We start from the raw sequence: 144,179 nt of genomic DNA on the forward strand, positions 1-144,179 counted from the left end.
ACTGCAAATGAATGGAGAATCACTTGCATAAGGAGAGATTGGATACCTTCTAGCACAAGTCTGGGTGGGGAATGTGCAGCCCATGGAGCCAATGTTTGCAAAACTCTCTCAAATCTTAACTTATCCCGAAGAATTTCGGTCAATCCCCCAACAGTCTTCTCCATCCCCTTCTCATTTGGAGACAGAAAGTTGTCGTCAGGACCAAAATGCAGAAAATAAGGTGAGTCGTCTCATCCTGGAGTAAAAATCCATGTGTCTGAATCCTGGACTCCAGCTCCTGGGGAACGTTTCCCCTCCCTCTTTCCTCCACCTCCCTCTCAACTCAACCCTCAACGAAGACCACAATTTTATAGTGACATAAGAAAACAACCTTATTACAAGTACCCGGAGACCCCATTCTGTTAAATCTGGAACATTAGATACATTCCATTTATTTTTCAGGGTCAGTTTCTCCCTTCCTCGCTGGCGCACGAGCAGAAAAGCACATAGCCAAGACATATTTATAGCAACCGCTACTTATCGGGTTGCTGTAAATATGTCTGTGCTCAAATAAATCAACCCTGGGATTATACAGCAAAGTAATCCCATGGCTGGGCTGGAAGTGTTGGTGAGATGCTGGACTGTCAAGGAAAACCTCAAGCGTAGGCCATGGGGAGACGATAGAATTGCATACCCACACATCATGCTCCCCCCAAGGCTCAGGAAGGCTTGTTGCTGTTAAGGAACGAGGAGTTAAGAAACATGGAGTTAAGAAATATTAAGAAATCAGTGCATTTCCTGCTTCAGCACAGTGACTCGAACCTGGATCTCCAAATTATCCTCGTGCTGAGATTTGCAAAACTCTCTCAAATCCTGTCTCCAATAATTTTGGTCAATCCCCCAACAGTCTTCTCCATCCCCCATTGGCCTTCCCATTTGGAGACAGAATCCTAGGCCAGTGCTCCAACCACTACACTACTAGGGCTAGTCTCCATGTTTAAAATACTCTTCATTCCAATTGAACAGAATGTGATCTGGCGAAATGCAATTTGCAAGAGTTCATATTCCTCCCAAAGAACTACTTAAACTCAGCAGAAAAAGGCTTTGCATTTTTTTTAACCAGAATATCTGCTAAAATCCTCAGAAATATGCATTATCATCCATGGCTTAGTGGTTAAGTGTTCGAATCCCCACTCGTCCAGGGTCACTCACTGGGTGACCCTGGGCAAGTCACACTCTCTCAGCCTCAGAGGACGGCAATGGCAAACCCCCTTCTGAAGAAACTTGCCTTAGAGTCACTAGAAATTGGAAATGACTTGAAAGCATGCAACAACAACGGCTATCTATTTGCAATATTCAGACGGCTGCATGTTTTCGACAAACGGGTTGAATCAATGCAAATAAGATACAAATCTGTGCAGGAAAGTGAAGAAAAGTAATCATCAATGCAAATGTGCGAAAATGAGTACCGATTCGCATATACTTTTATGTAGACTAGCTTCTATGGAAAGTTCAGGCCTGATTTGCTCTACATGGTAAGGGTTTTTTAAAAGGCATGTGTGCCTGTGCCGTCAAGTCACCTGTCTACTTATGGTGAACCCCATGCATTTCATAGGGTTTTCTTAGGCAATGAAGTGGTTTTGCTGGTGGAATATAGTCCATAGTACTTGGTATTCATTGGTGGTCCCCCATCCAAGTACAAAGTAGGAGATATTTTTTCCTTCCTGCAAAGTTCCCCCCCACAATCCCTTGGCCATTCCTCTTTAGGTTTCGGCTTCTGTACCTGCCTCCAGACAGTGCACCGGTTCTGACCGAGGTCACTCCTGGAAAACTGCAGAGCCGTACAGTGTGTGTGTTTTAAGAGCAGCAATTTCCTGACCAAACTGGACTCCAGGGACCTCCTTTCCTGTCTTGACATAGAGATGGCCAAAGAGCAATTTAGGAACAGGTCTCCTCTTTGCCAAGACGTCCCCAAGTCAACGGTTATTTCTTGGCCCTCTGAGAGCACTCCGGCTGACCTTAATTCACCTCCAATTAATAACTCAAGTCCCACACCAACCTTGAGTTTTGACACAAAAGGGAGGGTTAATTAGGTTTCTACCGTCGCAGAACTTTTCACCCGTTTGGATGTTTTAAGGTCCCTTGCTGCAGCCAAAAAGAAATCTGCTTTATGCAAGCAGGCAATCTGGGGACAACGCGCTTTTTTTTTCAAAGCAGCAGCTACATAACCTGGTGCCCTCTGGCTGTGTTGGACTACAACTCCCATAAACCTATGGCATGGTCAATAGATGGGGGGGGGTTAAGGGAGCTGTAATCCAAAACATTGGGAGGCATGCAATTTTCAGGCAAGCTGGTCTTCCTACGAAGCAGTGGCTAGACAGCCTGTTGCCTTCCTGTAGTGTTGGACTACAATCCCACTAAGTTCCGTGTCATTGTGGCCAGTGTTTAAGGATTATGAAAGCTGTAGTCCAAAGCAAGGCATAAAGTTGCCTGCGTTTGCTGCAGAGAGATGAAGAGAATGCTGAGTGAAGTCATGAAGAAGTGACATATGTCCAATGCAAATAAATAACTAAATGTGGTGGTTTTGTGAAATCTACAAGAAGATTACTGGGCCAAGTGATGAGAGCAGTTTGTGTCTGAATACCAAGGTGGTATTTCACTATTAACTGAACTGCTGTGATTAGATATAACTGGTCTATGTGGAAGAATAGGCCAGTATAAGAGGCTGCAGCAGTTTGCTTTTGTCTGAGTCTACCCCTCTTTTCCTCTCCCTCTTGATGAGTGAATTGAAAACTGAGTGCAAACTGTTTTTGCATTTTGGATTTAGTTTGCAGCAATCAAGAAAAGCCAATGACAAAGAGGGAAAGTGAGAGGAGGAAAGAAAAAGTGGCACATTTGAAAAGCAGTTGGAAAAGTGAGAAGACAGAGGGTTAATCGGGATATAAACCGAGATCGTGATAGTTCAAAGGTATGTAACAGGCCTTTCAAAACATCAGATAAGAAACTGGCTAGGAAGTTCTGGAGCGCAACAAGAATGCCATTTGTGTAGCAGAAGTACCCAATGTGCACCAGTTGTGTCCAATGCACATTTTGTTGTGTGCTTTCAAATCATTTCTGACTTACGGAAACCCTAAAGTGTTGGTCATGGGATTTCCTTGGCAAGATTTATTCAGAGGAGGTTTGCTTTTGCCTTCCTTTGACTCTGAGAGAGAATGACTTGCCCAAGATCATCCAATGGGTTTCCATGGCCCAGTCGGGATTCATACCCATGTATCCAGAGTTGTAGCCCAATGGTCAAACCACTACACCACATTGACTCTCCCAGTGCATATCAGAAGTGCTCAATGCTCATAGGAATACTCTAGCCAGTGCCCTTATGTGTGTATTCACAATGTGCCAACAGAGTTTTGTCATGTTTCTGAAAGGCAGCTACAGATTCATACAGATTTTGTAAAGTTACAAAATGCAGCCTGTGATGCAGAATTGCAGCCCTTATTATTTTTCCTATGCTGTGAACCCATTTCCCCATCCCACCCCCTTCAACCGGTCAAAACTTTTTATGAACCATGGCTTTGCTATCAAACAGAACTGTTTTTCTGCTTTATTTCCATCATGCGAAGAGAGGGGGGAAAGCAAGAAAAGAGGGGGAAAGCCACACATACGCACTAGTTGTAATCCGAGTGTCAGGACCGATTAAGTTGATTTCCCTTTCTGGAGAACTGACATCAGCTTGTCATTTCCCAAAAGGGACGGAAACTTCAAAACAGACCATGTTTTCCCTTGTAACATGTCACAGATTGCGTTAAGAGCCGTATGTGGAATTCTGTCACTTAATGTGTTAAAATTGGCACCGATCTCCTTCCCGGTGCAAGGCCAAAAATCACTTAGCTAACAATATATGCCGTTTCCTCGCTTGGGCCTGGGTTTCAGCCTCCCTTTTATGAGCCTCCCAAGTGTGACTCTTTCACCAAAAAATCCATACCCTTAGTAGTGAAAAAATGTGCATTAACTTTCCCCTTTCCAACACATCAAATGGAAAAGAATGAGCAGCTGGTTTGATTCACTACCAGCAGAATTAATGGCCTTTGCAAACTCTTTATAAATATTAGAAGCAGATGAATTTATTGGCACGGAACAAAAAATGTCTTTCTGTTGACAAGACAGCTAATTATTGGGCGTTTCTATCTGATAATAAATAGATCTTTCTTCCAGAGGTTGTGGAAGCTGGATAGAGGGGCTCTCCAATAAATGAATATTTTCATGGCCTAATGTGTAAAATCCTATTTGGAGAAAAACCTCCAACTTCTGAAGAGGGTTATCAAAGGCACGGAGAGCGCCTCCCTCCTCTGCCCCAAAAGAGAAAGTGGCAAAATGTTGATATTCTTTGCGGTCACTCTGAATTTTTACATCTTTCAACAAAGTGAGCCGAAAAGTGGAAACATCTGAAATTGGTCTTCAAAAGAAAGAGATTCAGCAGAAGGGAAAAACCGTTGGTCATCTCCCTGAGCGCTGGAGAACAGCTGGATTTCTGTTGTTATTCATGTTGTGGTCACCTCTTTGGGTCTCTCAAAATATTGCCTTGGAAGTTTGGACTAAAATCCACGTTGGATTCACTGCCCCCTTGATGTAGGAGCTGGTGCCAACCAATGCTATACGCTGGTTAGGATGGTGGTTGGCAAACTTTGGTCCAAGGTGGCATGATAGCACTCTTTAATACCTGAAGGGCTGTCTCATAGAAGTTGGCAAGAAGAGATCTCATGGATTTAAGAGGGTATGTCAGAGATGCTTCAATAATGGGATTCCCTCCTGGCAGGAGATTGGACTATATGACCTTTGTGGGCCCTTCCAAGGCTATGATTCTGTGGTTCTGTGGCTTTTTAAAACAGATTATTTGACCTAGGGATGTTTGCATCCCCATTTTAACGGAAGCAACCTATCTTGTCTTTGCCGGGTTAATACACTGAATGGAATATAGCTGTTCTTTGAATGGCACACTTTTCCAAGGTGTGTGTGTGCTTAGTCTTGACTTAAGTAGCCTTGCCCAAGACTGGGGACGTGCCCACTCTGGAAGGATCTCGCATTCTGACATAAGAAAGGTGTAAACCTTGTGGCCCTGAAGATGTCAAGACTACATTTCCCATCTACCCTAACCAGCACAATCCATATTGAAAAATGCTGGAATATGTCATCCAAGGAAACCTGGAAGGCTATATGACTCTCACTCCAAGGAATAGTTAAGTATAAAGAGAGTTTGGTCTTTCTGCTGGAGAAATATAAAATTAAAAATATAAAAATGTAACATAAAAATAAAATAAATGGCATAACCTTTCTGAGGTAGGGTTTTTGTTTTTGCATCCGAACCTCCTTTCTCCTCTCAGCCTTTCCAAGATGCTTCCCTCTTCTCCCTCCTGCTTCTGTCTTGGAGTGGCCTTCCAATGAAAAAAGATTAATTCCTGTGTTTTTGACATTCAGTGTTTTTCTAACCTCCTCATCCAAAGGAACACCCGCAATCCCCGAGGAGGAATGTGTGTTTGTGTGGGGTGTGTGCATGTGTAGGAGGGGAGTTTTTGTCTTTCAAAATGCTATGGGACCTATCACCAGCACCTGATTGAATATCAAGGATTTTGCGGAGAGAGAGAGAAGCAGGAACGTAAAAGCGCAATGGGAATGTTGAACAGAATTGGCCTGTCTTGCTGTCTGGAATCGGGATCTCCTTTCACCTGGGAGCAGCTAAACAAACTCGCAGGGTACATATCCAGGAGTAGCCATGTTACCCATGCAGCAAAATGCAACAAAACCCAAAATCCACTAAACAGTGGGCCAAATCAGAAAATCAGAAAATACAAGAAGAGGCAGCATCACAACCATTAAGCTTCCTTCTCTAGACCTCAGTCCGTCTGGACAGCTGTGGTTATTCCACGGTAAACAAGACACTCTCTCAACATTCTCAAGGGTTTGCTTTGACATTATTCTGGTGGCACACCACTCTTGTCAACAGAGTTCTCTGCTACGGTAAAAAGTCTTTGCAATGATTTTATTACCATACCTTGTGAGCATGTTAGTAAATCAAGAGCCAAGCCATAAGGAATCACTGTGAGAAAGACCCTTGTTCTCACTTTTTCAGGTTGCTAAGAGAAGATTCAGATGTTTTGAAAGTCCCTGCTTGTACAAATCTAGCACATCAGAGAAAGGACTAGCTTCCTTGACATGCTTGTTGCTTAAGATCCGGAATTTCCTTTTTTAAAAATGGACTGAGTATTGCAATATGGGGTCTGAAGTGGTCTGGGAGAATACCCCAAAACACAGACAGGCTTTTTCAATTGCTCCCTTTGCCCCCTTTCCCCACAATCTGTCTCAGCGAGAACTTCAGAACCGCCACCAAGTCCGACACCACATGAAAGCCACTTCAGAATCCAGAGCTCTTGATAAAACCCGGCTTTGTTCCTTGCAGGGCTCTGAATTAATAATATTTGACTTTGAGATCCTTGAATCGATTACAGCATTGTTCTTTCCCTTCCTTCCCTTTTTCAAGCATGCAACCACACAGAGACACAAGGAGGGGGCACCCTGCTCTGCGTCTCCCCCTTTCCAAGAATGGAAGAAGGCTATCTGGGTGGCCAGACAAGTGATGAAACCAACTCTTTCTTTGCTGTTGGGTTGCTCTCTGACAACATGCAGAAGAAACCAAGGGGAAGAATAGGATGAGTAAGGCCAAGAAGCTGAATCGAGGAGGAATTGGCTTCAAGATCATTTCCCCCACTGAGGATTGCTGGGCATGTTTAGCTTGAAGAAGAGAAGACCAAGAGGTGACATGGTAGCCATCTTTAAACACCTGAAGGGATGTCATGTAGAAGATGAAGCCAGCTTGTGTTTGCTGCTTCAGAGACTAGGACCAACGGATTCATATTATGAGATTCCACCTAAAGACTAAGAAGAACTTCTTGAGTCGAGAAGCTGTGGAATAGATCGCCTCAAATAGCGTGCATTTTCCATCTTTGAAGGTCTTCAACCAGAGGTTGGATAAGTATCTTTCAGGCATTGTCTTCCTGCATGGCAGGGAGCTGGAGTAGATATCCCTTGAAGTCTCTTCCAATTTAATATGGCAGCAGTTTAACCACCTTTGAATATTCCTTGCCTAAGCAAACCCTATGAAATTCATGGAGGTCCCTTCCATGAAAGGGAGATGCTAGCTTTCCATTGATCTAGCAGAGCACCTACAAATGCAAGTTTTCCATTTGAATGTTCAAATTGACGCTACCCAAAATAAGTAAATTCTCTGTAACCAAAGAGTGCAGATTCAACAAACTCTATATTCAAGTGATAGCAGGAGAAAATAAAAAAAACAAACACCAAGCCAGTGGGGGGAAAAAAGAACTAAAGAAAGAGGTTAAAACTTTTGTTTATTTAACAAATTATATTAAGATTACAGACTAAATTCTCAGACACAAACTTCCCTTTGTAAAATACAAGGAAGGCAATCTAAAATAAATACGAAAGGATAATATTAATAGGATGAATGAACAAGTTAATCCACTTTTAATGTCCCATCACAAATAAAATGCATAGCATCTCTTTTTTTAAAAAGTACACACACACGCACACACGCACAAACACAACACAACCAAAGATTCTCCAGCTGCGTAACACACAAGCATTGTTTTCACCTGTGTGATCTGATGGCTCAGAACAGATATTTTTAGCAACACGTTTCACATTGTCTCATTCTAAAGTTGTCATCCTGAACCTCTGGCAAAATGCGCCCACAGGTTAAAAGGCAAAGAGGCAGCGCCAAATATACATCCGAATACCAGATTGTTTGTCCACTTCTGTAAAACTGTACATTTTATCCAGAGAATAAAAGCCCCATTGGAAAAATTTAATAGTTTTCATTCTCTTTGAACTACACCATCAGATGCCATTGGACACAAAGTTGTAGCCACTAACAATTGCAGTGTGCAGTGAAGTTTAGGAATTTGGAGTATCCAGATTTAATATCCTCCCTTAACCTTCAGTTAGTCACTTCGAGCCTAGCCTACCTCACATGGCTGTTGTAAAAATGAAGTGGGGGAGCTGGAGGAGGGCCATCCAAATTTTAAATCATCGGAAGAAGGCAGGATGACATTAACCTATAATAATCTACAATAAACTTGGCTTTGGGGTATCCATCTCCTTCCAGCATAGCCGAGAGGCACTGAAATCCAAACCCTCCAAAATTGGCCTGGATATTGTGTTTTGTTTTTGATTAATTTTAGTTAATTGAACTTGAGCTATAGCATGAAATACCATCTTCAGTCACTAGGTGTCAGTCATTCCCTAACCATCCAAGACTCTTAAACTCTTCAAACAGTTCAGAGAGAGAAAGACAGGGGCGGGTATCTGTTGAACTTCTAATTCCCAAGAAAGAGGGAGGGAGGGAGCAAAAATCTGGAAGAGTAACAGGTACAGGGCGAGTACTACAAAGTGATAGAATACATTGATAGAGGCAGTGAAATACTAGTGTGGGTGAGGTTGCACATGTTTAGGCAGATCTTTCCACAACAATGCTTGATGCACTTTTTTTGGCCACTGATATTCCTTTCCAGCGCAAAACATGTGCATCTGTATTGGATCAAACATATAAGCCAATACACACAGATGCTTGCCTCTGCAATTCTGAGCACAAGTGGAACCAAGTGTCGATCGCCGGGAGTGGAATGGAAAGGGAATTTAACTGCTTGTACAAATACTTTGTCTCCCTCTAATGGAGGTTACTGGAACAACACAGGAAATAGGTACACAGAATAAAACAGATGTCTACAAGGGTTACAAACAACAAACTACACACGGGAACGCCATTTACTTTACAGAACCTCATTTGGGGAAGGTGTTTGTCATATTACAAAAGGCCAAAAGACTTCAAAACCAGTTGTTGAATATTGTACCTTTAATCATCACTAGAGAGAGATGAGAGTCAACCTGTATGTTTCCTAGCAAACACCAATAGAGAAGGGATTGTGGCATAGTAGTTTGAGCATTGGACTACAATTCTGGAGAACAGGGTTCGAATCTTGGCTTGGCCATGAAACCGACTGGGCGATCTTGGGCACATCACAATCTCTCAGCCGCAGGGGAAGTCAATGGCAAATCTTCTCTGAGCACATCTTGCCAAGAAAACCCCACAATACGGTCGCTTTAGGGTCGCCATATGTCAGAAATGACTTGAAGGCACACAACTACAACAACAACAAGCCTCCATCACTACATGGGACAGGAAGACATTAGGTACATTACTACGCCAAGGTTAACCTGCTTTCTTAAAAAAATAGATCTTGGGCAGACTAATTTGGAAATACATTTTCCAGGTCTGAGATAAAAGAGCTCAAATGATTGCTCCTACACCACTTCTCTTTCCCTCTGGACCCAAGAAAATGATCTATTCAAGCCTGGTTTAAACACGAAGTGGAAAACTCTCTATTTCTTACTAACACCTACTCCTGACTTCGGGTGGAACAGACACACTCCTCTGTACACACACGTATACAATGCACACATACCGTTCCTCCAAAATAGCACCTAACCACCTCCCTGGCATGTTAATTTTACCTGTTTGTTCTGCTGTTATGGGTTTGTGCTTACTTGTTTTATGCGCTGTCCTAACCCTTGTAAGGCTGATAATTATGCAAGGCCTAAAAAAGAAGAGAAAAAAGGATTTTATCTTTGGAATCTTGTGAGTGCCTTATACACATGCAAATTGCGGAGTGGGCTTGGTTTTGACAATGTGCAAAGGCCATAGCCAGCTGATGGCAGCAGACGTGTGCTTCTGCATGGGTTTGTTGCATGTACAATAATATTTCCATATCCAGAGAGCAGCTTGCAAATGTTCATCATGCATGCACATTGCACTGTATGGTGACAGCAATGTGCATCGACCTGCAATGCACATTCATAGTTATGTCACTGTCCAGTCTAGGGAAAGTGGAAAGTGACTCCGTCAGTGGATATTTATGCTATACTGAAGCAATGTGGGATTTTGACCTATGGCAAGATGCACTTCACCAGTGCTTCTATTTGTTCTTGTAGTGGACAGTGGAGAAGACAGACAAAGTCTCCCAGCTCTGAGCAATCTACCTCCCCTACCACTTCTTTTCATGGCCATTTTCCCTCCTGTACCACAACCTAAGATGTCACAGTTATGCAAACCTAGCCTCATGCACCCACACGATTCTGGCCAGGTTTACATAACTTTTAGCAAGGCCAATTCATATGCACAGAGGATTTGGCTGAGACTATTTGGGGTTTAGATGGGGGAAAGGGCTTGTGGGGAGGACTAGTGATGAAGGCAGTTTGCAGTAGTGTGAACAGAACAACCTGGGGGCCATTTTCCCCACCCCTTGCACTACAACATCCAAAAGATCCTATATACTACAAAGACTTAATATTTTTAAATAACTAATTCAGCAAAGTCAAGCTGAGATGTTTCCCACATTCTTCTTGAGATATCCCCTCCTTCCGAACCTAAACAGGGAATAAGGCCCATAGTGGATGGTGAAATAGGAACAGGTCACTCTCTCTGAGGATACATGTTTGCATGTAGATGGTTGAAGATACTAAGCTGGGTTCACTGAGCACCAAAGTGGGCATCTGGCAACCTAGCAGAAATTCCACCATGAGGACTTGAGGGACCCACATTTCAGACTGTGTAGCTCTTTCTTCAACTGCATTTAAAAAGTAGGACACAAATATTTAACCCAGAATTTGGGGATACCATAGTGGCCAACGACACCCAACCTACTGACTTCAAACACTAGACAAATGGCACCTCAATTTTTCATCTACTAGTTCCTGATGACCACACTGTTAGTAATTCAAGATAAAGCAGAAAAGAACAATAGCAAAAACTAACAGACCAGGGCAGGCTACCTTAAACCAGGTCTGATTATTTGTCTATTTAGCATGGTACTCTTACTGAACTAAGAGTGGTTCCCAATGGTCTCAAACAGAGAAGACTCTTTATCATTACCCTCTCCCTGACCTTTTCATATCAGAAGACCATGGGGATCCAACCTGAAACCTTTTTCATTCAAAACACTCTTCTATTAAGTTATGGATGATCATAATGAACATCTGAAGTTGCCATATACACCAAACTGGTCTACTTTGTCTACATAAGCTTGCTATTATCTACTCTGGTTGGTTCTCCCGATTATTAGCATCTCCTGTCTGATCCTTTCAACTTGAGTTTCCAAGGGGTTGAACCTGGGATCTTCTCTATGTAAACCATGTGCTTTACCATCTTGCTATCAGTACCGAACCAAAAACATAGAAAAGACAGGCACAATTTATCCTGGGATACCCCCAAATTTATCTTCACAAGTCAGAAATGGATCCAGAACAGGACTGCACAGGGAATCCTAACCTTAGATGAACATCAACCCCATGCTAGACCACCATTTGCCCAAGCAAAGAATAAGTTGGCTGGATTTTGTGGCATAGACACATCATCTGTCTCCCACAAAACCTTGATTCTCTTTCTGGAAAAGAAAAATTGCAGGTTTGAAACCAAGGAAGGGAAGGCACCTCTACATTCTGGCCAGTTCACAAAAGGCCCCTCTCTCTTGCTATGATGGAGAAGCATAGAAGAACACAGGAGCCCCAACCAACCCACAAACACAGCTACCTTGTTTTTCCTTTTAAATAACCAGAGTGGTTGCCTTTTAATACAGTTAGAAACAATCAGTATTTACATGTTACACAGCTGAATCTGTGGCTCCTGGAGGAGAAGGGGAAAACAGAAACACCACCACCATGTCCCTCTTGGTTGCCATTTTGTGTTCTGCAGGACATATTACCCCAGAAGCAGCACAAGAGATCACACAGGCCTTTGGGCAAAAAGAAGAAGATAACTTAGATTTCAGGAACAGATGTCACCAAAGCATGCAATTGGGGCTCGAAAGAGAGGCCAGAGACACCCATCACAAGCATGCTGGAGACTGAAGCTGAACATTGTTCATGCACCAGGAAATTTGGACCAGCCTCATGGAGAACTGAAGTCTTAGTTCCTTTCAAGAAGGCTTCTGGAGGCACATGTGGTGGTGATGGTTGCTCTTGTCTTAAGCCACCAATTTGAGAGTGGTGTTGGGGACTTAAGAACCAGATGCATTGACTGGCACAGTCTTTTGGCTCTTCTGTTAGTTGCCGTGTTCAAGTATTTCTGGGCAGAGGAAGGAAATGAGGACATCACACAAGGGCCTCCATAATGGTTCGGATTCCAGGAGAGCACCACCGAACATCTTCTTTGCTTCTATTCCTCTTGGTTAAAAAAATGAGGACCATTCTCCTTCCAAAGGGTCTTGGAAACAAAGGGATGAGCTTTGGACCAAATTGCTTTCCAAGTGAGTGCAATTCTAGACTGTCTTGAAAGCCCAGTCCAGACCACCAAAGTTCTCAGGGATATCCCAACCGTAAACAATTGTGTGATTTTGATGGTGAAGGCAAAAATGCATGGTTTGTTTTTCCTATTCCTTTACAAGTCAAAGTCGAGCAAAAGCACCCATTTGTGAAATTCAGGACACAGTTGGCCAATCGAGAGTCTTATAATCACTGTTCAACCTGGATCAAATCTCAAACTGTACAGAGATAGAGATACAAGTTTAGGGCAAATGATATGTTGTCAAGTTTGGAAACCAATTTATCCATCTGGGTGATATGATAGCACAACATGGAGGTGTTAACCTCATTAATCTTCTGGAAAACACCATTAAGAGCAACAAATTGAATGCCTGCCATTTCCAGTTTGATGCAAGATGATGTGAAGAAGATTTCTTTGCTGAAGTTTAAGTAACTCTTCGTCAGAACACGTTTTGTGGCAGGGAATGGAAAGGAATGCAAAAAGGATGGAGGGATGAGCAGTTCATCCCCTTAAGTCTACATTAACTTAGTTACAATCGGGAAATGTTTCCAGAGAAGATCAAGGCTGTCGATGAAAAAAAAATGGATGGGCAGTTGATCCATCTCAGTCTAGATTAATTTAATTGTGATGGGAAAGTGTTTCCAGAAGCGGCCAATGGACCAAAGCGTAAAGACAGTCTGGTCAAGTTCTCCAAAACAACAACCGGTACATTAAAAAAAGAAAATCTATCCAGTTATATAGTACAAAGAGTGGCCAAATGTCAGGGTTAGAGGTGAGGAGAGAAAACGTGTGCCTTTTGCTGGTCGGAGTTCCAGTAACACTGCTTGAGTCAAGGGTCAGGGTATCGGGGAGAAGGTTACGTGTGTCAAGGAGAGGAATGGGTTCCCCTCTCAGTAGTACATGTGCTTCATCTCTAAGCGGGTGAAGGACTTCAGGACTGTGGCAGCTGCTGGCATCTGGTCGGACTCGGGGGGAGGCGAGCGGCAGCGCTTTGCTCCGTCCTGAAGCTGTAGTCATACTGTGGAGGATCAAAGAGAGAAAGAAAGATGAAGAACCAGTTGAGTCGGATTCATAGTTCATGGTCCAACCATTTGTAAAGAAGAGAGAGTTCTCAAATAAAGTTCTTAGCAATGTGACTCCAGACTTTGGAAACTACCTTTTTGAACCACGATTCCCAGAACCACAGTTCAAAAAAGGTAAGTTTCCAAGATCTGGGCATGATTTTATTTTGCACAGTAGGAAAAAAGAATAGGTAAATGGATGGAAAGAAAGTCTGGTGGGCAGACAGATACGGCTATTATTTACATTTCCTTCCCATGGGTTCAAGGTGGACTACAAGACCCTCCAACTCCCCAGTTTATATTCAGGTGTCAAGACTACAACCAACAAGCTGGCACAAAGTACATAGGGTCATATTGCCACCGTGTGGCAAAACCACAACAGTACAATACAGAGGCACAAGCATATAGGAACCGCAGGTGTGGGCGGCCCAATATTTTACACCTAGGAACAGCAAAGGTTTGCAAAAAGAGAAACAAAACCAAGTCTGCAATGACCAGAACTCCATTTCTGGTTGTAACAAAAGCTGGCATTTTAAAACTAAAAAGGAGAAGGGGAGAAGGAAACAAGTGGCAGCCCTTGTAAGACCAACTAGTTGTTACTTTGGCCAGTATTTCAAAATCAATCTTAAAGATGCTGTCACATTTTTCTCCCCCTCCTTTTTATGTTGCAAGAGACTAAAATGGCTTCTTCTTCTTTGAAAACGACCACATTGCTATTTTAAATGTTAAATGGCACAAAAATTGAAATGGGGGGGGGGGGGGGGAGAAAGATTTTGGATCAGATTAAAAATGTCAAGAAAGAGACTGGAAGAAAAACTGCTCAGTTCTAAGAGCTACTCAGTGAAGATATGGACTTTTGTAGAAAAGATTGTCGTGTTTATTAGAGAAATTATGGTAAAATATGTCTCTCTCTCTCTCTCTCTCTGTATATATACAAACACACACACACACACACACACATATATTCATATATGAGAGATGTAAGCATCTGTTGGGAGTAGTTGGTGACTGGCTGATGCTGTGACTAAGAATTTAAAGGGCTGGTGGTTGGGCAGTTAGGATTGGAGACAGAAATTACACTTGTACCTCCCCATTTGTGGATGTAATGGAAAAACCCCTCTGAAGAAATGTGCCCAGCAAACCTCATGATAGGTTCACCTTTGGGTCACCACAAGTGGGAAATAACTTGAAGGTACACAACAGCAACACATACAGAATAAACGGAATGGGGTGGGGGTAAAGAGAAGCGATTTCCAGACCATGAGTCACCAACCAGCTATCCCTGCTTGACAGTAACACAATGCTCTGATTTAATTTCACTCTATTCTGCCTTGGCCAGACCTCACCTGGAATATTGTGTCCTGTTCTGGGCACCAAAATTCAAGAAGGATGGTGACAAGCTGGAGTGTGTCCAGAGGAGGGCAATCAAAATGTTGAAAGATTTGGAAACCACCATGCCCTATGACGAGAGCTGGGTATGTTTAGGTTGGGGAAAAGAGGGTTAAGAGGTGACATGATGGCCATGTTTAAATATCTGAAGGGATGTCATATTGAGGATACAGCGAGCTTGTTTTCTGCTGCTCCAGAGACTAGGACACAGAGCAATGCTTGCAAACTACAGGAAAAGAGATTCCACCTAAACATTTGGAAGAACTTCCTGACGGTAAGAGCTGTTCGACTATGGATTATTATTTGTCTCAGAGGGTGGCGGTGTTTCCTTCTTTGGTGGTTTTTAGACAGAGCTAGATAGCCATCTGTCAGGAAGGCTTTGATTGTGTCTTCCTGAATGGCAGAATGGGGTTGGACTGGATAGCCCTTGGGGTCTCTTCCAACTCTATTACTCTATGTCATGCATCTTCTTTCTTCCCTATGCAATCAATGATGCTACCACTAGATGGCACTGCAGGACTGCAAAAGAGCCGACTTTTATTAGCCTCCTTCCCCTTTTATTACAAACAGCACCTGGTTATTCTTAAAAGTTAGTGGCTAGGGAAAGTTAGGAAGCAGAGAGAAAGACAGAGACATAAGTATCATCCCAGGCGTTAAGGGTGTTTTCTGCCCAGGTGACTGGGAAATGGGATTGCCATTGTTGCCAAATTAAAAATAACTCCCTGCTTAGCAGAGAGGCTGCGTAGCTAGCGATGGACGCTCATCCATCTCCCTTGGTTTAAAATCAACCGCAACCACACATAAAAATTAAATGATAGGAAGAGGAGCATTTTTTTCCTTTCAAGGAGGAGGCTATTTAAAAAAAAAGGGGGGGGGTGTCACAAAATTGGCACGATTGTCTTCATTAATTTTATGTCAATGTTGCGATGTTGTGGCAAGCGGCGATGCGCCTGCAGCGAAAGTCGCCGTAAGCGCTATTTTTCAAACACGCAAAGGCATAAAGATGTCAGCTCAAACTGTTTACTAATTAACACTTTAAAAGACGCAAATTAGATATGTGTGGGTAAGAGCAATTATAATCAAGACAAATTTCTCCAGTCATTTGGGATTGGAGGGCATGCATGTGTTTGGAGGTGGCGGGGGAGGAGGGAAGGAGTAAGGAATGGGGGGGGGGAAATAACCCAAATGTCCCCCTCGATTGCTGGAACCGAGGCTTAAAAGAGAAAGCGAACACGCCCTGAAATCCTGCCAATTAGAAAATATGTTCGCTTAAAGACCATTACATGTGACTGCACCCCCGAGGCCTGCTTGCTAAAAAGGAGAAGCGAGGCAGGAGAGGAAAGCACAACTAACCCAGATCATCGGAACAAAATTAAGGCTTGAGAGGTTTTCTTCCCCCTCCTGCTTATAATTTCTTTGGCAACGAGGTTTCACAAAGACGGTGAAAAGTGCACAGCTAAATAAAACTTTCCCCATGTCGATCTGAAGGCAAGGACGGGTGATAAAATGTTTCTGCTCCTCCCAATGAGGCCCTTTGTTTTTCCAAGAGCATGGCAGCTTCTAAGGCTGTTGTTGGCGCATAGAATGAACCAGGATCAGAGACTCAAGTGGGAATCTCATCATCATGGTTCGATCATGAATATGGAACTACTGGCACTCCTCATGACAGATTTATATTGACACCCCAAGGAGAGTCTAAAAATGCATATAGATGCATTGATGATCTTCATCAACGCAATGATTCTAACTATTTTAGTCCTCTGCTGGAGGCAGCTCTTTTGTAAAGCTAATGGGCTTTAACTGCATGTTGAACCCAAAGGGAAAACTCCATTCACACACCCAGCCAATGGTAACTGTATATAAGAATGGAGAAAACACTAAAGCTTGCTTGTGTGCTACTGAGACATTTATTTCCTCATTTTCTACTTCTAGACGCAAGTTTTACAATTTTCGTTCTCACTGTAAGAGTCTTCAGAAACAGCACAGACTATTCGTAATTTGAGATAGCCTGCGCAAAAAATTCACACATGGTAGTTTTCTGCAGAAAACAGCATTTTCCATGCCGGAAGCAGCCCTTTCTGTCTATAAAGAGGATGCATTATCCATGCAGATCATGCTGTGTAAAACAGCATTTTTCTGCACAGAAAAACATTGTTTTCTGTGCAAAACCACCACATGCAAATTTTGTAAAGCATTCAAGTTTTGAACCCCAAAGATTCTCATCACAGTTCTTCTCGTCTGGGTTTCTCAACCTTTGAGAAACATGTTTTAGTCTGTATTTTTGACTATTCTTCTTATTGGCTGGAGGCATAAACATGAAGGAAGTTTGCAGGAAATGTCATTTTGGGCCTTTGAAACCGAAACTCCCAACTCATGCTTCACCTCTAAATTTTGAAGCTTCTTCCTCTTCCTCTATGTGTTTTTCAATGGTAAGCTTGAACTGGTTTCTATCAATTGTAATTAAACTGCTCTGGGAATCTTACACAGCCAAGGAAAGGGGTAAATAAAGCTCTGGATAAATAAGAAATGCTGGAAGGCACACAGGTAGTACTTTGCTAGAGGTCAGAAAATAGAGGAGTCACTAAAATATCCAGAGCTCTTGGTTTCTTTCTTCTCCCCCATAATCACAAAACTCTTTTTATTTTTAAATGCAGGAAAAATGTGCAAAGAGTTCTGCATTAATTTATAGACATTGAAGCATTTAGTTTTTCTGGTTGCAGAATGGAGGCAAGGGTGATCCAGAGTTCCGGTTGGGATAAAAATATGCGAAATACACACAAAAGCCTAAAAAGGAGAAAGATGTTTTAGGCAGCAAAAATCCCCATGAGGAGAACATGGCACCCACTGAGCCCCACTCACCTCCTTTTCGATTTCTGCCAATGATTTAATTGTGATGCCCAGGAGATCGACCGGCTGCATCTGCAAGGAAAGGCCAACACCGGTCAATGGTAAATTCGACTTCAGAGGGGGTTTGCTTTTGCCTTCCTTTGAGGCTGAGACAGTGTGACTTTCCCAAGGCCACCCAGTGGGTTTCCATGGCTGAGTGAGAATTCAAACCCTGGTCTCTAGTAGTCCAATGCTCAAACCAAAATGACTCTTGGCCCAACAAGAGCAACACCTTATTTGTAACCAGTAACTTCCAAGTTCTGATCTATTCCGATCTGTTGTTTCCTAGATATTGTTGGTCTCTCATCATCCCCGATCATTAGCCCTAAGGGCTGGGGATGATGAGTATGGCAGTCTGATAAGATCAGGGCAGGGAAGTCCATTTCCATCCTGACAAAAGACCAGAGGCAAGCAGCTAGCATGGCGTAGTGGTTTGAGTGTTGGGCTAAAATTCTGGAGACCATCTGGAGACCAGGGACTGCTTCTCAGATTTGCTATGAAAGTGACTGTGTGACTTTGTGCAAGTCACACTCTCTCAGCCTCAGGGGAAGGCAATGGCAAACCTCCTCTGAACAAATCTGGCCAAGAAAATCCTGTGATAGGTTCACCTTCCCTAAGTTGGAAATGACTTGAAGGCACACAACAACAACGACAAAACTGCTAGCAAAGGATAAGAAGTAAAGCTGGATAAACTCTGCTTTGGAAAGCTCGATGGTGAAGCCCTGGAATCTCATAGAGGCAAGAGCATTTAAAGAGTCTTACAGGAGGATTAGGAAGGGGTTAATCTCTCTTGGTATTCAACCAAGCTGCTGTGGAATTCTCTCCAGACACTCCAGAAAACTCTGCCTTTTCCCTGTGACAACCAAGGTAGCTTTCTGAAATTTTCAGGTCCTAAACTGGAGATGGAGAAAGTGTGGCCTACAGTTGGCATGTGGCCCCACAGCTTTTTTGTGACCTCCCAGAGACCAATCTTTAAATTATTTCTCTAACATATTTGCCCCAGAAATGCTTTTGGGGTACAGGGGAAGCTATTTTGGCATGCATTTCCCCCTCTGCTCCAGCCATTATAGGTCCAGAAGAAGCCCTACAGAAAATAACTCACTGTCTACAACAGAAAATAACTCACATTTTGCAATATGCGTATCCACAGGTATAAAAAGTTTTGGGGATTTTGCAATATTTCTATATACATAAGTATATACATACATCTTGGAGGTGGGATCCAAGTCTAAACATGAAATTTGTTTATGTTTCGTATATACCTTATACATGTAGCACATGAAACAAAGTTTGTGAACACTGAACCATTGGAAAACAAAGAGGTCACTATCTCAGCCACTCATGAGGACAATTTGGGAATGTTCCAGGTTTCAAAATACTGGATAAAGGAGACTCAACCTGTATATAAAATGGCAAAAGCAAGGTTTGCATTTTTGGAATAACAACAACAACAATAATAATAAATTCCAAAATACAAACCACAACCTCCTTGTCCTCTGGAATATTTCCAAGCCATGGATGGTTGAATCCATGGATGGAGAATCCAGGGATACAGAGGACTGACTGTAACAAACTTTGTTGTGATTGTTGTGTGCTGTCAAGTCATTTCCAACTTCTTGTTGTGTGCCTTCATGTCATTTCTGATATATGGCAACCCTAAGATGAACCTGTCATGGCAAGTTTACTCAGAGGGGGGTTTGTCATTCCTGACTTACAGCTAACCTATCCTGGGGTTCTCTTGGCACGATTTGTTCAGAGCGGATTTGCCCTTGCCATCCTCTGAGGCTGAGAGAATGTGACTTGCCCAAAGGGTTTAATGGCTGAGCTGGGAATCAAACCCTGATCTCCAAAGTCATAGTCCGACACTCAAACCACTATGCTAGCTCTCATAGCAACAAACTTTAGTCCCCTACAAGGTCATTGCCTTCTCCGGAAGGAAGCCTGCCTGGGCAGTGCCAGCTTTTGTATCCTTTGTATTGCCACTGCATTTCCTGGCATGGATGTTCCTCTCAAGCCAGGCTGGGACCCAACGGAGGCAGCGGAGGAGCAAAGATTGAAGAGGTTTTTCTTGAGGCCACGTTTCTGCCGCCTGGCCTCCAGCCGAGGTCCATCTGCTGCCTCATTAGGACATAATGACCTCTCAACTTCCTAGAGTGGAATTGGTAAACAGGGCTGGCAAAGTCTCCCTCTCCGTGGCAGCTGGAAGCACACCCGGCCACAGCAATGGGTCTGTGTTTGTGTGTGTATCCAATTGCCAAAGTTACTTTTGCACACCCTCCTGCAGTAAAAAAATGCACATTTTCCCCCAGGAGCTAAGTAGCTCTCCAACATAAAGATCAGCAGCAGCAGCTTTCACATATGCAGCAGGGAGGAGAGGGCAATAAATCTGCTCTGGTGTTTTCACCGGGAATTTAAAAGAAGATGTATTCTAAGGTGCCCATCCAAGAACTGCCTTGCGGGCATAGACCCACAGACCCTGTATGTAAGGAAGTGGACCAATTAGAAGCAGAGGAAAGGAACAGTCTGAGAAACAAGGAACCTGCTGAAAACTCACCCCTTCGGAAGCACAGGCGAACTTCTCCGAGATCATAAAAGGCACACCTTCCATGGCTACAAACAAAAGGCAAAAAGAAAGAGATGAGACACGGTTGTTTGACACGCTATTATTTCATCCAAGGATGGATTATAGTGGAGAAAAGAGGTCCATGCCTGGGGTTGCTGGTGGCCCCTAAAGGATTTTTGGTGCCCCTTGGCACCTCCAAACCCATAACAACTCTCTTTATATCCTCCCAAATAGTGGGCCCTTCACGTTCACTGGGGTAAGGGGCCCAGGACCCCTCTGGAAGTGGAATATATATATTTATATATATTTAACCTAAAATAACACCTCTCTAGGAATCTCTAGATCCTCAAATGCAAATCTGTGGTCAATATCTACTGGAAACTGACCACAGACTTGCTCTGGAGGACCTACAAGTGTCTGGAGAAGTGTTCTCTCTAGGAATCTCTAGATCCTCCAGCACAACTCTATGGTCAACATGTGCTAGAAGCTGACCATAGAACTGCGTGGAGGACCTACAAATGCCTAGAGAGGTGTTCTCTTTAGGAATTTTTAGGTTCTCCGGTGTGTCTTCTGGCAGACGTTGACCACAAGCTCATGCTGGAGGACCTAGAGAGTCCTAAAGAGAACATGTTGATCACAACTGTGAATGATCAAAGCTGCAAATGTCATAGTCATAAATGTGGAGGCATCGCTATATTATCTCTCCTAGAAACTTGGGCTGCATTTACACTGCAGAATTAATGCCATTTAACACCGCTTTAACTGCCATGGAAATGCTGTGGAATTCTGGGATTTGTAGTTTGGTGAGCTACTTAGCCTTCTCAGCCACAGAGCTGACTGAGAACTACAAACCTCAAGGTTCCATAGGATTAGGGTTGCCATATCCCGCTGGTGGGCGGGACTTTCCCGGGTTTGGGCGGGGCTGCACGGTCCCGCCCTGGTTTGGCCCCGCCCCCAGGATTTCGCCCGCCCCCGGGCTGAGGGGAGTATTCCCTCCCCGCCTTAGCCCCGTCCCCATTGCCACAGCAGCGAGGGCGGGGCAAAGGCTGGGAGGGCAAGCCTCCCTGGGAGGAGTATTCCCTCCCCGCCATAGCCCCGCCCCCGTCGCCACAGCAGCGAGGGCGGGGCGAAGGCCGGGAGGGCAAGCCTCCCTGGGAGGAGTATTCCCTCCCCGCCTTAGCCCCGCCCCCGTCGCCACAGCAGCGAGGGCGGGGCCCAGGTCCGGGGCTCCTATTCAAATGTAGGGCACAAAAAAAAAAAAAATTGTGTCCTACATTTGAAAATTTTGTCCTACATTTGTCCCGTTTTGGAGGTCCGGACCTATGGCAACCCTACATAGGATGCAGCCATGACCATAAAAGCAGTGTCAAACTGCATTCATTCTTCAGTGTTGCAGCAACCTTAAGGTGTATCCATACTGCAGAATTAAAGCAGTGTGACAGCACTTGAATGGCCATGACTCTATCCTAAAAAATCTTAGGATCCATAGTTTGGGGAAGTGTTCATTCTGGTTAGAAACTCTGGTGCCTGATAGAAGTACAAATCTCAGGTTTTTATAGGATAGAGTCATGGCAGTTCAAATGATGTCCAACTGCTTTAACTCTGCAGTGTGGATACACCCTTAGATCCAGGTTCAAAAGCCTCCATCAGTTTGCCAGATGGTCTCATGTCACCCTCTTTCAGCCTTAGCTATGGCAGAAGATTATGAGGCGGATAAAACAGGAGACAGAAAAGAAAGACCTAATTCCTGAACTCCTTGAAAGCACGGGCAAGTTATCAAACGGCAGAGACACCAAATGGCGAGGGAGAAATGCCCAGGGAAGGAAAAGTTTTAAAATGTGCCAAAATGCCTTGGCACTCCCAAGAACTCCACAGAACTGTAATTAAGCAGACCTGCAATTAAGTTGATGCCCTTTATCAGAATAATAGTGCTTTTTTAAAAACCACACACACACACATACACACAATGGCAGGACGCACAATGCAACCTGTTATTAATGCCGCACTGTCAAAGCAAAAGTGAGCATGCTGTTGCAAGGTATCAGCTTCCTCATCAAGACCTGTCATGGGAAGATTATTTATAAAAGCTACACTTGGGGGAGATCAGGGACGGAGGGAAGAAGATCAGCTCAGTTTTGGAGGGAGGCAGAGATATATATGTATACATGTAATGGTTGCTTCTTGGAAAGAAGAGAATCCGAAAGCTGGGAAGATGATGCAAAACGATCATTTCTGGTTTCTCCAGGGTAAATTGGATATGGTGCTACTTCCATTGCTTGACACCTACAACCCTTCTTGCCTTATGCCTCTGTTTCCACAGGCCAACCTTTCAACAGTCTTCCATGGAAGAGGGCAGGGAGATCAGATGCCCTCCTTTTCCTACATTTCAAGCTTCTGTCCAGGAGGAGGGATTCCAAAATGTCCTCCATTTGGAGCATGACTAAGAAGCACTGTTGTTGTGGGCCTTCGAGTAATTTTCAGCCTACGGTAACCCTAAGGTGAATTTATCACGGGGTTTTCTTGGCAAGTTTGTCCAGAGGAGTTTTGCCATTGCCATCCTCTGAGGCTGAGACAGTGTGACTTGTGCAAGGTCAACCAATGGATTTCCATGGCTGAGCTGGGATAAGAACCCTCATCTCTAGCGTCACTATACATACATAAACACATTTAAATAGCATATTCATGACTGAAAATATATTTAATAATTTTATACTATAAGTCATATTAAATTTTTAAAATGTTCCAATTTTGTAAATCATAAATTGCTGTATAGTCATACGACTGATGTCGCAAATATGATATGTATGTACTTTGCTGTTATTGCGATATTGTTTTATGCAAAGGCCATTGCCCAAAAGCAATAAAATTTGACCGACTAACTGACTGACTGAAAAGGTTTACACAAAATTAAAATCAATCAATTAATTTTTTTGAGGCATTCTAAATCTAAATCTAAAGATCCTGAAAACCTAGTCTAAAAATCTTACATTTTATCACCTACAATTTGCCCATGGGTAATAATAGCAGAGGCACAGAATCTGGTGCCCATCTCTGATATTTGCTGATCTGAATCATCAAGCAATAATGTTAGATTAAAAAAATCTGATTTGTCTGAAAAATCCTTTAGGATTGGGTTGATTAAATCAGAGCGGATGCCTTGATAAAATGGCAGTATAATAAGACATGGGCTAGAGTCTGGCAGTTATCAGCACAAGAATAATAAGAATTATAGAATCACGGAGTTGGAAGAGACCTCAAAGGCCACCAAGAACAACCCCATTCTGAAAGATTAGGTGACACAAGTGACCAACAGGGTCCCTATGTAATCCTATTATGCTGCATAGACTGGCCTTAGCTTCAGGCACAGGTTGAGCTGGGACACTGAACTGAACTGGGACACAGCTTGACTGCTATCCCTGCCAGTCTTTTCTTATTCTTGTTCAGCATATCAGAGCAAACTTTTGCAAAAGCTTTTGCCCTACTTGGAGAGATTATGAGGTTTGTACAGTTGGCTGCAGCAACCTCCGTTGTCAGCAGTGACTACAGAATCGGCTATAAAATCCCATTCTTTCCCAGCTCAAACTTTATTGCAGACACTGCTACAGTGAAAGTCTGTTCAACGTCCTCCTGATGCTGCTAAAAAACCTCCCAGGTAGACAGAGGACAAAGAGGAACTGAGCAGACCTAAGATGGCTTTGTACAAAGGAGCTTCTTTGTCAGAGGGTTTGTTAACTCAGGCATGAGTGTATTTAAATAACAATTCCAATGGACCCTGAGTTTGTAGCCAATATCCCAAGATCCTCTCCCCAGTGATAAAAACGGAGGCACCCATTCTTATGTCAAGCTCCTGAGTTCGGATGATGGTGCTCAGACTCTCTGATCTGTCTGAGCCCCAAAGAACCCAGTCGGTGCCATTATTTAGGCAAATAATTAATTACTCCTCTTCCTGTCAAGCAGTTTGTCACGACACATTAATGACTTGATAGACTTCCATGAACTGGTGAACACCGAAACAGCCCCGCGCGTCTTTATCGTCATTTAATTTAAAAATGATCCTGTGTGAAATTATCTCGCGGTGAGTGATGGGAGCATAAAGCACAGACTCAGCAAAGCTGCTTGTGGATCATTGCTTTATTAATGGGAACGCCAAGGGGAAGAAAAATTGCAGCTGCACTCTTCCTTAGGCTCCCGGAAGAAATCCACTGGGGCTCGGAGGAAGGGCCACCTGGCACTTTACGCACCACAGTACACCCTGGAAGCCTTGAGCATTATTAGAGATAAGCAACCCAGTTTATGGTGAGCTGCATCCTCACTGTATGCTGGGTTTCTCAACCCAGGATCCTTACTCACACTAGACAACTATGGCAGTTATGATTCTACTTTAACTGCCAACACGGCATCCTATCGAATCCCGGATTTTTAGTTTGGTGAGGAATGGATGCCATTGGTGCCCTTTAAGCGTTTCTATGGGTCCCCTTCCCTTCTCCGGCCTGAGCTGGTTGGCACCCCTTGAGACCATCTTTTATCTAAAGAATTCACTGTCACTACCCAGTGGCACTTCCCTTGCCAACCATAGGGGAAAACTGGGCCAAGCTAAGCCATGTGAAAAGGAGTGCAAGAAAGGCCAAAAAAGAAAAAAGGTTGTCTCCTGCCAAACCACCACATCCTCCCAGCACAAATAGAAAGTATAAGTTACAGAGTAAAATCATTTCTACCAAAGCAAGGGGGGGGGGGGAATCAAAATATTCTATGGACTAGGTGGTATATTCTCCTCATCTTACTCACAGATCAGATGGGATTTGTAGTCATAGGGGATCAACAGACCACCCCAAAAGGGCGGGCTGGAGCCACCCGTTTTTGCTGCTGAGGGATGCTACATCAGGCAAAACGCGCGGGCTCAATCCGCACCAAAAGAACCCGCTAAAAGTGGACGCCATGAGTGCTCCATTAGCTCACTGTCATGTGTCGATGATGCAAATGTGGCACCGCGACATGTGGATGCTGTGCCATGGTTGCGTCATCATGGCGGCCCCCGTGTGGATGGGAGGTTGCCATGGTGGCGCCGCCGCTGCATAGTAGGGCTTGGGAGCATGCGGATTCCCCACACTCCCGAGCCCTAATTTTGGCCCCAGGGCACCACAAAGCGCCCGTTTGTACCATTTGTCTCCATGTGGTTTCAGTGTACATCTCCAGAGTCCTAGTCTAACACTCAAGCCTCTTTGGCACTTCTCAAATGTTGAATAAATTTACAATGTATTCATTCAATCAAACTAGGCTTTTTTGTAGTCCACCAGATGTTGAGAAACCATAATTCCCATCATCTCTCACCACTGGTCAACTGATAAGAACCAGAATCCAAGAACATCTATGGACCAGCCATTTCTCCAATCCTGAACTGCCTCAAGAGTTGCCAAACAAATACATATACATAAGGAGGCAACTCTATTCTGCAGGAACAAATCCAGGCAAAAGGGAAAGCAATTAAGACAGTTTTAAAAGGCAGATGAGAGTCAGGAAAAAAGCACAGAAATCATCAGGGTAAGCAATGCATTTTCCACTAGGTAAATTTTATTTGCATATGCAAATTTCATCAGAATAGGATGCCCTCATTAATGGGTTTTGCTAATTACATAATAATAGCCACCAATCTCCATATAGATCAGATGCCCAAACCTTGTAGCTATTAAGGAAATGGTGCTTTGTAATTAAGATGATCCTCATTTCCAGATGCCAATTAACTATCTAATTATTAGCCCTCTTTCGCTAATGCAAAATTAAGGATGTTCACCCTTATTAGTAAAAGTCCCCCCCCCCCATTTTGTTTTTTTAAAACATCGCTTAAAGAGAAAACAGTCACAGTAAGGAGGACCTGCAGAAGACCATTCCCACTGAAGAGGCGAAAAAGAAAATCCGTCTTCAAAAATCCTTGCAAAGGCAATTTAGCTGAGATTAACTGATGGAAAATGTTATGTTACTGTCTCCTGAAAGGATCTCAACATAAAGGTATTTCTTTTTTAACCTTACAGCCCTGGAGTTAGGTAGGTTAGACTGAGAGATAATGACTGCGCCAAAGTCACCAAGCTCCCTCCATGGAAGTGTGGTGTAATGGTTATGATTTTCTGAGGTCTGGAAACCAAGTCTTATGAGGAACAATTAGGGAGCTTGTTTAGCTTGAGAATTATTATTATTATTATTATTATTATTATTCTGCCTTCCTCCCAGTACAGAGCTGACATGAAGCTTAAGAGATGACATGATCTTTAAACATCTTAATGGTCATTATCTTTGGAGCTCATGTTCTACTGCTCCAGAGACTGGAACTCAAACCACTGGAGTCAAACTACAAGAACAGAGTTCCCTACCTAAACATTAGGTAGAACCTTTTAATAGTAAGAGCTGTTTGGCAGAGGAATAGACTGTCTTGAGGAGTGGCGGACTCTCCATTTTTGGAGGCCTTCAAGCAGAGGTTGGATGGCCATCTTTCAGGAGTGCTTTACCTGTGTATTCCTGCATGGCAATGGGTTGAACTAGATGGTTCTTTCTAACTCTATGATTCCAGGCTGCTGGACTAGGATCTGTGAGATCCAGCTTCTGCATCATGAAACTCAATCTGTGACCTTCGGTGAGTCATACTCATTCAACCTAGCCTCCTCCTCCAGAAGGAGATTCCACCTAAACATTAGGAAGAACTTCCTGATGGTAAGAGCTGCTTGACAATGGAAGAGGCTGCTTTGGAAAGTGGTGGAGTCTCCTTCTTTGGAGGTTTTGAAGCAGAGGCTGGATGGCCATCTGTCGGAAATGCTTTGATTGTGTGTTCCTGCCTGGCAAAATGGGGTTGAACTGGATGGCCTTTGTGGATTCTTCCATCTCTATGATTCTAAGGTTACACCTCCATATTACCTGAATACCATGGAATCATAGGGTTGAAAGGAAGGATACAAACTTTCTGGATTAGAGCCATGTCATAAGAAACACGGAAGATCAAACTGGATCATCATAACCGTGAGCATTGAATGGATAGGGCAACCAAGATGGTATGCTGAAGGATGTTTGCTCCAAGCCGTAAATAACTAAGTGAAGGCATGGTCTCAAATAGGCCAGAGGGTTTCATTTAAAGAACATGATGGAATAGTTTCCCACTGCCTTACAGTTTCCAAGTTCTTCTGCATAGTTCTCCACAAACTCTTAACACACATTAAAATCCTTAAAATTAGGTGCTAAGAGCTCATTAATATTGCCCAAGTAAATGGGCCTATTAAACCATCTTTAAGCAATATTGAAGCATAAATCTCCTTAAACTCTATTTAATGACTGTACTTAAGATACATTATAAGCGACTCTTAATGAAACATTAGATAGCATTTTGGAGATGAAAATGAGAAAATCCATGCAACGTCCGTCCCACTAACACACCCCAAAAGCCGCACTCATGAAATGCATTACCACCAAATGATTACTTCATTAGGGGCAAATATTTTTCCTAATCATTCCTGATTTATGATACGAAGCTTATAGATATTTTGACAACATCGCCCCAAAAGCGTTTCTGGGGTCTGCAGCACATGAGGGGCCCCCTACAATATATGTACATTTTAACATGGTTTTAAAATAAACCTTTTCTTATTTTGAAATGCTGTTAAATAGAGCTGTCAACTGATTATGGAGTGTTGGAAGTGATCAATCATCTGTCTTTTAACCATACCAAAATTTACATATACAATCCTGCATTATTAATATCTCAACACAGAGACTTTGAAGGAACTGTAGGGAAATGTATAATTCCATAAAACAAAAGCCACTGCACCTTGTTACGGATTATATTTAGAGGAGTAGTGCTTGATATAATAAAACCACACAGTAACGCACCAGAAGCAGAATAGCTTCCAAAGATCAACTAGTGTGACATTGGTTACTTGTTTTCACTTGCAAAACTTGATCTCGACAGATTCATTTGTCCAACCAATGTGACTATAATTCAAAGGCTAGAGGTATGTAAGAGTCAGGGTCATAGAATCATAGCGTTGGTAGAGATCCCAATTGTCATCCAGTCCAACCCCCTGCTATGCATGAAGACATATTCAAAGCACTTGCGACAAATGACCATCCAGCCTCTGTTGAAAAGCCGCCAAAGAAGGAGACTTCATCACACTTCGAGGCAGTGTATTGCACTTTTGGACTGTCAGAAAGCCCTTCCTAATGCTCAGGTGGAAACTCTTTTCCTATAGCTTGAATCAGGGCCAGGTAAGGCACTCTGGGAAGAGGAGGACAGGTTGTTTATATGTAACTATGGCCCGGTACAGACTGCCCTGGTTTGCTCCGTGAGGAAGCCGCACCGGACAAACTGTGCGGCTTCCTTGCGGAGCAAAAAGAACCCATGAAAAGCGGGTTCCTTTTGCAGTGCCATAATGATGCTGCAGTGCGCCAATGGAGCACTCATGACATCATTATGGCGCCGCAATGTGCGGACGTTAGGCGTCCATCGCATCAAAATGGCAGCATCCATCTGTACAGGGGACCGCCATTTTGATGTACGGAAGACATGCTAGGGTTGCGGGGCATTTGTAAGAGACGCCCTGAGGCAACTCTAGCATATCATCAAGACGTGCCACGAGCCCTGTCTGTACCAGGCCTATGGTTCTTCAGACGGCCACCTGTGAACACACACCAATGAGTTCCTATGTACAGGCACAAGACCAACCCATCTGTATCAGTCACAGAGACCAGGAAGAAGAATTCTAGAAATGGGTGACCAGAACTGAAAAGACCATCCTCTAACCTAGTATCTATTTTGGCCCTGCAAGTAGATGATGCTCGGTCAGGCAGATATGTGCGAAGACACAGTCCTTCTGAAAAGCCAGAGAAAGCAATATTGACCAGATGGAGAAACTGGTCCAGTCTGCATGTAATGTGAAAACATGGTTATTCAGTACAGACCTTCATGAGTCCTATGACTATCAGGTTCATATGTTCTCCATTTTGTCTCCTCTGTCATACAACTGGGAGATGAACATTGGCTGAGTGTACTTCAACTAGCCATGTTGTTAAAAGCAGAAAGCAGGGCTTCAGACGAACTCTGGTTAGTCAAACCATCTAAACCAATCGTAGTTTGATGCTTATTCACTGATCAGCATTTTTAAAAAACACAATCTCCAATTAATTAGTCACTGCAGCAAGATTTCAGAAACTTAACTCTGCCAAGTCCTTCTCTGACTTGCATGGAAGGACAGGGTAGGCTGAACATGCAAGATGGAGGCATTGTGCAAACTTATATTAGTTTGCATATGTGATGCTAAACCATGGTCTATTCATAACCTGTAGAGACAGCATGCCATAGTGGTTTGAGTGTTGGACTACAACTTTGGAGACCAGGGTTCGATTCCCTGCTCAGCCATGAAACCCTTTGGGTGACTTTGGCCAAGTCGCATGCTCTCAGCCTCAGCGGGAGGCCATGGCAAACGCCTTCTGAACAAATCTTGCCAAGAAAACCCCATGATAGGATCACCTTAGGGTTGCCATAAGTCAGAAATAACTTGAAGGCATGCATCAAGAAGAACAACCAATTCACAATCTGAACTATCGCAATGCTGTTTCCTTTGTTCATCTTATCTTTGGAAAGAAATATGAAGGAAAGAATAAGGAGAAGGAGGAGAGGAGGAAGCTTTGGACCTCCAAATGGATGGAGAAACTTTGGCTCTACAGAAGTGTTGGACTTTCATAGGTGTAGCTCCTGATTTATTCAGTTTTCTCATATGGAATTCAATGTAGTCCATAAATCGAAGTAGTCCATAGATCACTATGGCACTCTAACATTCCTGAATTCCTGGTTCGGAAATGGGCCATCTCTCTCCTCAATCTAACAACTCATAATTATCCAAATCAACCCTAATTCAGCTCCTCAAGACATCCACCAGACTAGACGGATATGACCTAACACTTGGGAACGTGTCAAAGCCAGAGCAAAGGAGGAGGAATGAAAAAGACACCCACAATAAAAAATATCCACATTTCATACGCAGCGTGCCAGAGGGAGATCACGTCAAAACTGTCAAAGAAAATAAGAACTTCTTTTCTTCTCCTACAAATCCGTATGACAAATTATGAAAAGCAACAAGAAAATTAAACGGAATTTGACAACTTTCTTTGAAAAACCAAATGCACTGAGAAGGGTGGATAAAGCGCGAAGGACTGAGCTTCCCAATAGTGACTGAGATGTTGAACATCGTGCCGATAGTGGCGGGGCTACAGCAAACCCGTTCGGTAGTTTAAACCCAAGTTAACTTACAGTTAAGAGGTTGCGCATGGGGCTACCCTTGGAACTGACTTCAAATGGCACAAAACACAGCAGCTAGACTGGCTGGCATGGGAAAACTGCCAAGTTTTTGAACACTTTCACTAGCTTCCTTTTGCATTTCTGGGAACAATTGCTATATGCAACCTTAAGAATTGCTCAAAGTCAGCCATGGCTTTCCTTGGCTTAACTGGAATTTGAACACTAGTCCCCAAAATCCTAGTGGTGATCGAATCACTATTCCATGCTAGCTCTCATCCCATATTTTACCTTTCACTATTTCAGAAAGACAAGTGATCCAGATCAGTTATTGTTGTTGTGTGCCTTCAAGTAATCTTCAGTTTATGGTGATCCTAAGGTGAACCTATCATTGGGGTTTCTTGGCAAGATTTGTTCAGAGGAGGTTCATCATTGCCTTCCACTGACGCTGAGAGCATGTAACTTGCCCAATGTCATCCAATGGGTTTCATGGCCATGCTGGGAATTGAACCCTGATATCCAGAGTTGTAGGCCAACACTCAAACAGCTGCTCCAGATCAGTACTAAAGGGTAACTGACAAATTGTTAGATTCCTTTAGGTGAGCCTTCCCCCAGCCAGGTAGTTTCCAGATGTGATAGACTACAAATCCCACCATCCCCAGGCAGCAAATGAATGGTAAGTTTGGGAATCAAAAGCATCTGGAAACTGTCAGATTGTGAAAGGCAACTCTAATGCACAATAAAGGCACCAATAACAAATTGCACCACTAGGGGGCAACAGCGTCCACTGCCCTGAGCTAGGATTTCTTTTAAGACCAGTAATGTAATAACTTAGCAAACAATTTAATGCATTTAAAACTTTATAATCATAATGCAAACGGAAGTAGGTTTCGGAGTGGTGAGGAATTAACATTTTTCATACTAAATCTATTTGAACTTTTGCATTTATCTTTCAACTCCGTTCCTATGTCAGGAAGGGTAAATGGGAACTGGCAGGGCCAAAAATAACTGCATGGACCACACAGATGCAGAGCATGGATGGAGGAAGCTTTCCAACAGGGCAAACTACCACAAACCCTCTCTATCTCTCAACACCTCTTCAATTACCAAAAGTGGATCATTGAGATATCTAAATAATACGAGTCGCACGGAAGAGCTGTCAAGACGATGCAGGCTGCGCCGGGAGATGTAAGAAATAGAATAAAAACAACCACACGAGTCATTAAAAGAAAATCCTTCTCGATTAGGGGGAAAAGCCATTGCGGCGAGGTTATTTCATTTGTTTGACGAGGATCCGCTCTCTGAAATGAGAGGACAATTGCATCGCCTTTTTTATCTAAGCGCCCAAATTTATGCATTATGCATTTTTCATCAACATCCACTTCTTCCCTCACTCACCGGAATTGACTTTTATTTTATTATTATTTTTCAATATTAGGGAGACTTTGTAACGAACAATAATAGCCCATGTGTTACATTATTCTCAGTCAAACCTCCCAACGGAGGATAGGAGAGAGAAAGAGACTCCTCTGTTGTGCCGTAATTGTGGCTGGTCAATGTAATGTAGTAGATTAAATTCGGTGTGTGTGTGTTTTAACACACCATAAAACACCACGATAAGGCAGCTATAATTTTTTTTTGTGGTATCATTTTACTCCAAACTCCATCACGCACATCATATATACAAGCCCCCAAAAAGAAACGCAAAATGTGTGAAAAGTAATTTTGCATAATCAGTACACGCCATCTGGAACAATTAAAACGATTTCTATAGAACTATGAGGATCAGTCATATCTCCTTATTAAAGATCAGAAATTATACAAGTAATAAATCCTCGAAAAAACTAAGCGTGCTCTCGCCTGTCAACGCTATTTTAACTTCAGATACTGAAGAATGCTTGATAAGGCTGAAAAGAAGAGATTAATATATGCAAATTACATTGAGCATTTAAAATCCCCTGCAACTGTCTCCGGTTTTTCCGTCCCTTATTGCTGCGTTTTATGTTTTATTCATCTATTCACCCAACTCACCTGTCACTTCGTAAGCTATAATATTATGGGGGGTGTTATTAACCAGCATAAAGCCCGCTCTTTAATTGGAAAGCTTCATTGCATTTTCCAATTATTTGGACTAAATTAAAAGCAGATGTACATAGTTTAATAAAGAGTCTAATATCAGTTCCGGGAAATCAGAATTCATTGTCATTATTGTGCTGCAATACTTTTTGCAAACTGTACTCCTTTTTTTTCCGGGGAGGTTGAGCAAGGTATTCTTTTCTTCTTCTTCTTCAAAGGAAATCTGTCTCAGCAATCTGTTAATTGTCATTCCGTTAATAACTGTTTAAATATCCAAATGGCACAGCAGCATTCTATTAAAAAGAAAAAATTAAAACGGCAGGGCGCATACAAGAAAAACAAATAAGGCTGTAGATTCCTGATAAGAAAGGAGATTTCTCCCGCAAGTGGTACATGATGCGCACTGGTATGCACAATTGGTCACACAATGAATGGATGTGGGATGGAGGGACTCTTCCATTTTGAATCCATTGTTGGTCAAGAATTACCTATTTGGAATGCAAAGCTGTCATTCTTATTTAAAGAAGTAATTAAATTCATACCTTACTTAAAAAAAACCATAGAGTTGGAAGAGACCACAAGGGCCATCCAGTATTGCTAAGCCACTCTTTTCTAACCTGGTGCACTCTTGGTGTTATGGACTATGGATCCTTAGAAGTTGGAAGGGGTCAAAAGGGCCATCTATTCCAACCCACTGCCATGCAGGAATATACAAGTAAAGCACTCCTGAAAGGTGCCCATTGAATTGCAGTTCACCAAAGCAGGAGATATGACCACTTTCCAAGGCAGTCTATTCTATTGTCAGACAGTTCTCAGAGTAATAAAGTCCTTCCTAATGTAATTTGAATCCATTGATTCTTTTCCTAGGCTCCAGTGTAGCAGCAAACAAGTTTGCTCCATCTTCCCCATGGCATGCCTTCAAATATTTAAAGACAGCGCTCGTGCCAACTCAAGTCTTCGCTTCTCCAATCTGCATCTGAGGAAGGAGGCTCAAGTCTATGAAAGCCCATGCTATCAACATCTTTCTTTCAGTTATTCTAAGGTGCTACAAGAACCCATTGCATGCTTATTTTCCAGACTAACACAGCTATGTCTTTGAATTCTCTTCTCCAAGATATGTATGCCCAGCTTTCTCAGTCGTTCCTCACAAAATTAAGTTTCCAGATAATTCCTATTCCAACTAGTGGGGAGCAGATCAAAAGTGCTAAGCAGTTTGGTCCAAGTCGTAGTAAGATGCACTGCTTAATAGAAGATACTGCGATGAACAAGAAGTCCATGCATTTGATTTGTAGACCCAACATGACTTAATGGATGAAACCTGGGTACGAATGTCGTGGCCCGCCATATTCTTTTGGGCGGCAAGTCCCATCAGCCCTAGCCAGCTGAGAAAAATGTGGAGAGTTGCAGTCCAAGACGATTTGGAGGGCTGAATGATTCCCACTTCTGGATTCCAGTGTTGGATAGGGACTTGGGAGATCCAGGTTCCACTGAACCATTTTGGATGTTGGAATACCCATATTTGCATGTATGTACATAAAGAGGTATCTTAGAGATGGGTCCCAAGCCTAAACACAAAATTCACTTATGTTTCATATGCACCTTATACATATACCCTGCAGGTAATTTTACACAATATTTTAAATAATTTTGTGCATGAAACAAAGTTTCTGTACACTGAATTGTCAGAAAGCAAAGGGGTCACTCTCTCAGCCACCCATGAAAAAAGTGGACTATTTTGGAAATCTGGATTCCTCTGAGGCTGAGAGAGTGTGCATTTCCACATCTAACTGGGGATTTGAACCCTGGTCTCCCAGAGTCCTGGTCCAAACATACAATCAGAAACATACTCAGGGAAAAACATTGCAATAACGAAAGCCAGAATCTATGTTCCAAGCTGAAGGCAATTCTTTTGCAGTGAATTAAAACAATGCCCTCTCGTTTCTTTCTTCCTCCTTTCAAAATTACCTCTGTTAATAAAGGTGGCATACTGTGCCTAGCGAACTATTTAATTATCTTTGAACAGTGAGGAGTGGGGAGGGAGATGAATCAAAACAATAGTTTTGGAAGCGGGGGGAAATACATGACTAAGCCCTGATTAAAATGTCTTTGCTCATCACAGGCGGATAAAAGATACCTTTTTGAAAAACAAAAAATGGCTATAGTATCACAGGGAGAACCAGTGGTTTTCTTCCCTCCTTGCATTTTTTTGGGGGGCAACGTGGGGGAAAATTACAGAGGGAATAGAAGGAGAACCGAAGATTTTTTGGCTTTCCTCCTTTTCAAAGCAAATGGAGAATGGACAATTTTTCTATTCAAGCTGCCACCAACCCTCATTAATCAACGCCAAAGTACTTTAAAAAGGCCCAGACTGGAGACAAAGATGCCACCAAACTATTGGCGAGATATTTAATATTCCATGCCAATCGCTATTTCAGAATTGGACCTTTCTGAATTTGAACACGGCTCGTTTTGGCCAGGATAGTTCTTTTCCAAAGTTTGATTTATGGACATGTGCATCTATACAGAGAGAGAGAAATTTAACCACAGATCCAAAGGAAATAAATGTTTGTTATGATTGTGTTTCTGTACGATGCAGAAATCTATCACAGGCATGGGTATAGTATGTCAAGAAAACTGCTGTTATAAGGTTTACGGAGTGAAAAGAATAAGTCACAGTGACATTTTGGGAAGCTCCTCCATTGCTCGCAAGAAATGTTTTATGGACAACATTCATTTTTTGTATGTTACAGCACTGTTGATGGCTTCGAAAGGCACAATAGTGACACCTCCTGTCATGTTACCAGCATTACAAGTAGAACAACACAAGTCTGCTACCACACCAGGCAAAGCAATTTGAACTAAAGACACGCATCCATTTGTCAACCAGTATATTCCATATTATTTGCATTCCCAAATGCTGCTGTTCAAGTTCTGCTGATGTCTTATCAATGGGTAAGTTCCCCCACTGAAGCAGTTGGATACTTTTCTCCTATGTCAGTCACGTACCGTTGTCATTCAAAACAAGGGTTGGGTTGCACAATTGATCGCACAACTCTGCATGTGGAGATAGATGCTACACAACCCCACTGTAGGAACGCATTCATAGGGTTATAAGAAACTGTAACATCCAAGTCTGGAACCTCAACAGACAGGATTAAGGCATACATAGGACACATCTGGTGCATGTGTGTATAAAGGACCAAGAATGTCACGCTATTAGTGGATTGCTCCATGAATGTCTTCCTATCATGGATCACTCAATCTCCAGTGCCATATAATAACTTGGGCACACAAGTAGCAGCTGCGACAGAATGGAAGAGTGGGTGGAAAGAGGCAGGGGTACATATGCTGGAGAGATGAAAACCCGCTCTCTGGATAACAAAGGATGGCAGTCTGGTATCATTCATTGTCTTGTAGACAATGCTGAGACAAATCTGTGGAATAATGAGCTCCTTTTTAGGGAACTGACAGATCTGCTCCATCTCTAGTCTAATCTATGGGACCTAATGTTCTTTACTGTGAAGGCAGCCAAGATCTCCATCTTCAGCTTACGGTGCCTTTTGTATCGTGCTTTTTCAAAAAGTCAGCAATTCCTTGGAGGCGCAGTGAAAACGCAGTCAAAACTAACAGGAAAGAAGACTTCAAGAGAGAGTACATAGGTTGGGTAGATGGCTTAGGGTCACCACAAGTAGGAAACAATTTGAAGGCACACAACAATACAGATAATGGATTTAGCATGAGGAGACCTCTGTCAGGGTCTCTGGAGCTATTCTGGAAGGTGCAGGTCTAAAGCTGGAAGTACTATATTTACACTGAAGCCTGGAGCTTAAGGTCCTGTATGCTTATCTTTAACCTCACACTGCATCCTCACAATGACAATCTTGGAAAGTACATTACACTGTCAGCCGAAGGGCATTCAGGACCAAAGCTGGACGTCCCCAGTCACTCGGATCATTACATCTTTCTCAAAATAATCTGGCATATTCACCTGAAGAAAGGTGAGGAATCTGAAGGAATCGGGCATGTTCACCTGAAGGAAAGGTGGAGGGGGAGCCCAGAGAGAGGGGAGAAAGGCAGAAAGATGTGGTAAAAGAGAAAGGGAAGGAGTGTAGAGGAAGGCCCTCTGAACATGACCAGTTCAGACCTATGGCAATAAATTAAGGAAACCCAAAATGGAGGGACGAAGGAAACTATGGGAAGAGAGGAGGAGTCCACTGTAGAAGTTGCGCTCAAGTTTTTGACCTGAGACCTCATCATCAGTGTAGGAGAAGTACAGAGAAAGGAGAAGAAAAGAATGAAGAAAAGAGTGAGACTGTGAGAAAGAAATAGTGAAAGAGATGGCAGAGAGGAGGATGCCCTTCCCACACTTTTAATGCCTACAGCTGGCTCCAAACCACCATTGCCACTTGACCCAAGAGACAACTTATGAGGAAACCATAAAATCATAGACTTGGATGAGGCTCCACAGGCCACTGAGTTCAACCTCTCTCTTAATGGAGGAATCCCAACTAGCGCATCTCCAGGAGGTAGTTCTCCAGCCACTTTCTGAAGATGTCCCAAGAAAGAGATCCCCAACAGTTCTCTAGGCAATTCGTTCCATTGTCCAACCACTTTGATCAAGATGTTCCTTCTAATGTTCAATCGAAACTCACTACCCTCTCCATAACCTGTTACAGTAGATGGCTCTTGCAGTACCTTCCAGCTTACTATTCCTTGGTTGAAAGGGGTCATCATGACTTGTTAGACAACCAACCAGATAGTAAGGATTATTTCAATGATGATGGGGATAATTTTAATGGCCCTTTTGCAAAGGCTAAAAGGACCCAAGAAAGTCAAACAAAATAACGTCCAATCCGTCTGTAACTCTTTTCGAAAACTGTTGTGCCTGGATGATCGCAAAGAGGAGAGAACATCTTGCGTCTCAAACAGCTTTTTTTGTTTCTAGCCAAAACAATTTTTGGAAGCAAGGCTAAACCACATCCCTTTGGGACCATTAACATATTGCCCTGAAACAAGCTGCTTATTAACTTCGCCACAAAAGCTGCCAAGGTATTAAAAAGCACATCCGTTTAGCAGCCGAAACTTTTGATGGAATATCTGCACACCTCAATGTGGCAGCTTTGTAGGGAAAAAAAAGATGCCATCCAGTGCCCAGTGGCAGACACAGGGAAGTCCCATTGAAATCAATGGGCCAGAAAGAACTAAGATTAAGCACCTTTCAACCTCATTACAGATTTCTTGTTGTGCGTTTTCAAGTCGTCTTTGACTTACGGTGACGTTAAGGCAAACCTATCATGGGGTTTTCTAGGGCTGAGAGTGTGTGACTCTCCCAAGGCTGAACCATGAATCAAACCCTGATCTCCAGAGGCATAGTCCAAAGCTCAAACCACAATATTATGCTAGCTCTCTAATTACAAATACTATAACACATTTTCCCCCTGGTACTCTAAGTTAAGTTCCAATAACGGATGGCATTCTGCCTGAGACCTGGGACTTCGTAAATGGCCTTAAGTGCACACAAAATTGAATGGAGTCATTTTGCAATGTCCATATTCACCTAGGGGATGCAGTGAAGTTACAATGTATGGGCAATTGTTGTGTAATGGTGGTGCGGCTGATGTGTCCTGGTCCAATATGCTATAGACACCAATGTGCATCAAGATGTTCCCCAATGTGCCACTGGCTAAGAAGTGTCTGACCACAACAGAAGTGTCCAATGCATATCAGAGTAATCTTGCATGTTTCTGGATACAATTCACTAACAGGGTTGCACCACATTTCTGCCACATAGCGATGGATTCGTAAAGTTATGAAACATAGACTGTGGTGCAGGATGTTGATTTGTTTTGGATTTCAGCTCCCAGAAGCCCCAGATAACTTGGCCAACAGCCAGGAATTATGGGAGCTGAAGTCCAAATCTGTTAGAACTGTTGATCTAAGCCAACTAATACTTATAAAAATACTGGGACACAATCCAGCTAAGGTGCCTTTTATCTCTCAATGTTAACAGAGTTGAATAAACACTAAAAAGAGGCTAACCAGGAAAGTCAGATACTTGAGAATACTTATTTAACAATAGCACAAAACACTTCGTTAAACCATCAATTGCATGTGTTCACTGCAATAATGCAATTCTAAGCATCCGGTGGAATAACGAAACTATATAAACCATCTAGAAAATGATCCTACAGTAAACAAATATTGCAAAGTAACTGCAATGTGAGGTATCTCATCTCTAAAGCTAAACAAATCATCAAGGGAACGATCAGAATTAAATAAAGGAATGGCCACAATACAAATGCAAGTCTTCTTGCATTGCTTAGGACGGTAAGATGTCAGAATCAAAATAGCAATAGCAAGTACATTTCTATACCGCTACATAGTGAACTAAGCACTCATCTGAGGAAGTAGACTGAAGTCTACAAAAGCTCATGCTGCCAACTTCTTTCTTTCAGTTAGTCTCAAAGGTGCTACAAGATCTCTCTACATACACACTCTCTAAATGGCTTACAATCTGTAAACCAATTGCCCCTGACAAGCTGGGCATTCATTTTACAGACCTATGAAAGGATGGAAGGCTAAGTCAACCCTGGAGCCCTGGGATCGAACTCACAACCTTGTGGCTGCAATACTGGCATTTAACCACCAGGGCTCCTTAAAAGCACCTCCGTTTTCCAACAAAACAAGACAAAACATGTCTTCATCCCTTTGATTAATCAACTAAAACTGCAGTTGATTAATCTACCAATGAAAGTGATTAAAGGCCGGCGATCCCTCCCGGAAAGGGTTATTAACATATAATTTACCGTTCCTTTCTCCCCCGAAAGAAACAAGACACTATAAATGCCACATTCGTTTTAATAATACACATTGCACTTGGAGCCCAAACATCTGCGAGAAGGTAAAAAAATGTGCTTCCCCTCCCACACCGGTTTCTTTGTCACTGTGTCCCCTCTCCTCTGATCCACACAGGGGCTTATTGTTTCTTAAGTGACGGAAGGTTTAATCAAGAAAGCAGGCAATTCATCAATCCCAACAAGGCCGCCTGCGTGGGGTTGACAGCCCCCACATGGCTTGATACAGTGGAAAAACCCGGCCACCTGTCAGCCGCCAACCTTTTCCATCAGGATATACAAACGCACGCCCAGATCAATCCTCCAGACCTTCCCCTCCCCTGATCATGTCCTCTTTTATGTACGAATGGCCGTCCCCGTTATTGGTGGGGACAGACGGGGAGAGACAAGGCGAGCCACGACTGTTTATGCGCCATCGTAAAAATTTATGCACCCTTAAAGTGACTTATTCCCCCTTCTGTTTGACTTCCATTATTATAAATAATCCCCCTCCTTCGACTTCGTTCAGGAGCCTGCTACACTCCTGTGCTTTATTATCTCTCCTCCCAGGGTAAAAATGTTCGCCCTTTGCCATGTTCTCTGCTTTTTCCTCCCTCTGTGCTTGCCACTGTGGTCTGGATATGGCAAACTGTGGTGACACAAGCCGTCCTGAAATACATGGATTTAAATAGCGACTTCTAATTAACTCTAGGCGGCAATGATAGAGAATTCAATATTCCCACCTAATTAAGCCAATTCTTGATGTTTCATCCTTTCGTCCTAAAATTCTGCCACAGTTGAGCCAGATGGTACCTCATGTGGTCCCCAAAGCTGTTTTTGGGTCCTTGACCTCTCCAGACTCCCTAGATCATACTTGTAGAGTAAAACGGAAGGTGAATTGCCTTTCCTGTAAGGCTTCAGAATAGGGTTGCCAGATTGAAAACTAGAGAAGGCTCATCAAAACACAGGCAGAGATACAACCCTTCAGACAAAATCATAGTCTATACAGTGGGCCCTTGTTATCTGCTAGGGTTTGGTTCCAGGATCCCCCATGGATAACAAAATCCGTGGATGCTCAACTCCCATTAAATACAATTGCATAGCAAAATAGTGTCTCTTATATAAAATGGTAAAATCAAGCTTTACTATATGGAATTTATACTTTTTTTGAATATTTTCAAGTCAGGGATGCTCAAATCCATGGATAAAAAATCCATGGATAAGGAGGGCCAAGTGTAAAAGAGTTGGAAAGAGCCACAAGAGCCATCTAACCCAAGTGTCTTCCATGTAGGAATGCATAATGAAAACACTCCTAACAAAGATCCATCCAATCTCTGTTTAAAGAGGAAGAAGTCACCATCCTCCCAGTCACCAAAGAAGAAGAGTCTCCAAAGAAGAGTCCCAGTCCATTCCACTGTCAAAAAGCTCTTAAGAGTCCAGAAGTGCCACTCTATTCTGCTTTGGTTACACCTCACCTGGAATCCTGTGTCCAGTTCTGGGCACCACAATTCAAGAAGGATGTGGACAAGCTGGAGCATTTCCAGAGGAGGGCAACCAAAATGATGAACGGTCTTGGAAATCATCAAACCCAATGAGGAACAGCTTAGGGAACTGGGTACATTTGGGCTGGGGAAGAGAAGGTTATGAGGGGACAAGATAGCCATGTTTAAATATTTGAAGGGATGTCCAATTGAGGATGGAGCAAGCTTGTTTTCTGCTGCTCCAGAGACTAGGGCATGGAGCAATGAATTCAAGGTACGGAAAAAGAGGTTCCACCTAAACATTAGGAAGAATCTCTTGTTCAACAGTGGAATACAATGCCTCCAAAAGTGGTGGAGCCTCGGTCTTTGGAAGTTTTCAAACAGAGGTTGGATTGTCCTTTGTCGGGAGTGCTTTGGTTGTGGATTCCTGCATGGCAGGAAGTTGGACTGGATTGCCCTTGGAGTCTCTTCCAACTCTATGATTCACACAGTACCCACACCAGGCAAATTCAAAGTTGTGTTTTTTGGGGGAGAGAGAATGATAGAATAGTAAAAACCACCCAACAATTCATGACTTCCTTCCACTTCTCTCCCCTCTGGGATCATCACCCGGGCAACGCTTCCTCTCCGATCATTTCCAAACCCATTAGACCACCCGAGTAACAAGGAAAAACGAAAACTGACATGAGTTATGCCATTGTTATATCCCATCTATTTAGAAACCTACCGCGGCAGTATCGAGCAAAAAGATTACTGTTTGAACAGCCTTTTCATTAAGGTACATGCGTTAACGCCATGTTCCTCGGTTATAAGTGTCACTCACCATTAATATATTTTGTTTTTATTTATTTTTTAAAATAGGAGTAGAAAAACAGCCAACGGCCTTTTCAGGGTCTGTGCCGCATTATCAATGCATGGCTTGTTTCACTTGTTTGCTTTTGAGGAGTCCCAGTTGCTCTGATCAAGACCAAAGGAAAGGAAAATAAGTATGCAAGAGATTGCTTCCTCCATCAGTTCCAGCACACTTTTCCTAACAATGATGATTCAGACGCTTGCAGAGAGCTAATAAGGAAGTTGTGAGGGCCATTTCAAGTTTGCCTAGCAAAATAATATGTATAAAATTACCTTCAGGTGATGTATATATAAAACAAACATGAATTTCATGTTTAGATTTAGTAGTAATAATACCAAGATCCAGTGTGGCAAATTTCATCCTAATGTTTAGGTGGAATCTTTTTTCCTGTTATTTGCATCCATTGCTCCATGTTCTAATCTCTGGAGCAGCAGAAAACAAGCTTGCTCCATCCTCAATATGACATCCCTTCAAATATTTAAACAAGGCTATCCTATTACCTCTTAACCATCTCTTCTCCAGGCTAAACACTCCCACTTCCCTAAATCTTTCCTCATAAGGCATGGTTTCCAGACCCTTCACCATTTTAGTCACCCTTCTTTGGATACACTCCCAGTTTACCAACATCCTTTTTGAATTGCGATGCCCAGAACTGGACACAATTTTCCAGGTGAGGTCTGACCAAAGCAGAACAGAGCGGTACTAGTACTTCCCTCAACCTGGACACTATAATTCTGCTGATGCAGCCTAGAATCACATTGGCTTTTTAGCTGCCACATCACACTGTTGATTCCTGTTCAACTTGTGGTCTACTAGGACTCCTAGATCCATTTCACATGTCTGTAGGACTGAAAATGAACAAATAGTTGTCGAGTTTTTGAATCACCTGAGATCTAGTCCAACCAGATCCCAGATCAGTAGCAACAAAACCTGGCTGCCAAGGGACATTATTCAGGTTTGAGAAGCAGGTGGCTGGCTGGCTTCCTGGAGGTGGTAGAGCCCTAAAAATGCATGACTGGTGCAGCCTCCACTGCTTCTCTAAGTCATATTATTAATAGAGACCTGCATCTCGCTGCAGTCTTGCATTCACGCCTCTCTCCTCCGCTTCCAGAGGGCCCACCTGCGGCCCTTCACATGCCCAAAGAACGCATGCCTGGTGCCCAAGCCTTGCCAGCACATCCACTGTTAGCCACGGACCACATCTCAGCCTGGTTGCACTAGTCCCCCTGCCTGACCATTTCTGCATTTTCAGTGCACGGTTGATGAAATTCACAGGCCCACGGATATGGCAGGCTCACTTGTATTCATTAAATACTGGTTTATCTCTCTTCTTCCAAGTGTTGCTGCTCCAGTTGCTGTTACAGATATCACTGCCGAGGGGTTGGGTGTATTTATAGACGAAGGTTTCTGTTTCCTGCATCCTTCCTTTGTGTGTCTGTTTCTTTGTAACCTCATTCATTCCTCTTGGGGGTTTTCAGAATCCATGCAGCTGTTTCCTTCTCTCCCAAGCTCAAAACAGCAAGAGAGACTGCAGAGGGGTCTGAAAGAATGGGATTTTCCACATGCAACTCCAGTAAGGGTTTAATGAAGTAATATAATTGAAATTTAAATGCCAAGTTAAGGGCAGTATAATTAAAGATGCATCCTTTTTTCAACATAAATTCAATTAATTTAATTTTTCTTTTCTTTTTGAAAACGCCTTTTAGGGTGAACATAATGGAGCAGCAATTTCCTTCTAACTTTCCAATTTCTGGACACCATTAACCCCAACAGGACAAAAAAGAAGGGTTCAGTCCATATTCATTGCAGTATACCTGCAGATATCGAATTCTGGATGAAAGCAACACAGGGCAGATGCTGATTGAAACCAATGCCACATTTTGAGCAAATGAACTCTAATAAAGAAAACAATCCATTAAAAGAGGTAATTCATATAAAGGCTGCAATCTAATATCCACAAGCAGAGATACACCATACCAGCATTACACAACCCCTATGGAGAACAGTAACACTGCTCAACACATGGTAAAGGCTGGGTGCCCATGTGCAACAGACTTCCAAGAAGGCTCAGCCATCTTGGCCGATGGTCAGGGATTTGGGGAGTTGAAGTCCAAAACTCTTGGAAGACCAGAGTATGGAAATCACTACAGCACTGACACTCATCTTGGGTCGACCTGTAAGGGCCCCAAAAGTATAGCGCCCCCGAATGACTCTTTGTGGCTTTGACTGAAAGCCAGGGCACAACCAATAACTCCAGTGACTAATACAATCTCTGGCTTACCTGATATGGCATACAAATTAGAGTGCTGGTACTCGAAATCTGGCCGAGTGCCCTGCCCTTTCCCTCGAAAACTGGCAGGAAGTGTCAGAGATATGTGCCTAGAGAGGGAAAGAAACAAGACACCACCGTTACAGGTCAGCATCACCAGAAGTCTGTTGTGTGCAACCAGCCCATGCCTTCATAAGACACAACTGCCACTGGAGTTCAACAATGGTGGCCTTCTTGATGGTGACACTTGGGAACCCACTCCATGACAAGATCCGTTTGGGTTGCTCTGCTTTTAAGCTGGTTTGAAAAACCCATGTATTCAGGTAGAAATCCAGTCGTCCACAGGGGTGCCATTTCAGCTGGTTGCAAAACCAGAAACTAATGGTCTATCATTTTATCTACAGGTTGAGTCTCCCTTATTTGAAATGCTTGAGACCAGACATTTTGGTTTTTCTTCTTCTTCTTCTTCCAGAATTTGGAATATTTGCTTATTCATAATGAGATACCTTGGAGATGGGACCCAGGTCTTAAGCATGAGATTCATTTAGGTTTCATATATACTTATACACCTAGCTTATTTTTTATACACAATGTTTTTAGTAATGTTGTGCACAAAACAAAATCTGTGTGCCCCAAACCATGAAAAAGCAAAGGCATCACTATCTCAGCCACCCGCATGGATGATTTTGGAGTAGCTCAAATTTGGGTATTCTGCACAAGGGAGATTCAACCTGCACATGAGATATGAACGCAGGTTTGGTACTTGTGACGCCCAGCAGAAATGCTGTATTTGCAGATAAAGGAAAATAAACCATGATATATGTATATTAAAACAGTGCAAAGAGGGTGGGAGTGTTAACATTTTAAAATGAATTGGAGGCTCCTAAGAGGCTTTGGACAGAAAGGGGGGAATCTGGAGGGACGGAGGCTTTTGTTTTTTAAAACTTTGTACACTTGTGGCTTTGATTCTTGTGGATTTGATTATTCATGGATTTGATTAATATGTTCTCTAGGAATCTCTAGGTCCTCCAGTGCAACTCTGCCAGAAGTTGACCACAAAGTCATGCTGGAGGAGCTAGAGATTCCTAAAAAGTACACTTATTTAGGCATTTATAGGTTCTCCATCATAATTTGTTAATGGAGATTCCTAGAAAGATATTTTCTTAGGTTTTAAATTGGAAAGTAGATATGTAGTTTTATAGCTGTCTCCCTCACACAAACACACACACACACACACACACACGCAAAAGCATGGGCCAATGCAGGAAAATCCCAAGTTCCTAAATACATGTTGTGATGTGAGACCAGCCTAGCAGCATATGGCATATCAATTACTGGTTTCAATTCCACCGTGCGCCTATGAACAAAAGCAGGGAGGCGGCAGAAGGAGCGCACAAGACGACAAGCAAGAGGCAAGAACAATCGGGAAACAACGGCAGTGTCAAGACGAACAGCGACCGCTGGAGTTCTGGCTACAATTAATCATCATTCCAAGCAATGGGAAGCTGTAGTGACATGCAGGCAGCATTTGAATGTTTAATTAGGGTGAAGTTCTTCATCAAATTATCACAAAACAGAGGAGGTTGGAGGGGGGTATAGGAGAGAAATCCACTCTTATATTCACTCCTTCCCAAATCTCAATCGAGACTTGGATTGAATGGTGTCATGGACCTGCTCAAAAATGACCAATGTGGTGCAAAGCCTTTTGCAAAATGGAACAAGGAGGAATAGTCAAAGATGGTTTGTTAGAAATGCATCAGACTGAAGGGGGTCTTGCTGATTTTAAGTGAAGGCATCCAATGCTCAGATTAAGGCGGTTAATTTAAAGGATTGCATCTTTCTTTCACTCTATAACGTCGTCTTCCATTTTAACCATTAGTCCCCTTAGTTTGCATTAAACATAGGAAGTGCTTTCTCATCAGGTATAGAGGTGCAATAAAAAAACCACAGATGGACTGCCATGAGAAGGACAAGTTTCATTTCTATGGTAGGCTGCACCTCCACATTTTCAGCCCAAAACTGTTCTGGATTTGTCTTGATTGTTTTTAGGGAGTGAGGAAGTTTCTTTATTGATTCCACTGAATTTATATCCTTTATTTCTTCAAATATGGGGCCCAAGCCATTTCACAACATAGATGAAAATACATTAACTTTTTGAAAACCCAGTCAGTATAATAAAAGAGTTAGAAATGCATGAAAGGTGGATAGAGTCGATCAAGGAAGCCTTGGCCCTGAGTTTGCAAGACTTCTGCAGGACTGTTGATAACAGTGGGATTTAGCACAGGTCTACACTGGCCACAATACTCCCAAATTCTGGTTCTAGTTTTACAGGGTCCACAATCCACAGGGTTGAAGGTGGTTAACAACAACAAAAACAAGCCCTTGGAGATCCTGCCTTTGTAGGGTGTCCCTAAGTCGAAGTCAACTTGGCAGAAATGGACAACAGCACTCATTTCAAACAGCTTAGAAAGCCAAACTCTGCAGAAATAATCCAGTTTGAGACCACTTTAACTGCCCTGGCTCAATGCTAGGGAATTGTGGTAAGTGTACTTTTATGAGACATTTGGCCTTCTCTGTCGGAGAGCTTTGGTGCCACAATAAGTTACAATTCCTAGGATTCCCTAACACTGAGCCAGGGCAGTTAAAGCGGTCTCAAACTGGATTATTTCTGCAGGGTGTTTTGGTCCTCTATTGGTGGAAGAAATGTAGATTTGGAATAAGGTACATAAGATAGAAATGACTTACGTCAAAGCTGTATTTTTAAAGATAATAATAATAATAATAATAATAATAATAATTGGTTGGGTAATGGGGTTTTTTTGTGTGGGGGAGATGGCTGAAGGGCCTACTAGATCCAATGCTCACAGCCCTATTCATCCTAATGCCATCTCCTTTACCCAATTCTCCATCCCTGTTCAGAACTTCTCAGCTCCCTGCATGGATGAGACAAAACCTGGCAGGAAGCAGGAGAAGAAGAAAGGAAGGGAAAAGAAAAAGAAAAGTCTTTTAATGAGATACAATCCACTTCCCAGCATCTCTGGAGCCACAATTAGAGCAAATTAATTCCACTTGTGTTTTGACACACTCGCTGAGCGCATGGGCGGCACATGACATGTTCGCAACGCCACTTGCCAGACAGTGATGGCATGACGGCAGTAAGGAGAGGACAGCAGGAAATGCCCAGCACCCATTTGCATGCATGCTAGGGTGCCATTCCCCATGGCCCCATCTCCGCCAGTATGTGAAGTTGCCATTGAAATATATTAAAAGTAATGACTAGGGCTCTGAGAGAATATCTAATACCAAGATATATGTGTGTATGTGTGCGTTTGGAGGGGGAAGCAGGGAAGGTTTTGCTTAATATGAGCTAACACCAATTATAATTTTTCTCTAACATGGGCAGAAAGCAAAAATATTTTCCTACTTATAAGAAAGGAGAAGGGGTCATCTATTAAAATAACTACTGTTGTTGTTGTCATTGTTGTTGTGTGGCTTCCAGTCCTTTCCAATTTATGGCAAACCTATCATGGGGTTTTCTTGGCAAGTTTCTTCAGAGGGGGTATGCCATTGCCATCCTCTGAGGCTGAGTGTGGAATGGTGGAATGACTGATGCGCCATAGACTGATGTGCAATGGGCACCAATGGGCATTGAAGCACTCCCTGGTGCACATCCGGACACTGGCTAGGAACATGAACACAATAGGTGTGGCCTATACAGATCCGGAATGCCCAATGCTCATTCACATATCCAAAGTCCCCAATGCACATTCAAAGCAGTCAGTGAGCATCAGAGCACTCTTGTCAGTGCTTGTACGTGCATCTTTGCAATTCACTAACACTAAAAGGTTAAATTTTTTAAATGCCTATGCAAACTCCCTTGGATAGGCTACACCCTGAAAGACCAAGTAAGAACTCTTTAATAAATTACTCTAATACTTCACCATGGATCCCTCAGGTTCAAACTTTCTGCTACAATTAACTGTGATCCAAATGAGAGGCACTTGTTCTAACCTGTTCTTCCCATACTCTGTAAGTCAACCATTAACTATCCTGTCAAAGTGCTACAAAATGCTTCCCCGGGGGACCAGCCAGGACCTACTTAATGCTCATGGATCAGAGCCAGAGGGCTGGGAGAGCAAGAGAAGAAAAGATAGTCCATATTAAAATGCCAAGGCTGAGAAGGATCTGCAACCCCTTCAGGCAAAAATGCCAGCTTGTCCTTTTGCAAGACACTGGTGTGATCTTCCAAGTGTAAAAACCACACAGTGGGATAAAGTTTGGGAAACCACCAAATTTGGTGACCACAGCAAAGGGATAAAGGATGGAACCTTCATATAAAGAGCAGAAATCCCATATTTGCTGACAGGGTGGTGGAGCAAAAGTGGAAATCCTCCAGACAGGCATCTCCATGGTGGAAAAAATGGCACGGTCCAACCTGTTAGAAGTCCAAAGCCATTATGGTCAAAGAAGAATCAGCTCACCTAGGAAGGTTAGCGGCTGGCGTTGTGGCTGGAGCTTGTGGAGAAGGCGTTGTGGGTTGAGATGATTCATGATTCCTGGGAACCTTGCCCATACGATACCAGATGCCCATACTGTTTAGTTCCCTTGTGGGTGAAAAGAATAAATAAACAGTGAAACCCATCAGTTAGTCTGTGGTAAATGTAACAAAAGTGCCACCCCATAGCCACAAACCACAAGCAATCCCTCAAAATTCAGAAGTATTATTGTCTCTAATGCACATCCCCAAATTTCCCAGTCAGCATGTCTGGTTGGAAATAATTCCTGGGCCATTCTGGAAATTGTAGTCCAAAAACAGTGGCAGCTCCCATGTCAGTAGGGCAGTGAATCCATGCGAGGTGCTTGATATTCATAGCTATTTAGGAACAGAGTTCAATGCTTTCAATGCTGGGATTGAAACCTGGAGTGAATTCACAGCCCCACTGACATGGAAGTCATCAGCCACCACTGTCCCAAAAAATTACTTTTCCAAGTCTTACAGGATGGAAGAGATGGACCCCTTTAGAAAACATGAGTTAAAAGCCCAGGATTAAGGGGAAGGGGGGCAAGATGGACTATTACCCTATGAAGGTATACTGTGGAGGAGCTTGCTTGCCCCGGCCCAGGATTCGGATATCACAAATGGCCGCCTCCGTAGAATCCCGTGGGATGAATTTAATGCACAGTCTCTTCTTTCGGAAAGCTGTTTCTTCTGCAAAAGCCCGGAATACATGAGTTCAGAATAAGAAGACACTCCCCATGATTTGTTTCAAATCCCACCCTCTAAAAACCAACTCTTCTTTTAGTTCATGGCCCATCCAAAATTTTGTGGAAGCGTATTTCAGCATCTTAATCTTCAGTTAGCTTCACCCCTTACTCCTTTCTAATGCGTGGAGTTATTTAACCAAACATCACCATCCGCTCACAAGGAGAAGAGTACCAAACTCCCAGTATGAGAGAACTCCAAAAATATGTGGGTGTCTTCAAGTTGTTTCCGACTAATGGTGACCCTAAGGTGAATATATCATACCAAACCCCATGAATACCAAGACTCCCACAACACTGGGTCTTGGGGTGTATAATTTTATATAATAAACCATTTTGAGGGTAAAAATGGTGGGCGCGGATCCAGTAACAGAAAATAAAAAGCAGTAAACTCAACTTACGTGTATCCATGGTCTCTTGGATGGGAATGAAGCCAACAGGCAAAGTATCTTTGATATCTATGAGCTTCATGTCAACCAAGACATTACCCAAATGGCTCTGTTGAAAGGCAAGAAGGAAATCAACCTCATCCAACAGAAATGAAAACCAACAACACAGCATATGTGTGGTATTGGAAGGAAGGCAGATATATGAAATCTACCTTGGTAACAGGTTTCCATCTAGCCACTGATAAAAGCCTCTAATGAGAGGTCAGATCATTAAAAATGGTCACATTTGCTCCAAACATTTTCCAGCAGCCATTCTTTCTCAGAGAATTAATGGCAGGTATGGCTTGCAGGAGCAAGGTGATCCTCAGCCAGTGTAAAGAAACCTTTATCAAATGCATCACACTGTTGTTGTGTGCCTTCAAGTAGTTTCCAACTTACGGCAACCCTATCATGGGGTTTTCTCAGCAAGATTTGTTCAGAGGAAGTTTGCCATGGCCTTCCCCTGAGGCTGAGAGTGTGCGACGTGTCCAGTGGGTTTCATGGCCGAGCTGGGAAATCGAACCCTGGTCTCCAGAGTCAGAGTCCAATGCTCAAACCACTATGCTTTTGCTTTCCTTTAAGGCTGAGAGAGTATGACTTGGCCAAATCTGTATCAGAACTCCAAGATTTTGCAGCTGCAATTTGATACACATTAACCTGAACATAACAACCACTGAAAACAATGAGATCTGCTTCGGACGGGACACGCAGAGGCTTGCGTGGTCACTGGAAAACACATGATTTATCTACAAAGAGTACCAGTTTTATATAAAACAGTGACAGAAGAATGAGAGAAGGCATTCATTTTTGGGAGACACATCCGGGACAACGCCGTGTCCAGACAGAAAAAAACATATGTAAGGAATTTGTCCAATTAGATCTGCATATACTTGTTCCTCCATCCAAAAATTCAAGAAGAAGTTGCAAAGAGAGTGAGAGAGAAAAAAGAGCATCTGCATGCCAGCTGGAACACAAAACTGAATTTGGAATCCAACTAATGTCCTTCCTTCTTAAATTAAGGAACTGGGAGAGAAAACACACACAAAAACAACAACAGAAAGCTTTGGTAAAAAGATGTCCATATAGGACAGTATTTGGGATCTATACATTTCTGCACGTACCCTGTTGAAACTTCAGGTTTATTTGGGATGGGAGGATCTTTACTTTTACTTCCATAGCATTGAGCCATAGAAGTTCAAAGTGGTGCCAATCCTCATTACTTCTGCAGTGCAGATGCAGCCAAAGTCAATAGGATTCCAAAGATTTCTACAGTTATGCAATTTGTTTTATTTTTTTTATGTATAAAACTTTAGGATGAACCTATCACAGAAGTTTCTTGGTAAAGTTATTTTCAGAGGAAGCTTTTTATGCTCTTCTTCTGAGATTGAGAGAGTGTGACTTGCCCAAAATTGCCCTCTAGGTTTCAATGGCCGAGCAAGGATTCAAACCTTAATCTACAGAATCCTAGGTCCAACACTGAGACCACCGCACCATCGTAGCTGCTAATTAATTCAAGAAATAACTTCATTAATTAAAAAAATTAGGAACACAAGCATTGCACAAGATACTTACATTCTCTTTGGAAAAGATCCGCGTGAAACACAAATATCGTGTCACCTTGGATTTGAACAAGCCGTCTTTCCAGAGGTCAGCGTCCAAACCATCAGATGTTTGTGCAACCTGGAAAGAACAAAAATAGATGAACAAAATTAGATGCGGTGGGTAGCAGGGGAAAGAGAAGGATGGAAGAATAATACTGAAGTTAACATATAGTTCTGCACTGCAAAAAAATTTAAAAATCCAGTTTGATACCAGTTTAACTGCTATGGCTCAATGCTATGGAATTCTGGAGATTGTAATTTGCTGTGACACCAGAGCTCTCTGAAACAGAAGGCTAAATGTCTCACAAAACTACAACCCACAGTTTGTTGCTGTTGTGTGCCTTCAGTCATTTCCAACTTACAGAGACTCTAAGGCAAACCTATTATGGGCTTTTCTTGGCAAGATTTGTTCAGAGGAGGTTTGCCATGGCCTTCGCCTGAGGCTGAGAGAGTGTGACTTGCCCAAGATCACCCAGTGGGTTTCATGGCCAAGCTGGAAATTGAACCCTGGTCTCCAGGATTGCAATCCAACACTCAAACCATGCTGGCTCTCAGGGGGATTTAATCCTTTGCTTGATTCAAATCAACAGCTCCAGGCCTGGATTCATTTCAGACAAGGCATTTCATCACAATGGCACCAATTATACGGAATAATCTTCCCCCCAACTTAGACATGCTCCAACAAGTCTTATTTTACAGGCATTTGCTGAAAGCTTACCTATTTCTGAAAGCTTTCCCAGAAATTATGGTGTGGCATGTAATTTATTGCAAATAGACAGAAAGGTTGAGTCTCCCTTCTCCGAAATGCCTGGGACCATAAGTATTACAGATTTCAAAGTTTTTTTCCTCCAGATTTTGGAATATTTGCATATACATAATCAGATATCTTGGAGGTGGGACTCAAATCTAAACATGAAATCCATTTAGGTTTTGTATTATGTTCTCGTGTAGTTTTAAGTCATTTCTGTCTTGGAACCAAACCCCAGCAGATACCAGGGGCCCATTGTATATTAATTATTCTAAGTCCATTGACTTTGAATTCAGAGACACATCTGCATTAATCTGGAAAGCAGAATGCAAAGGGATCTCATAACACCTTTGAGACTAAGTGAAAGAAAGAAGTTGACAGCATGAGCTTTCATAGACTTCAGCCTACTTCTTCTGATGCATTAATGGACTCTTTTTTGCATTTGTTTCTTTTTCTTTTTACATGGTTGTTAACACTCAGTATTTGGGTTCAATGTTATATGCAACTAAACCTTTCAAACAGAAATTGAAACACCCAAAATTGCACATCCATGCGTCTTTGGTGCACGCAAGTTATGTCTCAAGAGGCGTTGCCAGTGTCAACAGCTGAATCTGTACAACCCTTATCTGGAAAATTCAATCATCGGGTAGGCCTCCTTTTAGCACCGTGAAGATCTTCTCTCAAAACTAGACCCAGCAGCCAGATGTACTCTGTGGGAAGCTGTGCATACAAGTTCAACAACAGTTCATCAACATCTGGGCTTCTCCAGCCAGCCAAGGATCACGTTCCTCCATCTGTGTCTAGCCACATACCTCCAGCTGCCTGGTCTCTGATTTCCTGTTCACAAGAAGAGCTTCCCTTCCCAAATCTCAGCCTGGATATCAGGAGCTCTGGGTGTCTCATGTCCATGAAGGACCAGATGAAGATCCAGTGTGGTGCATTAGTTTGAGCATTGAACTATGATTCCCTCAGCCTCAGAGGAAGGGGATGGCAAACCCTCTCTGAAGAAACTTGCCAAGACGACCCTGATAGGTTGGCTTTAGGGTCACCATAAGACAGAAAGGACTTGAAGACAAACAGCACACACATATGGAGCAGGACTCAATGGCCCTTCCAACCCAATGATTCCCATTGCTGTGGCCACAATCTGGCTTTCTCAGGGTTGGCTTCAAACTGCCCTTTTGCAGCTGTCTTTTCCACCACAAAGTTAAGAAAAGAAAGAAAGAAAGGGGAAGGGAAGGGAAGGGAAGGGAAGGGAAGGGAAGGGAAGAAAGATAGTAAGTAAAGAAATGAAGGGGAAGAGGGGAAGAGGAGAAGGAAGGAAGGAAGGAAGGAAGGAAGGAAGGAAGGAAGGAAGGAAGCCTGTTTGTTAGACTTACTACATCATAGTTTGTAGGCGCTCGGTTCCGGGAGGCAACGACCCCGACTCCAGTGATGGGGTCCATGGGCACTTCTGGCAAAGCATCAGCAAGGTCTCTGACCTCAGGCATTTTGGACGAATCCTGAAACAGAGAAGAAGAGTGAGAGGCAGAGCCAGGTCAGCCAGCAAGAAGCCAAAGGGCGTAGCATTGCATTTCAAGAAGCCGGCAGAATAAACACTCAGGGACTGGGCACTCCCTCGGCCAAGTGGCATTTGCCACTTTGGAAGGTTTGCTTGCACTGAATTGCTTCTCTGGTAAGCATTATCTAACCCAGATTGCAAGCTTATCACCTTCAAAATATTTCACCCCAGCGAGTCTCCATTACAAGGCTTGGTATGGCAGTCTGTCAAACTAAAACGGAAGCGTCCCTTATTGGGTAGGAATTTTTTTTAGCAGAGCTGCAACTGCTCTGCCTTCAAGTCCTTGCCAACTTATAGCCACCGTCAGGTGAACCTATCACAGGCTCAATGTCTCCCAAAAATACAAATCCCAGAATCCCATAGCACTGAGCCTTGGCAGTTAAAACAGTGTCAAACTGCCATGTGGACGCAGCCAAAGTTGCAAAAGGAGTGTTCCTGAGCATCAACAGAGTGTTTTTTGACTCCAGTACTATATAATCAACCAGTTATCGAGACAGAAAGGAGGTTGGGAATGAAAAGGCCAGATGGAGACACACAACCAAGGCTTGGGGACCTTTCGTTTCACAAATTAGACACAACAACAGAAACTGGCCCTGCAATGGGACGGCTGCCATCTTCCAAAACAAGGGCTCTGTTTCCCAAGTGACCGAGTCAGGGTCAGGAATCCCCGGGTGTATTTTGGCACAAAGGAGTCTATTTTCTTCCGCCTCCCCGGCTCAGAACGGCCAACAATAATCTCTCTTTGGATTCGAGGCGGAAGAAAAAGAGAGCACAAAACCTGCTGTTGGCTGGGGAGCACAAAAGCCTCCTTGTGGGTGTGGGATTCGCAGCGGGCACCAGGGGGCGGGCAGGAAACCCACATAATTCGGACTTTGTGGCTGCAAACACAAAGGCTTGGTTTATAAAGTGATGAAGGGGAGACAAGAAACCAAAGAAAAAGACTTCAAGACGGGAGAATGGCAAACGTTTCCAAACTAGGGTGAATCACCACTACTTATCATGTTTTGGCTTATAGCAAAGTTCCATTAACATCCAAAATTCACCAAACTGGGATACCTTTATTGGACCAACCAAGATGCACAAAATCCAGGTTGCAAACTGTCAAACCTCCACCGGCTTCTTCATCAGGGAAGGGCTTAAAAACCATGTGTGCATTGGGTGCCTTCAAGTCGCTTCTGACTTATGGTGAACCTAAGGCAAACCTATCATGCTTTTTTTCTTGGCAAGGTTTGCTCAGAGGAGGTTTGATCTTGCTTTCCTCTGAGGCTGAGAGAGTGTGACTTGCCCAAGGTCCCCCAACGGGTTTCGTGGCCAAGCAGGGAATTGAACCCTGGCCTCCAGAGTCATAGCCCAGCACTAAGACCATTGCACCATGCTGGCTCTTGTTAAAAACTATGGGCAGAAAAATTGAAGATGTTAGTCATCGACACCAGTATATTTTGGTTCTTCCACTTTGGTCCTCCATGTATTTTGGCCTGGAAAACCCCAGGACTCCCAGTCATCCTGGGAATTAGAAATCCAAAACCTAAGTTATCAGCCACTTTCTTATCACCCACTCACTGTGATGAATAGGGGAGAGGGAAGAAAAAGTAACCTCTAATTCAGCAAACATATATTTGTTGTTGTTGTTGGGGGCCTCCATTCATTTCTGACATATGAATGCTATGGTCCATAAAAACAACCTTACCTTGACCAGGAGACCCATCTGGAAAACAGCCCACATCGAGTGTATTGACTTGACCTTGAAGGCTAGATATAGTCTGCGGATTTTGTTGGTTTACCATCCACCCGTTGCCTAATATACTCCCTAGCTGACACATCTGGTCTCGGAGCTGGTGTTGGAGTCCCCCAGGCTTCTAGTCCTGGGGGACCTCAACATCCCCTTCAAGTCCAGTTCTTCAGATCTAACAGGTGCAGCTTGGGAGTTCATGATCTCCATAACAACCATGGGTCTATCCCAACTAGTCTCCAGACCGACACATTGTGCTGGTCATACCCTTTATGTGGTCTTCAGTATGGAACAGGAGCATCCACGGGGGGAGATGATTCACACCTCCACTCTCTCATGGATGGACCATTTCCTGGTCAAGGCTGGCCTGAAGGCTACTACCCATAACTTCTCGGGGGTGGAGGACCTATTAAAATGGTCTGCCCTCGAAGACTGATGTAACCGATTAGGTTCCTGAAAGCCCTAGAGGGTTCTATGGTTGGCAACGACAGTGATTCTGTTGAAGCCTTGATTTATGCCTGGAAAATTGATCTAACCAAGGTTGTAGACACAATCGCTACCAAGCGTCCTTACCAGCCTGCTTCTAATCTTAAATCTTGGTATATGGAAGATCTTTGGAAAATGAAACGAGCAGCGCAACGACTAGAATGCCGCTGGTGGAAGACTCACTTTTATCTGACAAGACATGCCATAGCTATCTTCTTGATTCCTATGGAGTGGCGATAGATGCAGTGAAGAAATCTTTCTTCGCTGCACCTATTATGTCTGCGAAGTCTCATCCAGGGTGGTTAAAGCTCTAACTCAGATGCCTTCCACCCTGAACCCTTTATTTGAACCAACTAAAGACTTTTTCTACTGTTGTCCCAAAATTGTGGAATGACCTGCTGGAAGAGATCCAGCTTATCACCAGCTTACATGCCTTCAAAAAGGCTGTCAAGACGGACCTCTTCTGGCGGGCCTTCCCAACCTGACCTCACGAAGGATACCCACATCCGCCTTAATGGTCCTTTCCATTTTGATTATTTTAAATTGTGCTATTAATGGATTTTTTAATGTGAATTTTATTATTTTAAAGGCGGGAGGGGTTGGGGGTGCTAAAAACTTTTATTGTCTCACTGTAATTTTATTTCTGTTATAATCCCACCTTGATCCACAGGGAGAGGTGGGAAATATAAATATATTATTATTATTATTATTATTATTATTATTATTATATGGCAAACCTACCATGGGGGTTTCTTCGCATGATTTGTTCAGAGGGGGTTTGCCATGGCCATCCTCTGAGGCTGAGAGAGTGTGCCTTGCTCAAGCCCCCCAGTGGGTTTCATAGCCAAGCGGGGAATCAAACTCTAGCCTCCGAAGTCGGAGTCCAATGTTCAAACCACTACGCCATGCTGGCTCCCTATATCCTGCACTTTTACTACATCAAACATGATCATTTTTGTAATACAGTTATATATAGCTTTATATTTAAAACTTTTCCATACTGGAACAAATTGCCCACTGTCTGTGAAGGATAGAGGAGGGGGGGAAAGTAACTCCCAGTTCAGGAAACACATTTAATGTTGTTGTTGGGTGCCGTCAAGTTGTTTCCGACTTATGGTGACCCTAAGGTGAGCATATCCTGGGATTTTTATATTATTTTCTTGGCAAGATTTGCCCAGAGGTGGTTTGCCCTTGCCTTCCCCTGAGGCTGAGAGCATGTGACTTGCCTAAAGTCTCTTGGTGGGTTTCATGGTGGAGGTAAACTCCTTTAAAATAGGGAATAAAATAGATGTAACAACTTTAGGTCCCTAGACAAGATCAGCTACTTTTATTCTAGGAGTAGCTGGACTCCCGCTCCTAGCAAACCAGCAAGATCAGTGGTCAGGGACTGTTGGAGCTATAGTCCTAAAACTGTCCTATAACTCTGCCCTGGAACCTAAAAACAGTGGCTGGCATTGCGCTTGAGACTTATGCCTTCGTAAAGGGCCCTGCGCATGCACAAAATCAAATTGGTCAGCTTTGCAAAATCCACAGTCGCTTGGGGGTGGCAAACTCAGGTTGAGTCTCTCTTATCTGGAATGCTTGTGACCAGAGGCGTTTTTGATTTTGGAAGGAAGAAAAAATCACTGGATTTTGGAATACCTGTATTTTCAGAGTAGCCATCCTCTGAAGGTGGCTCAAGGTAGCCTAAAGGACAAATTCTGGTCCATGCCAAAAAAAACAGGTGGCCATAGAATGAGAGAAAACCGTTAGCTTCATTCTGGCCTGAAACCCACATTGTTATCAAACAGGAAGGATGCTGGTGGCAGAAACGGAAACATCTCTTTAACAAACAATGAGAGAAACTCTGGCTTCAGACCTTGCAGGCACTGAATGCTGCACCCTGAACACCTTTTAATAAATGATAATTAATAAGAAGTATTGTTGCTGCTGCTGTTATTTATTACCCGCCTCTCGCCATGGATCAAGACAGGGAACAACAACAAAAAAAGGAACCCACAGACAACATTAATCAAAAACCATCAGTTAAACTACAGTTCCCAGTTACAGTTTAAAACTACAGCTTTCTGGTCTAGCAGTGTGCATTAGACACTGTAGAAATAATCCACTTTGTCACCGCATTAAGTGCTGTGGTTCTGTGATATGGAATCTTGGGATTTGTAATTTTCCGAGGCCTTGAGCCTTTTCTGCCAAAGAGGGACGGTGCTTTGTCAAACCGCACATCCCAGGATTCTGTAGGATGGAGTCATAGAGAGCATGTCTACTCTGTAGAAATAATGCAGTTTGACACCATGTTAAGTGCTATTGTGCTATGATATAGAATCCCGGGATCTGTAGTTTTCTGAGGTTTTCAGACCTTTCTGGTGCCTCACCAAACTTTGTTTCTATGGGTACATCTCCATCATTTATGTTTGCTTGTTTTTAATTAAAATTGTAAGCCACTTTGAGTTCCAAACTGGGGGGGAAAGCTGGATATAAGTAAATATACTACTACTACTACTAATAATGTTTTGTATAGACCTTATCAGAGCCAGTTGGATAGTGGCTTGAGTATTGGACTATGAATCTGGAGACCTGGGTTTGAATCCCAGCTCAGCCATGGAAATCCACTTCATGACCCTGGGTAGGTCACACTCTCTCAGCCTCAGAGGATGGCAAGGGCAAACCTCCTCTGAAGAAACGTGCCAAGAAAACCCCGCGATAGGGTCTCCTTGAGTCAGAAATGATCTGATGGCACACAACAATAGCAACAACAGACACCTTGTACACACAGCTTGAAGCCAACTCTAGCCATAACATTTTAAATCATTTTGCATAGAGAGCAAAAGTGTGTATATACACCGAACCCTCACAAAGCAAAGGTGTCACTCTCTCAGCCATGGACAACCTGGGATTTTGTTCTGATTAGGATAAGGGAGAGTCAACCTGTACAACTGCCTGGATAACATTCAACAAACAGGAGGCCGCACAAATGACAAATAGGTGGTTACAAATATAGATTTTACAGGTACCCCATTTAAAAAAAGCATGCAACTCTTTGTCAGGTTTCTATTATTGGTCAGTCTGGGACCCTTCCTTGCTCCCCAGTGTAACAAGAGGGAAGGATATTTAGACAGGAGACACAGCCAGTCCATTGTGATGAATCCTTGCCAGGATTTCTTACAAACAACCACAACTGAGACCTATTCCCAATCTACCAGTGGAAACACAACAAGGCAACTGCCCACACAATGGAAACATATCCAGGGGAGTATAAACATTCAAAATCCACAAAAACAAGGGATACCTTTCATTGTTACCTGATTCAAGGGATCCCCATTTTGTGGATTTGGGGGATGTTATTGTTAGGTCTCCACAATGCAAGGAATGGCACTGATATGTCCCCACAATCCAGAGAATGGCACTGTGATGTCCTTACAATGAAAGGAATGGCATTGTTATGTCCACACAAGAAAAGGAATAACACTGTTATGTCCCCACAATGCAAGGAATAACACTGTTACATCCACACAACACAACAAACAACATTGTGATGTCTATGAAATGCAAGAAGTAACAGTGTCACATCCGCACAATGCAAGAAGTAACATTGTGATGTCTGTGTAATGCAAGGAATAACACTGTTACAGCCACACAAGGCAAGGAATAACATTGTGAGCTCTATCCAATGCAAAGAATAACATTGTCACATCCACACAATGCAAGGGATAACACTGTAATGTCTATGCAATGCAAGGAATAACAGCATTACATCCACACAACCCAAGGAACAACATTGTTACATCCACACAATGCAAGGAATAACACTGTGATGTCTATGCAATGGAAGGAGTAACATTGTGATGTCTGTGCCATGCAAGGAATAACACTGTTACATCCACACAATGCAAAGGGATAACACTGTAATGTCTAAGGAATAACATTATTATGTCCACACAAGCCAAAGAGCAACATTGTTACATCCACAAAATGCAAGGAATAACATTGTGATGCCTCTGCAGTGCAAGGCGTAACATTGTTGTGGCCACACAACGCAAGGAAAGGCCTTGGGATGCAAGCAATGCAGAAAAAATAAATAAACCAAGATGGCTTTCCAAAACAAACCCATCCACGGATCCCCCCCCCCCCTTCCCCTGGCTTTGCAATCCGACCAGGCCCAAGGAATGGAAGGAGGAGACACCAAGCCCCTTCCCCCCAAAAGACCCTTTCAAATGGGAAAGAAAATGCTAAGGAATCAAGGCATGTTTGGAGAGGAAAGGCAGAGAAGGCCCCCAGGCCTCCGGAGCAGCAAAGGAGGAAGAGCAGGCCCCAATATTGGGGAAGGGGAGCTTGCAAAGGAGGGGGTCCCTAGGCCTGATCCTCCCCCCAAAAAACAAGGTCCCTTGGCCGGGGAGACTTAACTGTTGCCTTGGGCACTGGAGGCGTCTGGTCCCGGTTCCCCCGTTTCAGGCAGAAGCAGCTTCTCATTGCCCAGCAGGGCAGGCAAGGATGGAGAGGAGGATGGAGAGGAGGATGGAGGCGAAGCAGCCAGGAGGAGGACGGAGGAGAGGAGGCAAGGAGGGCCTCCTTCCCCAGCTGCCCCCTTCTTCGCCCCACAAAGGCCCCCAGCCCACCCTCCGGAGCCGGCTGGGGCCAAGGCAGAGGAAGGCAGGCAAAGCAGGCAGGCAAGGCTGGGAAGAAGGCGGCCCAGCGCTCGGCAGAGCCCCCTGCCTCCTGCAGCCAGCACTGCCTCGCCCAGCTCAGGCCCTCGCTTCCCTGCCAGCCCCAGGAGCAGCTAGCAGAGAACTCCAGCCCCCCTGGTCAGCCCTTGAACCCAGGGCCCAGCAGAAAGAGACAGGCAGCAAGGCAGGGAGAGGGGGGCGCCCTTGGAGACTGGGCCCTTGCACCCAGAGTGCATTCTGGAGAAAGAGGGACCCCCCCTTGGAGACTTAGCTCTTGTGCCCAGAGTATATGCTGGAGAAACAGGGGTCCCCCTTGGAGCCAGCCCTTGCACGCGCATTGCATGCTGGAGAAAGTGGGGTCCCCCTTGGAGACTGGGTCCTTGCACCCTGAGTGTAAGCTGGAGAAAGAGGGGTCCCTCTTGGAGACTTGGTTCCGTGGCACAAAGTGTATGCTGGAGAAAGAGGGGGGCCCTTGGAGTCAGCCCTTGCACCCAGATTGCATGCAAGAGAAAGAGGGGTTCCCCTTGGAGACTGGGCCCTTGCACCCAGAGTGTATGCTGGAGAAAGAGGGTTCCTCTTGGAGACTTAACCTTTGCGCCCAGGGCGCATGCTAGAGAGAAGGAGAAAGCATGCTGGAGAAAGAGGGGGTCCCCCTTAGAGACAGCCCTTGGGTGCCCAGAGAAAGAAGGGTCCTCCTTGGAGACTTGACCCTTGTCGTCCATGTTGGAAAGAAGAGGAGAAAGAGCCCCCCAGGCATCCCTTGAGTGCCCAAGGCGCACGATGGAGAGAAAGAGAGGTCCCCCTTGGAGAAAGCCTTTACACCCAGAGAACACACTGGAGAAAAGGGGGAGCATGATGGAGAAAGAGGGGTCCCCATTGGATGCTGGAGAGAGGGGGAGAAAGAGAGAAAGAGTAGTTCCCCTTGGAGACTCGGCTCTTGTGGCCCAGGATGGAGAGAAAGGGGGAGCATGCTGGAGAAAGAGGTGTTCCTCTTGGAGACTTGGCCTTTGCACCCAGGGCGAAATCTAGAAACGGGGAGCATGCTGGAGAAAGAGGGGTCCCCCTTGAAGGCATCCCTTGTGGCCCAGGATGGAGAGAAAGGGGGAGCATGTTGGAGAAAGAGGGGTCCCCTTGGAGACATCCCTTGAGTGCCTAGGGCGCACGATGCATAGAAGGGGGGGGTCCCCCTTGGAGACTTCTCTGGAGCACTGAGGGCACAAGCTGGAGAGAAAGGGACCCCCTTGGAGCCTTGCCCAGGGGCCAAACAGGAGAGAAAGTGGAGAAGCCCTCTGGAGAGAGAGGGGTCCCCCTTGGAGACTTCCCTGTTGCGCCTAGGGCGCAGGCTGGAGAGGAAAGGGGAGCACTCTGGAAAGAGGGATCACCCATGGAGACTAGCCGGTGCTCTTAGGGCGCACTTCAGAGAGCGAAGGGGGGACTTTCTGGAGCAGGGTGACAGGATCTCCTCCTTTTCCTGGACATGTCCTCCATTCCAGGTGGAGTTCCAACATGCCCTCCACTTGGAGCCTGACTAAACAGCGTGGATTTATATTTCTAGGTGTGTGGAGGGGTTTTTTTTTTAGCTGTTACTGATTTGGCAATGTCCTCAATTTTTTTCCTTGCATGTCCTCCATTTTGCGGGGACTTCTCCTCCTTGGCGGTGAGGGCATCTGGTCCCCCAGCCCCTCGGAGACTTTTCCTCTGGAGAGAAAGGGGGAAAGGAGAGAGTGGGGTCCTCTTTGGAGACTTACCGGTTGCGCCCAGGGCGCAGGGCTTCCTCCTCAAGCTCAGCCTCTTCCAGGCCTTTCCTGGGAGGAGAGGAAGCTCCTCCTTGGCTCAGGATCGGGATCAGGGCCAAGGCAAGGCGGGCCCAGCCTCCCTCTTGAGCCTCCTTTGCAAGGGAGGGATCTCCACCGGTGTCGGATTTCGAGAGGGAATCCAAGAGCAAGAGGATGGTGGAGGATTTTTTCAGCTGTGATCTTTCACACGTGGATCCAGAAAACAGTGTGCCTGCTCTCCTGCAAGGATGAGAATTCATGGATTGAGAAACTGAGCCACCCATGCTAAGCAGGATTAGCCCTGGTTAGCACTTGGATGGGAGACCGCCAACAAATGCCAGTGGGCCTCACCTCTCCCCGGAAAACTGGATTTCAAGGATCCATTTAAAGCTGCAATGCCCTCTGCCCTGACTTGGGGGGAAGCTTGATCCTTGGGACTTACCTGGGAGTAGAGAGCTAGATCAGGACCTGTGGCCTTTCCGGAACTGAGAAGAGGTTCTTGCACTCCAGCGCCCATCGGCCCCAGCATGCTTAGGGATGATGGGTGCTGTGATGCAGAAACATCTAGATGGCCTCTGGCTCCCAGCCCGTTGTTATTAGCCTCACATTATGGGCATGTATGCCTTCGCTTATGGCCACCCTATGAATTTAATAGGGTTTTTCTTAGCTTAGGAATCATCAGAAGTGGTTTTGCCAGTTCCTTCTGCTGAAATAGAGGCAATAGCACCTGGTATCTGTTGACAGTCCCCCATCCAAGTACTAACCAGGGCTGACCTGTTTAGCTTCCCAGATCTGGTGCTTTCAGGCCACTTTGCTTTTGTACCCAGCTAGATAAATGTTATTTCATTACTTTGTTGCATTTCTACCCATTGAGTTTGAAAGTGATGTATGTGGTCCTTCTCCTCATTTGATCATTGCAACCACCCTGTGAGGTAGGTCAGGTTGAAAACTGAGGTATGGGATAGACTGGCCCAGTTTCATTCACAGCCTCAGAGAAAGACCAAATTTCCTCTGAACAAATCTTGGCAAGAAAATCCCAATATAGGATAGCATTGTTGTTGTTGTGTGCCTTCAAGTCATTTTTGATTTACGGTGACCCTAAGGAGACCTATCATGGAGTGTTCTTGGCAAGATTTCTTCAGAGGAGGTTTGTCATTGCTTTCCTTTGAGGCTGAGAGCATGTGACATGCCCAAGGTCATGCAGTGGCTTTCATTGCCAAGCAGGGAATCAAACCCTGGTCTCCAGAGTCATAGTCCAACTTTCAAACTACTATGCCACAGGTCCCCTTAGGATCACCATAAACTGGAAACAACTTGAAGGCAGACAACAACAACACTCAGAATATAATTATATATTAAACTTGCCTTCTCTTTCTCTCTCTCACTTTCTTTATGGATTACAGATGGGAGCTGCAAGATCCTGAAGCATAAGGAATACCTGAACTATAAAGAACATCTTTGAAGTAGGTGAGACCAGGAATTACAGTGCTCTGATATTGTCCATAAAATCTTTTCCTTTCACATAGCTTGCAGAAATTAGTTTGGCGCCATAAAGATGTGAATGGGAGTCAGCATGGCGCAGTGGTTTGAGCACTGGACTGAGACTCTGGAGATCAGGGTTCAATTTCAAATCCATTGCTCTGTGTTCTAGTCTCTGGAGAGGCAGAAAAGTAGTTTACTCCATCCTCACTAGGACATCCCTTCAAATATTTAAACCTGCACTCATATCACACCTTAACCTTTTCTTCTCCAGGCTAAACATACCCAGCTTCCTAAGCTGTTCCTCTTAGGGTTTGATGGTTTCCAGACCTTTCACCATTTTGGCCACCCTCCTCTGGACACGCTCCAGCTTGTCACTATCCCTCTTGAATTCTGGTGCCTAGAACTGGACACAGGAATTCAACTCAGGTCTGACCAAAACAGAATAATCCTCAAACAAGCAATGAACTGCAGCCACAATTTAACCACATTCAACAAAACAGCCTAGTCCTTATGTGCTCAGCAATTCCAGGCCCTGTATAATTTATAATCTCTGAATCCAGTTGTGATCTCACACCCTGATATTGCAATTTCCCTCATTTCTGTATCTGGAGACCATGAGTACAGTCCTCCCCCTCTTTTCCACCTCTTTTCTTCTTTTTATAGTATGGAGAGTAATTTTAAGGCAAGTGTGTTGCTTGATAGTAGTGAGGAATATACGCTCCATACATAATAGATGCCCCCGATGCCCCATTAACAAATGGAAGAAGATTTCTCAAACTGGATGGAGGGGGGGAAACTGGCATGCATTCTGGACCATTAATGCGCCCCTCTGGATGCACTGTTACCGAGACAGTCTTTAGTGTAATAATATTTTTTATAAACTTCCCATTTCAATAAGATCTGGTAGCAAAGGGATATCCGTTCCTTCCCAAGGAAACATCTAATTGGTACTTAGTAGCCAGAAAGCATCGCAGCGCATATTGCAAACATATGGTTGGGCATTTTTATTCTCTTGTCAAATGGAAACCTGGCCCATAATAAGCTGCGTTCCCCTTCCTGCTCTCTGTGTCGTTTCCTCATAGGGACTAGCTGCTTTTTTGGTGTGAGTTTGGAATTAAAAATGTGGTCTTTTTCTTCCTCGTTTTTGGCATAGGCAGTGTTCAGTCCCCTTGCTTAGCCTAGAATCGTAAGAGTTGGAAGGGCCAACTGTGGTTGTAGATTATTTTAATTGTAAAATGTTTTATCTGAGAGCTGCCTCGGGTCCCTCCTGGGAGAAAGGCAGCCTACAAAATAAATAAACCCAGCCCTCTCTCATGCAGGCATACACAACTAAAGCACCCCTGAAAGAGGCCCATCCAACTACTGTTTTAAAACTTCTAAAGGAGAGTCTAATTCCCTCGGAATCCATTTCATGATCAAATGGCTCTAATAGTTAAGAAATTCTTCCTAATGTGTCAGTGGAATTTGTTTTCTTGTCATTTGACTCCATCATTTTGTGTGATGGAGGGTTGCTTTGAAAGGGAATTGAGGTTCTGGTGGAGGCAGGCAACCTAAACCACAAGCCAAATACCATTTTATTTACACAAGCCGTCAGTGTTTAGTTGGCTGTGCCAAAGGAATCTAGAGTTTCATTTGATGGGTGGAGGGACGTTTGACTTTGATCTTCATTGCATTTTAACCCCATTTAAAAATGCTTTTTAAAATTAATTTTACTAGGCTTACTTTAACACTCACCCATTGCATGTTTGTTTTCGGTGCATTTTGCTTTTAACCCACATTGCCTTGGGTCTCATGGTGGGAGAAAGGCAAGGTGTTAATGCCCAGCTCACGGGCCGTTAATTAATGAGTTTGTTCAGTAATTAATATCTGTGTGGTTTGGAGACATTTGGAGCTGTTTGAGGTTGAAAATCATCCAAAAATGGACTCTCACCCTTAAACAAATGAGGGCTTGGGAGTCTTTGGAGCTCTTCAGGAAGGATTGGAGAACCTGAAAGTGGAATTTGGGGGGTTGTATTCCTCATTCCAGGCTTTATTCCAAGAGCGGAGGAGAAATGCTTGTACAAATTTTGCGTTCCTGTGGGACAATGAATGAACTTCCTAGATTCCTCACAGGCAATGAACTCTTGCTGTTGATTTTAATGGAGTGATGCCTCCATTAACGCAACAAAGGTAAAACTAACACAACTTTATGAGTGATGAGTTAAGAAACTGGCTTATCGCCTGACTCTGCCAAGGGGCATCAGTTCTGAACAATGTGATCTGCGGTGCATAATGCTTCAGTATTAAGAAAGTCAGGGACATGTGGAGAAAACTGAAGACATCAGAAAGAAGTCATTGTCATGAACGTTATGCTATGCCAATTGTTAACTGGCCAGAAGAGAGAGCTATTGCTATCTGGCCAGAAGAGGGAGCTATAGCTCTCTGCTGCCATCAATAGAGGTGGCCAAGAGGAGGTACTGCAGGTCAGCTTCATCTACTTCCAAAATGATTCCAAAAGTGGATGGTATGTCTCCCAGGGGGGCAAAACCTCACGAACAAAGCCTCACCACATTCCCCTTTGCAATTGGGAAATGTACTCCAAAAATTGTAAATGAGATACAGTCCCTGTCAAGGGATTGGCAGCCATTTGTCTTCTCGCAACTTGGCACAATACTGACCTATTCCTGGCGTTTCGCTGGCATCAGTGACTGGTCTCTTCAGAGATTTCTGAAGATACCAGCCACAGATGCTGGCGAAACGTCAGGAATAAACTCTTCTAGAACATGGCCACATAGCCCCCCAAACCCACAAAAAACAACGGAACCAGCTGTGTTTGCATATCAGTATTGATATGTAAGAAAGACAAGGAGAACCAACAGCCTTTAGGAGCATGGTGGGGGTGAGGGTTGCATGAAATTTCTTTTCAGGGTCCCTTAAAACCACGACACAGTTACCAACAGCCTCACCAACTGTTCCCAGCATGTTAACATACGCCTATATGTTTGAAATTGGAATACAAGTGGAGGCTGGTGAAATAAAAAAAATCTTCCAGGATGATTTTCCAAAGAAGCTTTCAGGTGGTCTCACAAAGATTCAAAATGTCTTGTGTTCACTTCTGCAAGGCTTGCCTGACCCAATAGTTTCATTTCAGTTGTTTATGTGGTTAATTCAAAATAAAATTGTTTAGTGAAATACACAGAACTGCTCTTCCTTTTTGTGCGGAAATCTCCCCTTATTCTTTCCGTGTTCTTTTGGCCAAAGGTACTCCATTTTCTGTTAAAGAAATGCATAGGACCCCTGTGAAAGTAGAAAAACCACAAATAAAAACCACTACTTTTTTAATCTGAGAAAACACCTTTCTAGGAATTAATAGATCCTCCAGTGCAGCACTGTGGTCAACATCTGCTGGAGGTTGACCACAAAATTGCATTAGAGAATATACAAATGCTTAGGGAACTTCTCTCTCTAGGAATCTCTAGATACTTCGGTATGATTTCTGGAGGAAGCTGCCCATAGAGTCACACTGGAGGACCTAGAAATTCCTAGAGAGAACATATTAATCAAATCTATGAATAATCAAACTCTCAAAAGTCAAAGCCATAAATGTGGAGGGATGACTGTAATGGCCAAGAACACATTATGAGCAGAGATGTTTTGGACTCTCCTTGGGAGGCTGAGAGCCTCCGTTTCAAAATGTACCTCTCCACCCGCTGGTTGCTTGACATTAAAAATGGAAAAAGACCTTGCAGGTCAAAGAACTTAAAGCCTTCCTTCTTGAAATGAAAGTAGAACAGCTGCAACATGTGTGCTGCTATTTATATATTAGGGATCATAATATTTAAGTGCCTCGGCCATAAACTCCATAACTGGTTTTCTCTAACAGAAATGCCCCATGGCTCATCAGACACTAACAGCTGTTGGAAAAAACAGGTTTATAAACTGTTCAGAAATGCCTTCGTAGTAATTGGCGCACCGTGCATTTGGGAACTGGAGATAAGGAAGAACCAAGAGGCCTCTGGGCTTTGAAGTGGCTATTTCACAGCCCAGAACCCAACCCACAGGCTACGTTCCTTAGTACAAGAAGGGCAGTGAAGATTTCCGGGTGGATCCTGGATCAAGTATTTTATGATCTGGGGTTATGTAGATGTTTTGCAGACTTGCTCCAGGGCATGTAACGTGCCACATTTGGGCAACTGTGGGTCTGAACAGACAGGCCAAAATAAAGCTGCTTCTGGTCACTGTCCCTCTATTCCTCAAATTTTTGAATTCTTTCTTCCCTTCTACTTCCCATAAGCAACTTCCTTTCTTCCTGTTTTCATCCTCCTTTCTTTCCTTCCTCCTTTGCCTCTCTCTCTCTCCTTTCAATTTGCCCCTCCTTTCCTTCTCCACTTTGCTCCCTCTCTCATTTCTCATGCTCCATTTTACAATTTCTTTGTTTCTTCCCAAATATATAATTTCTCTCCAAATTCTAATTCTCCCCCTCTCTCCATTCTTAAAATCACTTTCTTTCTTTCTTTCTTTCTTTCTTTCTTTCTTTCTTTCTTTCTTTCTCTTCCTTTGTTTCCCTTTTCCATTATCCTTCCTGTGTCCGTCCGTCCGTCCGTCCGTCCGTCCGTCCTTCCTTCCTTCCTTCCTTCCTCACTTTGCTCCCTGCCTCATTTCTCATGCTCCAGTTAACAACTTCTTTCCTTCTCTCCAACTTCCAATTCTATATCTCAATCTCCATTACCCAAGTTTATTCATTTCTTTCTTTCCTTCCTTCCCCATCCCACCCTGCTCCCAGGCTTGGCTAGTGAGGACATGGAAAGGGTGTTCTTGGTTGCTGTTCCTAGGCTTTGGAACTCCCTCCCAAAGGAGGTTCAATGTGCCCCGGGTGGACGGATCTGCAACTGGGTGTGTATTTTAAGCATTTTAATATTTTTAAATTTTAATGATTTAAAAGTAGCATTTTAATTGAATATATGGTTTATTGCTCTTTTAACTTTTGCACTCCATCCTGTTTGAGCTGTTTGGTTTTAAGGTAGAGTGGGCCCTTGGTATCCGCTGGGGTTTGGTTCCAAGACCAAAACTTGTAGATATGCAAGTCCCATTAAATACAGTGACGTCATAGTAAAATGGTATCTTTTACATAAAATGGTAAAATCAAGGTTTGCTCTTGGAAATACACACACACACACACACACACATTCAACCCATGGATGGTTGAATTCATGGATAAAAGGTCCGTGAATATGGAGAGCTGACTGTATATTGTAAGCTGCTTTGAACCCATTCAGTAGAAAAGCGGGATATAAATCAAATAAATAAATGGATAAAGAGAACAATACAGTACAGTCCCAAAGGTGGCAGAGGAAAATATGCCGCCCCTCCCATGGCCCGGCTGGACAGCCGTGGAAGGCTGCATCGGAAGGTTGCTATTTATCTAGCCCATGCCGAATTGGCACTCACATCTGGCGCCTGGCACTTATTGCAATTATTTATGATTTCCAGCAAGATTTAAAAGCTCATCGCCGGCCTTGTAATGCAGTAACTGATTGCACGGCTAATGTAATTAAGAAAAGATTATGATGTCCACGTGGCACGGCAGATGGTGGCGCTCATTGCAATCGGCAACGCACAACTGGCAGGCAACTGCACAAGGGCAGCAAGGCACTGGCAGCTGGAGCACGCCTTTGCCGCCATCCATTTGGAAAGAAAGAGGAGGAGGGAGGAAGGGAGAGGAGGAGGAAAGGGGAAAGGAAGAAAGGGCTGCATCCAGCCCATGCAGAATTGCAGACAGAGAGCTGAAGATCCACCTTGTTCTGTTCCTGGCCTTTGGTTTGCTGTTGTTGTTGTGTACCTCCAAATCATTTTTGACTTATGGTGACCCTAAGGTGAAGTAGCACAAGGTTTTCTTGGGAGGTTTCTTCAGAGGGTGTTTGCCAGTGCCATCCTCTGAGGCTGAGAGAATGTGACTTGCCCAAAGGGTCACTCACAGGATCACTCATAGCCAGGGCAGAGTAGTGGTTTGAGTGTTGAACTATGAATCTGTATGCCAAGGTTCGATTCCCAGCTCAGCCAAGAAACCCATTGGCTGATCTGAAGACCAACCACATTTGGACTATATTTTTTCCATGGTCTAGCTAGCACAAAATTCACTCAGATTCCCTAGATAGTATCTTCTGAGGTTTACGCTTGATAGAAGCTGGGAATCTGACAATGCAAGCATGGCAGTTCCACCTAAATATCTGGAAGAACTCCTTTAGTCTAAAAACCATTGGACAATGGTGGTTTTGCCAAGGTATCCTTCCTATTATCCACAAAATGCTGAGAAGCACAGAGCACATCCCCGTGAGCATGCCTCCGCTCCATCCCTGAGTCTCCTCCCAGAATTCCTTGTGGCTGCTGTTCCATGATGAGGTCCCATGGTGCGCAGAGAGCAGAGCGCATCCCTTTTAAGCACTCCGAATCTTGCCTGAGGCATTAGAAATGGAAGGCTTCAGAGAGGCCCAAATGAAAGCGCCTCTGGTTAAAAAATCGACACACACAGACACACACCCTTTTAGCACTGGGCATGATGACAGCTGCAAAGTGCAATGGGAAATAGAGGCCTTTGCAGAGAGGTGGGAAGGGAAATTTTGCAACAGCAAATCCTCCACCCTTGGCGATTAAAGAAATGATACGACTAATACCAAAGGCTCAAAAGATGTGGGATCTTTGGTCATTTTGTGAACTATTTAGTTATGCGAGGTAGTAGTTGAGAGCCAGGGTGGTGCAGTGGTTTGAATGTTGAACTGTGAGTCTGGATGCCTGGGTTCAGTTCCCAGCTCCACCATGAAACTGACTGGGAAACCCACCATCTCAGTCTCAGGGGAATCATAGTTAGAAGAGACCCCAAGGGCTATCCAGTCAAACCCCCTTGCCATGCAAAACACAGACTCAAAGTACACCATCCAGCCTCTCTAGAGATGCCAGCCACAGATGCTGGTGAAACGTCAGGAATAAACTCTTCTAGAACATGGCCACAGAGCCCGAAAAACCCAGAAAAAAACTATGGATGCTGGCCATGAAAGCCTTTGACTTCACAACCAGCTTCTGTTTAAAAACCTCCAAAGGAGGAGATTTCAAGGCAAACATCCTCTGCACAAATCTCACCAATAAAACCCCATGATAGTTTCACCCCCATTGAGTCACCATAAATCAGAAAGGCACACAAGAACAGAAGTCAACTCTAAACCCAATCTCCAAAATATCTCCAGCAGCTTGGATAAGTCCTCTAAATCTAGACTGCTACTGATCATGGATTCACCCAGTTCCAGATATGGAGGTTTTTGATTGACTCATAAGCTAAAGTCTTCACTAATCTAGGCTAAGTTTCAACTATTTCACTAGCATCACTCTTTTCATCACCAGTCTACAAGCACCTTTTAATGTGTGGTTGAATCTTAACCATTGCTACTCCCTTCTTCCATACCTGTAGGAAGGAGAAGCAATAAATCTGTGAAATTTGGAAAGTCTACCGTCTCCAAATGTTGCAGGCCTTAAAGCTTAAACCTTTAAAAAATATTCCAGCCAATCTTTGATGTCAGCATGTGTTCCTATGCCTATTTCTATAAAGCAAAGGTTAATGTTTTTTATTGTTCAATGTCATGTTTGGAGTGGATTGTTGGGCGAGAAGGGTGGGAGAGAAAAATCTCCCCGTTTCATGATTAATTGCCACAAAACTGGTGGATCTACAATTATTTGGTTGTTGTGAACAAATAAAGGCCTCCGGTATTCATCATATTCAAATGAGGCAGTAAAATAAATGACGCCGACGCCGATGACGAACAAAACCTCACCATGTTCCTCTTTGCAATCGGGAAATGTACTCCAAAAATTGTAAATGAGATACAGTCCCTGTCAAGGGATCGGCGGCCATTTGTCTTCGCGCAACATGGCGCAATGCTGACCTATCACTTGCCGCTTTTAATTTATGTCACGAGCTGCGCCTTCATTATGATGAAAACGGAGTAGCGATTTATAATAAAGACTTGTCTGCATGGGTGTATGTTTTAAAGCCCATCGCCTTTCCCTCTTTCGCCTCCCCTCGGGTAGGAGTCCCATTTTTTCCCCATTCGAACCCTTTTCCGCCAGGTTCACGCAGCCAGGTACCGACAGAAAAAACCTCTCCCATCATTCATCATAATTTTGCTTTCCACTTTGTCACAGCTTGGGTGTTTAAGGAAGATAGATGGCACAAGATGTCTCCTTTTCAGAGACTCTTTATGCTCTGGTAAGTGTGTCCGATGCAAAATTAGTTTGCCACTTTATTATTTTCCTGTGAGTGTTTGTCAAAGCGGTGCTTTTTACCTCGTCCGTACAGAGAGCGGGATGTTGGCTGTCATTCAACGGTGCCACGGGGGAATGCCATTGGAACTGGGAGCACCGTTCCGTGTTAGCCCCCGATAACCCCTCAATGCAAGGAGTATGGAAGGGGGTACCCAGAAGGCCATGCTCATTCACCGTGGGGTCTCCGATTCCCCCTGGAGCCTGGATTTCAACCAGGTAACTGTCAACCACATTGCCCCTCTCCTCGGCCTTCTTGAACTGCAATGTTGCACTGGAGGAGTTGATGGATCCTGTAATATGAAGCGAATGAGATAAGTCCTTTTCAGAAGAGACTTGCTGCAGAGGTACATGGCTGAAGCCACACAGAGAGGATTTCTCCTAGGTGGCAACTCCAAAGCAGCTGCTAGAAAGGACCAGCGTTGGCCCGAGAGATTTTGCTGCCTGATGTACATCATGAAAGGGGACCTCTTCGCCCACCCAAGTCAAGGTCCACAGGACCCAAACCTAACCCTGCATTTCCATAAGCTCCTTAGGCTTCAGAGATTGATACTGTATGAGTGTGAGTGAGTTTCAATCTCTGTACCAAAGATGCTTGTATATGTGTGTATGTATGCACACACATATAAAACAGTGTGGTGTAGTGGTTTTGGACTATGACTCTGGATGCCAGGACAAGATGCTCTGCTTGGCCATGGAAACTCACTGGGTAACTTTGGGAGAGTCACACACTTTCAACCACAGAAAATCCTATGCTAGGGTTGCCATAAATTGGAAAACCTGGATATCAGGGTTCAGTTGCCTGCTTGGGCATAGAAATCCGCTGGGTGACATTAGATGAATCACACACTCTGAGCTCCAGAAAAATCCCATGATAGAGTCGCCATGAGTCAGAAATCACTTGAAAGTGCACAACAACAACTATATAGTCTGTTTTCTGACTTATGGTGACCATATATATATATATATATATATATATATATATATATTCCCAAGTCATTTTGGACTTATGGCAACCCTAAGGCAAACCTATCACAGGATTTCTTGGCATGTTTCCTTAGAGGGAGTTTGCCATTGCCATCCTCTGCGGCTGAGAGAGTGTGCTTTGCTCAAGGTCACCTAGTGGCTTTTTTGCTTGAGCAGGGACTCAAACCCTGATAGAAATAAATACATAAAAATTAAACATATTTGCTGATCCTCCTCCGAAAACGGATGACAGTGTTGTGGGTTCTCATACAGGGATTGCACACAGCGAATCCACCCTTAATATACAATCCTTCTCATTGCATCCTATAAGCTTTTGCTTAAAAGAATGCATTTTTGACAAAGTTCATGCACACACACAAAATCCCACTCTCTCAAGTTATGAATGCCTCTGAGATGAATACATATATTTTTCAGGTCCTGTCATCCCTGACAAGATACAATTATCTTTATCAAGGGAACGGATGGAGGGGGGAGGTTGGGTGATCCATGCATTTCTCTTCACTGTTCTCCAAATAAAGGGCTGTTCTCTTTCGGCATTCATCCGATGCATTTGTAATGAAGCATCCTGGTTAATTCAGGGTAGAATCTCCGTGTTGATGTTCCCATGTTGAAAAGAAAATGTTCTGGAATTGGGAGGTAGAAGGAAACACCACCTTCTCATTCCCCACCTCAAACTCGTCCCTTTTGCAAAGGTGTTTCAAAGAAATGTTAAAATGATATCGAGAAACAGATCTCAACCCTCCACATTTGAGGCTTTGACTATTGCAAATCTGATCAATATATTCACTTTAGGAATCTAGTTCTTCCAGCTCAACTCTATGGTCAACAACTATCAGAAGCCATGCTGGAGGACCTAGAGGTTCCTAGAGAGAACATTCCTCTAGGCATTTGTAGCATTTGTAGGTCCTCCAGCACAACTCTATGGTCAATATCTGCCAGACGCTGATCTTAGTATTGTGCTGGAGGATACAGAGATTCCTAGAGAGGACACTCCTCTAGGCATTTGTAGGTCCTCCAGCACAACTCTATGGTCAACATCTGCGAGACGTTGACCATAGAATTGTGCTGGAGGACCTAGAGACTCCTAGAGAGGTGTTCTCTCAAGTAAAACATAAATAATGTTTGTTATTTGCAGTTTTTCCACTTTCATGTCTGAACGGACTCTTGAGCAGGACTGTTGACCATAGCTCCTGGAGGTCTCTCATTCATAGTGTTGCAATAAGTCATTGTTAAACATATCTAAATAACAAAACACAACCCTCTACCACCACAACACCATTTAACCCTTTAAAAAGGTTTAAAAACTTAGAAGCAGAGTTCGGTGTTTTATTTTCCTAGCAACCCATGAGATCCCCAAAGGATCCCAAGGGCAAAGATTTGCTCTCTGTTGTTGTTGTTGTTGTTGTGTGACTTCAAGTCATTTCTGACTTATATATATAGCAACATTTAGAATGTTTCATGGGGCTTTTTTGGCCACTTTCTTCAGAAGAGGGTTGCCATTCCCATCCTCTGAGGCCAAGAGTGTGCGACTTGCCCAAGGGCACCCAGTGAATTTCCATGGCTGAGCTGGGATTCGAACCCTGGACATAGGGAACTGGTGCTCTTATAGGTCCAAAAGTGCATTCAGTACTTCTTTGTGGTTGCAAACGGCAGAGAAGTGCTATCCAAGGGAAATATGTCCACCTTGACTGATACTGTCACTGAAGAACCAGAGGAAACTATCAGCTTTCATCAAAGTTAACCCCAAACAACCTGAAACGTATGTTGTATTGTCCTTCTACCACAAGGTGGCACTGTTGATACCTTACAAAAGCATTCAAGGTCCCTGCAAAGTTTCTATGGCTTCAATGGTGTGGAAATGGGAAGAGCTTAAACTACAAGCAGAATCTGAAAGATAAATATTCCAGTGAACAAAGACAGCCACTGGGTGCATTAGATATACTAGGGACTGTGCTCACATTTTTGTCTACAAACAGTTTTGGACAAAAGAAGGGCAAGGGGAGCATCACCACCTTAGGTCCACTGTATATTTGCTTCCTTCCCCAATGCACATGTAACACATAAGCAATAAACACACCTGGGTTTCTTCCTGAGACAATTCTAGACCATCAGTGGCCGCAAAGACAACCTGTTACATCAAACATCCAAATCGGATTGAGGGCATTGGTTTCCCTCTGAAGAGGCTTCCTGATAACACCAAGGAACCCAACAGCTTTGGATACCTGACAACGGCTGCATCCACACCGCAGAACTAATCCAAGTTCACACCACTTTAACTGCTATGGAATTCCTGGGAATGTAGTTCTGTAAAACATTCACCCTTCTCTGTCAGAGCACAAGAAACATGGCATTGAGTCATGGCAGTTAACGTGGTGTCAATCTGGGTTATGTCTGCAGTGCAGATGCAGCCAATGCCATAAAGTCAACTATCAGCAATGGCAGGACCTCACTCTGACCAAACAAAATAAACCTCACAACATTGTACAAGTCCCTTTTGGAACAATTTCCTCCCCGTGAACATAAGGCCAACCGAAGTTTTACACCATTCTGTTTGTACAGTGGCCAACTGGAAAGTCCACACAGCAAATTCGATTGCACTTTTCATTTTGCATTCCATTCTACATTCAGTTGTACCTATGGAGACACATTCAGTTGCATGATGTTGATATCCAGCACAAGGATTCTGTACACAGTCCATGTGTAATTCCAGTGTTGGGAATTATACTACACAGCCTCCATCTGAGCTCTCCACCAAGGTCTTCCTGGGCATCACTAACTCAGCTCTTCCAACCATTTCTGGAACAATGTACTCCAATGCACACAAAAGCTTACCAAGGGAAGCTTAACTCCTTCCATACAGAGCTAGGAACAAGGGTTTATGGAAAGCTCTACATTTAACAAAGGCCTGCAGTGGATATCCTTGTACGCTACATTTTTTTCCTCCAACAATGTGGTGTCCTAGTTCCCACATTAGATTCTTATAACTATAAAACTATATAACTACTGTGTGAAACTTGTTCCTGACTTCTGGAAAATGGGTCTCTCTCAGTTTCACTGCACCATATCAGAGGAGCGGCACATCCACTTTAGGATTTACTCTAGGCCAGTGATTCCCAACATTTGGTCCTCCAGGTGTATTGGACTTCATCTCCAAGAAGCCCAAGCCAGCTTGGCCAACAGTCAGGAATTCTGGGAGCTGAAGCCCAAAACATCTGAAGGATCAAAGTTTGGGAACACTGCTCTAGGATTTAAAGGATCTTTCCAAGGTGCTGAACTTTATTCCAGCACCTTGGACACCTGCTTTAAAGCTAACAAAAAACCTGGCATAGATTCACTGCCCCATTGACCTAGGACCCAGCTGCCATCTACTGCCCTGTGCCAAGAACATTCTCAAAACTTCATCCTGGATGCTGAAATGCTGGAAGGAGTTTGGACAGATGTGTACAGAGCTGCCATCACGTTGGCAAGGCTGGGCGTGCACCTCGTGAGCAGAATCCTTCCTGACACTTCCTTTCCCATTGCTCATCTGCATTATTGATTGCTGAAAACTTTGCATCCCAGAGCCTTCTGCATAATGAACCACAAGGAGTGGATGACAGGAGATGGCAGGAACAGTCCGCCTTAATGGAGGAGAGAGAAACCCTTGGGGGAGTAGCAACCAAGGGTCGGAACAAGAGTGGAAGTGATGAACATGCAGCAGATGGAGGACAAGCTCTCGGCCCTTGTTCCACTATACCCTTTCTGTCAGATCTGCAAAAAAGAGGCCCTACCCATTAAGATGTCAGCTTAGTGTAGCCTGGTAGAATATGATATCTGGAAGACACCAATGTATCCAGGTGAGAGTGATAGAAGGCCTGTTGTTTCCAGAAGAGAGAGAGACACTCAACTGGACCTGGTCATTCTAGAACTCCAGAGGAGTAGATGGACCCTTATTCACATCTGTTTAATTAGTAAACTGTAGGATCATAAAATCAGAGAGTAATGATTGGCTGAGCTTCCATGATGTCAAAGGGAATGGGGCAGGAAAGGAAATATCTGGCTACCATTGGTTGAATGTCTTTGATCCTGCAAAGAGACACGGCCAAAGCATAGTGGAACCAGGGCTCGCAAAGCTGGAAGCAAAAGACACACTGATTCCTAAACTTTGGCCTTCCAGGTGTTTTGGACTTCAGCTCCCAGAGTCTTAGACTATTGGCCAGGATGGCTGAGGCTTCCTGGAGCTGAAGTCCAAAACATCTGAGGGACCAGAGTTCAGGAATTACTGGTGATTTTGGATTATTGGTACAAATTACAGGTTGAGTCCCTCTTATCCAAAGTGCTTGGGACCAGAAAAGTTTTAGATTTGGGGTTTTCAGATTTTGGGGGGAGGATTTCAGAAGGCCTATATTGGCCTATATTTACATAATGAGATAGAGAGATGATGTGGTGTAGTGGTTTGAGTGTTGGACTATGACTCTGGAGACCAGAGAGGACTTGGCCATGAAACCCACTGGGTGACCTTAAGCAAGTCACACACTTTCAACCTCAAGGGAAGGCCATGGCAAACCTCCTCTGAAGAGATCTTGCCAAGAAAATCCCGTGACAGATTCACCTTAGGCTTGCCATAAGTCGGAAATGACTTGAAGACACACAGGAACAACAACCATAATGAGATCTTGGAGACAGAACCCAAGTCTAAACACAAAATTATTTTATGTTTCATATGTATTGCATACACATAGCCTGAAAGTAATTTTAGATAATATTTTAAATACAACTGTGCATGAAACGAAGTTTGTGTACATTGAATAATCAGAAAGCAAAAGTGTCACTGTCTTACCCATCCATGAAAGAATGTTTTGGTGTTTAGAAGAGTCCAAATTACAGAATTCTGGATAAGGGAGATTCAATCTGTATATTGTCAGACACATGTACAATGTACACATTGCACAATCATGTACAATGCACAATATGCAACACATGCCTACAGCAGAAGGTATAGGAGACACAAGTGCAATGCATAATCACAATGCAAAATACAGGAGACACAACTACAACAGAATGCATAGCAATCACATCCACAATACCAAGTATAGGATGCGCAACTGCAATGTGTGAGAACAAGGCCAAGTATAGGATGCGCAACCACAAAGCAAAGCATAGGATGCACATCCACAATATGTAATGACAAAGCAAAGTATAGGATACATATCCACAATGTCAAATAAAAGATGCACACCTGCAATGTGTAATCACAAGGCCAAGTATAGGATGCACAACTGCAATGCAAAGAGGATGAACCACCACAAAGCACAATGTACAAGTTGCAAAGACCCAGACAAACACATTGTCTGCACAACTTGTCTTCTGCTTCCATCAACAGAATATGTCCACTGCGCCACGGTGACTTTTTGGACCCACATGCATAGCATGACTTATATGTGTGTAAGTGAATTCCAGCCAGAGGATAGCAGAATGAGTTGCCTCTCTCACGTTGGTAGTGTTTCCACTTTTTTTTCAGATTCTGAAGTGCCTCACATTGAAAAAGTAACTTTCCAAGCTCTGCCAAAGCCCAGCCAAGCGCCAGCGCGGGCCAATGGGAAAGGTGGAATTCTGATCAAAGATATAAGCGGCTGCTCTGTGCATGGGTAAGCATTTCATTACCGCTGGCATTTGAGTGGCATCGCAGCTGGGAATAGGAACGAAATGTCATTAATAAGTGGAAGAGGAAATTTTAAGAGAAGCAGAAAGGAGAAAGAAAGAGAAACGGAGAGACCCAAGGAAGGAAAACCACAAGGACAAGTGAACATTTTCGAAAGAGGAGGGAAACAAAGGAAGGCCTTTTTGCAGCACTCAACCTCTCCATATATTGTCCTATATATTGTCCTTGTGCATTATTTACTTATTTATATATTTAATTTATATTGTGCTTTACTCCAACTATGGGACCCTAAGCGGCTTGCAATACTTTAACATAGTTTTGCTAAAGCCATTAAACAACACATTTCTTTAGATTTTTAATCAGTTTTATAATGTTTTAATGTGATAATATTAAATTGGTTTGAAAACATTTTGCAAATGTTTTTCATTAGTTGTCCTGGAAACTGCTTTGGGTCCCGCCTTGGAAGAAAGGCTCTTAGTTTTGAGCTGCATCTGCATTGCTGAAATAAAGCCGTTTGATACCACTTTAACTCAATGATATGAGTTGTAGTTCTGTGAAATATTCAGCCTTCTGTGTCAGAGAGCTCTGGTGTGAAAACATACTTCAAATCCCAGGATCCCACAGCACTGAGCCATGGCAGTTAAAGTGGTATCAAACTGCATTATTTCTCCAGTGCAGCAGAAGCAGCCCCAATCTCTGATCCTTGGTCCTTTCCCCTCTTTGTTTTGTTTTAATTCCAAGTGGCACATTCTGCACCATCCTTCCTATCGACTCAGTTGGCCTTCGGGGAAGGGAGAAAAGCTGGATTTATAGAAACCCTGGCACCCAAATGCCATAAATAATGAGGCATATTGAACATTTAAGGGCAAAACCAAGGAGCGAGGGTCAAAAACGGTTGTTCTTGCGCTCTGGTCGGCTGCATACATCCTGTTCGTAAACTGGGTTTTTTAAAAAATGGGAGGAAAGGGGGTGAGGAGTCCATGTCCAATGTTCCAAGGTATAAAAAACAAACAGCACACACGCACACATATATAATCTATAGCGTCGGAGAAAAAGGAAAGGCAGGGAGCCCTGGGAATCACACAGTGGGTTGCAAGGCCGCATTCTTTTAACAACATCCTCATTAAAAAGGCTTCACTGCCAAAGACTGTTTGCCTTTGCCTTCCAAACTGTCGGCATTAATAATGAGGAACTCCACTTGGAAGGTATTTACATAAAGTATTGTTCTCATGTCATTGCTGGAGACAGCCAACACTGCTGCTGCTGGTACAGAGGGAGAGGGAGCTAGGAGTAAGAAGGGTTGGCATGGTGGCGGGGGAAGAAAACCGGGAGGCTTTGGGTACCAGTGCCAGTGATCAGAAGAGCAAGCAAGGTTTGATCCAACAAGAAGGTGGCACAGAGTCTGCGGCTGCAGAAACTCCTCGGTGAGAGCTTGTAGCTGCTTTGAAGAAATGATCCAGGAACTGAACAGGCAAAACAACAGTGCCTTTCTCCATTGCTTTGTTCCTTTCTTTGCAAGGAGGATTTCCCACCCTCCTGATCATCCACAAAAAAAGGCACTGCCAAGGCACCTCGCCACGATGGAAAGCTTTCGCAATAGCATTTTAGCCTTTACATTTCTATACCGCTCCATAGTGAACTCACACTCTCTAAGCAGTAAAATTCTAAGTGTTTTACAATCTGTAAGCTTTGGGTTGGCAAGAGGGAAAAAAGTCATGACACAAAAGGAAAAGGAACTGGGAGGGAAGAAGAAAAAGCAAAACGAGGCACTGGTTTTTTGCTCAAGAAACAACTTGAAAGCACCGATAGGAACTTGCCATCACTCTTTAGCTCTTTCTCAGCCTGTATGCACTGGTCATTACGGTCCAAAAGACACTGCAGTTTTGAGACCACTTTAAATGCCTTTGCTCAGTGCTAGGCAATCCTGGGAAATGTAGTTTATTGTGGCAGCAATCTCTCCGATGGAAACTGCTCAATGTCTTACAAAACTACAATTCCCAAAACTCTGTAGCATTGAGCCAGGGCAGTTAAAGCTTGCATGGGGCTTGGTTTGTAGATCCTTTACTATTAAACTGTCCTACCTGGAGAAGGCCTTCTCAGATGAAGAAGAGGTGAGCCCAGATAACAGGCACCAGAGGAGGCTGGCACTTCTGCCATGGAAGCAGAACATATACTAATACAGGCTGGACCTGAAAAGAGGAAGATCAAGGCTGACTTGCTCCATCCTTTGGAGTGTGTCAGACTGAAAAGACAGGAACAAAAGCACAGGCAAAGCTGTGGCCTCCCTTAAAAGGAAAATCCTGGGGAAATGAAGCCAGCTGTGCTGAGTTTTAGTTGGCTATGTATTAGCCTAGGCAAGGCTGAGTTTGTGCTACAAAAACCAGTTCCACTATCTTTAACATTGTTGGGATTCCTACTGCTCTTCCCCCCCCCCCTCCAAAGTTTGGTTTGCTTTTTGGACTGATTAGTCCTTGGGGGCATCTACATTGTAGGAATAATGCCGTTTGACACCACTTTAACTGCCATGGCTCCATCTTATCAAATCATAGCATTTGTAGTTTGGTGAGGCACCAGCACTCTTTGACAGAGAAGGCTAAAGACCTTGTAAAAACTACAAAACCCAGGCTTCCATAGGATGGAGCTACAGCATTTAGTAAAGTGGTGTCAAAGTGCATTATTTCTACACTGTAGATGGGTGATGCTCAAGCTCTGGTCATCCAGGTGTTTTGGACTTCAGCTCCCAGAAGCCTCAGACATCTTGGCCAATGATGTGGGGTTCTGGGAGCTGAGGTCCAAAACACCTAGAAGGCCAGAGTTTGGGAATGACTGCTATAGATACACCCTTTGACTGGCTTTTGACCTTGTATGAACCACTTCTCATGCTTAGACTTTGAATTCCTTTGTCCACTCACCTGTTCTTCTGGATCTTCATGTACGATTATTTCTCTTGATATGAACACTATAATGCTATTGATGCAACCTGGAAATGAGTGAGATGTGACAAATTTGAACTCCCTCACCTGTGCCCCATAAATAGAGAGTTGAACAATGTACCCAGGTTGCTAAAAAGTATAGGAAAGTTTTAACCTTCTTGCCCTAGGAGAAAACTGCTTTCCCTAAATCAGCAATAACAAGCAAATTAATGAATGTAACTTATAGGAGATATCTCCAGGCACTATGAAGAAAAACAAATGCCCCGTCTCCCACATGGGACTGATTTAGGATGTTCGGTGTCTTTGCGTCCTTTGCCAGCTGTTGCCCATAACTCCTGGCATGGTGCAAGAACCTCTGGCAATAACTGCAGCGCTCTTTCCCAGGATGAACGTAAACCGAAACAGTCAGGTTCCTGCATAATCTTACAATGGATGACATGTTAACAAGTATGACAAGGTGGCCATGTAAGACACTGCTCAACAGAACACCTAATCCTTCATCTCCTGTGGTTTATTTTCTTTCGACTCGACCCAAGAGGCAAAGTCCTGCTGTTTCAGAGAATGATGCTATTCTGGGGAAATATTGTTGTTCTGGCTTTTTTTAGTTACATGTCTAACGTCAAGTTTCTTTACATTACAGTCTTATTAAAATGGATTTGTGTTGTTCTTCTTGGGTTTGACTTATGGCAACGCTAAGAAAGAGAGATCTCCAAAAGCTCTACACAGCTCAGGTCTTGCAAATTTAGGGCTATGGCTTCCTTGAGTGAATTAATCTCTCTGGAGTGCAGTCTTCCTCATTTCCTACTGCTTTCCGCTATACCAAGGATTATCATTGTTTCCAATGAGTCCCATCATCTCATGATACATCCAAAATATGACAGCCTTAGGCATCTTCACTTCCAGGGGAGAGTTCAGGCTTGATTTGCTCTTGAACCCATTGCTTTGCCTTTTTGACAGTCTATGGTTTGCACAGAACTCTTCTCCAGCACCACATTTCTTTCTATCTATCTATCTATCTATCTATCTATCTATCTATCTATCTATTTATTTTTAGCTTGCCTCTCCCTTTTGGAGTCAGTTCTCTTCCTGTCCACTTTCCTCACCATCCAGCTTTCACAAATCAGAAATGCTATGGCCTGGATGATTTTTGACTTCAGCATTCAATAGTAAAATGCATGCTTCATGCCGTTTCTTTATTTCAATAAATGTGTGTTTCATTATTTATTTCTCTTTAGGTGGACTCTCTTGAGGTTCCTTCCAAATCTAAGATTCCATGACAAATGGCGGTGACTCTGGCTGATGACAACCTTCACCCCAGTAATAAAAAGAGTCCTAGTGCTTTGAACCTGTGGACCCTAGCTTTGTGACCCCACTGGCTATGCCTTAATGCCGGATCAGAGACATTAAGCCAATGTGATGCTCTTATCTAGTCCAAACCCTGTGACACCATAGAAGCTCAGCCAATCATTACTTACCGCTGTCAAATCCCTAAGATCATGGGAAGAAGTATGATCATTTTATTATTCCAAATAATAGCAAAATGCATTCATTGAAGTTCTGTTTGATCCAACCTATAAATATCCGAGTGGCTCTGAAATTATTCATTGTGCTAGGCAGGGGACAGAAAGAAAGAAAAAGTGTGTAGATTTAGGAGGAGCACACTTGAAAGTTTCTACTCATTAATTGGGGAAGAGTTTTAATTGGTGCTGTCGCTTGCTAGCAGCCACAGGGCTCTCCAGAATTAAGATTATTGAATAATTGACCTTTGTGGCACGTTTTCCACCCTTATCTCATGGTGGCAGGACTTAACTGCCAGGTGCCGACAATTATCTTCCCATATTGCCTGCTTGGTTGGGTCATCCTACTTGAATAATTCACCCAAGTTGGAGTATTAGTGTCTAATGGAGTGATTTCAGGTATTTATCGGCTAATGGCCGACTCCGTAATGGAACAAGGTTATGTCTCTAAACCTCTCTAATGGGCCATATATCTTGGCTCATTTTGAGACCATATCTTGGATGCTTTTTGAGTGGTGTCACTACTCACAAAGCTTGGGCGCTCTCCTTCATGACAACATGTACACAAGGCCCAGCTCTGCTGAAAAGCTACAGTAGGTTCAAGCTATCAAAGCAACTGCTATAAGGAGTAGCCAAAGGAGAATTCACATGGCAGAATCCTCCATACCTTCAACAAACCAGTTACCTTTCATCTTAGTAGGATCGGTCCTACCATTAGTTGCTTTATGCAAACTAGGACATACAGGGGTATGACTAGGAGGTGCAGAGGGCGAGGTCTGTTCTGGGTGACACCTCAGAGGGGGTTTTCACCAGGTGTGCTGGTTGAAAGAGAGTGTCTTCTGAGTATGGCAGCTTTAGAAGAATCCTTCCACCTCAAGCCCATTGCCTGATGCATTTGCCATTCCCTTCCAAGAAATGGACCCCACAGTTTGGAGGCAGGTCTAGCCCACTGCTCAGAGTGAACAGCACCAGTAAGTCAGTCCCTACAAATACACAAGTCGCAAGTCAGGTTGAGTTAGTGTGTCATTTTTGCCAAGTCATTAAAGTGACTTGAGTCTAACTTAAGTCTAAGTCAATTGTCTTGAGTCTATACCACTGATTCTTTGGAGTAAAGAATCCTCTTTTGTTATGGATCAGAGCAGAAACAGCAAAGAATCCCCTGGGTGTGTTGGCTATGCACCAGTGCAGGGATGCAGAGAGGTGGGCAGGCAAGAAGGATAGCCACCGACCTCTTCCCACCCAGAACGTTGAACTCCCCACCACAGCTTTTTGACTTTCAAGTTTATGCAATTCTCCCAATGCCATTCATTTTGCAGATGTGTAACAAACAAGCACACATTAGTACAACAGTACCTACTCAATAGCATGGCTGTTGCCCCTATGAATAGTGGGAAGAGATGGAGAGGGGTCTCCTAGGGATTGTGTGGACAATGCTGTTGGTTGTAGGTGCTGGTTGTGCAGGCAGCTCATCCTCCCATGGATCTGGGATAATAAACCAGGTTTTACAGTCAGTGCAGACATGGCCACAGTCTCTTAGACAGTCTGGACCTAAGCCATATAGGGCTTTCGATATCATAAGCAACACTTCAAATTCTGCCCAGAAACAGACCAGTAGCAAGTGAGGATATTTTTCAACAGGGAAGTGACATGTTCTCTCTAAGCAGACCCTGGTCTTCAAATATCTTTGTCCAAAAGTTACAGGCAAAAAGGAAGTGTTTGATGGTGAGCCATTTGAGTCTCCAAGCCAATATTTAATATGCTGAGAGACTCTTCTACTTATCACGCCAGCCAGCCAGCTTCCAACCATCCTTGCAGATGTTTCGGATTTTAATTCTCCATAAATTTTGATGCATTGTATTTATCCTTCTTTTGGACTGGCATAATTACATGCGCACCCCCGCCCCCTTCCTCCCAGGGTTTTCGTGTAATCACTTCAGAGAAATTGGAGAAGCTTTAGGGTGAGAGGACACGGTTGAAGATGATGCAGCTGACCAGCTGTGATCTGGTTTCCCCAGATGAAAGCAGAAGCCAAAAAAGCTACCACCTGATGGAGGCAGGTGCGTTGCAAATTATCTCCGTTTTCAGCTGTGCCGCACAGTTGCCAAGAACCTCCGGATCTTTAGGAATTCCCAAAATTATGACAGCTCTTTGCTGCATGGTTATTATCTGCTAATCTGGAAAAGATGACACCCTCAGACACAAGAAACCCAAAGTGCTATGGAAAACAGTGCCCTCTGGAGGTGCAACTAGGAACCTTCCATGATGTGCGTAGCTATGCCCTGACATGAACCATCAGAGCTTGGCTTGAGCATCTTTTCTGGACTGACACCACTCAGCTACAGTGGCTATGGTGGGATTGTGGTGCACAGAAATACATCTAAAAAGCTTCCCGTTTGGCAGCAACAACGTGGCTATGTTCAGTTTGTTTTTCAGCTCTGACGTCTGTCTTGATAACTGAACGCCGTACTACTAGCAGAAAATATCATGGACCTGGAACATTGACTAAGGAAGGTCAAAGAAGAAAGTGCAAAAGGCAGAATTAACACTGAACATAAACTGAACTGTAGGGATACAAGAGCTGGGCAGTGAAAAAAGCAAAAAAGGAGAAAATAAATTCATTTGCGATGTAGTGCTGGAGTAGAATGCTGAGGATACCATGGATAGCCAAAAAGACAAACAAATGGGTCCTTGAACAGATCAAGCCGAACTCTCCCTGGAAACCAAGATGATCAAATTGGGACTTTTGTACTTTGGCCACATCTTGATAAGGTATGAATCATTAGAAAAGACAATAATGCTAGGAAAGGTGGAGTAATGTAGAAAGAGAAGAAGAACGCACTCTAGATAGACTCTATTACAGAGGTCACGGGTATGAATTTACAGGACCTGAGCAGAGAAGTGGAGGATAAAGAGTCTTGGAGATGGCTCACCCACAGGGTCACCATGAATCGAGAACGACTCAAGGGTGGTTAACAACAAAAACTGGCTAATGCCCCATGCTGATGCCTGTAGCTTAGCATGGACATGAAAACTCCATTTGCATGGTTCATGCCTACAGAGAATTCATTACAGCTCAAGAAGAAGAATCCGGGATTCCATTCTGTCCCACCATGACATACATGTACACTCCATGGAATATACAGTCGGAACATGTATGCAAGGCTCGAGCATATGCCGGCTTAGCCTAATGTCTGAATGCAGCTCTGTTTTCCTTTCCTCAAAACCCACTTTCCTGAAGGTCCCTGCAACTGCATTTTCTCGAAATCAATAACCTCAACGCATCTGGTGCATATTCCCAAGCGAAGCATACAAGCGCCAAAGCCTATTAGAAACATGTGGCAATTTGGAGAGGGGGATAAGAGATATTGTGTGTGTGTGTATGCGTGTGCGTAGTAAGGACTAAAATGACTTCTTGTGGTAAGATTTTATTTTTTAATGGACTAAACAGTCTCCCAGAAAATAATGTCTTTCTTCCTTCTCACAGGGCAAAGGAAAGAGATGGCATGAGACCTAGGAAGAATACAGCTAGTGGTATTATCCGGAAGGCTATTTCATTATAGTACAGAAGATATAGTCCAACAATTAGAATAATCATTCATACTTCCATTTTTATGGGTTCGGTTTCTGTTCTCATCTGACACAGCTCTGCTTTCTTCTTCTCCTTCTTCCTTCAACTACTATTAATATTGTGGGTTGGGTTCTCCTCTCCCTCCTTTTACCCATCTCCTCTCCCTTTTTGCATTTTACATTCATAGTGACCTGGCGACAGAACAGACTCGCGCACAAAAACAGCATCCAACAACACCATACGTGTCGTGAAATATTAGTTTAATAAGACACAAGAATAATATTAAGGATGTGATTCTCTCCCTTATATATTATTTATATGCGCTGCATGATTTAGAGATGGGTTGGGATGGAGACCATTGGTAGCAAACGTATAGGGGTCTGTGTACATACACACACACCACCAGCCACATATGCCTAGAGATTCCATGCACATCTTTGGGAGATTTTGATTTAACATGCCCAGTTTATCAAGACTCGTGTGCTCTGCTGAAAACCCGTTTTCCCCCTTCTTCTTCTTTTTTATGTAAGGGCATAAATAATCGATGCGCAGTGCAACTTTAAATTACTGTTAATGCGCGGTACTTATGATCCCACAAGAACGGTCCTGGGACTAACAGGGAATTGCAAGACAGATGCTTTGTGAAGGGGGGGGGGGAGGAATATAATCATATCCATTTTTATTATTTGGAGACATTTCTTATTAAAGCAAGGAAGGGCAGTTCATGCTACGGAAAGGAGGAAGGAGTGAGAAGGAGGAGGAACAGAAGGAGGAGGAGGCAGAGTCTTCTTCTTGTTGGATTATTGCAAGCATGCAAAATGTGAGGTTAATGTTCCATTGAGCGGCTTACCTGCCTTCCTTCTTGGAGGCTTGGCGATTCACTCCAAAGATGACTGCTGGCAAGTGAAGGATGAAGGGAGGAGATTTGTGAGGTGCAACACCCAGGCTTCTACTCTATTTTCCCCAGTTCAATGATTTGACTTGGTACTGGGTGTCTGCCCCCCCAACCATTGAAGACATGGGAATTGTCAGATGGGATTAAGTTCTATGCTTTGTCTATTGCAGCACCCCATCTCCAACAATGACAGCTGGATGTCAAAGAGGGAGGATGGGCCCCCTCTGGAAATCCTAGGATATATGAATCATTATTGAATGTGGTGTAGTGCTTTGGGTGTTGGACTAAGACTTTGGAGACCAGGGTTCAAATCTCCACTCAGAAAGGGACACAAACCCTGGATCACCTTGGACACGTCACCCTCTCGCAAAAGTTACATTAGTTTCATTGGCGTAACCAGAAGTTACACAGGATTTGAAAGATGCCTGTTGACTTATGGCAACCTCATGAACTCTGTAGGGTTTTCTTAGGCAAGGAAGACTCAGAAGTGGTTTTACCAGTTCTTTACTCTGAAATATGGCCTACAGCACCTGATATTTGTTGGTGGTCTCCCATCCAGTTACTAACCAAAGCTGACTCTGCTTAACTGCCAAGTATTTAATGGGATTTGAGCATCCACAGATCTTGTTATCCATAAAGGGAGGAGAGTCCTGGAACCAAACCCCAGCAAATACCAAGGGCCCACTCTACACAAACCATTAGATCTATTTCAACACCTTGGATAGGACCAGAATCTAAAATGGAAAGTATCTGGTTATTCAGGAGAGCCAGCATGGTGTAGTGGTTTGAGCATTGGACTATGACTGTAGAGGCCTGGGTTCAATTCCTCGCTTGGTCATGAAACCCACTGAAACCTTGGACAAGTCACACTCTCTCAGCCTCAGAGGATGGCAATGGCAAACCTCCTCTGAACAAATCATGCCAAGAAAACCCCATGATAGGTTTGAAGTAAATCAAAGACCTCCTGGGATCATCAGTCCCATTGATTTTAATGGGTCTACTTGAATTCAGACTAAATGGGGATCTCATCCATGATGGATTTTTGGTGTATTCCCAGGAATTAAACTCGACCATGTTGTTATAGTTTGTTGTTGTTGTGCACCTTCAATAACATGGTCTAGTGTAATTCCTGGGAGCGCACCAAACATCCTTTTCGGATGCGATCCCCATTTAGTCTGCCTTCAAGCAGACCCACTGGAATTAATGGGACTTATGATCATCGTGCCTAACCGAAATCCCAGGATGTGTACATGATTATTCCGACTTTCGAAGGAGAGCTCTATTCATTCATCATTCACAACCATTGTGCATTTTTGGAAGGATATAACCCAACACCACTGAATTTCTTGAAAGTGGCTGGCTTGCGGAAGAGAGGGGTGGGTGGGAAAGTATTCCCCATTCCTGTACAAAGCCGCATTGGATCTTTAATTAAAAATCAGGGTTCAAAGCACTGGGGCATCGACTTCCACTAGTTAATCTCCATCACTTCATTTCCCCACCAACTTCTTTAGTCTACAAAACTGCTGGAGACAATTTTTATTGATTGCTCTTCAAGCCGTCAGCAGCGTCCCTGGCTGATCATACGTTAGCCCCAGACACCTTGTGCATTTCAGATAATAACTTGGTGCTCCAGAGAAGAAATGAATTGGATGTGCAGTCACTAACTGTCCAAGTGAATCATGTTACTATATGTCAGCCGCCCCGGCAGCCGCGATCATTTTAACCGAGAGGAATCCGCTCTTTTCATGGCTGTTTAGAATTATTTTCCAGATGAATAAGATGTAACAACAACTACTTAGAATCCAAAGAAGAATATGAGGGCCTGCGATTTGGCTAGCTGGGAATCCGTTTTTCAAGCCTGAGGTCGATAAAGTATTGTTTAATTCGGAATGGCATAAAGGGGGAAATCCCACCGCAAAGTTGTCGTTGTGTTGTGTGCCTCCATGTCATTTTTGACTTATGGTGACCCTAAAGCAAGAACCTATCATGGGGTTTGCTTGCAACAGCAACAAGAAGGCCACACTGTCATGGGACGTTTCTTACCAAGATTTGTTCAGGGGTTTTTGCTATTGACATCATGTAAGGCTGAGAGAGTGTGACTTGCTCAGGTCCCCCAGTTTTTTTCCATGGCAAAGCCAGCATTCGAACCCTGGTTTCCAGAGTAGTAATCCAACACTCAAACCATTATCCCATGCTGGTTCATGAGAAAATCTGCTCTTTCTGACATGCACAAAGAAAGTGGATTCGCTTCATGCAACTGGCATTTCTTTACCATGGCTTTTGCACCCAGGTGGACTACACCTCCATCATCCCACAACCATAGTGGTAATTGTGATGGGATTTGAAGTGCAGCGCACCTGCAGTGGGGATGGTTGGCAAAGGTTAACATTAGCAGAATCCATAGGGTTCGTAAATAAAACAAAGACAACCTCTGCTATCCATCCCTAGAACCCAGGATGAATGACGTCTTGTTGGACTGCAACAACCACCGTCCCTCTCCATTGCTGCAACTATTTAGGGATGATGGGATTTATAGTCCCATAACATCCACCCCTTCTATAGCCCATCCCTCCTTTGTCTAAAGGAAGACAGGTGTTACGTTGCATGCTTTTTTGCAAAATCCTTCCGATTTAGGATATTAAGCTGGGAACTTTCTTGGATATTGAACTAATATCATGTTATTGATCGACTGTTTATTTTTGACACTTCTATGCTGCCCCCTAAAACATGCTAGCAACTTTTGTATGCTAATATTTTAGCTTCATCTTTTTAAAAATTACTGGTCTGATACAGACAGGCCAAAATAAAGCTGCTTTGAGACACTTTGGAGGTATGGTGTTTCAAGGATGCATGCATCCTAAGAGTCCAGAAGCCGCACCAAAGCCACGCTCCAGTCCTAAGGACTGGAGTGCAGTTTTGGTGCAGCTTCCAAACTCTTAGGACTCATGCATCATTGAAACACCATACCTCCAAAGTGTCTCAAAGCAGCTTTATTTTGGCCTGTCTGTATAGGGCCAAAGTAATTGAATCCCATTTTGAGAGAGAAGCAGATATAAATTAACTAAAATCTTCCTCACCCAGTTTGGCAGTTTGATTTTCTTCTACTGCTCTAAGGGCCCATTCATACTACAGAAATATGCTATTATTATTCCACCAAATTGCCATTGCTGAATCCTATGGAATCCTGGGATTTATACTTTGATGAGGCACTGGAGCTTTCTGGGTGAGAATTCTTCATGTTTCTCTCCCTGAACCACAAACCCCAGGATCCCATACAATGCAACAGTGGCAGTTAAACTGGAATCATATTGCTGTATCGGTGTAGTGCAAAAGGGTCTTAGATGCATGGCTGAACCACAATGTTTTTGAGGTGCAAATGAGTCACCCAAATGCAACACAACCACACACTTCATGGCTTGATAAAGACAATGGGCCCTTGATATCCACTGAGGTTTGGTCCCAGGATACCCCCATGGATATCCAAAGCCATGCATGCTCAAATACCATTAAATATATTGCATACTAAGATGGTGTCCCTTAAATATAATGGCAAAATCAGGGGTTGCTTTTTTGGAATATTTTCAATATATGGATAAAATATCCATGGAGATGGAGGGCTGGCTGTAACATGAACCTCCACTTTTGCACTGCAATTTCATCTGGGTAAAAATAACATGGCAACACTCTTCTTGAAATTTCTAACCATGTCTTTCTCTTCACTCTCAACTTGCTCCCCCCTCCATCTTTTCCATGCCCCCCTCTTTTTTGGAGAATGTGATACCAAAGCTTTCTAAGCTGCAAACTCTGTCTGACCTCAACCGATGCCAAAGAGGAGAAGGAAAGAGCAGAGGCGGTGATAAATAACCGAGAAAGACCAGTGCAATATGCTGGGTGATGTCAGAGTGCCCTTGTCACCCAAAGGTTGAAGAAATTACTTAACAAATTGGGAGGAGGAAGAGATGGAGAAGCAAAGAAAGCAAGGAATAAATGGGTGATAGAGAGGCCTAATCCTCTGCGAGGCTGTTCTCGGGTTGCTGCTGAACGAAAGAGGGTTATTCCATCCTTGCTATTGAAAGACAACTTTCTTTTCACTATTTTCTATCAACTGCCATCTGGATTTGTCCATTTCAACAAGCTATCCAATGCTCCAGCTGCATACTTTGCATCATTTCGCAGCTATAAATTGCAACATAGGTGGCCAAGCCACATCAAGAATGTGGTCAAAATGGCAAATGTTATTAATGCACAACCGAGGAACGACGGCACCAGTTTGCTTTCGTCTGAACCTCCTGGGAAAGACAAATGCAAAATGTTATGCTTTGAACTCAGTTTGCAGCAATACGGAATGTGGTCAGTATGGCAAATGTTATTAATGGGAAGAATGCATAACCTAGGAAAGGCTGCAGCAGTTTGCTTTTGCTTAAGCCGACTGGGAAAGACATGTTTCTCCCCATGTGCCACCTTTAGTGCAATGATTTTAAATGTTTTTTCTGTAAGCCGCCAGAGAAAGGCAGCATATACATGGAATGAATAAATAAATAACTCATCTTGCAGCAACTGAAATAAGCTGAGGACAAAAGAAGCATGAGAGAAGTAGAAGGAAACCGGGACATTTTAAAAGTAGCTTAAAAAATGGGACGACAGAGGAGTAATTGGAAGTATTCCTGCCATATGAGGAGCGTTGGGATGTATGCAGTTCAACATGATGAAAACATTTTAGCTTTAAGAATGAATGCCTGGATTTTCTTTTCCTCCCTCTTCCCTCCCCAATTCCTGTTTCCTTTTGGGATGCTCTTTTGGATTGTAAATCTGAGTGCAAAGACAGCCTTGCTTTATAAAGATGAGCCTAGATAAGCTTCGCTGTGTGACTTTAGAGGTAAAGAGCTGGGTAACTGATTTTTAAAAAGCAAGCAGATACTTCAGTCTGGACCGAAAGGGAAATAATTCTTCATACAATAGTATTTCCTTTATATAGAAAACTGGATCTTCAGGAGGAAGCCAGATGTGAACCTTCCAGATTTATTTCTTTTTTTCAAAAACAGGTTCCCACGAAAATTCATCACGTTTATGGCATGTTTCCCCAAATATATGCGTTGTTGCATGTTGCTCTGCCAAACAGGTACAGTTGTACAATTTCCCTAATGCATTTTGGAATGCTCTTTTGAGTAATCTATACCTTTTTAATGTGGAGTTTCCCGTAATTTATGCATTGTTTATACACATCTTGAAAAGTACTTTCCCTCTCAATGTACTTTTTCCCTTTTCTTTTTGGAACCAATCAAAGCAAGTGTTTGGCTTTTCCTGTTTTTTAAACTAAAATGTTTGCACCCACCTATATTTTTGTGTCTATAATGTCCTATCTATTTTATCTCTTCAGCAAGGATGCAGTTTTCTGCAGCAAGGTGCTCTTTGCATCAGAGCAAAGTTGTGGGAGGTGTAAATGGAATCCATCCATGGAGAATCCTGGGATTTGTAGTCTTCTGAGTCACCAGCATTCTTTGACAAAGAAGGCTAAAGGACCTTGTAAAATAACAGATCCCAAGATCTGTATGTTGATGATGATTATTTGTTATGGTTATAGCTAACCAGGGTTCTATTCCCAGCTCAGCCATGAAACCCACTGGGTGACATTGGGCAAGAAGTCACACTCTCTCAGCTTCAGGGGAAGGCAATGACAAACCACCTCTGAACCAATCTTGCCAAGAAAACCTTATGGTCACCATAGATCGGAAAATATTTGAAGACATGCAGAGCTAAATCTGGGTTTACATGTATAACTTATTAATTGTAAGCTGCCGTCTCCCAGCCTTGGGACAAAAGGTGTGGAATAAATATAAAGCATATACATATAAAACAATTAATTATCCCAGGAAACTATAAATCCCAGGATGCCATAAATTGGCATACTGGCATTTAAATGGTATCGAAGTGCTGTAATTGGATATACGGTGGAGAGGTGTTGCCTTTAAAACCATTGTGAGCTCTCTGTTAGCATTTGGTTGACCACTATGAAAACCACGAAGCTAGATTAGATGGAACTTTGATCTGATCCAACCCAACCTGGTTTGTATGTCCAATTGCTACCACTCAATGTGGGCGTTTGGGCCTAGGAAAGAATGAAATATTTTCAAACCCTGATGAACTGCGTTGCCTCTCTGTCACGCCGTATGACTAACGGAGCTGGCTATTATGTCCGTATTCGATCAACGCCTTTCCCAAGCTGAGGTAGAGCGATCCTGGCCTTGGCTGAGGTTCTCCATCATTCCATCGAGAGCCTTCGCAGATAGAAATTCAGATCAAGCAGCTTGACATTCTGAAATGCTGGAGACGGTGGGTCGATAGCAAGGAGGACAGATCAATTCCTGTGACAGCTTTGGACTACTATAATCGCTTTCCCTTCACCTTGTCAAAGTCACCTCAGTTTTACTCTAGTCTTAGCTGGGGCAGGGGAACAGTTTGGGTAGAAATATGCACACACCTTTTGTGCTTTGCCAAGCAGCTTGTGGATATATCCCTGGATAGACACACAAGGCCTCCAAGATAACATCCTCTCAACATAGTGTAAATATCCACATGCAGTGTATCTACACTGTAGAAATAATGCTGTTTGGCACCACTTTAAATGCCATGGCTCCATCCTACAGAATCCTGGGATTTGTAGTTTGGTGAGGCATCAGCCCTCTTTGTCAGAAAAGGCTAGAGCTCTTGTAAAACTACAGCTCCCAGGATTCCATAGGATGGCGCTATAGCACTCCAAATTGCATTATTTCTACTGTGTAGATGTAAAGTGTAGAAACACCCTACACACAGAATAGCAACATTGTACAACTCATGTCAGTGACTAAATGTCATTGGGTGATGTGCAGTGCATAACATATGGTCCACATCTGCAATGCATAATACATCGCTACAACACTCAGTGTGCCATGCACAACTGCAGCACACAATGCACAACCACAGCATGTAAAGATATGGTGGAGAGAACCAGTAAAGTATAGCAATAAAGCAGACATGGGGAGCCTGCTTAGTAGCTGAGATGTCAGTTAATGTTTTAACATGTGTAGTGTGCCAAGAAATCACAGTGTCTGTTCAAACCACTACAGTTTGTGAATATATCCCAATCCAGCTGTTTCCAATCCTTCTTTGTTGTTTGTTTGTTTGTTTGTTTGCTTGTTTTCATGTTCAAGGACTGATGCTTGGAGGTCTGAGATAGGATGTCCAGAAAGATTGATATGTTCTACAACTGGTATTTGGGTATTCCTATTTACAATGTTTGAAATATATCTATTTATCATCTGGCATAGAGACTGTCCTGTTTGCCCAATGCAAAGGACTGAGAGATATTGTTGACGAAGAATTGTGTACATAATTCAAAGTGTGTTTCTTTGACACTTGATGCAGTTTGAAGGGAAAGCCTGAAGTCCCTATGTAAATGCATGCAACACTGAAACATGTCACTAACATGTGATGGAAGGGAGGGGTCATAGAAAACCTTCCCTTGAGGTTGCTGCTTTTCAAAGATTAAAGGCAACATATGGAAAGGAATTGTTCCTTGAACAAAAATATCAGCCCTGAAAGCTGTAGAGAATTCGATTGCAACCAAAGCACGTTTTCTTAAAAACTCACAGAACGGTAGCTCTATGCAGATTTACTCAAAAAGGCGGCCTCTCTTGGAACACACAGCAGAACTAAATCACCACCGCGCAACGCATGCCTATGCCATGCACCAGTCTAGGGAGATTCAAATGCATTCAACTTTTATTGAGCAAAACCTGCTCCTACAGCCTGGCAAAGTTCCATTCAACTTCTCTGAAAGGAGCTGTAACACATTCCCAATCAATAAAAGCAATGGTTCTCAGTGAGCAGAAAAGGCAGGCAAATTAAACTACTTTTCACGTCCGCACTTGCTTTCAGCTCTCCCAACTGCCTCCCCTCTTTAAAACTCTCCCCCACACACACACAGCATTGCCTCTGCTATTTAAAATATAAACAGGGCAGCAGTGGTAGCCCTATGTCCCATGGTGAGTGTCTGTCTATACATCGTCCTTCTGTGCTTCCCATCGCTGGTGTGAGGCGCTCCTTCTGAAAGTGAAAGCAAGGCACCCAGCATTGATCAGATGGGTGGGCACCTTAGTCTGACCTCAGGGTGAGTGACCCGTGACAGTGGGTGGCACAGTGGGACTCACTGTAAACAGCCACCCACCATTAAGAACCTCCTTTGCAATTCAGTATGGACTTACACCTTCGGAAAATAGAATCAAGCCATTTCACAACATCCATATCCCCTGCTGTGACATTACTATGTAGGGGAGACAGCGAAGTGACCACTGCACATCAGGACACCAGCTAAGGAGTACATGATGTACATCTTGTTGGTATCTTATTACACATCTTTGCAATTCACGAACAGAGCTCCTTAGCCCCTCTGCTACGCAGCTACGTATATGTAACGTTACACAACACAGACCAGAGTTTCCCAAACTTTGGTCCTCCAGGAGTTTTGGACTTCAACTGCCAGATGCCACAGCCAGTTTGGTAACAATCAGGAATTGTAGGAGCTGAAGATCAAAACATCAGGAGGACCAAAGTTTGGGACCCATTGACATAGACTGTGATAGAGAATTTGGGCCATTGTTTAAAAAGCAGTAAAACCTGCGGTGATCTTGTTTTCTAGATGAAAATGAACATTGGCAATGAGGCAAGTGACATCTGAAGAACATTTTTATTCCTCCTGTGCTGCTTCAGCCAGGTTCTCCCCTTTCCCAAGCCTGCCCCCATCTCTTTCACACACATTCTCAGAATTAGAGTCGGCTTCCATTTATCCTGTCTGTGCACCAGGAAAAGCTGCCGCCATCAGCATTCCATGACAGGTTCCACTGAGCCACTTTGCCTTCCAGTCGAGAATAAAAAATAACAAATGCGACTGCTAGCAACATGACTATAAACGCTGAGTTGGGGGATAAATGAGGGACAAACCAACCGGCTGCCTAATGGCTTGTTGTTAGCGAAATTATTTGCTTTTGCTTTTTACGCTTCGTCCAAACTCGTCCACGTCCAATGAGACTCTGGGGTAAAGTTTCCAGAATGTACCGTATTGATCAACGCATTAGACAGGTTGGTCATCTGCGGTTGTGTGCGTACCTTGGCACTTCTTGAGGTAATCAATGATATTTTTATAGCTACGGGTATGAATCAATAGACTTGCAGCTCTCTTAATTGATTCGTCTAAGGCCTTCCATCGGGTAGACCATCAATTATGTCCGATCGTATCCACTGGATGTTAAGCAATGACGGCAGGCCATCAGAGCTGCTCCTGTGAAGAGGAGATTGAGGGACATCTGGAAACAGCAAGAGCAAGTTGGCTCATTTCTCCAACCAAGTTGTAGCCATGACCTGGAAGATGATTTAGAAAGTTCAGCTGGTATCACCTGACTTACACAGGCTGGCCAGTGAAAAGCAGCTTCCTTTATTGGTCTTCATAAAGTTCCTTCCTTTGGACAAAGCTGGGTAGATGTCTTCAAGTTGGATCTTCACCGTACATCACTCATTTAAGACCTACCTAAGAAACGGAATATTCCTCTGGCGTCAGTTTGGCAACTGCATGGTTGCTCTCATCTTTCTAGATCAAGGGTGCACATCTTGTTGAATTGCAGTTCCCATCATACCTCACAATTGGTTGTGATGAATTCTAGACAATAAAGTGGCAACTGCAGTGCCACTGTTGCCAATCCTGGTTATAATTTGGTCACTATCACTTGCCTTGAGTTCTAGTCCAAAGTGTCCTGCATTGGTGCCCAAACATTGCCTCTTTTGACCATGTTACCCATGCTGCTTCATATAAATTTTGGTATAAATGATAACCCTTAATGACCCCTAGATGAACTCTGTCCACCATTGCCAGCAAGGCACAAGGACATGTACCACACCCCTGAGGGGTACCCACATCATCATATCTAGAGAGTCGCATAAGAGGATTATCATAGGACCAGGAAGAGCAAATATTTGCCTTGCCTGAGGCTCTTGCCTCCCCAGGGTCTGTTGTCCGAGCAGCTTAAGACCACTAAGACAATCAGACAGGGACATCCAGGTGAAAAGCAAGTAATTAAACACCTTTGTTCTCACCATCAAGCACCTTTGCCAGAGGCAAGATTTTGCCTATAAATATCATCAGATTTGCCTGTTCACTGGGCCAGTCTGGATTTCAGGGGGAAGCTCTGTCCCCTTGAACCCTGGCTCCTGGCCAGTCATTCCATGGCTGAGCCTCATGCCATCCTCATCATATTCCATTTGGATTCCTGGAGGGAGTCTACATTCTGGTATGTATCACCCCAGTGATGCCTAAAATCTTATTCCATGCTAACCTATGCTTTTCCTGAGCCTTGTATGTGTGTGTGTATGCTAGTGAATCGTATGTGCTTTTCCCCTTATAAATAAATTGGTTATTAATTCTAGAAGTCTGTCTCAGCTCCATTTATTGGGATACCCTGGTCTACTCCGTATACATATCGGGAGACGATCTCGGTGGGCTCTTGTAGCCAGCCCCCCTCTTGCAATATTTGGACTAATAACAACATAATAAAATTCCCCTACGGACCCTTGGCTACAACCAGAGCTGAGAAGGAAGAACAGAGGGCAAACGTTTGCTCCTACTTGGCAGCCACTTCTAAACAGTCCTGTGAAGATATGCAAAAATACCCTGACTAGCACCCCAGAACCCCATATTATCACCAAAATGCTTTATTTTCTTCTGCAGTCCCTCTCAAAATGGTGATAGAAAGTGACATTGTGTTGGGTTTGCTGTGGCACATGTGATGTTTTGGCCTTGCTATGGCACATGTGGAGTCAAGGGATGGGGTAAGGGGAAATTGTCTCCATCCCCCTTGCAGTTGCCCACCCATGCATTAGATGGTCTCACCAACCATGATTCGGTGAAACTCCAGACTGTATGCTGAATACGGGACAGAAATCCAGCAGCTCTGCTGCAGAGAAAGCTTAACCCTCTGACCCAAGTCCTGCTGGGATGTCTCCATAAACATGATCCCAACAAATCTATCATCTATGCACCAGAAGATGTGATGATTTCATCCAAAGAAGCAGACATGGGTGATAGGTTAGAGACAGAACAGAGACCTTTTGTTTACACAATTTATTTGCAGCCACTAGCCATTACAGACCAGAGCAACTGGGTGCATGCATAAATCAAGCTCCTTCATATTCTGTTGGGGGAAAAGAAGTTGTGTAATAGTTATAATAAAACTTTGTTGGGAAGCCATCTTGGACTGAACATTGCTGTCCCTGCTTCTTCTCTAAGGGGACATTATACAAACAACAGAATTGGGCAGGAAAGCTTCTCCAGGTGTAATCATTTTAGTCCGCAGGTGTACAAGTGAGGATTGACTCATTTGCATTTACCTCTGTGTCGACCCATGAACCATTGATTTAACAGGGCTACTCTAGTTGGGGTTAACCAATACGGTTCTCACCAATGTGTTTTTGCATCAAAAGCATCGGCCAAAATACTTCTGTGAAAAACGTTTCCCTACAAGTGTATGTTTTGGAAGGAAAGGTTTTTCCCCATGCTCAAGCCTGCTCCCTAAAAAGAAAGAGTTCTCCATACAGAATCAAAGCCTTAAAAATTTCAGACGAATATGCCCAAGGCAGTCTAAACATCAGGAAGAGAAATCCATCGCTCTTTCCCCATGCAAAACCACTGATGAGTTCATGAACTGTGCCGAGCCATAAATCAGTTTGGATCATGCTGGAGCACAGGAAGGTTTTTTAGCCTTCTAATGGGCATTCTGACAATCTGATTGTGCCATAATTCTTTGTAGCTGTCACTTTTGCAGGCCTGTCAACACTCCTAATCTTTTTTCATTGGGATGTCAGGTTTTGGTAAAGTAAAGAGATGGGTGGGAATAACTTGTCTCATGGTAGAAGCCGCCTGGGTATTTTGTGTCATTATCCAGTTTGGGCAGGGATAAGGTTTCTTATTTCTTCTTTCTTTCTTTCATAAAGGACGTGTCCAAATTCACAAGCTCCTTCATGAATCTGACGCAAAGAAGAGTTTTAAGAAATCTGACTTTGAATCCAATTACATTCATCTCAGCCAGAGATTCCCACCCGTTGGTCCTCCAAATGTTTTGGACTTCAGCTCCCAGAAGCCCCAGCCAGCTTGATCAACAGTCAGGAATTCTGGGAGCTGAAGTCCAAAACATCTTGAGGACAAAAGTTTGGAGATCACTGAGCTAAGTCCTGAACCAGGTTTTTCTCTGACGGGCTCCACATCTTTAATAGGTATGTGGAAGAAAGGTACAGTACATTGCCTTCCATGCTGGGAGTCATTGAAATAGGCCAGTACAGATGGATGGAGAATTCTTTTCCATTGGTAAGAGATTGCCAATATTCAGAGACATATCCATGTTAGTCTGTAATATCAGTATGCCAAGGGATCTTGTAGCACCTTTAAGACTAACTGAGTGAAAGATATCTGAGGAAGTAGACCACTATGAAAGCTTATGTTGCAGCATCTTTCGCTCAGTCTCAAAGGTGCTACGAGATCCTTTGGATTAGATGACCCTTGCAGTCCCTTCCAACTCTATGAACCCATGGTTTGTTTTCTTGTACATCATATTTCTTTCCCTCCCTCCTCTGTTTCTTGTTCCTTCCCAATGTGCTTTTCTCCTCCTGTCTATCACATCTCTCTCCCCGCTCCCCATCAAACGCCTACACTCTGTTGGGAAGCACAGAAACGAATTGATTATAAATTTTCCCTGAGGGAGTTGATGTTTGAACCTGGAGAAAAGCATCTTCTATGCAACATCTCATTTATATAATTTATAAAGTCCCCTGCTTCTTTTTTGCCTGGGCACTGCAGTAAACTCTAGTCTAGGACAAACATAATAATGTCGAGCATACTTTTCCATGAATGTATGACCTTGGGCAAGGCACACACTCTCAGCCTCAGGGGAAAGCAATGGCAAACCTCCTCTGAACAAATTTTGCCAAGAAGATCCCGTGGTAGAACCATGATAGAGCCTTAGGGTCCCCATAAGTCAGGAACAACTTCAAGCCATGCAACAACAACAAATATATTACCCAGAGCTTGGAGAAATTCTTTTTTGGACTACAGCTCCCAGTATCCTCCAGCTTATATGTCCACAGTATACATGGTTTGAGTAGATCAATTCTGGCTGAGCTCCTACATCACAATTGATGTTCTGCAACTTTATGAATGTGTAGCTGTATTGTGAAATGCATTTGGGCACTTATTATTCTATGATCTGACACTGTTTTGCACATTTGAAAACTGCTTTCATTGTACAAGGCCTGAGCTTTTTGATACAGGGCAGGATATAAATCTTTCAGCAGTTAAAAATATTTATATGGAGAGAACTATCTTCCGGTCCAACAGGTGGCCTGGAAAGCCAAGGACCTAAGGAACAAACTCTCATTTCAATAGTCAGTCATCCTTTGAAATAATCCCTTTCCACACAAGCCAAGTTGAGATGAAGGAAAACATCCAAACAAATCTTGGCTTTCTACACTGCACTCTATATAAAGTTGTCTGTTGCTGGCATGCTCTTTAATAAAATTGACTTAGATTTGTTGATAAGCCTGAAGCAAAGTCAATGCGAAGTGTCAATCTTGCGGTGCAAGAGAACCTTCAGGGGTCAAGCGGCTTCCCGTATATGATCATTGCATCAAAGATATGTCAGCGGCGTGTTAACCATTTTCCTTATGAATCACACTCGAGATCAACATGAGGTCCCAGTTAGAACAAAAATGGACGGCAGAGAAGGTTGGGGGAAGGGTCAGATTGAAATGGCGGGCATTTGGTTTGGATGAGAATTGGGAGCAAGGGAGTGAAACCAAAGCACTGGGAGAGAAGTGAGTCTGGTCCAGGTTTACGTCCAGATGTTGAAGGAACCATCCATGGTGCCAAAGCCTTTGCCCACCAAATAATTTCAGCACATGAATAGCTCCCATAATGTTAAGCCAGATTCACTGACCAGCCGATGTGGAAGACAACTATTGTGGACTCATGGTTTTAGCATTGGACTGTGATCCTGGGAGAGCAGGATTCGAATCCTGGCTCAGCCTGGGAAGCCCACTAGGTGACCTTAGGCAAGTTACACTCTCTCAACCTCAAAGGAAAGCAATAAGAAACCTTCTCTGAACAAAACTTGCCAAGAAAACCTCCCAATAGGTTCACCTTAGGGTCCCTTAAGTTGGAAGCAACTTGAAGACATACAACAGAAACAACAACAAACTCTAGAATCCATAGGGTGCAACTGTGGCAGTTAAAGTGGAATTATAATGCTATAATTATATATTGTGAAGAGGCCACAGGGTTTTGCAAACTTTGAAGGAGCTGTCCAGATTGCTGAACCGATCAGGAACCAGGTTCAGCACCCCAGGGAACTCCTTTAGAATGTGGATTGAAACCCGAAGTGGATTCACAGTCCCACTGACATGGAGGCTACCATCTGCCACTGTTATTGGCTGGGTTAGATGGTGCTTTGAATTGGGTGGGATCTGCCATAAAGTCTCTTCTTGCTGCATGATTTCAAGTCATACCTGATTTGTGTAGATCCTTTCATGGGGTTTTCTTGGCATAATTTGTACAGAGGAGGTTTGTCCTTGTCTCCTCTGAAGCTGAGAAAATGTGACTTACCCAAGGTCACAGAGTAGGTTTCCATGGCTGAGTGAGAAGTCCAGTCCTTGCCGCCAAGTGTCCATAAAGGGAACAAAATTGTTGTTGTCTCTAGAAATTCAGATGATTTCAAAGAAGGGAAGTAACAGGTGGAACAACCCAGAGCATTTGTACATCCAAGAACATTTGCAACATCAACAATCTTGGCAGGGACATTTTTCAAGCAACCTAGTTTCCGTGCTCCTGTTTGAACCCAATATCATTTTCCTGTTTATTTTCTGCCACTTCTCAAATCGTTTTCTGGGTCCCCCCAAAAAGAGAGAGAAGCCTCCCTGCTTTGCCTTTTTCTTTCTCTTAAAGCAAGGTGTAGCGATGGAGATTTAAAAGCCGTAGCAATTAAGATTTATGCCACTTCCTCTCCACATCATAAATATTAATAAGGGGAGCCAAAGAGCTCAGTAAAGGCATCAGAGCTGAACCGAGGAAAGCTATGAACTCTGGTCCTTTGGAGGCGTATGTGTGAAGAAACTTCATGTGTGTGTATGTGTGTATGTGTGTCAGAGAGAGAGAAAGAGAGAGAAGAAATTGAACAGGATGCACTACAATGCCCTCCAACATTTCCAGTTTTGCAGAGGCAGTTCTCTGCCATCCCATTTTCTCAGCTGTTTTTAAAAGGTCCCAGTTTCTCTTTCTTCCTCCTACCTTCCCTGTTTGCTCCCAGCTTACTTCATTTGCTGCAAACGGCATTCAAAGTGTAGATGTTTTTTGCCCTCAGTCAGGGCTTGTTGCCGAGTGGCAATATGTCCCTTCCCATGTTATCAGTATGTGTTCTGCCTTATATGCATCACAGACATGCTCTGCAGTGGGACCCAGACATCATTATGGAAGGCCGTGTGCTAGATGGAGGTCGCAGGTACAGGTTTACAGGAATTAAGCAGAGCAGTGAAGGATGGAGGGTCTTGAAGATGTCTCATCCATATGGTCACCATGGGTAGATCAACTTGAATGCAGTTAACAACAACAAAGCCACAAACAGGATTCTAGCCTTAATGCATCATGATGAATGACAACACTTGGGGCCATCCCTTGTAATATCATCTCCTGTGACATCACAAGGCACATCCTTAGGTGTCACATTTGGCATCAGGATAGTCCTGAGCCTAACTTAGTCCCGTCTGATGCTGAGAGTCACTGCCATTTCTTGAGGCATACAATCCTTGCTGCAGAAGCACAACCTGGAACAGAGACCTATGGACTCTGTCTAACAGATGTGATGCCAAGGCACATTTTTCAACTAGACATTTGGGGGGAGGGGAGCAGATTTGTTCCGAAAGGACCCATGGGATTTGACACCTTCTCTCCTTCCCCCCCTCCTCCCTTAAACGGTCCTGCGGTCCTCCCGTCGGAAGAGTTGTTGTGTCAAGTAGTTATTAAAAGTGACACAGCCAGCCTACGTAAGAATTCGGGAAGCCTAGTAAATCTCTAGCCACCCTTAAATAAAACTTTATGCTGGCTAATAAATTTTAATGCTACTTGTCAGCAGTTGATAACTGCAATCATTTAGCCAGGCGAGGTAAAGGAAAAGGAAGAAAACCAGGGAATCCCAGGGTTGAAGAAAGAGCAAGCAAAGAAGCAGAGGACTTTCTGCTTGACGGGTGATAGAGTTGGATAAAATGAGGTTCTTCTCTTGTCATGGAGAGAAAACTTGGCCCACATGGAGGAAATAAAAACATAATGGTCCTAAACCCAAAATGGTGTGATCTGACTTTTGATTCAGAGCAGTTAGGATTCTGCATTGTACAACTGAATACTTTACACAGTCAGTTCAGAATGGTCTGCTGTATTGAGAATCAATCACTATTTCCCCAAGCTCATCTCTAATCTGAAAATATTACCACTTTATTAAATTCAGCTAGTATATTCTCCACTAAAAGAAAAAGAAAAAAAGCAAGCAAGTGTAGAACCCTAACTTGCATTATTCCAAAGCAGTGATTTTCAAACTCTGGTCTTCCAGGTGTTTCGAACTTCAGCTCCCAGAATCCCTGATCACTAGCCAAAATGGCTGAGGCTTCTGGGAGCTGAAGTCCAAATCACCTGGAGGACCAGAGTTTGGGAATCACTGCAAGTCTAAAGTAAGCCTTCCACATGTAAGGAAGGTCAACTTTGTACCTCCTTGTACTGTTGTTTAGAAATTTTGTAGAGAGAAAGGAAGAATAAAGAAAGAAAGAACAGTAAGAAAGCAAGAGAAATTGTGGGAGAGAGAGAAAGAGAAAAAGGAAGTCTGGGAGAGAGAGAGAGAGAGAGAAAGTATAGATAGATATACAAACTGATTAAGAAAGGAGAGAAAGGATGAGTGAAAAGGAAGGAGATGGGGGAATGAAAGAGAGAAAGGAAGTAAAACAAAGGAAGGAAGAGAAAGAAATAAAGAAAGGAGGAGGGAGAAAAAGAAAAAAACAAGAGTGAGAGAAAGGAAGGGAAACAGGGAGATGAAGAAAAGGAAGGAAGGAAGGAAGGAAGGAAGGAAGGAAGGAAGGAAGGAAGGGTGTAGATAGATACACAATCTGGTTAAAAGAGGAGAGAAAGAATGGATGAAAAGGATGGAGATGGATAAAGGAAGGATAGTTTCAATTAAGGAAAGAGAAAATATACAAATAAGAAGGAGGGATTGCAAATTCACAAGAAAAACAGCAGATTTTGTTATTCAGAACAAATCTACAGCTCAAGTGGGAAAAGACAGCAAAGAGACATTTGTCTTTCAATGCTGCCACCTTTCCAAGCATCTCCTCCACCTCTTTGAGAGAGAAGTGCTTGCCACTCCAGCTCTTCCTCCCTTGCTTGCAAGAGAAAAACATATTAGACCCAGGATTGGATTCATATGTTCTGGTCACAAGGGGGTAGCATTGGTACAGCTGTACAATTCCTTCTGCTGATCCGCTGTTAGTTCTTCCTGGTGGCTCTCAAATAATTGAGGTCTGGGCCTCAGTTTCAAGACAAGATGTCCTGGTTTCTTCATTGAGAGCTGCCAAGAGAACGAGGATGGCATTTCCATAAACGAATGCGCAATTGGACCAGGATGCCAACGCAGCTCCTCTGTGGCTTCAGTTTGGGATAGGAAGTAAATCAACTATTTGGAGGCTTAATGTTTCAGTTAAATATTCAGCTCCATGCTAAAATAATAGGGGGGGCGGGTGGGGAGCTTGAAATAGCTGGAAAGTCTTTCCAAATATAGCTGGATAGTCTTTCCAAATTCCTCAACACTGTGATATTCGGGTCCTGGTAAGACAGAATAATTCCTCCAAAATACCCTACAGACACCAAATGCCATCTGAGCTTGAAAGCTAAGCAAAGTCAGCTCTGGTTAGTACTTGGATAGGAGACTGCCAACAAATACCACATGCTGCAGGCTAGATTTCAGAGGAAGGAACTGGCAAAACCAGCTCTGAGCATCCCTTGCCTAAGAAAACCCTATGAAATGCATGAGGTTGCCATAAGTCAGCAGGCAATTTGAAGACACACACACACACACACACACACACACAGAGAGAGAGAGAGAGAGAGAGAGAGAAACACACACACAATAGAGAGCTTTGAGTGTTGGGTTAGGACTCCATGAGATCAGGGTTCAAAATTCCCACTCAGACATGGAAACTCACTTGGTGACTTGGGCAAGTCGCACTCTCTCAGCCTTAGAGGAAGGCAATGACAATTCCCCCTCTGAACAAATCTTGCCTAGAAGACCCCTGGATAGGGCAGCCATACTGGAACTAGTGTGGTGCAGTGGATTGAGTGTTGGGCTAGGACTCTTGGGAAATCAATGAAATCCACTGGGTGATCTTGGACAGGTCATACTTTCTCATCCTTGGAGGAAGGCAAAGGCAAACCCCTTTGAACACATCTCACCAAGAAAACCCCATGCAAGTTCACTTTAGGGACAACATAAATTGGAGATGATTTCAACATGGACAGCAACAGCCGCAACAGCAACAATAAAATATTATTGTTCAACAAAATACAAAATATAAAGACCTCTAAACTGAGATTCAGCACCTCTGGGGAAAAGAAAACAACTGTGGTTGCAAAGGTGATAGGCACTCTGGGAGCTTTCCAATGGACTGAATGAACTCACCATAGATAGGATTATGGTACCACAATTACAAAAAGCAGCACCTGGAGTGTGCCACATTGTCCGATGACACCTCACTGATTCCTAGATTATCAGGATAACATTCAACTCATTGATGGTCCAAAACTAAGTGGCACCTGGTAGACTGTGAAAGATGGTGATGGTGGTGGTGATATCATCATCATCATCATCATCATCATCATCATCATCATCAAAAATGTTGAGAACTACAAAGTAAGATTCAGAGATTCTGGGAAAAGAAAGCAACTATGATTCCAGTGATGATAGGTTTGCTGGATGCAATTCCAAATGGTCTGACAAAATACCTGATTCACATCACCCTAAGCAGGATCACCATTGCACATTTACAAAAGTGATACTGCTTGAAATAGGACAGATTATCTGATTCTTAGATTCTTGGACAGAATCCCAAATCATTGATGATCCAAAATTCCAGTCAGTGAAACCTGTTAGACTGGGAACCCAAAACAAAAGAGAGCGATAGTCTCTGTCTTTGGAGGTTTTCAGAGGTTCGATGGCCATCTATCAGGGGTACTTTATGTATTCCTGTATGGTAGGGAGTTGGTGGCCCTTGAGGTCTCTTCCAACTCTATGATTCTAAAAACAGCATTTCTGCAGCATTTTTCAAACACTAGGGACACAAGAGGAGAGGTCTCTTGAGACTCAGATCCATTGGTGGACTTTTCAGATGCTGCTCTTGGATAGAGAATGGCAGACCTCTCTCATGTTCTTTAGCCAATCACTACATCTTGTTTGCTATAAGCTCCAACTGAGCAACCAAAGTGTCATTTCCTGTTCACTCTAAAAGGAGTTCCTGGATTCCTTTGGCTTTTTGCTGATGCTCCTATGGATTTTTGCACTAATCTTCCCTCCGTCTTTTTTTTTTTCCTTTGGTAATTGCTTGCAAAACAATCAGCTCATGGTAAAGTCCTAGGCTGGCAGAGCAATCAATTAAATATCAGTTAATCAGATCATCGGTCCATGGAGGCAGGCAGGTAAATGGATAGCTCGGAACCTGTAATATTCAGTTGCTATTTTGGGACAAATAGCTTACAATGGATTCATGTTTGTAGGATTGGGTGGGTGGTGTGTTTTCAAGGGTTAGTCCAGAGGAAGTGTTAAGAGCATTCAAATGCTTCTTGAATTGGACTCTCCTTCTAGGGATTCAGAGGATCTTCAGATTCAGATACAATTTTTCTTTGACATTGTCCCCAGTGATAGATACTACTGGATCTCTGGAGGCTTAGAAATATAGATGAATTTGTGTGGCATGACACAATCACATAAGCTTATGACCCTCCAGATGTTGCTAGATGCCTTCAGATGTTGCTAGGTTGCTCCAGAACGTAGGTTTCTCCAGATGTTGCTAGGTTCCTATCAGCCTTAAGCTGGCATAGCGATCATGAGGAATGTTGGGGGCTACAATCCAAGAGCATCTTGAGGGCCATACTTTGCATGCCTGTTTATTTGTTCACTTTTATCACACTTTCCTCCCAATGTGGGACCCATGACAGCTATGGACATAGACCATCAATTTTCTTTTCCATATATATGAAGCTAAGTATATATATAGTGCCGTCCTACACATGTCTACTTAAAAGGAGACTCCATGAGGAGCAAAGTGTCTGCCATGACAGAAGAGGTTTATCGTATTCAAGTGTTTGACCGTTCCACTGAAAAAAGATGCAATTAAAAACTCTTAATAATGATAATAATAATTCTTTCCTTTGTTAGTGTGCTGCTTTCTTTCTACAGCCTGAAATGTGTAGCTTCTTTCATCAGATCATTTTCAAACACTACGGTCGAGAAGCATAGCCGCTTTCTTCCCTCGTCTGTGTTTCTGCAGGCCGGTAACCCAATTTACTTGTCTTGATAAGGTAAGTAATACACTTCCTTTTAGCTCCAAAGAGCTTACAAATGTTGGAGCCTTCCATAACTGGATAATTTTGTTGCTGCTGCTGCTTAAAAAGAAAAACCCATCCTCATTATCAACTCATAATACAATCAGCCATCTAATCCTTTTGGCAGACGAGCAATGTACATTGTGAAATAGAATAAATAAAGGATACAGGCATCATCCATTTTGAACGCGTGCTGACTTGTGTCAATCAGACGACTGGCTTTTATCCCAGGAGCTAGCCAAGGTGATGGACCTATTTCAGAAACAGGCTTCAACAACTTCAGCAGAGTGGATCATGACCTGGATATGTTGGTTGTGACCTGGGTGGAAGATGCTGGTTATGGCTACAACCAGGTCAAAGTGCTGGTTGGGTCCTTTAAAGTCCTAACCAGCACTTAAAGCTTGGGTTTGGACTATGGGCAAGAATGTCTCTCTCCATATGAGCCTGCCCAAGTTTGGGATGTGGTGCTGGAGAAGAGTTCTGCAGATCCGGTGGACCACTACAAAACCCAGATAAATGGGTTCTAGAACAAATCAAGCCTGAACCCTTCATGAGAAGACAGGACTCACCAGACCTGAATCTTTGCAGAGGGCTTTCTCTCAGTCCCATCATTATCACAGCTTGCAGACGGGTTTTCGATGGGGTGCAGTTGGGCAGCAACAGCGGTGGCATTTTGCATGTGATAATAACTGACTCCATCCTGTAATCGAATCTAACCTGGGAAAGGTAAGCCAGGTTTATTTGGGGTGTGATAAACTCCATAGTGTGTGTGTGTGTGTGTGTGTGTGTGTGTGTGTGTGAGAGAGAGAGAGAGAGAGAGAGAGAGAGACAGAGAGAGACAGAGACAGAGAGACAGAGAGACAGAGACAGAAAGGGAGCCTGGCATAGTAGTTTAAGTGTTGGCCTATGATTCTGGAGAGCATGATTCGATTCCTAGCTCAGCCATGAAACCCACTGGGTGACCATGGGCAAACCTCTGAACAAATCTTGCCAAGAAACCCCCATGATAGGGTTGCCCTAAGGTATCCTGAACTAGAGGCGAGTGCACTCCTGAACACCTCTCCCACCTTCCAAATGTGGCTGCCATATGTCATGATGATCTATGAGTGAGATTTGCATAACAACAACAACAATGCAGGCATCATTTTGCCCCTGTGCCTGGCTTTATGCAAGGACTGTTCTCCTGGTTGGCACTGCGTTCTCCCCTGAGCAACCAAAGCCTGCCATCCTCATGAAGCTCCGCAGAAGAGGCGAGGTAGGCAGCGGGAGCTCACAAGGTTAGGGGGATGCGATCGCATCCTGTCACAATGCATTTGCTGACCTTTCTGTAAATATTTCTTGGGAAAAAAAGGCTAAATGGCTGGGTCAGTTCAGGGAGGCTGTGCCATGATTGGTACGGAGCCTCAGGCCTCGGTTGTGGTTCCTTCTGACAAATAGCAATTGACCTGCCTGACTCACGGCCCTCTTGCCTTTATGCTGGGAAGGACTTACCAGTGGCTGGCATATTTTCAATGTGGAACCGCATTGATTCCTCCCTTCTTGTTTCAGGTGACAACCTCTCTTGTTCCTCCTGCTCCTCCGTCTCTTTCTGAAGGCTATTGGAAGGCAATGATGACATTTGGGGCAAGCTGTTCTGCATGTGACTTTTAACAACAGCAAGGTCAGAGAGGAGTAGAAAACTTAGGATGGAGGTGGTCAACTTGACACTTTGGGGCTATGGGTGCATCTGCACTGTAGAAATAATTCTATTTGGCGTCACTTTAAGCGCTGGAGCTGCATACCATGGAATCCTGGGATCTGTAGTTTTAAGTGTGCCGGTGCCTCACAAGACTACAAATCCCAGGATTCTGTAGGATGACATCAGGGCAGTTAAAGTGGTGTCAAACTGGGTTATTTTTACAATGTAGATGCACCCTATGATTTCCATTAGCCCCAACCAGAATGAGAAATAATGGGAGTTATCCAAAGCATCATGCTTATTTAATTGCATTGTGCTTTGTGTCTTGTGTGTCAATGGTCTGCGGCTGCATAGTAAAGATCGCATTGGATTTAGCTAATTAGTTAGTTAAAATAAATTGGGCACCACAAACGCAGGGTAATATACAGAATTTCAAGCCACATTTTTAAGTTAAGCAGTCAAAACACCCTCAGCCCAATGAGGTAAATCTGTCAGTTTGGTCTACTCCTATATTTAATTCATTAAAAACAAAAAACCAATCTCAGATTCTTTCCTTTCTGAATATGAAGGACTTCATGAATTAAGTAAACTCCTATCAAAAACAGCCTGAAATGGGATTCTGGCCGTCTCTCTTCGATTACCCCAGATAGTTAGCACACAATGAGATCATGGCAGAAGCGTTTGAAGCAAGAAAGACCAGACGCTGTCAAAGCCTTTGCAGCCTCCAGCCTTGCCTCCAGGAAACATCGGCTCCCAGCCTGAAATCGAGATGGTGGAAGAGGCGAAGAATAAAAGTTGCATGTCAGGACAGAAGAGAAATAGGTTTGTCTCCACCCATTACTCTCCAAAATGGTCTCTGTGTGATGTTTCCCAATCCCACTCTGAGACAATGTGCATGGATTCTTGCTGCTCGCTAGCAAAGTACATCATTTACTGACTGCTAGGGCGATTTCTCATTTCATGTTCTTATGTCTTGAGAGAGAGAATGAGAGAGAGAGCGAGAGGGAGAAAGAGGAGGAGGAGGAGAAGGGAAGGATGGAGAGGAGGGGAGGAAGAATAAGAAGAGCAGAAGGATGATAAAGAATAGGAGGAAGAGGAGAAGATGGAGAGATAGGAAGAAGAAGAAGAAGAAGAAGAGAAGGGGGAAGGAGAGGAGGAGGAGGAAGAGGAGAAGAATCATAGAAATCATAGAAATGTAGAGTTGGAAGAGACCACAAGGGCCATCCAGTCCAAGCTGCATCCTGGCTGCAGGAAAAAAGGAGGAGGAAGAGGAAGAAAAAGCAGAAGAGGAAGAAGAGAAGGAGGAGCAGGAAAAGGAGAGGAGATAGAGGAAGAACAGAAGGAAGTAAAAGAGGAGGAAGAACAGAAAGAATATGCAGAGGGACAATGGAACCAAATCCAAAGTACATGATACCCAAAGTGCAATCAGTGCAATAGGGATGAATATATATATATATATATATATATATATATATATATATATAATTGCTAATTAATTCAAGCAATCCAACAATTAATAAAAAAAACCAATAACACACTCCCCACTAATTCAAACCAATTCAGTCCATTTCACATACATATACCATACTCAAATCTTCTTAGGGATTAATTGATTCTCTACCTTCACTCTATTGCTTTATTGTTTGAGACTTTCTCTCTCTTCCATGTTGCATCAGGGCATCCAGTAGATGATGGGACAGCAAAGCAACACTTGATTTGATTGCTGTTTGTCCCCCAGTTGCACAGAGGTGAACAGGAACGAAGCTGGGGTCCAGAGGGTGCTGTGCCTCCCCTCCAACAGGGCAAAGGATGCAAGCGACACCCATGAGTGTTTGGAAAACGCTGCAGCTGTTCCTATTCCTGCGTCATCCTTTGCTGAAAAGGCAGGCCTGAGCATAGGGACATTGCTGGAAACAGCACCAGACACCAGTCATGGAAGACATCTCAGATCTGATACCTTGGGCATGATTCTTGTGACTTATGGCACCTGCTCATCTTAACTATCCTTCTGTACATCTCTCAGTTTGCTTTGTTTTACCGGAACTAACTTCACTGGCTTTTGAGCTCTGGATGTTGAAGGTACTGTTGGCCCTCTGCATCCGCACATTCTTTATCCATGGATTCAACCTTCCATGGTTTGAAAATATTCAAAAATATACAAATCCCCAAAAGCAAACCTTGATTTTGCCATTTTATACGGGGGCACCATTTTACTAGGCCATTGTATTTAATGGGATTGGAGCATCCACAGATTTTGCTATCTATGGAGGAGGTGCTGGGACCAAACCCCAGTGGACACCAAGGGCCCAGTGTATTTACGATTGCCTTTAAAGCTCTAAACAGCTTGGGGCCTTGGCTCATACAAGGAGCGCCTTTCCCTATATTTACCTATCCAAGGACTGAGGTCTCCTTGGGCGGCTTTGTGTTGGGAGATGGGAGAAGACCTTGTCCCAAGCTATTTTAATTTCTGTTGTTGTTGTGTGCCTTCAAGTCGCTTCTGACCTACGATGGCCCCAAGGCGACATTATCATGTTTTTTTCTTGGCAAGATAGATTCAGTGGCCATTTGGCATTGCTAAGAGAATATGTCTTCCAGTCGTCCAGTGGGGATTTGAACCTTGGTTTCCTGGAGTCCTAGTCCAATATTCAAACCACTGCACCACCGTCTCTCTCTTCTCTAGTAGTTATTCCGAGTTCCAGCTCTTCCATTTCAGGTAACTGGTTCTTTTCTGCACGACACACACACACACACCTCGTGCACACTTCAGTTTCCTTTTACTGTATATGAAGGAGCTGCTCTTTCTACTGCCCTTTGTCTCAGGGAAGAAAAAATTAATTCTCATTTGCATTACCTCCACTAAATGTCACCTACTGATAGTTTGTTAGACATTAGCAATGGAGGCAGAGAGGGCCACTGGATAATTGCATTCTGCCTAGTGCTGGGATTTACATAATTTCAGACAGCAATTAAAGAATCTATGGGAATATTTTCTCTCTTTCTCTCCCTCTTTCTCTCCCTCCCTCACTCTCCTGTTCACTTCCAACCTCTTTGTTCAAAGAAAGTGTTCGTTTACATTAAGGCGCTCAGCTCCTCGCGGTTAATTTGCATAAAATTAAAGGTTTTTGTGTTCCGAAACAGCAGGGTAACATTTAAAATTCCGTTTTAAAAAGCTCACCTTAGAATAATAAAATGTTAATATCATTTTGCGGGCGCAGAGAGGTTGCCAGCTGCCTTTCACAGCAAACTTTTACCCAATGCTCTCGCAACGTCAGTTGGGCATGAATGCTTGGGTCTCCACCCAAGTTTGCGCATAGATAGATACTTGTGAAATACAGTCATAATTTTTGTTCTTTACAGAGATATCAAGCACATTCTTTAATGAGAGGGTATCATAAAGTTTTAATTATCACCTTTTAAAAAGTGTGACAGAAAGTTTGTTTTGATTTGTAGTTGTTAACTTATCTCTATGTAGTCACCATCCAGATTGACACATTTTCCCCAGTGTTTCTTGACCCTCGGCACACCTGATATTGTAGAAGTATGCAGACTGTGCCTTATGAGGGGATATCGTAAAGTAATATTTATCACTTGGACGTTATTGTGGTATTTGATGAAATTTTGTCAGTGCCATCATTAGTCCCTAAGGACATGATGTTGAGAAAACCAGTCCATTGTGTCCTTCATTTTTATGCCAGGTTGTGCCAGGTGTGACTAAAGTGTAAAATCCTCTTAAGGTGCAATCTGCAGATTTCTACAATAACGGTATTTATCAATTAGGCCCCATACAGACAGGCCAAAATAAAGCTGCTTCGGGTCACTTTGGAGGTATGCTGTTTAAATGATGCATGCATCCTAGGATTCCGGAAGCCGCACCAAAGCCACACTCCAGTCCTTAGCACTGGAGCATGACTCTGGTACAGCTTCCAGACTCTTAAGCATCATTTAAACAGCATACCTCCGAAGTGACTCGAAGCAGCTTTATTTTGGCCTGTCTGTATGAGGCCTTATTTACTTATTTAAGTCAACCCCTTAACTTTGCAAGGTCCCTGTAGTGGTGCACAATGGATAAGACACTGGAGGGTTTTTAGATAAACTATTTTTTTAACAAACAAACCTGTGATAAATAATATTAGTATTACCAGGCAATTTTGACTTTATTTGTAATGAGGAGGAATCCCAAAGAAAATTGGTATAATGTGCAACTGCTAAGCACTAACACCAAACACATGCCATAGAAATTATGCCGCTGAACATACTGGCATCAGCTGTTAAGGAGCACAATGAAATCTGAAAACTCTCCAGTGGCATCTTGGAATATCTCCAGAATGTCCAAGAGAATACTCCTCTAATACATCATAACATTAAATGCATCTAAAAGTTTATCTGCAAGGCGTTCCCTGAAAGGTTAGGATTAAGGTTGCTATTTTGCAGGAGTACCAAAACCAAACAAACCCAGGACTGTGTTAATTCCAACCCCAGTCTCCTTGGAGAGTCTCAACTTCCATTTCAAAAGAGCTTCTTGCCCTTGGAGTGGAAAAATATGATTGGAAACCTAGAAACAATGGCTGCTAAAATGAAATCTCAGAAATGGGGGAATGATGCTCTTAGTAATAATATATTTCCACTTCTGTGTGACTTCCAAAACTGCACGAATTTATACAAATTAAGGCAACGCATAAAGGTGGCAGGATGTGAGTTTTTCTTGCTACAGAACTGAAATGATAGAAGTCCTTAGAAAAGTTACTTTTATAAACCAATGGAGGTATTAGTCTGGTCATGGTCAGTGGTCATACTGAGCGGAGGATCCTGAGCATTTTAGACCAAAAGGACTCCCTTTGTCAGAGATTCCAGTGTCTGCAAACAACACTGATCCTATAAGTTTATTATAAATTCATGGAATTCATAGAGACTAAAACCTGGTCAGCTTAAGCCGGTAAAATTAAAATTAAACCACTGCACAAGAAAAATCTTGCTTCATGCAAAATTTAAAATCTTTATGACATTTAAAATATTTCACTTTTAAGGCATCTTCAAACAGGTGTAAGAATGTTTCAGTGATGTTTAAGAGCGTTTGTCTTAAGCATTTTAAAAAGCAAGGCAAGGCAAGGTAGCAGTTCCATTTGCAATGGCCTAGAATATTTGGTATTCTGGTAGATCCTAATACTTGGCTCCCTTTCCAAAAAGGGTTCCGTTGAGAAGAGTTGTGTGGAGCTTCTGTGCAGCTCCAAGTACACTCAGATGAGATTTTCAGATGCTCCGTCATCATCATCACCATTATTACTGTTTTTGTTATTGTCTGGCAATCTGCTCAAAACTTAAGGGCTTTATAAATTGCCTTATGTGTGTGCAAACTTAATTGTGGAGTTTCACAAGATCCATATTCACCTAGAGGCTGCCATAATGTTACACTGTATGGGCATCCATTGCACGACAATGGAATTGCTGATGTGCCATGGGAATGCCATGGAATTCATGGTCAGAGAATGCAAGAGCAGACTAGGAGCATCCATGCATCAGAAGTGCCCAATGCTTATCTTCACTATTCACAGACAAGATTTTGTTGTGTTTCTGCAAAATAGCTTTGTTGTTGTTGTTGTTAACTACAACTCAAGTCAACTTCGGCCTCTGGTGACCCTGTGAATGAGGCATCTCCATGACCTCCTGTCCTCAATGGATTTTCTCAGTACATGTAGACTTAGGACCATGTTCTCTTCGGTTGGCTTTATGCATCTGGTGTGCAGTCTTCTCTTCTTGCTGTCTTTCTGAATATTGTCATCTTTTCTAAAGAGTCCTCCCTTCTCATGATGTGACCAAAGTATGACAGCCTCAATTAGTCATCCTGGTTTCTAGGGAGAGATCAGATCTGATTTGTTCCTGTAGCTACCACACTCTGACATTGCTTGGCCACACACATTTTCATCGGTGAAATGTTGGAGGTTATACTTTATATGCACTGGAGACCAGGGTTCAAATTCCAGCCAGCCATGGGAACCCAATGGGTGATCTTGAGCAAGTCAAACTCTCTCAGCCTCAGAGGATGGCAATGGCAAACCTCTGAAGAAACTTTCCAAGAAAACCTCACAATAGGTTCGACTTAGGGTCACCATAAGTCAGAAAAAGCTTGAAGGCACACAACAACAACAAATACTTTATATGCAGGCGTTGCTAGAAAAACAATCCTGGTGAAGGCTTGCACTTCAACATCTACCACTACACTATACACACAGTAATAATGGAGAGAGGGAGGGAAGGAATGAGAAGGAGGAATGCATCTATATTGCCACTTTGGAAAGGTCTGCCTTCTTTTCTTGTGCACTGCCTTTCTTGTGGAGGACTCACAAGGCATCAATGGTCGTTGCCATTAAGACTGAAGCTCCTTTTCAGCCCTCTTGGCCTAGAGCTCAAATCCAAGGCTGCATCGATGGGGCTCCGGTGCACAGGAACAGAGACAAACCAGGATCTTTTGCCAAGGAGGAGAGCTGAGGCACCGGTCCCAGGTATTCAACTGTCAGGAAGATATATGATCTCGTATCGAGCTTTGTACAGCTGGCACCAGAGAAGTGGCGACGGTCCTGTGCCAAGGGAAGACACAATGAAGTTGGCACTCCCCAAACAAGCCCCAACGAACAAAGCCACAGAGCCAAACTCACAACTTGGGTCCCGGGAGTGAAGTCTGTTTACCATATTGTGACAGATGCAGCTGGCAAAACTCACCAACCCCTTCCCAAGGGAGAGGCAAGACAAGGAGAAGAGTCCAGTCTTTCAAAAGGGAAAGCGTGGGAGCCAAGAGGAAGAAAGAGAGAGACCCGGGCAAGGAGATTCCGCCTCCCCTCAGCCACACTGAAGCTGAAAAGCAAGGCGGGCATGGATGCCAGGGAGCCAAAAGCAAACAGAATCAGAGGGAAACAGCTTGTGGGAAGGCATTGTCCAGAAAATGGGATAAAAAGCTGGAGGAAAGGTTGATAAGAGGGTTCAGGCCTTTGCTAGCAGTCAGCAAACAATGGGCAGCAGCTGTACAAGGGATTCTTCAAGAGCAGAAAGCAGCTCTGTGGGGGAGGACCTGTCTGAGCGCATCATTTTCAGGTGGCAAATTTCAGCAATGAAAGGGCTGGATGGAGTCTTCTTGGCAAAGGGAAGTAGTGAAAAGCAAAACCATACTTTCCAACAGTACCAACTGGGCAAGGACAGTCCCAGTGAATCTTTTGTTGTGGCCCCACTTTTTAGCTGTTTTTAAAATGTCCCGGTTTCTCTCGCCTCCTCCTGCTTTTCCCCTTTTGGCTTCCTCTTGCTTCAGTTGCTTCAAATTGATTTCAAAGTGCAAAAGTGCATCCAGTCCAACCTCCTGACATGCAGGAACTACAGCACCCTGGAAAGATATCCATCCAACTTCTGTTGCGGGACCTTCAAAGATGGAGCATCCACCACCCAATAAAACAATCTGTTCCACTGTTGAACAGTTCTTAAAGTCAAGAAAGTTCATGCTGCCAACTTCTTTCTTTCAGTTAGTCTCAAAGGCGCTTCAAGATCTCTTTACTTGCAGGAGTCAATAAAGTTCTTCTTAATGCTTTGGTGGAACCTCTTCTGATTCAAATCCATTGTGTTGTGGTCTTTCTCATCACAGACTTTTTCCTGAAGCAGGAATGAAAAAGTCAGCCAATTTAATAAGGAAACGGTGAACATACCAAAACCTAACGTTCATTCATAATACTTGCTTCCAGGCTCAGCCCTAGAAATCTGACACGATTTCTTCTTTTGCATAGGATGGGGGTTTGGGTTATCTTTTATTTACACCCATTCTGCATCTTCCAACAGGTGCCCAGCGCCTCCCGCTTATTATTTCCAATGACACTGTGGCACGGGCTTCTTTGACCCCAACCGCAAGGCGAGGTATACTCCCTTGTTCCCCAGATGGAGTTCAGCTGGATGGGAGAGGCCATTTATAAGTGCTGTGAGGGGCAATTTAAAAATAATGTAATGGCAATAAAAAGAAAGAAAATGACTCCTAAGCCATCCATTGCGGGCAACATTTGACACAGACTAGGCTTTCTTGTCCCCAGCATATTAAGCGAATCAATGGGGCAAGCCGTGGCTGACAGCTTAAGGAGGAGGCGCACAGCAGATAAGTGGGATCTTTTCTCTCTCTCTCTCTCTCTCTCTCTTTCTCTCTTTCTTTCTTTTTTTTAACTAGGTCAAGTTCTATTGCAGAGAGTTAGCTGGTTTCTGAGCCTCTTAGGACCCTTCCCCAGCCCATGATGTTACAAGGAGCAGAAGAGAAATAAATTTAATTTATGGCGTTGTGGGGGGGGGGGGGAATTCAGGAGGAATTCCACTTTCTTTCTCCCAGCCCTAAAGCAAGAATGTTCCCCCAAGAATCACCTTCTTCTTCTTCTTTGCCCACTTTTCCTGGCACTGCCAGTCTTTTCAGGTGGCTGGCTTCGGTTCAAACTTCTGAGTCAAGATCCTGAAAGGAAAGAATGAAGGATCATTTTACATTCATGGATTTCAATGGCAGTTGCAGAGCGCTGCCTCATTCATGAATCATTAGAAGGAGCAAATGAAAGGGGGAACCAAATGCTCACGCGCATACACACCACGGTGGGCATGTACCAGAGCACTGCATGCACAACTATGCTTCTGCAACCTTGGACTGAATGTGGATGTTTTGCATTGGAGAGAAATGCCCAAGTGTTTCTATGAGAGAATATATCCATGTAGTATAAGGATACCAGGAGGAGCCAGTATGTAGTGGTCCACAGAATGCATGTGGCCACAGGACCAGTTTTTGGTCATCCCTGGAAGATTAAAATTCTACTTAAGCTGTCTGTACCTGTCTACAACAGGCCAGAGGTGAATCTGCACTGCAGAAATAATAAAGTTGGTGCAACTTTAACTGCCATGGCTCAGTGCTATAGAATTCTGGAATCTGTAGTTTTGTGAGATATTTAGGCTTCTCTGTCAGAGCCAGTGTGGCGTAGTAGTTGCAGCATTGAACTACAACTCTGGATACCAACGTTCAATCCTTAGCTCTGCCATGAAACCCACTGGGTGACCTTGGGCAAGTCACACGCTCTCAGCCTCCAAGGATGTCAACAGCAAAACCTTCTCTGAAGGAACATGTCAAGAAAAACCTATACTGTTTTTTGGTGTTTTTTTTTGCCTTAGGGTCACCATAAGTAAAAAATGACTTGAAGGTACACAACAACAACAACAACAACAACAGGCAAGGGGTGAACATGCACTGCAGAAATAATCCAAGTTGATACTACTTCAACTGCCATGGCTCAATGCTATGGAATTCTGGGAGTTTTGTGTGACATTTGGCCTTCTCTGTCAGAGAGCTCTGGCGCCACGACAAACTACAAATCCCAAAATTCTATCGCATTAAGCCATGGCAGTCCAAGAAGTGTCAGCTCGATGTATTTCTGCAGTCTGGATGCAGCTTGAGAAGGCTCACCAAACTGGCAACCTAAAGCAAAGCCATAAAGCCCTGTCCATAAAAGCTTCCTGTAGAAAGACCAAGAAGGAGACAAGGATTGTAGCTATCCACATAAGAAGCCATGTCTCATACATCCATATTGTCTCACTGATGATGCTGCCTTCATCAAAAGCAGATTAGGAAAATAGGAAGGCGCTGAATAAGCCCTAGCGCACTATGGGATGACCTGTGGGGACCCTTGGTCTAATAAGCCACAGAGTTGCATGGAAATCCGTACAGCTCCGAGGCCTCTTAATTAGAGTCTGCGAACACTTGGTGAGTCTTAAGGATAGTTAAGTAGCAAAGTATGTGTTGATAATAAAATTTGCCTGCCTCTTGCAGATATCCAATTTGCTTTTGTCTTCCGAGGAAGAAATTGGATTGTCGACTCCCTAAATGGTTTTAATCTTTGGCACCGAGCGCTCCTGGCAGAGTCCCTTCAACTGGAAAAATAGGAAATGAGTTTGAAACTATAGACACACATGTGAATAATGCCCAGGCTCATGGGGTGGAGTTTGCATCAGAGATGTGAAGGGTCCATAGATTTGTAAACGGTGGATAGACATCCTGCAAAAATTGCAGCTTTATAGACGACAGAGGCATGTTCAGCAAAGTACAGTGAAATCCAAAATCCACCAAAGGACAATTCCTGGCCCCTGCATATGTTTGAAGATACCAAAATTTGCTGCAACAAAATATCTTCAAACTTTTCAGCAGGCTTCTTTTCCTCTGAAGGACCATCTTAGATTCTTTTGAGGATGGAAAGCAAGAAAAGCCACACTTCCTCCTCCAACTCCTCTTTATTCCTTCTTTTTCTTTCTTTGCAGCTTGGACAGATGATAATATTCATGTTATTACTTATGCTAATTGAACTTTCTCAAAGGTGCCCGGAGGCAGAAAAGTTGCCTGGTGAGATAATTGCCATGGCAACCCCCTGCCTTGTCAAAGAGCAAGACCAACATGCCCATGAAAGATGCCATGACTGGTCCATACACACAGTTGCATCCCGCTACTTGGAAGAGAAGGAAGAGACCATGTAAACCCAAAGGGCAGCCTTCTGGAGATGGAGCAGAACCCCCAAAAATTGGAAGTAATTAGCTAGAGATAATGAATTACTCATCATCAGTTCCCTTTCCCCAAAGCTAAGATGAAGAGGAGGACAACCAAATGATGGACATGGTCACCTAAATAGGAATCTTTCCCCCCCCCCCCACTTTTTAAAGCCCCCAAATGTCTAACACGACAGAGAGGAAAACACTGGCAATCATTCTCCCCTTGAACTCTTCTATTTGTTGCAGAATTCCAAGACCTAGCTGGACAATAAATAAGTCTGCAAAGGGATCTTGTAGCATCATGATTCCCACACACTGACCTTCCAGGTGTTTTGGACTTCAGCTCCCAGAATTCCACACCCCACTGGCCAAGATGGCTTAGGCTTCTGGCACTGAGAGTCCAAAACACCTAGAGATCGAGAGCTTGAGAATCACGCACCTTCGAGATGAACTGAGAGAAGTTGGCCATATGAAGTTGGCAGCATTTGTAGTTGGTTGTGCACCAGAGCTCTCTGATAGAGAAGACTAAATAGCTAAAAAAAACCCTATAGATCCCAGGTTTCCATAGCATTGAGCTATGGTAGTTAAAGTGGTGTCAAACTGGATTAATTCTCCAGTGTAGATGGAGCCTGGGGGTAGCCACTGAGAAGGTCTGTGTTCTCAATATATATTCTGTGAGTGAGGTAGAACAGAGATAAGAGTCTCCCCAGCAGATCTCAAAACAAAGGCGGTTTCATATGGCCAAATATGGTCCATCAAATAATCTGGACCTGATCTGGATAGAGGATTAAAGGCCAAGAGCAGTTCTTTGAATTGTGCCTGGAAATGAATCAGAAGCCAATGGAGCTTGCTCAACAAGGGAGTTACGTGTTTCCTACAGTCTTATAAAATGTTGGACTAGGACTCCAGGAGACCAAGGTTCGAATCCTTGCTCCGCCATGGAAACTCACTGCATGCTCTTGGTTACTAGAAATTTGGGGACTGAAGGAAAATTTCACTAAGGGACAGAATTATTATTGTGCCTCTGTCAGTGTGGCATAATGGTTTGAGTGTTGGACTACAACACTGGAGACCAAGGTTTGAGTCTCCGCTCAGTCATGAAACCCACTGGGTAACCTTTGGCAAGTCACATGCTCTCAGCCTCAGAGGAAGGCAAGGGCAAACCTCCTCTGAAGCAATCTTGCTGAGAAAACCCCAAGTCAGAAAAGAGGCACACAACAACAACAACTTTAGCTATTCCCCTGGAAAGATACCAGAAGGATTACAAGGGGAGAAGGAAGAGGAAGGCAACAACAACCACAACAGAGTGACAAAAAAGAAGGAGGACGAGAAGAGGAAAGGCAGAAGAGGCAGAAGAGGAGTATTTTTACATTGCCCAAAGCAATGCTTTGAGCAGGAATGGAGAAAGGAGGAACCTTAATAAAAGTTTAATTAGGGCCCATCACTAAAAGTGCCCCGTACATCCTCGGTTTTAACCCCATTGCCCATAAATCTCCTCCAGCTTCCACCAAGCCCCCTTTCCGAGCCACTTCCATCCTTCCCCCAAACCTTCATCAGGTCTCCCATTATTTTAATCAGTTTGAGGAGGGGGGGGGGATTTAATACATTATTGATTTTTGTCGGCGAATTGAAAAAGCTCCCGTATTAAGTCCAGGTTGCTTATTCTTTCTCTAGATGACATTCAGGTACTTGTGAAAAATTATACCAATTATGAAATCAGCCATTTACTGCTTCAAAGTGCAATCAGTTGTCACACTGCCGAGTACTCGGTCTTGAATGTTATTAGCCGTGCGGCGGGCCCAGGAAAAGTGCTGAGAGGAGAGACTTTAACCAAAGGGCAATTGCATGAAATTTACTTAGAAATAGCTATTTATCACCCTTGGATTTCCTACTGTTCAAATCCACCACAGACACTTTATGGAATTGGTGGTGATGGGGAGGAGGAGAGGGAGAGAAAACCATGGCGGGAATGTAACACAACCAATGGAAGGCCCCCTTCCCTCCCCATTTTTTTTCGTCCCCTCCCAACTTGGCCGACGTGAGATGAAAAATTTAGAAGTCATTGTAACAGCGCAAAGATGCATTATCTTTTCTGATGTGCAATTTGAGCATCAGAGCAAATGCCACACAAAATATCCCACTCTCTCTCTCTCTCCCACGCAGAGTCCTTGCAGTCTTATGATGGGTTGTTTGTGTTACCTTTCAAACAGGAGCAAGCAAAGGGTGGTCCTGGGACCCACATGTGGCCTCCTAAGACTGTTTTGCGGGTTCACTGACCCTCTCAGACTTTGTGGATTGACCTTTTTCTTGCCTCTCTAAGGGTAAATTGTCTCCATTAGAAGACCCCAGGAAGAGTAATTCGTCTTTAAAGAGATGTCAGGGTTCTCTTGAAGTTGTTGTTTCTGTTGTGTGCCTTCAAGGTGGCTTCGACTTATGGTAGACACACTCACACACTCACACCAGTGTTTGTCGCTGCCTTACTCTGAAGCTGAGAAAGTGTGATTTGCACAAGGTCACCCAGTGGGCTTCCATAGCTGAATGGGGATTACAAGCTGAACATGGGTCAGCATTGCAATACAGCAGCTAAGAAGGCCAATGCAGTCCTAAGAGGCATCATTAAGAGTATAGTGTCTAGACTGAGGGAAGTAATAGTGCCACTCCATTCTGCCTTGGTCAGGCCCCACCTGGAATGCTGTGTCCAGTTCTGGGCACCACAATTGAATAAAAGATATTGAGAAGCTGGAGCATGTCCAGAGGAGGGCCACCAAAATGGCGAAGGGCCTGGAAACCGTGCCCTATGAGGAGTGGCTTAAGGAGCTGGGTAATTTTAATCTGCAGAAGAGATGGTTAAGAGGTGATACAATAGCCCTGTCTAAGAATTTGAGGGGGTGCCATACTGAAGATGGAGCAAGCTTGTTTTCTGTTCCTCTAGAGAGCAATGGATTCAAACAACAGGAAAAGAGATTCCACCTAAACATTAGGAAGAACTTCCTAATGGTAAGAGCCATTTGACAGTAGAAGCTGTGGCCTCGGAGGGTGGTGGGGCCTCCTTCTTTGGAGGTTTTTAAGCAGAGGCTGGATGGCCATCTGTCCGAGGCTCTTTAATTGTGTATTCCTGCATGGCCGGGGATTGAACTAGATGTCCCTTGGGATCTCTTCCAACTCCAGGATTTTATGATTCTAATCCTGATCACCTGGAATCATAGTGCAACATTCAAACTGCTACAGCATGCAGGCTGTTGTTGCTGCAATCACCACCTTCCCTCCTTCCAGCTACTTCCATTTTGTTGTTGCTATTGTTTTGGTTTCCCGGCATAGTCCTAGAAACCCACTCAGTGACTTTGGGCAAATCATACACTCTCAGCCTCAGAAGATGGCAATGGAAAACCCAGTCTGAAGGAACATGCCAAGAAAACCCCGTGATTGGACTGCTTTGGGAGTCATCACAAGTTGGAAATGACTTGAAGGCACACACACACAGTTGCTTTGGGACATTTTTGTCACTATAGCCATTGCTTTGAGGCACTGAGACCCTGGGGACCAGAAATTTGCCTTAACAGTTCCATCACCCCTGCTTTAAAATATCAAATGCCAATTATGTTTTCCTGCATGGCTGGGGGATGGTTTGGATGACCCTTGGGTATCTCTTCCAACTCTATGATGCTATCATGGGCTCAGTTTCTTGAGTTGCTCCCAACAAATCCTGTCGATTGGGGGAATTACAGCCTACACAAGAATAAAGCATTGCTTTGGAAAAGATTGCTGTCCAATCACTAAGAAATCCCTCAAAGGGGCAGTGGGTAGGGTGGCAGAGAGAAAGCCAAAACATCACAAGTCTGGCAAAAAATAATATGTGTAATAATAATCCTTTGACTGGAGGAAGCTTTAGAAGAGCTGCCGCGCTGCCCATTAAAGAAGCCTTCGCTTATGTCACAGAGATCCACCATTAATGGCTTTTAGCCACAGGCAACAGAGTGTAAGGGGATATAAATTAAAGAGGGTACATTCAAGAGGAATTTCTACCTCGCTAAAGATGTCTTGTCTGCTTGTTTTTCCAGAGCCGGGAAGAATTCCAGAAGGGCAGGTCAACACTTTTATTGTTTTAAAAAAAGAAAGATAGAAGAAGAGAGAGGTAAGCCATTCTGCAAGGTTACGTTTGCCCTTCCTTGGCTCTTTCTCTGAAATCCCCATCCATGAACCTACAAACACCCCAAAAGCTTGCTCTGAAAAATAAATATATTTGATGGAACGGAGTGTCAGAACAAGTTCTTTCCAACCTCTTTCTTCTTTTAAAAAAGAAATTTGCAAATTCTGCAAAGTTCTTTTAAAAAGAAGAAGGAAGAAATGGATGTTGATTTCATAGAAGCAATCCGAGTTGATTCAAACTGCATCCGCACTGCAGAATTAATCCAGTCTCTACAGAGTTTATCTTAAAAACCACAAGTTCTTTGGCAGGGGTTGGACTGGATGACCCTTGGGGTCTCTTCCAACTCAATGATTCTATGATTCAATTTTTGTCCTATTGTGAACCTTAGCAATAGTTGTTCTGGTGAGATCTTTTGTCCATGGCTACTGCTACTTCTTCTAGTCTTGAACAAATCACTAGAGTGTTCTTATCCTCTCAGAGTTTGTGCTTTGTACAGCACTATGGCAAACAGAGTCACATCAGAATGGCCCATCAAATTCATGTAAATGATCTCTTGATAGGGGAACTGAGGGCCATTGAAAGTGAGAGGTAATGGACGGCAGGGGAGTCAATGAAATTCCACTGAAATTCACTCTGGATCCTAATAAGAACTAGAATATATTTAGCTGGAGAGCCAGTGTGGTGTAGCGGTTTGAACGTTGGACTACGACTCTGGAGACCAGGGTTCGATTCCTGGCTCAGCCATGAAAATCCCCTGGATGGTCATGGGCAAGTCATACTCTCTCAGCCTCAGAGGATGAGAAAGGTAACCCCCCCTGAAAAACATACCAAGAAAACCCTGCAGTAGGGTAGTCATACATTGGAAATGACTTGAAGGCGCACAACAACAACAACAACAACAACAACAACATGTCTAGCTATGTCTTCTCATTTGTATGCCTTGCCCAGAAATCTGTTCATGGACACACCAAAGTGTAATAGAACCCTAAGAACCCATTTCCTATATAAATAAGATCCTATGCCAAAGAAATTACAGCTTGTAAAAAGAATCTGTGTCGCCTTATTTCGGGAACCGTGCTCCTGACTTTTTACACTCCGCGTGTTATAAAATGCCAGGCCAATAAATCCTTCCACCACTTGATGGACTCCCAAGATCTAATAGATGACTTTCTAACATGAAGGTAGCATTTAAAAAAACACCACACTGGCATTAGGGCAGGAAAAAGAATTGCTATCAAGTGCTGTTTAATTTAATTTCATAAATAATAGGGTATTTATAAAGAGAGCCATAACGTCAAGTGTTACCAATTTCGCTGCATACAATAATATGATTTGCACAAATGTTTGTCCTTGAGGCAACCAGAATACATTTTACCAGTCAATCCTTCCGCCGCGTACAATTAGCATCCACAAAAGCAGATGCCGGTACCTGTAGCGGTATTTCTCCCATAACCACCACCCTGCCTCCAATCACATCAAATGCCGGGTTTAAAAAATCCAGCTTGCAGAAAAAGCCGAAGCAAGCAATGGGTAAAATGTGCCCGCCATTCATTCCAGAGCAATTCATTTAAATCAAGCCCAAGTGGATTTTAGCAGCCCATTGTATGTGGATTGGATTCCACCTTGGGTCCAATATAGGCTGATAGAAACATCCATACATGAATACATCAGATTAAGGAAAAAGATAGAGAGGTTGAAGCTGAGGATTGAAGAAACAAAGCAGGAGGAACTGAGGATGAAAAAAGGAAGAGCATAGCAGGTGGCATTAGAAGTAGTGGGCAGGAAAGGGCATATATTCATGCTCCAGATTACCCCATACTAGGTTCACCTTAAGGTTGCCATAACTTGGAAATAACTTGAAGGCACACAACAATAATAAAGTCCCCAAATTTTTCTATCCCTATTTCCTAGGTAGTCTAGCACCAAATATTGCATGCAGGGGACAAGAAACAAGGGGACACCTTGTTTCATGACCACCTTGAGAGCATTTAGGGAAGGAGCTGGCTGACCGAAAGAGAATTTAGATGGACTTTGGCGTGATCGAAACAGACAAACATGAGCTGAAATGAATCCGCGGTGGCGAGGTTTGCCGCACATCTGTTGAGCATCCTGTGGGCTCCTGCATCTTTCATTGCTGTCATCCCAGAGGCTGTGATGGGCTTAATAAGGCTGCCATTGTGTTAGCCCTCCTGGAGGAATCATTTCCTCTTAGCAACGTGCGGAAGCATTCTGGGACACTCCGGTGGCCTTAGGGCTCCCGGTTGCTGTGACTGCGTGGCTCATCTCGGCTGTATTTCATCTGACAGGCCGCATTTTCTTTGGGGTGGTGAATCTTGTCAGCAGTTGGGTTGACACTCATTATTCTCTGGCTCCAAAACTGTGCCGCCGCCGCTGAGTGACATGACGAAACCTCCCTGACACTTTGCGAGGGTTTTCCTTCACACTTTTCACTTTCATCGGTGGTATCACTCACAGCTAGGTTCACCTCTCTGCCCCTGGAAAAAGGAAAAAAAAGTTAAGGTGAATTCCAATGCAGGGCCTGTGTTTGAGAATGGTGAGGTGTTGTCCTTCCATCGGACTCTCTGTGGAGCTCCCACTTCTGGACAGCTTTGGAAAGTCTAAGGATGTACAAAGCAGGATGCAGGCCTTTCACTTCCTGCTTTGCTTTTCCAGTTATGTGCAAGAAGAATCCAAGGAAAAGGGCATCATGTGCTTACAAGAGGAATTCTCTTCAGACCATTGAGGAACAGCCAAATGGGAGGAAAATTAGAAGATATCCAGGGTTCCTCTAAGAATAGGAGGGGCAACAACATACTGTAGATTCACTCTAGAGGAGACTACCAGGCTATCTTGATGGTGCAACCCTTGAGAAGATGTAGAAGTGTGCTCTTCTGAGACAAGAGATCAAACAAAACAAAATGAAGATAAAACACATACACAAATAGCCCAGAAGTCATTCATTGGGAGCTCATGACCACAGTAGGAATTTTTATTAAATGTTAATATGCTCCATAAAAAGTCACCATGTTTCCATAAAAGTTTCACATCTCTCTACAATGATTCCTAAACTTTGGTCCTCCAGATGTTTTGGACTTCAGCTCCCAGAAACCTCAACCTTCTTGGCCAATGTTCTGGGGGCTGAAGTCCAAAACACCAGGAAGGCCAGAGTCTGGGAATCACTGCTCTAATACGTTGTAATGAACCAGAGCTGAGGACAGATAAATAACATCTAGATATGCCATGCCAATGTTGATCAGAGATAAGTTCTTTAAAGTACTTTTCTTCGCAGCCAGATTCTAAGACATTCTTTTTAGTGAGCATCTCCAGTGCATGTCTGTTTATGGTAGCTCTGGCCACTGTACCATTAGAGCCGATGACAAGTTTCAATTTTACCTCCCTCCTTGAACGGAAAGAGTGGTGAGTGCTGTATTTTGCTTTGAGCCACCCTTTTATTACGGCTATTATTCCCCGATGCTGCTGTTAGACCTCTCAGGCCTGCCACCTTCTGAAAGCTTCAAATCTTTACTTTTACCCAAGTGGACAATATATACAGCAGCAATTTGGAGGCTAAAACTCGCAGGTTTATATCCCCCCAACTCAAGCACGGCTAGCTTGGGGTCGAATGCTTCTGATCCGGGAATATTCTTCCCAGGAGAAAACTTTGAAGAGTGAATCAGCCTTCTATGGGAGCCCATGAATGAGTAAAACCTTGTGGTACGGAGGACCTGTCTCTTTGAGAGGCAGGCCTGAATGGCAATTTCCTCGACTTTGTGAGTGAGTGCGGTTTCCTTAGCACTAGTTCTATTAGGGCCCAAACAGACAGGCCAAAATAAAGCTGCTTCGGGTCACTTTGGAGCTATGCTGTTTAAATGACATACACATCTTAAGAGGCCAGAAACTGCTTGTCCACTGATGCTGAACGGTGGAGAGATTAAAAGGAAACCAGCACAAAGAGCGTAGTTAAAATTCTAGGTTTCACCACTCCAAATAGCAATGGTTGCCAACTTATGTTGGCTTTAAAAGGGAATTAGACAACTTTATGGACTATCAGTGGGAACTAGTTATGATGGCTTTATATCCCACGTCCAGAGAAGCAAGCCCTTGTATACCAAAGCAGGAGGGATGAACAGAAGACTACTGTTGAACTCATGCTTGGTTTGCTGGCTTTCTATAGGCGGCTGGTTAACCATTATGGGAACAAGAGGCTGGGCTGGATAAGAATCGGTCTCCTCAAACTGAAACCATGCCCTATAAGGAGCATCCTAGGGATCTGGGTATGTTTAGCCTGGGAAAGAGAAGGTTAAGAAGTAACATGTTTAAATATTTGAAGGGATGTCATGTCGAGGAAGGAGCAAGCTTGTTTGCAGAGCCTCCGGAGACTAGGACACAGAGCAATGGATTCAAGGTACAGGAAAAATCTTTGCTTGATTTGGTTATGTTGCTCTCCATCAGTGATATAGAATGGTATAATGGTATAATCCAGAATTTACTGCCTCCTGACTGAGTAGGATGATATTATTATTATTATTATTATTATTATTATTATTATTATTATTTATGCAGATTTAGGATATAGTTAAGAAACACCCACTTCATTGACTATTCATTGACTATTCATTGATTTCAGAACCAAAAAGGATACCCTACAAAAAATTCTACAGCTTTTTGGCTTCACATTTGTCTCCTCTTGGGTCTTGAGGGAAGGAAAACAGACACCAGAACAACAAAACCACAATTCTTGAAGGACGGAGCCACTTGAATCAATCCCCCTCGCGCACATGTACACCTGTCTATAAAATAAATGATGTGGGGATAGTCTTCCGGCGCACCTGAGCCGAGGCGAGCAACTGAGGTTCCTCTCATGGAGCCATTGAAGTGGCATTAAACAGACAAAGACAAGCTCGCAGTCAGTTACCGGCCAAAAATATAATGAAGAAACAAGTTGGTGGAGCAAAACCAAGTCATCCGGGCCAGCCATGTGGAGAATTTAATTTCTCGCAGGTTCTTCAGCAATGAAGCGTCGCCATAATTGTAGTCCCGGCACCCGAACGATTGCTGACAGCTCTGACCCACTGGGGTGAGAGTCTGCCGTCACTCCCTGTCAGCATCGGAATGGGAGCTGGGGTGGGGGATATGGGCAAGCCAGGAGGGGCATTGCTGAGAATCAGGAAAGAAACATATTCCGGAGATGAGTGGCCCATGGCTTACAACATCCAGGAGCATCATTACGCCATCTTGAGTTTGGATAGGGGTAATCTTAAGCATGGGAGAGCCCATGTGGTACAGCGGTTTGAGAGTTGGACTAGGTCTCCGGGAGACCAGAGTTCAAATCCCTGCTCATCTGTGGAAAGCCTTGGACAAGTCTCGCATCCACAGAGGAAAGCAATTGTAAGCCCTTCTGAAGAAACCATGGAGTGATGATTGGCTTTCTTGTTAATGAAGGTGATGAAACTGTCTTGTTTCATGATTAAAATCATGTGCATATCTATCACGTGAGCCTCAGTTTTGATTCATTTGGCGTTGGGTGTGTTTTACTCCCCAGAAAGTCCCATCGTCAATAGGTGATCATCCCAGAAAGGTCAATGATATATTCTTCTTCCAGTTTTTCTGTTACAGTTTGCAATCTGCCAGCCTGCTACTGTCATAAACATCTGCGCTTCTTTATGAGGGAAATCTACACTTTGACCATTAAATATAGACAGCAGTGCTAGTTCTAATGTACAATCGATAGGCTGGCTTATGATTTTGCAACATCCCTGATTGTTGATTGTTTCCTTAGTTAAATTAAATGCACTTGTCAAGGGGGGAAATGGTGACAGTCTCCATAGAATGATAGGATCTTAGAGCTGGAAGGGACCCTAAGGGTCATCTATCTACACCTTCCCCCCATGGATTCATAGCCAAGCCAGCATTCGAACCCTGGTTTCCAGAGTTATATGTGAGTGTAATGCTTTTTCTCTCCAATGGAAGGTCTCAGCAATATTTATTAAGCAAGATTCTATCCTTGGTCTATGCCTAACATTGTTAGCTGGGCTGGTGCATGTCAGTTTTTAATTTTTCATTATTTTTAATGTACTTTTCTCAGCACAGCAAAGAGTTTCTAAATTGAAATATCTGGACTGCCTTTCATTCTGCAAGCTGGAGTTCCATCATCTTTCTTCTTGCCTCTCCCAGTTTTTAATGCATGGCTCTCGGGCCCATTACTCAAATTCGGATGCATCTTTCAAAGTTAGCAGCTAATTATAATTCTTCTTTATCACGGAAAGAAAATATTTTAATGACATTACTCGTCTCGAGTTAATTTTAATTATAGCACGGCAGCCAAACTAGGGATCTTGGACCAACAATGTTGCAAATTTATTCCGAATATATATTAAATGTGTTCCGAATATATATTAAATATATTCGTATTTAAGAATATATGGCTGATAATGAAAGGCACATTTAAAATCCAGTACTGATACTCTCCCCTTCCTCTGCTTTATCTATCAAATCTGATGCAAAACTGCTTTATCTATCGAACCTGATGCAGATTTCAGTTTTAGTTCTTATAAGATCTTACCCAAAATGTCTTCACAAATGCAAATGAACTGACTCTATCTATCTATCTATCTATCTATCTATCTATCTATCCATCCATCTGGAGTTGAAGTGGACTTGAAGGCAGTTAACAATGAAAGACTGAGAAAATTATTGTCTTCAAAGTAAAAAGGCTCAGAAAGGCAACTCTGACCAATCTAGCCAGTCCATAATTCCACTTGTTTGCTGTCTACAACTAGAAGTAGCCTCTGTCACGTTGTCAATCGAGCTGCTATTGTATATCCTTTGCATTGTATTTCACATTTTGGAATAGCCCTGGGTGTTTTGGAGCATTTTGAGTGGTTGGATTCCATATGCTAGGAATCTGCTCAACGGCCATTTGGCGTTGCCTAATTTGCCAACCGGGGACGTTTCCACCAAAGTGACTTTCGAGCTGCAATTTTTTAATTGAGAGCGAGCGCAAGAGTCACCAGCAAACAAATTTTCCAGGGAGTTTGCAAAGTAAGGAAGTTATAAATAGCTTCCCTAACGGGAAACTGTAATCCGATACGATTTATTTCCTCTTCTGATGGGCTGACCTTCATCCCCACTCGAGGCACTGCCTGTCATGAAATATCGCTGGTCCATTTGGTAGTGGAAATAAATTGTATCTCCACCACTGAGCATTACGCATCCTCTTCATAATGTGCAAAGGAAGGGATAGGCAGTCTCCCAAAACAAGGTAGGCGCATGGGCCGTATTTGGATATCTGCGGGTCTTCACTTGCGAGGCAAATAACATTTCTTTCCCCCAGAAAAGAGAGCTATCCTCCTATAGAGAAGGTGTGGGAAATTCCCCACCCTTCCTCAATGGATCATACATCATCATCATCATCATCATCATCATCATCATCATCATCATATTTATTTATATCCCACCGCTCTACAAGATGCAATTGGGGCGGCTTACAAAGATTAAAAAACATACAATCCAAAACCCTCAATCCTCCCCTTCTTGAGAGGGGTTTGCTGCTGCCATCCTCTGAGGCTGAGAGTGTGTGACTTACCCAAGGTCACCCAGTGGGTTTACATGGCTGAGCTGGCATTCAAACCCTGGTCTCCAGAGTCACCGCCCAGTGCTCAAACCGCTACACCATGAAGAGCCAACATCGACTTGACTATGACACTGGAGACCAGGGTTCGAATCCCAGCTCAGCCATGTAAACTCACTGAGTGACCATGGGCAAGTCACATGCTCTCAGCCTCAGATGGCAGCAATGGAGACAAAACCCCATGATATAGGAAGCTCAGGGCAGAAGCACTTGAAAAAAATGTGCATGTACTTTTTCTTATTAGATGCATTTGAATAGCATAGTTTGTGCATCTGCAACTCATGCTTAAGACGACGGATGTACACCAGTTTTCTTCTGGAATGGAACAAGGAGTGATTTTAGCCATTTTTTCCCCGCCGCAAGAAAAACCTCGAAAGCTGTTTTCGAAGCCTATTTGTGATTTGGGGCTTATCCTACACAAAATTCGCAGATGGTTGTTTTTGCACCGAAAACAGCTTTACAAAAGTCTACAATATACTGATTGAATGGAGAAACGGCAATTTAAGGCAATACACGGTGCCTTTCCAAAGGAGGACGAAAAAGTTTATTCTAATATTCTAATACAAATGATGAAGCAACAGCTATACAATAGATCACTCAATTCTAAAGAGACGTGCTTCAATTGGCTTCAAAGTTAGTCAATTTTTTACCCTCCAAATGCGGAAAACAGATGTCTCCTCAGCCTTGTCAATCTGTACATTAAAAGACGCCTCGGCAAATGAAGAAAAGAAAAGAAAAGAAACTTATTTTATTGTTACTCCTGTCAAAAAAAGGCAAAGAAAGAAACACAACGATTTAAGAGCCATGTGATGGTAATTGTTGTGGGGTTCTCCCCCCTCCTTTCCTTGACAATAAACATAAAACTAAAAAACTCTATTTAAAATCATTTTGCAAATCCCTATGTCTTAGCAGTTAGTCCCCCTCCTCCCTTGGTATATGTGAATGCTTTTCTTGTCGTCTTATAAAACTGTCAGAAATTATATATATATATAGATAGATATATAGTCAAGTTTCTTTTTCTAGTTCACTTGGAATTATTTGTTTGTCACTTTGTCCCCCCCCCCCTTGTTCCCTTCTTTACAATACTAAATTGCCGCATTCTTAGACAACTTTCTTTGTTGTTAAGAAAGATCATTATTGTTCGCTGCACTCCAACAGGTCTAACATTCTCTTCCAGTCAATCAAAGGCTCACAGCTTCCAGATCTCTTTCAGCAATTCCATTTTTGGAAAACCTCTACATGCCCAAAATGGGGTGCAGTGTTTGGAAGAAACTCCTTTCAGCATGGGGATTATATGCTACTTTGTTGGCCCTAAGTCTCTTGCAGGACCAAAAGACTAACCATGAAGGCCCAGAGCCTACATCACAGTCTACGTTCCATAATGCAATGAATCCTTAGCTATGTTGCAGAAACAGAATGAAACTGAGTTAGTGAATTGCAAAGATACCACTTCTGGATACTGACAAGAGTGTTGTGATGCACATCAGGCACTTCTGACGTGCATCAGGCAATTCTGATGTGTAGTAGGCACTCCTGTTGCACTCAGTAGCCAGTGTCTGGATGCGCATTGAGTATCAGCCCATGGACCATCAATCACTAGTGTTTTATGTAACTCTAAGGTTGCATCTGCAATGGAGAAATAATGCAGTTTGGCACCGCTTTAACTGCCATGGCTCAATGCAATGGAATTCTAGGTATTTAAAGGGCTATTTAGCCCTCTCTGTCAGACAGCTCTGGTGGCACAACTACAGATCCCAGGATCCCATAGCATTGAGCCACGGCAGTTAAAGCCGTGTCCAACTGCATTGTATCTCCAGTGCAGATGAAATTCAATACCAGCAAATAGGGCTTCCAAGTTTTCTTCTTTGTTCAAAGGGGAAAGTGGACTCAGCACCATGGATTGCTTCAATGAATGGTCATGCCATTTTTGTATTTTTGATGAGGAAACAAAATTAGCCCAACTGCATTAGGTTTGAGGTAGGTAAGGGACATGTTGGAAGACTGAAAGAAATAATAGCCTATTGATCTGCGTGTTGTTATTGGAGCCTTAATGGAGGCGATAAACTAATGAGAGGCATTGCGGCAGGGTGACAACTCGCTCCAAAAGACTAATTAAATGAGAAGTTCTCCAGTGACGCAACCAAAGAGACAAGTCTTCTGTGCGTGTCTCTCTGAGCACGCGTGGTTGTGCCACATTATTCATCCAAAGCAGCCATGATGCCCTGGATTCCTAGCACTGCTGCCGCCGCTGGCACAAATCACTCCCTCTGAGATCCTAATGAGGTGCCCGCCATGTGATTGATGTTGGGCACCTCATCTATGACTTTAGAGGGAGTGACTCATGCCAAGGGTGGCAGCACTGCCAGACATGTGTGTAGACAGCCACTTGGCATTGCTCTAGGGTGCAGAGGTAGCAAGGGTAATCCAGGGTAGTTCTGGGGTCAGAATACCCCAGAAACAGCCCAGAGTATTCTGGATGATGCAGATGAGTCTTCAATTTGTAGTCCTAGAGCTCCACATTCCTTGGACTACTTCTAATATAGGAGCAACCTCTGTAAGGAGGATTTGGTGCCATGCAAGTGAGTTTACCTCCTGTGCATTTTTAAAAGGTTCTGAACCCCCGAAGCCCTGGTGAGACTGTTGCTATGATGGCTATCATTGTAAAGATGGAATCCCATGGGGTTCTGGCGGAGTTGGTTTTCTTCTGGAGTCCCATGGTTTGCCCTTATCCTTCTGCTTCACACATGCCAATGGACATGCCAACTTGTTAATCCAGGGTCCGTGTTCTTGCACTCTCAATTGGTGCCTAATCCGGCTGCCTGAGGCTCCTGCCGGGCAAAGTTTCAAATAATAATGCTTATAACGATTTCATAATTTTCAAGGCTTGTTAATACCTGCTAGACTTGCCAGAACCTCAATCGCTCCCCAGTCATGATTTGAAAAGTTCATGCTCCATTAAAAACAGTTATTTAATACAATAATCATTCAATTAAAAACCTTTTGAAGCAGCTGCCAGACCATATTTGTATCAATACCATATTTTAATTGTTGAAAGAGGGCAAAAGTCTGACTCACCAACTGTGATTTTTCTTTCTTTCTTCCTGAGCAATGTTCTTGTAGAATTAAGTCAGTCAAGTGATGGTGCTCCCAGGGGAGATATCAGAAAGCCCTGCGGCTGAATGGACGGGTGGGAAATGAGAAGCAGAAAAGGTGTGGGATGGGCTCAGCCTCCTTTTTCAAAACTGGGGTGCAATCTCATATAGAGAGATGGGAAGATCTATGGCTGAGATCTTGCATTGAGAAGACTGACTATAAGTTGACACTCAGGATCTTAGTTCCAAACTCTGCTCCACCCCTAACTCACCACCACAACACTCACAGTTTTATTGTGATGGTTCCCCTGAGTGGCTGTATGGTCCCAGCACATTTTAGTTAATAATATCATCAGTCTGTGCATAGCCAGACACTTCCCCAATACCAGTGATGTAGACTCGAGCCAATTGACTCAGACTGAAGTCACTTCAATGACTTGACATGGACTTGACTTGACACAAATGACGCACTGATTTGACTTTACTCAAGACATCTATATTTTAGTGACTGACTTGGTGGTTCCATTCACTTTGAATAACAGGCAAAACCTGCCCCCAAAGTGCAGGGCCCATTTTTCTTAAGGGAACTGCAAATGTGTTAGGCAATGGGCTTGAGGCAGAAGGATCCTTCTAAAGCTTTTCAAAAGTTATAGAAGGTTCCTTTGATGTGCAGCATGGACCTCAGCCCTCGACTCAAGCCCATTGTCTAATACGTTTGCTCTTCGTCTCTGAGAAATGCACCCCGCATTATAAGTTGGCTCCCAGGCATGAGACTCAACTTGAGACTTGACTTGGAAGTATCTTGCAAGAACTCCAGAGTTGACTTAAGACTTGAAGGTCGAGACTTGAGACTTGGACTAAAAGACTTGAATGCATCACTGCCCAATACCCCTTCCACTTGCCACCAGCCATGGAATGGCATGCAGAGGGCTATCACAACAAAACCATGCATCTTGGTGGGCTTTGGTCATTATGGAAGAAGGGACAAATGTTAAACTAACAGGATGCCAGCCAATGGATTACTCACAACACTGGCCTTGTCCGCATGGACCAAAAGGCCCATTTCCCTCCCGTTCTAGTGGTGTCCTTTTCGGATAACACACAGCCCAAACCCCAGTTTTGGTGCAGACACTCTGGATGATATCTGACATGTTCACCATCAGAACTGGGATGTGTTGTGGTTGTGTGCCTGCCTTCAAGTCATTTCTGACTTATGGCGACCCTAAGGCAATCTGATCATGGGGTTTTCTTGGCAAGTTTCTTCAGAGGGGGCTTGCCTTTGCCATCCTCTGTGGCTGAGAGAGTGTGACTTTCCCAAGGGCGAGCCTCCCCAACTAAATTTCCTTTCAGTTCCCAAATTTCTAGCATTGCAGAGAGTGAAGCACTGAAAAATCATTCATATCTAGAACTCTCCTTTTATAAGTGTGTCCAATTTCCTTGTTAGTTTTCTGGACCCCCCCCTTTTTTGGGGGGGGGGAATGCCTAAAACTATATTTCTAGGTTCTTGAACTGAAGTTTGAAGTTACTGCCATGCTAGAAATTTGGGGACTGGAGGAAATTTTATTTGAGAAGACAGAATTTTTATTTGCGGGAGTGAATGCCCTCCTTTTCACACACACCCCTAACTATGCCCCTGGCTGCTGTTCAGATATGGGCAACGAAGCTAACATTATACAGACGTGGGAAGCGAGGTTTTATAGTACTGCAAAATGCATGCCATGAGCTTGCCCTGAGGGACTTTTGCATGCTTATGTTCTGAGAGATTAAGAGACGGAGAACGTTAATCTCGCTAACGGTAAAGAGCTAGGGAGATCAATGGTAACTTGGAACTTTTTGCAAGATGTGCTAGAATTATGCCGGAATTATGTTACTTTTTTGTTTTAAACATGGCTGCAATTCCATTACTTTTCAGAGGAGGGGGATCTGGATGTCTCCCTGTTATGTCTTAATGGATGTGAGTGTGCTAATGTTTCAGTCTGAACCAAGGAAGGGAAGGAGAGGGAGAAGGTCATATGGGTGGCTGCCTTATGATGAACCCTGGAAGGATCACTTTGCATTGTCTATGGCATTTTTCTTTCCAACTTGCAGTACCTGAATGGGTCACTTGGGGGAACCAGAGAGCATTTCCTTGTACACAGTAATAAGTGAGTTATGTTTCTGGACTGCAGGAGTAACTGTCCATCTAGTGCAATAAGTAATTAATTCATTTTTCAAAAACATTCCTCTGAGTTGTAAAAAATTGCAGCATTGTGTTATCCGGCTTTTTTGAATAACTCCTAGCAGACACAGCTTTTGTGTGTCAGGAGTCAATGTAAGAGGGAGAAATAGAGAGGGACAAAATAACCATGCAGACCATAGCATATTCCTTGCAAAGGCATGGTAGAAATGCAATAAAGAAATGGTGAGTGTTCCAAATATGCAGCGGTCTTTTTTATTATCTCCCCCCCCCCCCACAATTATTTTTGAGTTTGAAATTTGAAGTGTGTTGTCCTAGGCCACTACCAGTGAAGCCGTACACTCCATGAATATTATTAATTGATGATAAAAAAAACAACCATGAGCCTTCTCAAGATGTTCTCTTTCAAACTGGCGGCTTTAAGACACGGAGAGATTTTTAATCAAATGTTAATAATGCAGCATCTGTCACTGCACTGTCAGCATCATACAATAATAAAAAGTCAACATATGACGTGGCAACTCCTTCCATCCAACCTCCCCCCCCCCCCCTTGTGCTCAGTCCTATCTACCCAGCTGTGGAATTTCAACCAAGATGGAAAGCTGGGGTAGTTATTGCCATCGATATGCAAAGTTGGACATTTCTGTTTTACACAAATGTTCTATTGAATTTCTTGGGCGTGTTACACTTCTCCTTTGCAATATGCTGCTCTTCAGTCTCAGAAAAAGATTGTGTGTGAGAGAGATTGATAGATATTGAGAGGTGGGGAGGAGAAAGAGAGAGAGAGAGTCAGTAAATGCTAGAAACATTGAGGATACTTTGGCTGGAATCATAGAACCCTAAAGTTGGAAGAGACCCCAAAGGACACCCAGTCCAACCCCATTCTGCCATCAGGGATGTAGCCAAGGGGGGGGGTTCTTGGGGTCCGGACCCCCCCTTCCATTAGATAAAATGAATGGTGTGTGCTGCTGCGCCACCGCACCCAAGCCCCATTATAATGGTGGCACTTAGTCTGGACCCCCCTTCCCAAAATCCTGGCTACGTCCCTGCTGCCATGCAGGAATATACAGTCAAAGCACCTGTGACAGTTGGCCATCCAGCCTCTGCTTAAAAACCTCCAAAGATAAGGAGTCTCCACCACACTCCAAGGCAGTGTCTTCTACTATCAAACAGTTCTTACTATACAGAAGTTCTTCCTAATCTGAAGTCAAAGGCTTTCATGGCCAGCGTCCATAGATTTTTGTGGGTTTTTTGGGCTATGTGGCCATATTCTGAAGATGCAGCCTCAGATGCTGGTGAAGCATCAGGAATAAACTCTTCTAGAACATGGCCAGACTGCAGAATATAGCCCTGGGCCACTGGGCATTATATATTGAAGAATCTAGTGCTATGTCACTGGGCATTACGGGCTGAAGAATATAAAGCTATGCCACTGGGCATTACAGAGTGCAGAATATAGAGCTATACCACTGGGCATTATACCGTATCTTGAAAAACCTAGTGCTACACCAATGGGCATTATGGGCAGAAGAATAAAGTGCTATGCCAGTGGGCATTATTGACTGTAGGATATGGCGCTATGTCACTGGGCGTTATGGTCTGAAGAATATAGCACTATGCCACTAGGCATTATGCGCTGCAGAATATTGTATCACATCACTTCATGAAAGCAAAGAGTGAATGGCTTTGGCAATACAGTTCTGCACTGACATGAGATGGCAGAGGTGAGATGATGGGAAACCAGAGAGGAAGAAAGAGAGATGCAGTGGTTCAGGGGGAAAAATGTGCCACAAAACCAACAAAGACATGCTCACCAGGGCCCTTTTGAAACCCGTTTTGTTCTCCCCACCGCAAGTAGTTCATCATAACACTGTGGCTTTGAGATGCCTGCTCTGTAGATTCAATCTGTGACTCCAGTCAGTGTTTGAATGGATTTATTGTGCTGAAATGCAATTCCACAGACATAACCTCCTCTATGGCCTGTCATTACTTATCATGCTAAACTTTGCTATGTTAATTCTACCTTACCTTTTTTTGAGACTTTAGGACGCAGCTTAAATGTTTTTTAATCTGCATATCAGTTGATGTCCCCCTCAATTATCATTGCTTCCAGAAGGTGCTGCGCACACAAGAAGAGGCAATTCATTATGCCAAAAACTTACCTCAAATTAATTACAAAGATTTAATAAAGTTTCTTCTTGCTTGCTTGTGTTCCATTCAATCACTTCTTCTGCTGCAACTTATCAAAGGCAAGAAGACAGATCAGTTTAGCCTCTGAAGGACTTCCACCAATTCACAACTTCCCAGACTTTCATATATGACATGTTACGGCCCACAAAAACTGGCCTAAATCCAGTTGGTTAATCCCAACTAGCATGGTCCCATTGACTAATGGGGTCTAGATCTTTTTCAGTCTGGTTTATGAAATGGAGACAGCTTTGGTCAACTTGGTGAATGACCCACAATGGGAACTGCACTGGGGAAGTGTGTCTTTGGCTGATTTAACAGTTATATTATTAACTTTTTAATGTTAATGTTATGGTAAATTTTCCCCTGTCAATGGAAAGAGAATAGAGAGGGTTCCTAGGGGAGCAGCCACCAAGAAGAGCCCCTCCTTGTCATCATCAAACTTGTGACAGTGGTGGAACCAAGAGAAAACATTCACACGAGGATCTGAAAACTTCGGCTGGCACATACTGGGAGATACATTATTTGAGCTAATCTGGAACCAAACCGTATTCAACCAAAGTATGTAGTTGGCTAAATGTATGTATCAGTTTGTGGTTCTTGGTTGGGTGGACTAACATATTGGCACCAGGAGACATTCTTTCAGCTAGTCTGGACCCAATCCATATTCAATGAGTTGGCTTGATATCTGCATATATCAGTTTCTTGTTCTGGGTTGGGTGGACTACAATATTGGCACTTATGGGAGACACATTCTTTTAGCTAGTCTGGATCCAATCTATATTCAGTCGTGTTGCTGGGCTGGCTTAATGGCTGCATGTATCAATTTCTTTTTCTGGGTTGGGTGGACTACCATATTGGCACTTATGGGAGACACATACATTCAGCTAGTCTGGATCCAATCCATATTCAGTCATGTTGTTGAGTTGGCTGAATGGCTGCATGTATCAGTTTGTGGTTCTTCTTTGGGTAGACTGCCATACTCTTCCGAGTCGCAGAATTCAAAGACGTGGCCATGTTAGTCTAGAAGATCAATATACAAAGGGATCTCGTAGCACCGTTGAGACTTTGACTTGCAGATCATGACATGCCACTAGGTTGGTTCCCATTCATTGTTCCACGCGTTCCCGTTCTTCTCTTTCTTACGCTGTTCCCCCCCCCCCCCTCTCATCCTGAAACAATGTCATTGATTTTCCCCTCCTCTCATCCTGGCTGAACTTCAAAGTCTTATAATTATTGTTCATAAAAAAGAGAGAGAGAAAGAGAGAGAGAGAGAAAGAGTGGTGGTGGGGAGCCAAAGTTGAGCATAGCAGATGATTAAAGGACCTTATTAAACGCAACCTTGTAGAATTCTCCACATGAAAGCGGGCACCATTATGGCGGCTTATCCTTATAAATGACACTCCGCTTTTGCAAACGCTCCGAAACCTGATTGGAGTGGCAAGTACTGAGTGATACCGCAAACCTGTTAATAACATGAAAATTAGAAGAGGCTCATGCAAAGAAGGGAGATTAATTTAGCCCGAGAACATCTCGCACAAATTGCAAAGTTGTGAATATGTTCCTGGATAATGAGCCTTCCCAACCATCAAGTCGCTTGTCATTTTCTGTAATTAATGTTAAGGAAGACTCCTTCCTGATGGTTCGTATTACTCATATACCAAGAAAATTTCTTCAGAGAAATAATTTACATTTATTATCATCGGTCTGTTTGTGTGCTTTATTTCGTGGTGGAGTAATTTATGGCGGAGCCGTTTCACTCGCCTTGATTAGTCACTTGTCAGCCTGAAATGTAATTTTTTGCTTTCGCTCTCTTTTCTGATGGCAACGTCTAGAAACTGACAGTAGTGCAATTCTTTCTATATATATATATATATATATGTATGAAACAGGAATATTTCTTACTTCTAACTTTTTGGTTCGAAACCCACTCTCATGGAGCGGGTCTTGGTGCAAAAAATTCTCCAAATACAATATACCGAAGTTGATTAATATATCCAATTTTGTGTCCATTTTTTCATAGACCGATTGCGTCTCAAATTTAGACACTTGAAACTTTTGAAGGAAGGTTATATTTTGGCTCACCGGTTGTGTCAGAAGTAGGTAAATACCTAATCAAATTTCACATTTAATACAAGTAGAAGGAAAACACGGAGAATATACAAAAGGTGTTTGAATGTGTTAATCCACCCCGGTTCATGTAATGATGGTCAGTCTCTTTCAAGCCTTTGTTAACGCACAATGTACATTGCCTCAAAGACTTATCTGAGTCTTCCATCTGTCACTGGGTCCTTATCTGCATAGTCAATGTCTTGGGTAAAATATATGCACGGCGTACATCAAGTGGCAGATTATTTCTTCCGATTTTTAGTTGGAGTGGAGTTGTCAGGAGAGCCCCGAAAAATCAATAACAAGGTTATTGAGGGTTCCTATATCTTAATTACCTCTATTTTACCAAGCCACGAGGGGTTAGGGATTTTCAAGGTGAAAGGGTAGATGCAGATACATGCAAAGTCAAAGAAAGAGGAAGGATCCGGTGTCAAATTAGGCATGGATGCCGGAATTCGAGGGCAAAATGAATCCAATATAGTCGTTGAAACCCAGAGCTTGAATTTCAAAATAATTTGAAATTAGAATATTGTAATTTGCAAACAAAAATTAATATTGTAGATGAACTCAGATACTATTGAGAAAGGAAAGGGTACAACCAGAATCATGCTGGTGTCTTACAGATGTGTACGTTCCCCTGTACATTTTTGTCCAATGTGGTACAGCCAAACATTCGGTTCAAACATTTTGGTCTATGACCCTAAATAAATGACAACGACGACGATGATGATGAAACATTCAAGTTTTCAGAAGAGGAGTTTGGCATGTAGTGACATTTCACCTGAATGCACAGATGAGAATGCCCATTCTACATATATGCTCATGGATGCAAACATCCATTGCATGTGGCTGTGCACTGTGAACATTGCTAGTTTGTGGCTTGCTTTTAGGCTGATTTGAGTTTGTGGCTTCTTAGTAGCCAACAAGTTGACTTTGATTTAAGGCAACCCTCTGGATGAGAGACCTCCAAGAGACCCACTCATCGCCTTCCCTCCTCAGGTCTTGCAAACTCTAGGCTGTGGCTTCCTTGACTGAATCCGTCCACTGTAGTCTTCCTCTTCTACCTTCCACATTTCCAAGCATTCTCCCCTTTTCTAAGAAGTCATATTGTTTTGTGATATGTCCATCTTGGACTTTGGGTCAATATAATGGCAGAAAGCAGGGGAGTGGTTCCATTGGGCATGATCTTTTGTCAGTTTCCTTCACAGAGAAGTACTTGGATAGAGAGCCCTGGTGATATCTACACTGGGGTCCCGAATGAATGGGTCCAGTCACCAATTTTGTAAATTGGATCTTTTACAAATGCCAATATATGTATATCCTCTTCCTCTTCCATAACAAGACAAGGATGCCCCATCCCTACTTCCATGAGATGTTGCTCATGAACCATGGACCTGGTCTAGTGGTTTCCAATGTTTGGTTCTTCAGATGTTTTGGACTTCAACTCCCAGAGTCCCCAGCCAACTTGACCAACAGTCAGGAAACCATTGGGAGGACCATCCAAACCATCTGGAGGACCAAAGTCTGGGAACCGCTGACTAAGGCTACGGGTGAGAATCTCTCCCAAACAAAAAAGAATCTTTAAATGGTGGGACTTCAAAATAACCTCATTATTTTAAGTCGTATCCCACCTTTCTCCCAATGTAGGAATTTGAAACGAAATACAAGCTAAAAGGCAACAACTGCAATCCAAAAGGCAAAAAGCAAATAAACTATTCTGTCAGAGGGAAATGACATGTGTCTTAAGCTGCACATGAATCTGTAGTGAGTGACAGATTGAAGCGAATAACTGGGGAACCATTTCTAGATATGATAAAGAGGGCGAAATTACCGATCAGTATGGCAACTCTATTTATTTATTTATTTAAATATTTATATCCCACCCCTTGTCAAAAGCCCTCAGGGGAGGCATGCCAGAAAATCAATTTAAAACACTTAAATCAATTGCATATTTAGAAACAGTAAAAAATCATTTAAACTGTCTCAAAACACATGAAGCCACGTGACAAGTTTAAAAGAAGTTAACGCAATTTAACATCATCTGTATGGATGAATTTGATAAAGGCTAGTATTCTCTATCACCTACTTAGTTAAAGAAAAGTTTTATTCTAAGTAAGGGAAATTATAGCAATTCCTTAAAGAATGAGACAATGTGACTTGCCTAGGATCCCTTAGTGGATTTCCATGGCTGAATAAGGATTTGAACCCTGATCTCCCAGACTTGTAGTCTAGCACACACTATGCTATCTCTTGTAATCCTGTCCTAATATTTTCTTGGTGAGGTTTACTCAGAAGGCTTTGCCATTGCCTTCCTTTGAGGCTCTGAAAGG

General features: G+C 43.4%; 1 protein-coding gene and 1 long non-coding RNA gene across 5 annotated transcripts; one reads left to right on the forward strand and one right to left on the reverse strand.

The window, feature by feature from the left end:
* Positions 1-7,415: 7,415 nt before the first annotated feature.
* Positions 7,416-62,327, reverse strand: LOC149308063 (multivesicular body subunit 12B). Of its 4 annotated transcripts, none has more exons than XM_089535001.1 (10): positions 62,270-62,327; positions 53,464-53,586; positions 51,308-51,415; positions 49,709-49,805; positions 49,125-49,254; positions 48,527-48,649; positions 44,058-44,155; positions 20,258-20,313; positions 17,677-17,736; positions 7,416-13,385 (listed from the first exon to the last, which is right to left on the reverse strand). In XM_089535001.1, the coding sequence occupies exons 2-10, from the start codon at positions 53,572-53,574 to the stop codon at positions 13,299-13,301; spliced, it is 870 nt and encodes a 289-aa protein (XP_089391127.1). In that variant the 5' UTR covers positions 53,575-53,586; positions 62,270-62,327; the 3' UTR covers positions 7,416-13,298. The 4 variants fall into 4 exon arrangements, with proteins under 4 accessions (XP_089391127.1, XP_089391130.1, XP_089391128.1 ...); XM_089535004.1 differs by lacking the exon at positions 62,270-62,327 and adding an exon at positions 60,262-60,496; XM_089535002.1 differs by lacking the exon at positions 62,270-62,327 and adding an exon at positions 59,160-59,196.
* A 6,235-nt stretch (positions 62,328-68,562) lies between these two features.
* LOC149308064 (uncharacterized) lies at positions 68,563-72,625 on the forward strand. Its single transcript, XR_016282071.1, has 3 exons — positions 68,563-68,650; positions 71,948-72,011; positions 72,102-72,625. It is a non-coding gene; the product is annotated as an uncharacterized LOC149308064 (long non-coding RNA).
* Positions 72,626-144,179: the final 71,554 nt, after the last annotated feature.

The sequence above is a fragment of the Sceloporus occidentalis genome, unplaced genomic scaffold (genome assembly GCF_023333645.1).
Source record: "Sceloporus occidentalis isolate IW3139 unplaced genomic scaffold, rSceOcc1.0.p SCAF_8, whole genome shotgun sequence".
NCBI classification, from domain to species: Eukaryota; Metazoa; Chordata; class Lepidosauria; order Squamata; family Phrynosomatidae; genus Sceloporus; species Sceloporus occidentalis.

Excerpts from the sequence above, each read along its gene's own strand:
- LOC149308063 (XM_089535004.1), bottom strand. The coding sequence starts at position 60,327 with ATGAGAAGCTGCTTCTGCCTGAAACGGGGGAACCGGGACCAGACGCCT. Across the intron at positions 49,806-51,307 it reads GGATCTTTTCCAAAGAGAAT|AGCCATTTGGGTAATGTCTT; the intron begins GTAAGTATCTTG and ends GCCTTTCAACAG. Across the intron at positions 49,255-49,708 it reads CCAAGAGACCATGGATACAC|AAGAAACAGCTTTCCGAAAG; the intron begins GTAAGTTGAGTT and ends GGGCTTTTGCAG.